The 144,179-nt window shown below is 37.0% G+C and overlaps 1 long non-coding RNA gene across 1 annotated transcript; it reads left to right on the forward strand.

Annotated features, from left to right (window-relative positions):
- The first annotated feature begins 58,651 nt into the window (after positions 1–58,651).
- Positions 58,652–102,347, forward strand: LOC138072633 (uncharacterized). The gene is made up of 3 exons (XR_011144400.1): positions 58,652–58,693; positions 94,745–94,824; positions 102,181–102,347. It is a non-coding gene; the product is annotated as an uncharacterized lncRNA (long non-coding RNA).
- Positions 102,348–144,179: the final 41,832 nt, after the last annotated feature.

The following is a 144,179-nucleotide window of genomic DNA, read 5'->3' on the forward strand; positions in this document are numbered from 1 at the left end:
TTCTTCCTGTTGGTTGGAATGCAGTTATTTCTAGTGTGGCCAAATTTCCAGAAAGTTGTTACCAGAAGGTAAAATTTCCAGAACAAAAAAAGCGGCCAGGCAGCAGATGGTGCTAAAACTGATCTCTGCGACTGAAAAATAAGAAATTGTGGTTGTACACTAAAAAACACCTGGTAAAGTTGCTGTCTGTGATGACTCGACCACAGAGCCTACATGTTGAGCCAGTAGCTCTAAGATAAGTGTGGGAAAGAGCCAACACGTTGGCCACTATTGTCAAGTTGTAACAAACTATTTTAGAATGAATTAAGAATGGCAGGGCTTCCCAGGTGGCGCTAGTGGTAAAGAATCCACCTGTTAATGCAGGAGACATAAGAGATGTGAGTTCTGTCCCTGAGTTGGGAAGATCTCCTGGAGGAGGGCACATGAATCCCCTTCAGTTTTCTTGCCTGGAGAATCCCATGGACTGAGGAGCCTGGCAAGTTATAGTCCATAGAGTCCCGAAGAGCTGGACACGACTGAAGCGACTTACAATACATGCATGAGTGCATGAGAATGGCAATGGAGGGCCAGGATCAAGAGCCTTATAGATTCAGAAAACACTATTCTGTACCCCATGCAATAAGTTATAAGACTGAAAACAATCTTTAGTGACAAAATCTAACACTATTTCTCAGTTAAACAAAACGACTCAGCCATCCGTGAAAGATCACATTAAGACCGTTACCCTTCCACGCCAGTGTTTCAGCAGCCTTTCTGAGATAGAGGGTGAGGTATAATGAAGTCTCAATGGAGTCCCAGTCAGCCTCATGGGAATTCTGAGTTGGGATGAATCTTCATTATCTCTCCTCCACTCATATTTTGTAACCACATCACAGAATTTATTTTTCTCAGCTTCTTTTAAACCCCATCTCTAGCTCCTTAAGCCCTATAAAATCATCTCTCATTACAGCAGATGAAAGTGGCCTTTATTCTGAGCCCCAAAACCACATATTGTCTGCAACATATTTGGCAGAGATATTTGATGTCTAGTATGTTTAAACTTTCAGGCAGTGTGCCTTATCTCCTTGTCTAGGTGTAAATGTCTTTAAATCTGGGCCTCTATCTTATATGTCTTTTAGAACTTTGAAAGCTTCCAGCAAAGCACTTTGAATACAGCTTAATATAGTTTTGATGCATTAATAAATTCCCAGTGCATTCAAGCATTCTCTGCTTTTTTCTCTCACCTGTAATTAGTAACATTTAATCCTACCACCTACTTCTTGAACCTTCAGGGACTGCCTTTCTCTGAAGCTTCATGACTAAAATATACATCTCCGCTCTCAGGCTCGAAGCTCCCCACCTACCTCTAAAACTATATTGTCATCTCAGCTCAAAATAAATCATCTTTCTTGCTCAAAATAATAGAACTTCAAAGCTAGTCTAATTAAATTCCCTTTTCCCTCTTCATTTCTTCCATCTTTTTGCTTTTCCTCCTTCCCTCTCTCCTTCTGTACTTTCTTCCTCACTTCCTTTTTCATGCGGATGAGAAAACTGAATCACAAAAATGGTAGACTGCCCTGGATAACATCACAGTGTAATTAATCAAGGCTCTTATCTTTCAACTCTTTCTAGAGTCCATTTACTTCACCCTATTTGCATCTCACACTAACACATCTTCAAAACTAAAAGAAGTAAACGTCTTCTACTATAACTTTTAGACATTTTTATATCTGGGTGATCATCTAGAAGATGAAAAAAAATCATTTTTAAATTTATTTTGCTATTCATGGGTCATACATATCATGAGTACTCAGAAATTGCAATACTGATTACATACTGACCCAAATCATAAAGAAGCATTTGCTTCATCATCACGTATCATCTTAAGAACTGATCCATGGGATCCAGGAGCCAGCTCTCCAAAGGATGAGATCTTCTGGCTTATATTAATGCAAAAACACTTCCCCTTCTATTTTTAACCTTGATAACAAATTGACACATTAAAATGTTCTTAGATTTAGAAAACAAGAAAATTAGAATGTGTATTTTATCATCTTAGAAAAATTATAATATTATAAATTTAGCTTTTATTAAAATGCCAGGGTAACACAGAATATAAAGAAATAAAAGGAATCCAAATTGGAAAAGAAGAAGTAAAACTCTCACTGTTTGCAGATGACATGATCCTCTACATGGAAAACCCTAAAGACTCCACCAGAAAATTACTAGAGCTCATCAATGAATATAGTAAAGTTGCAGGATATAAAATCAACACACAGAAATCCCTTGCATTCCTATACACTAATAATGAGAAAGTAGAAAAAGAAATTAAGGAAACAATTCCATTCACCATTGCAACGAAAAGAATAAAATACTTAGGAATATATCTACCCAAAGAAACTAAAGACCTATATATAGAAAACTATAAAACACTGATGAAAGAAATCAAAGAGGACACTAATAGATGGAGAAATATACCATGTTCATGGATTGGAAGAATCAATATAGTGAAAATGAGTATATTACCCAAAGCAATTTACAAATTCAATGCAATCCCTATCAAGCTACCAGCCATATTTTTCACAGAACTAGAACAAATAATTTCAAGATTTGTATGGAAATACAAAAAACCTTGAATTGCCAAAGCAATCTTGAGAAAGAAGAATGGAACTGGAGGAATCAACTTGCCTGACTTCAGGCTCTACTACAAAGCCACAGTCATCAAAACAGTATGGTACTGGCACAAAGACAGACATATAGATCAATGGAACAAAATAGAAAGCCCAGAGATAAATCCACACACATATGGACACCTTATCTTTGACAAAGGAGGCAAGAATATACAATGGAGTAAAGACAATCTCTTTAACAAGTGGTGCTGGGAAAACTGGTCAACCACTTGTAAAAGAATGAAACTAGATCACTTCCTAACACCACACACAAAAATAAACTCAAAATGGATTAAAGATCTAAATGTAAGACCAGAAACTATAAAACTCCTAGAGGAGAACATAGGCAAAACACTCTCAGACATAAATCACAGCAGGATCCTCTATGATCCACCTCCCAGAATTCTGGAAATAAAAGCAAAAATAAACAAATGGGATCTAATTAAAATTAAAAGCTTCTGCACAACAAAGGAAACTATAAGCAAGGTGAAAAGACAGCCTTCTGAATGGGAGAAAATAATAGCAAATGAAGCAACTGACAAACAACTAATCTCAAAAATATACAAGCAACTTATGCAGTTCATTTCCAGAAAAATAAACGACCCAATCAAAAAACGGGCCAAAGAACTAAACAGACATTTCTCCAAAGAAGACATACGGATGGCTAACAAACACATGAAAAGATGCTCAACATCACTCATTATCAGAGAAATGCAAATCAAAACCACAATGAGGTACCACTTCACACCAGTCGGAATGGCTGCAATCCAAAAATCTGCAAGCAATAGATGCTGGAGAGGGTGTGAAGAAAAGGGAACCCTCCTACACTGTTGGTGGGAATGCAAACTAGTACAGCCACTATGGAGAACAGTGTGGAGATTCCTTAAAAAATTGCAAATAGAACTACCTTATGACCCAGCAATCCCACTGCTGGGCATACACACCGAGGAAACCAGAATTGAAAGAGACACATGTACCCCAATGTTCATCGCAGCACTGTTTATAATAGCCAGGACATGGAAACAACCTAGATGTCCATCAGCAGATGAATGGATAAGCAAGCTGTGGTACATATACACAATGGAGTATTACTCAGCCATTAAAAAGAATTCATTTGAATCAGTTCTGATGAGATGGATGAAACTGGAGCCGATTATACAGAGTGAAGTAAGCCAGAAAGAAAAACACCAATACAGTATACTAACACATATATATGGAATTTAGAAACATGGCAATGACGACCCTGTATGCAAGACAGGAAAAAGGACACAGCTGTGTATAATGGACTTTTGGACTCTGTGAGAGAGGGAGAGGGTGGGATGATTTTGGAGAATGGCATTCTATCATGTATACTATCATGTAAGAATTGAATCGCCAGTCTATGTCTGACACAGGATACAGCATGCTTGGGGCTGGTGCATGGGGATGACCCACAGAGATGTTATGGGGAGGGAGGTGGGAGGGGGGTTCATGTTTGGGAACACATGTAAGAATTAAAGATTTTAAAATAGAAAAAAAAAATAATAAAGTGTATCCCAAATAAATTTCTACCAAAAAAAAAAAAAAAGAAACTTATGGTGAAAACTCATAGCTGGTCCCAACTATTTCCCTTACCACCTCCAGGATGACTCCCTCTGCTCTTTTTAAAGGACTATTTTTGGCTCTTGTATTGCTTACTCTGTAAACACCATACTGGAGAGTATCTATTTACTTGCTTTTATGATGCATGAAAATTTATTTGTACTCTCCTGTTCCTCTTTCCTTCATGATTGATAATTATTAGTTTTGTTTAAAATTCTCCCATGGCCTTTAAGCTTCAGATACTCTGAAAAGTATCTTGATTATCCACTTTGTCAGATAAATGCATTAGAACTTCCACATTTTCCTCAACTTTTCCTAGTCATTTTCATTCCACCTTCTCTGAGCTATATGAGAGTATTTATACTCTCAATACATATCAAATTTATAATATGAACTATAAACCCAGTAAAGTCCTCTGTGAATATTGATTGACTCAATCAGTATAAACATCACTGTGACTGTGTATGGTACCATCCAGTGCTGGCCCAAGCAGTGGTGCTGAGATTATGGGCCTGATTGCATCATTCCTGAGCTATTCTAGAGAAGAGGCTCAACAGAGAGGGGATATATGTATAGGTATAACTGATTCACTTTTTTGTACAGCAGAAACTGACACAATAGTAAAGCAATTATACTCCAATTAAAAAACTAAAAAGTTTAAGTATAAAACACTATACTGTTCTGAACATCAAGAGCAAACGGATTCTCTTTTCTTATACACCTTTAATTTCTCAGAATTATGCCCTTTTCAGTTTAATCTATGTTTCAAAAACATTGAACCTATTTCTGCTCTTCTCATGGCTGTTAAAATGGTTTTGACTTTATGGACTTTTATACCTTCATCATATTTTCACTTTTTCCAGAATGACACCAACTTTTTGTTCTCTCAATTTTTTTTTTTCCCTGCACATCATAATCCAGAGGCTCTTACTTCCTGCTCCCATCGGAACTAATTTATTTCATAGGCTGCTGCATGGTATCATCCTGGGAATTCCTTTCTTTCTTTCTTTCTTTTTTTCTTCTAAATGGTCAGATGTTTCCTTGATCCTATGCCTCACCTTTTTTTTTTGGTTTTACTTCTTCAGTTGATGATGCACAACTCCAAATACTTCCTGAGAGTGGTTCTGGAGAGAACAATTTTTCCAGTCCTTGAATGTCTTAAAAAGGACTTTATTCTGTCCTCACTGTGGTTGATTACTTGATTTGATGTAAAATCTGCATTGGAAATCATTTGGTCTCAGAATATAAGTTTTTACTGATTTCTATAGTATAGTTGAAAAGAAGGCTGGTGTCTCTCTGTTTTACTAAGCTGTAGATGATTTTCTATCTCTTTCACTGGAATCTTATTAAAATCATCTTTATTCTTTCTGTTGGCAAACAAACAGTTAGATGCATAACTTTCAGGTCTTTGGAGGCAGATTACTTGGGCCTGTATCTCAGTTCTTTCACTTACTCATTAGCAAACATGTGTCAGTTGCTTCTCAATTGTCTGCCTCAAGTTTCTCATCTGCAAAAGGGGATAATAGCACATCCTTCTCTAAGTTGCTGTAAGGATTATAAGTTAATACATGTACAGAACCTAATACAGGGTCTGCACATGCCAAGTGCTATGTTGTCGTTATGTTAGTCGTTCAGTTGTGTCGGACTTTTTACAACCCTGTGGACTATAGCTTGCCAAGCTTAGCTATCCATGGAATTCTCCAAGCAAAAATACTGGAGTGGGTTTCCATTCTCTTCTCGAGGGAATTTCCCAACCCAGGGAATCCAGCCCTACAGGCATTGCAGGCAGATTCTTTACCATCTGAGCCACAAGGGAAGCCCAGAAAAGTGATATATATATATCTCGCATACGTATATAATACTTCCTATTAATATTTTCTAGTTCTACTGGCTTATTTTAATTTCAGCTTTCATATTTTTAATCTCTTAAGAGCTCTTTCATGTTCTTTGACCCTTTTTAAACAGTCTGATGGCTGACTAAATGTCTCTGAGAATATAAATAAGAAATCTCTAAAAATAATTTAGATTTCGGAATGATTTTTTTCGTATGGAACAAGTATTTATTCAGTATTTCTCTTCCATGTTGCTTTTTCTCCTCATACACTGGTAACCTTTGGTTTTCAGTTTATCTTAAAAACAGAAGGACATGTAGCTGGTGTGAGTTTTCTTTGTTTTGACCTCTGGTAGTTCTCTGCCCTGAGTAGGACATATTGCCTGGATGCTTTGAGTGAGAGATGCAGTGGGACTTGTGTATGTATTGGTTGGTTTTAGTTTGAGGAGGGCAAGCAAACTGGAGAGTGGGGTCAAATGAAATCCACAATCCCTCACCACCCACACAAACACACACACACACCAAATGAGGAGACTTATTGCAAGGCACTATTGGTCATCTGATAAGTTTAGCATTTCCTTAGATGGTTTAAGTTAAACTTACAGGAAACATGGATTTCAAGTTTTAATTTAAGAGTTTCTATACTTCCATACTTTACAAAAGTTAAATCTGTTTATTCTAATAACAATACTTAAAATAGTTGTTCAGCATTGAACTTTACAAATTCCTGTTAAACAGAACATTATTTGATCCTATAGGATTCTTGGAATGATCATTATAAGAAAGTAAATCATATACATAAAACAGATCTTTGAAAGTTTAAAACATAAGGCAAAATTATAAGGTACTACGTTAGTGCTTACACATATTTACTGTATACTATATTAAGAAAGTACATTTCACTACTAAATAATGCATCATTTATTTTTGTTCTGCACTGACCTTCTCCTAAAAAGTGGATTTTATAAAGAAACTAACTAGAATACTAGAATGATTAGAAATCAAAGAGGTCTTTGCTTTCTTCAGCCTGCAGGGAAGAATCAGAGGCCCCACGAAGTGAGGGTGTATACCCCAGGTTAGAGGGCCTGAAAGCAATACAGACCCTTAATGGCAGGACCAAAATAACAACTCCTAGCCTGTGTTTCTTTCCCTTTCATTTGCTTTACCCCAGTAAGCTCTACCTAGCAAAAAAAAAAAGAGACTAAATTCTTCACAGTACTCCAGATTTTAGAAGTTTGTAGACAAAGATACAAAAGGGTAGAAAGACGAGAAGGCTGTACCATGAGTACATGGTAAGTGCCCCACCTCCCAACAGCAACACGACTTCAGGCATCCTCATCGGTGATGCAACAAAGGCAGTCATTCCTCTAGCCTTTCAGGGTCACAAACAGATTTTTGAGTCTGCCATGAGTGCAGCCAAGCTGCAGCATTAGGCTCTGTTGCTTACAGCACTTTCCACCGGAGTGTAATAGAATCCTGGAGTGCTATTGTATTTTTAAAAGCAATTAATATTTTATTATGCACAGACTTTTATTTGCACCATTTGGATTCCTATTCTCTAATTAAATCTTGTGATTTACACAAACAGAACTGCTGTTCTTTAAATTCTGCAAATTATAAAAATTAACAAATACTTGTTAAAAGGAAGCAAAAGCAGCCAAGGGTCCTATTTTTGTGACAGAAACAACTGGAGGCTATGGAGTGAATTGATAGTGTCTCTTATTTGAGTGGGGCAATGTGGCAATTACATTCCAAATATCTTAGTTAAGTAGAACTGATAGAAATTCCAGCTGTCTATGAGAGAAAGGTTAATTCTTTAAATAAATAAAGCCAGAGTATTTTATGTGTCCATGTAGAATTTTTGCCTTATGACCTTGTGTATAGCATTTTGTGTTATGGGATTTATAAATCAAGAGTGTAGTTTCAGGCATGCATTACACCACCTCTGCATATGTGGAACATTTCCTACGGTCAAACAAATGGTATTCAGAGGGAACACAAAGACTCCAAGTATCGATGCCTACTTGCAGAATATGTCCTGTTTGTCTTTCTGTTTCTAAATGAGCAGCTCCTTTCACTAGATGAGTAGCCACTCCCCTGGTAGTAAATGGAGTTAAAATGTGTATCCTGTAGGGGGAGAGACAAAATATCTCTCTTGATCTCTGGAAAGATAGCAGCAGGGGACTGAGTTGAGGATCAGGAAGAAGAAGACAGACCCAGGACATGAAATAATCTCCATCCTATTTAAACTGAAAGGTATTGTCAAAGCTCTCCTAGGAATGCTTTGCAGTCTTCTTGAAAGACATTACCCCCAGATCTCCATCTGGAGAAGAGGAAGGATATTAGGAGGTAGATTGGGTAATGAGCAAGTAATTGGCATTATGAATTTAGCAAGAATCTATTTTCTTTATAGCTCTTTTTCCATCCCTGCAAAAGGCACAGTCAGCCCCATAATTTGAATGAAAACCAAGGGTCCAATGTGGAGAAATTCACTTTCTGGATAACATTTCAGAACAACATTTTTCCATATGTGGCGGGCTACTATGCAGGTCTGCAATTTCTATTCTCATTTGCATGAATTCTTCTCTGCCTTCAATTTGTGAGTCACATGCTTTCTTCCTTTGTGTGCCGGTAGATTAATAGAGGAAGATCTCTGCATGAAGTTTATATAAAAATAATTGAACATCTACCTAAGTGAATATATTTTCTCCAATTTAGCATGTTTGAGATAGTTTTATTATGACTTATATTGATAGAAATGACTTCAGGATACCTTTCTTACAAGGGCCTTGAATTTCTTTTAAAATATAGGCACACACACAAATGCACATCTTGCAAACAGCTTTATAAATTTAGGTGCAGAAAATCTCCAATGTAAAAACATCACACATGAAAGCAACACTCAATTTAGAAAGAAATACAAGCAAAGAATAAACAAACAGATCCTTTTATTTCCCTATTTTAGCACTCCCTGGTGTATTTACTATTGTGATGGAACTACTGTGAAAAATCTCAGTTCTTTTAGAGAATATCCATGCTGCAGACCTGAAAAGCTTGCTTTGTGAGGCTTCATGAAGAGGGTATGTATAAAGATGGCAAAGTGAGTTTCATCTGGTTCAAACTGTTCTCCAAAATCAATAGGATACCCAAGAAGGATTTGACAAGTCTTCTCCTTTTCCCCATCTGTCTCTCCTTCCTACTTCCTACTCTTTCTCCTCCTTCTTTCCCCTAAACAAGCCAGCTTTCAGGGTCAAGAACTAAGGCATGCAGTATCAATATAATCTTTTAGTGAATTTTTAGAGCAACAGGTATTAAGGACTATCCCCAACAAATTAGCTACTGGCAGAACTTTATTCCAGTGAGAACATGCATTCTAAAATGTACATGAAACACTCATCCTCTAGATATCCAGTGACAACTCAGCGTTGTCAAACTCAGTACTAACTTCTTTAATTTGCTATTCCATCTCATCCCCACAATAACCTTAATCTGGAAGAGATTATTAGGATGTCTTTATAAAGATGAGGAGACTAAGAAATTAGAGACTTTAACCCCATACTCAAAACCATGCCAACACAATGGAAAAGCCAAGAGTGTGAGAACAAGAATACAGATCTATCTGACTTTGAAGCTGGTGCTGTTTAATGTTGTGCTACACTGAAATGCTTAGATGAAGCAGAGACAGTTTATCCATATATAGAGTTTTATACATCCACACACACGTGTATGTGTGTGTCTCACCTTGAAATTTTAAGAAAATTTCTATTATAAGGAAAACAATTGTGGAAGTTAATTCTTTTGTTATTTTATCAAGTGTTTTTTTTTTTTTTTTCCACAAAAAGACAAAATTGACATATGTAGGTAAATTTGAATTTCCACATCACTTGTGCTTAGAGATTATTTCATAATATTTATAGTCTAGATTTTCCAAAACAGTGTTACAATAGTATAATGAAACTAATAAATTGCCATTTTCTCCACCAAAATTTGTAGGTGTTTATTGAACACATTTATGGGCATCACCATACAACAAGAGGCTCATTTAAGAAGGTATAAGTCTCCACTTTTGCTTATAAGGTACACCAGAGGTCCTTAATAAATATTTTGACTGAACAAATGATAAAGCATCTTTGAATATGGCAAGCATAGAGGGTTTAGCAATGAAACAATATATCCAAGTTCAAACTTAATGTCTCTGCTATTTCTAGTAATGCTTAAATGTTAAAGGATAAAGGGTTAAATCGGGTTTCCCTGGTAGCTCAGTGCTAAAGAACCCTCCTTACCAATGCAGGAGATGTGGGTTCCATCCCTGAGTCAAGAAGATCCCTTGGAGAAGGAAATGGCAACCCACTCCAGTACTCTTGCCTGGGAAATCCCATAGACAGGAGTCTGGCAGGCTACAGTCCAAACCTTGGCAGGTTGCCAAGAGTCAGACATGACAGCACCTAAAATACAATTATGGGTTAAAAATGATGAAACTAACAACCAGGCTTAGTAAGACAGCTTCAACAGCACAACTGAACAAAAATTGAGAGGAAATAGTCATCTCCCTCTTTTGCCCTAATTACATTTCATAGAAGAAACCATGTTTTATCAGGTTCAGTTTTATCTTTTCTGGTGGTCATCTTCAAAATTCTACAGAATAGGCTGCTATACTTGTTGTTTGACTAATAGGAGTAATCGTTTGCATGCTGACGGTTTGTGCTAAGGGACAGTGCTAAGCAAGTTGCCTATATTGTCTCAATTAGTGCTCCCTAGGAGTAAATTCTGATAATATTATTCACCATGATAAACCAATTCTTCTTTCCATTAATTTATTTATATGACATAATTCTAGCAATAATTTATTAAAACTCAGCTGGGGGGTCTTTATGGAAAAAGGTACTTTATTCTTTAAAAGAGACACAGAATAAGGCATAGTTTCTTCCTCAATGGACATTCTTGTGGCATTCAGGTAATAGTTATGCTACAGCGATACTATGACTACATGTGAGTGAAGGTTACTCCCCAAGGGTGGCATAACTCCACTTCCCAAGGTGGAGTGATGGAAAGGGTATAAGTTTTTGAAAACATGAGGTGTTGAAATAATCAGTTCATCTACCACTCTTGACAAGTTCATATCTGAGCATGTTCCAAAAAAAATTGCATTTGCATTTACTTTTTACTTATAATCAGCAAACAATAGGCCTCATATTACTCACAAGTTAATATGATTGGGTGAAAAAGATCCAGACTTTGGAGCTAATAACCTGGTTTACTGTACTCAAACATTTAAATTTTTTGTCATTTCCACTGCAATGTAAGTATATTGAAACAATGCTATGCAGCCTATGGAATTCTGTCACTTAGGAAGACAGTTTGGATTTCATAAAAATTAAAAATTGATAGCCTAGTACTACCATCAAGTAAGTACATGTTAGAAAGTTCACAGATTTATAATCTGTAAATTTTGACTTCATATTTCCAACTTTTCTTGAAACAATAAAGAAACCTGTCTAAGCCTATGTTTCCTTATACTTATAAAACAGATATTATAATACACATTTTACAGGATCAAAAGGGATAATGTACATAGAAGTGTTTAATGGAATTTCATTCATTCATTCATTCATTAAGGAATACTTATACTGTCTACATATATGTGTCAAGAACTGTCCTAAGCTCTAGCCAAACAACAGTGAACAAAACACATCAATAGGTATAAATGATTTCATTATTGACCCATGATAAGTTCTAATTTGGCTTATGAGTTATAAAAGCAAAATTAACCATTTAGACATGAGTTGATGACATTACATTATATATGTCTGGTATACAGAACTGAAATGTCATAAGAGAACATATATTCTGAGTTCTTTTAAGTATATGGCCACAGAGATCAAGGGCTAGAATTTACATTTTAAAAAAATATTGTCTACAGTAGCCTATACTTGTTTAATTGAACTATATAACAGTTGTGAAAGATTCTTGATAAATCAGCTGTGTTTTCATTTGCCCTCACTGCCAACAGCATGCATTTTTAGAAAAGATTGGCACACTTCTCTCAGTGTCCATAAAGCAAAAATTAGGAGAAAATGTGTGATCATATTATTGAATTCTTGACTAATATAACTAAGCTTCCCAGTCTCCATTGCATAGCTTCCTGGAAGTCCATAGCCCCTTTCCCAATTTTATCCCTCCCACCTCAGAAACCTACCAGAAACTTTTATAATTGCCCATTCTTGCTCTGGCTATTAGCTAAAGTGACAAAAAGATTATCTAGTTAAGTCACACAGGGAAAAGTCTAGTTAATCTTTAATACTTCCCTAGTTTTATTAAGTCATTTAATTTTGCTCCCCTCTAACAACTCCAGTTCTAGAGCTTCAGCCTTTTCTTCAGAGAAGTAAGTGCCCAATTGTGTAGTCAGGCTGAAGTAGGAGATAGTGGGCCCCTGGGCTGGACACTTGGTATTTGTTAAGTGAAGTAAAATTCAAGCTTTGTTTTCACCCAGACACTCCAAGAACACTCTAGTTGTAAAAACTGAGTTCTATTGAAGCAAAGAGATATGGTACCCACTTCCTCTCTGCACATGTGCAGGAACACTTCTTGGAGATCAAAAAGGGAAAGGACCTCACCCCATAAAAAGTGTGGGCATGTACCCTTAGGCCTCTATGGAGGGATCCATCTTAGAAAAAATTTGCACCTGTATTTTGGGGAGGGTCCATGGACCTTCAGGTGTGAAGATAAACAAGATAATTGCCCAATGGTAGACAAAGACCCGGAAGCACTGTCCTATATAAGTGATTTACATCACCTCCTCCTGCACTCCTCACTTAGGATGCCTGTACTCCTCTCTGAGTGTGTATCTCTACCTAGCTCCTGACTTACCGTACTCCTCCTCATTAGACAGGATGCCCATACGTTTTCTTTCTGGATGTGTATCTCTGCCCAGCTTGTGAGTTGGATAAACAAACTGTTTTCCTTTGTGTTATCCCATAGATTGTGCTGTGTCTCTAATAATAAACTTTGTGACTGTTTTTGCCTCCTTGAAACATTCTTGCTTTCAAACAGGGGCAAGAGCCAGGACCACTTAGCTTCTCATCTCTAGTCCCTGGTGGTCCAGTGGCTAGGACTTTTGGTTTTCATCCAGGTTCAGTTCAGTTCAGTTCAGTTCAGTCGCTCAGTCGTGTCCAACTCTTTGCAACCCCATGAATCGCAGCATGCCAGGCCTCCCTGTCCATCACCAAGTCCTGGAGTTCACTCAGACTCACGTCCATCGAGTCAGTGATGCCATCCAGCCATCTCATCCTCTGTCGTCCCCTTCTCCTCCTGCCCCCATTTCCTCCCAGCATCAGAGTCTTTTCCAATGAGTCAACTCTTCACATGAGGTGGCCAGAGTACTGGAGTTTCATCTTTAGCATCATTCCTTCCAAAGAAATCCCAGGGCTGATCTCCTTCAGAATGGACTGGTTGGATCTCCTTGCAGTCCAAGGGACTCTCAAGAGTCTTCTCCAACACCACAGTTCAAAAGCATCAATTCTTCAGCACTCAGCCTTCTTCACAGTCCAACTCTCACATCCATACATGACCACTGGAAAAACCATAGCCTTGACTAGATGGACTTTTGTTGGCAAAGTAATGTCTCTGCTTTTCAACATGCTATCTAGGTTGGTCATAACTTTTCTTCCAAGGAGTAAGCATCTTTTAATTTCATGGCTGCAGTCACCATCAGCAGTAATTTTGGATCCCCAAAAAATAAAGTCTGACACTGTTTCCACTGTTTCCCCATCTATTTCCCATGAAGTGATGGGACCAGATGCCATGATATTCATTTTTTGAATGTTGAGCTTTAAGCCAACTTTTTCACTCTCCTCTTTCACTTTCATCAAGAGGCTTTTTAGTTCCTCTTCACTTTCTGCCATAAGTGTGGTGTCATCTGCATATCTGAGGTTATTGATATTTCTCCCAGCAATCTTGATTCCAGCTTGTGTTTCTTCCAGCCCAGCGTTTCTCATGATGTACTCTGCATAGAAGTTAAATAAGCAGGGTGACAATATACAGCCTTGACGTACTCCTTTTCCTATTTGGAAGAACCAGTCCAGGTTACCCAGGTTTAATTCCTGGACAGGGAATTAAAATCTCTCTTCAGTATCATTCACTGTTCTTCTCAGAGATCAAGGCCACTCAAAACGGCTGTTCTCTTGCTCTCTGTATATCCCCTTCTTGACCAGCGCCTGCCTCACCTGCACCCCACTCACACTTACTATCTTTCCTACATACTTGCCCCAGGTCCTAGCTAGTAATTGCTTTAGAGTTAGATCAGAACTCTCCCTCCACTATGTTTATCAAAGGGGTAGCGAGGGGTGTGTCCCTCTACTGGTTTCTCTGGTAACCAGTGAGTCAGCTTGATGTCAATTCTCCCTGTAACTGGCAATCTCCCCTTTCTACTTCCTGCACAGGAGTAAAGACTGCTACCCTGCACATGGTGGGATGTCACTCCAGGAACTTGCTTCAGATACGTAAGTTCCTCCTATCTGTTAAATCACCGACGTCTCTGTCACTGACCCTGGGCTCCTTATTCAGTCTTGATGCTGGTGTGCATGGTGAAGACCAGTATTTACATACAGTTGCGTAAACTGAGCCTTGTTCAGCAACTGCTAGCCAGAGTGAGAGATGAAGGTGAATCTAGACCTGTGCCCAGTCAGTCATGAACCCAGAACTTGAATTCAATTTTCCACTCAAAGCCTATGTGTTACCTTATCCTTCCTATAGTTAAAAAGGAGAAAGGAAATATGTGTGCATAGTTATTTTTACAAATCAGGTCAGAAAAGTGTTGAGTTGCTACTTGTCACAAAAATCTGGCTAGCCAATAATGTGTTTCAGGATATTTGCCTCTTGGGTAATATACCAACCTGAGGGCCTGGTTACTGAACTTGGGTAACGTATCAACCTCAACTATTGCTTGTCAGATGGGGATCAAGGAAAGATTGAGATATGGTTACTTCTGCTGCCAGTTTAGCTTTGCAAACTAATTACAAGAGTTCCATAAATTCAGTAAGTGTTATTTTCCTGGCCATGATCCAACTTGTCAGGATACAGAAATAGTCTGTGCCATCTCATGCCAGGTGCAGCATTTTCTCTGCCTCTCTCTTGGCAAGACTGGCCTGGAAGAGCAAGGAATGTGTTCTCCCAGGACAGAAAAATAACTAGAAAAGGCATGCCTCTGTCATATTGATTTGTAGACAGTTTACCTTTCTGCCTTCATTTAATGGTTTAGGGGTTGGGGGTGAAAAGTGGGAAGGAATAGGAATAAAAAATAAATATAAATAGATTTCAGTATTTTTCTTTTCAGTCTTTGCACTTAGAATTATTGAACTGAATTCAGAGAGAATGGCTCATAGTGCAAGTGCCTGGACCTTTGCATAAAGAATTTTAGAACAGTTAACTTAAAAGGTGAAGAACTTTGGTCAGTGGAAGCAACCTAAGTGTCCACTGACAAGTGAATAAATAAATAAGGTGTGTTATATGAATATATATATATATACACACACATATATACTACATTGTGTGTGTGTGTATATATATATATATACATATGTGTGTGGTAATACACACAATGTGGTAATATTCTATTGTAATTCTATTGTGTATATATATATATATATATTATACTAATCAGAATATTACTCAGCTATAAAAAAGAATGAAATAAGGCCATTTGAGCAGCATGAATAGACCTAGAGATTATTATACTAAGTGAAGTAAGTTAGAGAAAGGCAAATACTCTGTGATATCACTAAACATGACTTATCTAAAAAATAGAAATAGACTGAAAGATATAGAAAAGTTATGATTACCATATGGTAAAGGTAAGGGAGGGATAATTAGGATTTGGGGATTAATAGATATACACTACTATACATGAAATAGACAAACAAGGATTTACTATATAGCACAGGCAATTACATTCAATAACATGTAATAACCTACAATGAAAAAGAATCTGAAAAAGAATAATATATATGTATATTATCACTGAATCACTGTGCTGTACACCCAAAACTAATGCAACATTGTAAATCAACTATACAATTATAATTAATTAAAATAAATAGAAAGTAAGTAGAAAATTTTTAAAAAGAAATTCTGTTAGTCTGTGGGGAATTGTGCCATAGTTTGTATTTTCTGGGTCCTGGGGTACAACTACAGGGACACGTGCCAGCCCACAGAGTTAGAATTATCATTGATCTTTATGGTGGATTCCCCAAAATCATAGACTAACAATGAAATAGGTATTAATAAAATAAATCACAATATTAACAATAACAACAATATTCACTATCTCATGGAATACTCAACACAGCTCTGTGAGGTAATACACTTATTGTGCCATTTTAAAGAGGAATAAACTGAAGCTGGGATAAATAAGTACCCAAGATTTTACAACCAGAAAGAAAAGGACTTGAGATTTGAGTTTAGATCAGAAATAGGTAGCTCAAACAGTAAAGAATCTTCCTGCAATGCAGGAGACCTGGGTTCGAATCCTGGGTCGGCAAGATCCTCTAGAGAAGGAAATGGCTACTCACTCTAGTCTTCTTACCTGGAAAATTCCAGAAACAGAGGAGCCTGGTAGGCTACAATCCATGGGGTTGCAAACAGTTGGACATGACTGAGGAAGTAACGTACACTTTTTTTTCCCCCCAGAAACACAGGATGCATGATTTCACCTGTGTCTTTATATATGTTTTGGTAACAGAGAAAACAAACAAACGAAACAGATAAATAGATACCTCTGAAATTTGGTAACAATTACCAAATTACTGAGCTTCCCAGGTGGCTCAGTGGATAAAGAATCTGCATGCAATGCAGGAGACACAAGACAGGTGGGTTCAGTCCCTGGGTCCGGAAGATTCCTTGGAGGAGAGCATGGCAATCCACTCCAGTATTCTTGCCTGGGAAATCCCAGGGACAGAGGAGCCTGGTGGGCTACAGTCCATGGGATTGCAAAGAGTCGGACACGACTGAGCACACACATATTCTTGCCTGGAGAATCCCGTGGACAGAGCAGCCTGGCAGGCTACAGTCCATAAGGTCGCAAAGTGTCAGACACGACTCAAGAGACTGAGCACGCAGCACAGCAAATTATTACCAGCGGTACACTCACTGTCTTGTACATTTCTACCTAGCGGACACCACAATTTATTAACAAAGAAAAAGAAGTATATCTGTTCACTTTAGAGAAGCTTATCTTCTTACCGTTAAAAGCTTTCTAAGACAGTTGGCTTTCCCCAGAGTCAATGTCACTGCTTTCCATGGAGAATTTTAGAGTGCAATAAAAGGCTTTTAATTAAGCTGTGATATTATATCTAGTATGCTTTATTTACACTAAACACTGTTGATGTGGCAGAATGTTTCTCTTTTCTTTTCCCTGCTAGCTTCTCAGTGAGAGTGAAAGCACACAGGGAAACAGAACGCGAGTAAATAAAGAGATAGCTGCTTTTCGCCCAATTATTGTCCCAGGATTCTAGTTTATGCAAATTGGAGGTGGCTGGAGTTGTCCTCCAAGTCTCTTTCTTTGCATCTTTCAAGGATCTGCTCTTTGCCCTTTGGTGCTCCTGTGGATACTCTAGCACACATCTGGTGGAGTTACTCCCCTCTGCTCCAGCGTGCTGACACCTACACAGACTTCCTCTGCTGACAGAAATGGCTTTTTAAAGAGTTCAAGACTCTTGGTCATGAGTTTAAACACTGAATGTAAACAAGATTTACTCTACGCAGATAAACTGTGCTTACTTATTCAAGATGAATATTATAAATAACATTTTGTTTGTGTGCTCCAGGAACTAAGCATCTTTTAGTTGGACAGGAATACTTCTGCCTTAAGTTTACTGGAGAAAGGACAAACAGACCTCCCGTGGCAAAGCTGTCTCTAGCCCCAGTCTGTTTCCTCACTCAGGGACTCTGAGAATTCTCTAAGTCCATGAAGCATATTTTAGATGAAATAATAATAATAATAATTTGAGCTTCTGAATTCCAGTGCTATTTCTATCATTTGTTAGCAATGTGAACTTAAGCAAATCATTGATAATATTTTCTCTTCTGTAAATGTGGTCAAGTAGCATGCGTGTGTTTGTTATGTGTGTGCACACTCAGTTGCGCCCAACTCTTTGTGACCCCATGGACAGTAGCCAGCAAGGCTCCTCTATCCATGGAATTTTCCAGGCAAGAATACTGGAGTGGGTTGCCATTTCCTCCTCCAGAGAATCTTCCTGACCCAGGGATCAAACCCCTGTCTCTTACGTCTCCTGCACTGGCAGGCAGATTCTTAACCACTGTGCCACCTGGGAAATGGTCAAATAAAACCTTGTCAGATAACCCTTGGGGGCCATTGAAGGTAACAAATGAGAAAAATATGTGAAAATATTTCTAAACTATAATAATACATAAAAATCTGAATTTGCTATCTGTTATCCAAAATATGTGTAAAAATGTGATGTGAGATTAGGAAGGAAATCCTGGATTTGTTTAAGAAAAGGGAATTGTGATACATAACCAATTTTGGCTCAAGTTTTAGGATCTTATAAATTTTATTCACTGGGGTGAGCAAAATAATCACCAGGGATAAATTAATTATTCTAAAAGCTAAAGGGTTCAGTTCTAGTAGTCAGTATTGAGTAAAATTGGGGCAGTATAAATGTCAGAACAGAGTGCATGTAACTGCATTGCTAGTGTATGTTACCCCTAAGCATTCCATGTGCACTATAGAGGCTTTTATAAGTGGAGCTGAAAGTACTGGCCAGCTGGGGTGATGAGCTAATTAATATTTCTATAAAATTGGCTGAAGAGTATAGAGAGTTTCATACCTGGTTGAATTTGAGAACATGTGAGAAAACAGACTTTAGAATACTAACAGCTAACATCAACACTAGCTTCCAGAGTTTTAAGAGCCTGCTAGGATCCTAACAGGCTGTTTGCCTAGTAACAACTTACATGTCCTTCTACTAATGGCTAAAGTACCCTTGACTTAATCAAACTCTATAGTACTATGTAAAATGGATTTGGAATTTAGCCCCACAATCCAATCCAAATATTTAGCAATAATAATTAGAAATTTTAACATAATAATTTAATGAAATGAATTACTGAGCGCCCTTATTTAAATTTAGACACTTAAAACTGTCTTTAATAAAAATAGCATACAGTTTATTCTCTTTCCATTAGATAAACCACTGGATTACCTATTCAACAGCCTATTGTCTAAATCTTACTTTAAAAAATCCAATAATCCATAGATAAGAGTTATCCAAGATATCTGTTAATAAAATAAGAGAAAAAATATTTTCTTTCTTTAATTCATGTCTTTAAAATGTACAAGGAGGTAGGTCAAATCAAATGTAATTGTCTGGGCCTCATTCTCTAATGGATAGACTTTTACACCTTAGACCTAATGTGTATACATAGGCCTCAGGGAAATAGCATGGTTTGGGAGCTAATGATGTGCGTTGTTAAATATTTTTACATCAGGGTGACATTTATAAATTATATTTTAATATTACAATTATTTTAGATGATTGCCCCCAAAGCCCTTTTTATTTTTAGAAAATATAAAGCATCCTTGGCCCACAGACACTCAAAACCCAAGATGTTCCAAATTGGACTCATTATCTCTCCACCCCCCGCCCTAAAGCTGCTACTCCTCCGTGTTCTCTTGCTCCAGTAATGGGGCCACTCTCCTCCCAGTCACACAGCGAGCAAACTTCCATCATCTTTGGCTCCGACCTCTCCTGACCCTTTAAATCTAATCAACCAAGCCCTCTCAAATTTATCTTTGAAATGTCTTTGGATTTTGTCCTCTGTGCTTCATCCCCACCAATTCTTTTGTGATTCAGGCCCTGATTATCAAATGCCAGAAGTTATTCTGAGGGCCTATCTATGAAGCTCACAGGAACTAGTTCATTCCAGCTTCAAAATGGCCTCGATACATTGCTAGCATGATTCTTTTAAAACACAAATATGAAGATGTAACCACTTGGATGCTGGAAAACATGTTCGGCAATAGCATTTTATAGACAAAGGAACCTAAGCTCCTTAGCAAGTCACCAATCCCTTCTTTTATTGCCCTGTTGGTTATTTTCCCCCACTACCTTATGTTCTAGCCCGACTACACATTTGATCATCTCCAAATATTCTATATATTTCATAGACAATTTCCTTTGAATGAGTGACCATTGTTTTCTATTCATTAGGAACACCCAATCATTTTTAAATCACAAGTCATCTCCTTTGTGTCCTTGGGAAGGATTAATTACTTTTGCCTAGCAGTTTGCATATTTCTGTCTTATAATACTTGCCACAATCTAAATAAGAGTTAAAATTTTTCAGACATGTATTAGTTAATCCCAGTAAGCAGAGAACTTTTTGAATGCAGGGTCCTTATCTTTTTAATGGTTATATGCTTCATGCTGCCTTTTCTGTAAGAAGTCCCAGTTACATATTTATTATTAAACTTTTAAAATTCTTTTGCAAATTACTATTGATGTTGTTCATATTGCATCATGAAAATAGCATTTTCTTAGCAGCATATCTATGTTACCTTTAAAGACATAATACAAATCAAGCCTTAGGAGAAAATACCCAAAACTTCTGACATGACATATAATATTTTTCATCATATCTTTGCATTAGGATAATCCTTACACTTTTAAAAAGCCAAAAGAGCATATACATGTTGCAAAAATATTATGTTTCCTCAAAAACCTAATGAGAAAAGATAGAGACAGATGGAGTTAAATTAGTTAATTTTCTGCCCAGCTGCCTAGATGAAAAATAAAGATGCACTGACCCTATGCTTCTGCATGCTAAACTGCTCAAATGTCATGTCTCTGTTAGTTAACCATTATGCCTAGGTTGAGTGGCCAGTATCTGGATTAACGAGACTATTCAACTTATTGTCCCTTTTGTTCTCAGTTTTTAATGCAAAGGCAGAGAAATCTAAAAATAGTACAAACCTTTGCAACTGACTTGCATTCCTGAATATACAATTATATCACTGTAAAGTGACAAAATCATATCACGTTTATTTGAAATGGTTCAATAATAATAGATATATTTTTTAAATTCCTTGTGCTTTTTCTTTTTTCCCTTCTAGATCTTCCCAATCTTTAAAACTCTTAGCTGCAAAAAAAAAAAAAAAAATTTAAAGTGCCAATTTGCCCTTTAAAAACTAGGCAGCCTCAAGATTTTTCTCATGTCAAAGTGAAATGAGAACTCATTTCCATTTTCACAGGTAATTCAAGTCTCAAATGACAACTTCAATTCCATATACGTTTTAGTATTGTATGTGTGTGTGTGTGTGTACACACACATTTTGTGGAACTCCTTCTTAACAGTATTTCTAGTGGCAATAATTTTTTTGTGTGTATAACAGAAAACTTTCTTCTTTCTAACTTTCTCCTAAAATCATCTTAAAAACCAGATCCTGCCAATCCCTCTGCTTTAATGGCCATTTTTATGGGATGTCATTTACTCTCTTCTACCTGTTCTATGACTACATTCACCTGTATGCTTCCTCATTTGTCTTTAGTAAGGTTAGAAAATTGTCAAATTTACAAAATGTTTTGTGCACACTGTGATTTTTAAATGTTTTCAAAATTTCCATTAAAAGATTCCTCAGAAAACATCCCAGCTCCCATGAAAATCGGAATATCTAATAATATGCAGTCTACCAAGCAATTGTCAGTTGGAGTTAATGAGAAGTGTATCATTCAGGGGTGAGTCAGGAGAGAGGAGTTACACTGTGGTTCACACAGGAAAAAAATTGATATAAAAATTATTAACTAGGCAAGGGTACATTACTAAGGGGCAAAGAGAAATCTAAAGCATATAAGAATTGCATCCAAAGGTGTTTAAGTTTAATTAGGTCTGAAAAAATGATGCAAATGAACTTACTTACAAAACAGAAACAGACAGACTTTGAAAACAAATTTATGGTTATCAAAGAGGAAACACTGTCGGGGGATAAATTAGGAGTTTGGGATTAACATACACACACTGCTTTAAATAAAACTGATAACCAATAAGGACCTACTGTATAGCACAGGGAACTCTACTCAATATTCTGTAATGATCTATATGGGAACAGAATCTGAAAAAGAATAAATATATGTGTGTATATATATAACTGAATCACTGGGTCATACACATAAAACTAACACAACATTGCAAATCAATGATACTTTGATAAAATAATTAAAAAAAAAATTCTTATGAATCAATCATTGACCGGGAACCGAGGCAGATTTTACCAAGAGGAGAAACTAATCTGGACAAAAGCACCCTTACTTCCTCGTGATTTTTCATTGGGGAGGATGTGACCGTGGCATATTGTGTGGGGAAGAAGTTTGCTGAAGTGGAAACAAAATAAACTGCCTGCAGGACTGCCAGCAAGACTCACTAGAAAGCTGCCCAGTGGGCTGCCAGAAAAAGCTTGTTGGAGAATGGATTTCATTGAGTTCCTGCATACTGCTGGCAGTCACACTGCAGAAGCAAGAAAAAATGTCCACACTAGAACCTGAAAGAGATACCTCTCCCTCTCACAGTGTTCCTTCAGTGCCCTCTCCTATAAAGTTTAGCATCATGCCAGTTGGCAAAGGAGATAATGAGAACCAGCCCCAGGTTTTCTAGAACAATGAAGGACGGATATAGGGCTGAGATGTAAATACACTGGTAACGGGCACAGACCATGTACTCTAATTGATCATAATTCGTCCTCTGATTCCTGCTGGCATTTCAGTTGATGGCCAATATTCCGAAATATGTAGCATCTCAGAGAGTATGAGTTTCATGTCACACAGAAAAACTTTTAGAAATTGGAGACTCTGAGACTCAATTAGTAAATATATGGAATTAACAACAGTGCTGACAAGTACAATTGCAGCTAAGATAAGGCAAAAATAGTACAGAAAGCATGAACTTGCTATATATTGACCTAAAATTACTACCTTACCATTGCATATGAAGATAACCAATGTGAAATAAATATATTAAATGAAATATGCCTGAAGTCAGGCAGGTTGATTCCTCCAGTTCCATGGAAAAGGGAACCCTCTTACACTGTTGGTGGGAACGCAAACTAGGACAGCCACTATGGAGAACAGTGTGGAGATTCCTTAAAAAACTGGAAATAGAACTGCCTTATGACCCAGCAATCCCACTGCTGGGCATACACACTGAGGAAACCAGAATTGAAAGAGACACGTGTACCCCAATGTTCATCGCAGCACTGTTTATAATAGCCAGGACATGGAAGCAACCTAGATGTCCATCAGGAGATGAATGGATAAGAAAGCCGTGGTACATATACACAATGGAGTATTACTCAGCCACTAAAATGAATACATTTGAATTAGTTCTAATGAGGTGGATGAAACTGGAGCCTATTATACAGAGAGAAGTAACCCAGAAAGAAAAACACCAATACAGTATACTAATGCATATATATGGAATTTAGAAAGATGGTAACGATAACCCTGTATGCGAGACAACAAAAGAGACACAGATAGAACAGTCTTTTGGACTCTGTGGGAGAGGGCGAGGGTGAGATGATTTGTGAGAATGGCATTGTAACATGTATAATATCATATATGAAATGAATTGCCAGTCCAGGTTCAATGCATGATACAGGATGCTTGGGGCTGGTGCACTGAGATGACCCAGAGGGATGGTACGGGGAGGGATAGGGAGGAGGGGTTCAGGATGGGGAACACGTATATACCTGTGGCAGATTGATGTTGATGTATGGCAAAACAATACAATATTGTAAAGTAATTAACCTCCAATTAAAATAGATACATTTATATATATATTTTTTAAATGAAATATGCCTTTATGATCTGACCGTAGTTCTATGTCATCTAGAAGCATATTGTCAACTCCTTCTGACATACTTGGACAGATTTCCAGGAAGTTTTTAAAGCTTGAATTTTTGTTTTAAAAGTTGTTTTAAATACCTTAATTAAAAATATTCATTTCATCTTTACTTCAGTTTGCTGCTATACCATTTTCTCACAAATCTTATCAAATGTTCCCTGGCACTGGTAAGGTATAAGAAATAAAATAAGAGTTTTTGATATTGCTTTCTCTTTCTTTGGAATCTTCGGATGAAAGGAGACACTAATTAAAATTGATATTTATAAAGAATAACTGATTTGGGGGAACTGCTTTCGACCTTCAAGAAAATGAAATGTAAAGTCTTTGAAAATATTCTGAGGAGAAGGTTTGGAACTTTTGCCTCTGGCTTCTAACCACTGTTTATAGCCTTTTGAACGTAGGCAAGCAATGACCCTGTTTCTTCTGTTTTTTCAGAAAAGTTAACTGGATTGATTTTCAATAAATATTAACTTTTGCCTATGCCTCTAGAGAATCTTGCAGGTACTGATAACAACTTGGCAAGACATCTGTCATTTATACAAGAGCAAGTCAAAATAATACCAGGGTATCATACTTTCCTAAAGAAAACTAATATCTCCAAGGACGTTAACTAAGACATTTAACTCACAGCTACAGTCAATACTGATTTCTGACTGCCCTTTGACAGATTTAACATGTGAAAGAAGAGTTTTAATGAAGTAGAGATATCAGGTGTAAGAATTTCTGCCCCAAAGTTAAATTTTAAAATTTATTTATTTCTCTTCCATTCCCTAAGTTGTATTGATACACACTAGATAAGTTCCTTCTGAAAGATATTATTTATTTTATGTATTGTTAATATATAATTTGTAATAATATATTTAATTATATATATGTATATAGTTTGTTTTTGTTTTTATTTTAGACACACAAGATAATATCTGGAATGACTTTCCCTAAGTATCACTATACCAACTTTGAAAGATGAAACACTGAAGCATTGAAAACTGTAAGTATATATGATAATCTCTGTTTTCTCTCATTTCTCAACTTAAGTGTGCTCTGAAAATATGTAGTGTCAGTAGCCTCTTATGAAAGAAAGCAGATATAATAAGAGCATTATTTTTTGTGAAAGAAAAATAATATATGTAGCTCTAAGAAATATACTGTGCAATATTCTCTACATGCTGTTGGGAACCTAGTGTTTTTAAGAGCATAAGCAGGAGTATAAAACTATAACTAAACTTCAAAAGCCCTTGTGACAGCATGATTTGAATTGTATAATATGAATAATAACCTCCCTTGATCTCCTATTAATAAAGAATCATTTCTGCAAACCTAAGAGCTGAGAGCTTCAAGATTTATATTTTAAGGCATTTATTTTAATGAAAACTCTGAAAAAAATAAGAAAGTGTTAAGGCTGATGGGAAATTTGGCTTATTTTGCACTCTGGTGCTAGAGTTGTAGGTTCATACCATTGGATAAAGAGCATCTCTCAGGTATTTATTTAGTTAAAACAGTCTAACCATTATTTAACTCATTAAGTATCTTAGAAGGTCTCTGGGATGCATGAGACATTTTAAAAACTAATGTCATAGTAATGGTTGTCAATGGAAATTCAGTGATTGAAGGAAGCTGCAGTGTAACATCCCTGAACCTCTTTAATGGGTTTCTTTGAGGACTTGTAAATCTCCCTTTGTGTAAACCACTTGCATTAACCTATAAAGAGAAATGTTCATCTTGCATCTCTCAAAAAAAGTTGTATGGAAGGCAAATTTGGATGCTGTTATAAATTGAGGTCATGCAGTCAGATAATGATGTGGATATTATCATTTTGCAATTACTTTAGATTGTAAGGATTATTGAAAATAAAGAGATGAGAGAAAGAGAAATCAAGAGATATTGCAGAAATGATCTCTGGTATGCAGGCTTCTTACTATTGATTTTTTTTTTCTTTTTTCTTGCCCTCAATTAGTTTACTTCCAATTTTCTCTATATAAAATGCATAAACATAAAGAGTTACAATTAAGATATAGGCTATCCACTTGAGTTTATAAACCAGCTCTGTAGCAATCAGATTTAAACACATATTTAGAAAATATGCTAAAATAGAAAAAAATATTTTGATTTCAACATTTATAGATGTCCATTTAATATTCAATTTATTTTTCAACTGTAAATGTTAACTTGTCCAGTTTATATTGTTTAAAAGGGTATAATAAATAGTGATATAAAATGAATGTCATTATACATTACTTAGTGTAGAAATGGAGTTTAATCCTGTATGCAACTTAAAAACTTAATTGAAATTTATATTTTTTAGCATCTGTTTAAATCAGGATTTCTTAAAACCCTAAATTGAGCAAGTAAATTACATTTTCTCTCAAAATTTCTTCTATTAATGATTCTTAGTTAATAATCTTAAAGGAGACTGCCTATAACAGGCCAACAGTGAAAATGGACAGCACATGGATTTAAAAGACCAATAAGAGCTTGACTATGAAAATCAAATATTTAGCAATTTTGCTTTTTGAGGCACACTTAGATGGTGTCTCTATTTGCATAACAGTTAGGCAAGGCTTGAGCTGTGTGCTTTTGGGTGTGTTAGTGAATAAATATGTCTTATTAGATTTGTGAAACCTTGTGTTTCCTACATATTTGACTTAACATATTGAGGTGGATTCTACTCTGATACAACTAAACTATTACTTAGTGGAACCTGACAGAACATCATCTCCAGAATGTTTTATTTTAGCAACTAACCTGTAATGCTGTGTCTAAACTGTAATGAATACTCACAAATGCAACAAAAATTAGACATATCGAAACAACTGTTTCTCATTTTTAATGTTTTTTTCATTTTGGTACTTCTTGCATTTTTAAGAAGGAAGTGCTTTCAGATTCTTTCCAGTTATTATATTATCTGATTTTCTGAACTTTAAAGTGTTTTCCATGGTCTGTTTTCCCAGTCATTTCAATAGTTTTATTAACTTCTATTCCCCCGTTTTTAATTCCTCCCAGCATGAAACACCTAGGGAGATTTCTGTCTTCCTGACAAAACCTCAACTTAATCCATTTTTTTTCAAGTAAAAATAATCCTTTAGTCATCAGATGCTGCTGCTGCTGCTGCTGCTAAGTCGGTTCAGTCGTGTCCGACTCTGTGCGACCCCATAGACGGCAGCCCACCAGGCTCCCCCATCCCTGGGATTCTCCAGGCAAGAACACTGGAGTGGGTTGCCATTTCCTTCTCCAATGCATGAAAGTGAGAAGTGAAAGTGAAGTCGCTGAGTCGTGTCCGACTCTTTGCGACCCCATGGACTGCAGCCTTCCAGGCTCCTCCGCCCATGGGATTTTCCAGGCAAGAGTACTGGAGTGGGGTACTACTGCCTTCTCCGCAGTCATCAGATACTTCTAGAATAATATGACTAATAAAATATTTACTCCATCCCATCTCTCTACCAACCAATCCCAGCTAGCTCAGCTGGTAAAGAATCCACCTGCAATGCAGGATAACCAGGTTGGATTCCTGGGGTGGGAATGTCCCCTGGAGGAGGGTTAGGCTACCATTCCTGTGTTCTTGGGCTTCCCTGGTGGCTTAGATGGTAAAGAATCCACCTGCAATGCGGGAGACCTGGATTTGATCCCAAGGTTGAGAAGATTCCCTGGAGGAGGGCATGGCAACCCACTCCAGTATTCTTGCCTAGAGAATCTCATGGACAGAGGAGCCTGCTGGGCTACAGTCCATAAGGTCACACAGAGTTGGACATGACTGAGTGACTAAGCATAATAGTTTATAAATCCTATCCAAATTCATGAGAGCATTGATCATGCAATTTTTGTTTCAAATAATGCCAAATACCACTACCTTCCCACTTTGCTTATTGCCTCTTATAAAATAAAAATCAGACATCCTTAGTCTAATGTTAGTTTTTGCCCCATGAACCTGCTTTTTCAGTACTATTTCCAATTCCTTTATTTTACATATTTTATTCATGAGCCAATTTTAATGTTGAAGATTTACAATTCACAATAGCAGTATTTAAAATTTTTAATACCATTGTTTCTATCATTAATTCAACTGAAACTTTCATGTCAACTGCCAAAAGTCATGAACCATATCAAAAAGGTTGCCTGTCATATCATTTCCCAAAGTAGATGCTCTATGGTTCTCATTTCATGTTTCCAGAAGTGACGAGAACTGTCCTTATTCCTTGTGTCCTCAGTTCTTATTCCAAGTCCTTATAGGGCATATACACACATATAAGTCCTTATGGCATTTAAGTAATAATTGTTTTTTGTTTACCTTGTCTCCCTAAACCTGAATGCCTGGTACATAGTTAATGCTTAATATGCTTTCATTGAAAGAATAAAGCATAAATAAATAAAGCAAAATATTGCTGCTGCTGCTGCTTAGTCCCATCAGTTGTATCTGACTCTGTGCGACCCCATGGACTGTAGCCCTCCAGGCTCCTCTGTCCATGGAATTATCCAGGCAAGAATATTGGAGTGGGTTGCCATGCCCTCCTCCAGGGGATCTTCCTAACCCAGGGATCAAACTCAGGTCTCCTGCACTGCAGGCAGATTCTTTACTGCTGAGCCATCTGATAAGCCCAAACAACATACTAGATATAATTAGACCCAGCAATCCCACTGCTGGGCATACACACCGAGGAAACCACAATTGAAAGAGACATGTGTACCCCAGTGTTCATTGCAGCACTGTTAATAAAAGCCAGGACATGGAAGCAACCTAGATATCCATCAGCAGATGAATGAATAAGAAAGCTGTGGTACATATACACAATGGACTATTACTCAGCCATTAAAAAGAATACATTTGAATCAGTTCTAATGAAGTGGATGAAACTGGAACTTATTATACAGGGTGAAGTAAGCCAGAAAGAAAAACACCAATAGAGTATACAAACGCATATATATGAAATTTAGAAAGGTGGTAACAATAACCCTACATGCGAGACAGCAAAAGAGACACAGATGTATAGAACAGTCTTTTGGACTCTGTGGGAGAGGGTGAGGGTGGGATGATTTGGGAGAATGGCATTGAAACATGTATATTATCATATGTGAAAAGGATCACCAGTCCAGTTTCAATGCATGAGACAGGGTGCTTGGGGCTGGTGCACTGGGATGACCCAGAGGGATGGGATGGGGGGTTCAGGATGGGGAACACATGTACACCCGTGGCAGATCCCTGCCAATGTATTACAAAACCACTACAATATTGTAAAGTAATTAGCCTCCAATAAAAAATAAAGAAAGTTATATTGAAAAAAAATCTCAAATGCTTTAAAAAATTAAAAAAAAAAAAACACTTTCAAATAAATATTTTCAAATGCTGGCTATTATAGAAAAAAACAATTTTTAAAAATATAGCTAATAACCATAAATTAAGGGACACCCCACCCAAGAGAAAACCAGGAGCTATGGAAAACTCAATTAAAAGAACTTTAAGTTATATTAGACTCTGACAGTAATAAAAGCTATCTCACAGTTAGAACTTAAACCCCAAATTTACAAAAACAAAATAAAAAAAAGGCTGGGAATCAGCAGAAAAAAATAAAAGCTATGTTATAGCATTAAAAAATTTTGACATTAAAATGTCAACTAAATGGTACACAACAAGCTTTATTTCATCACATATGAATTTAAAAAAAAATACAAAACACCAAAAAGCATAAGATTTTAAAGTTAAACTGAAATGTTTACCATTCAGACCCTCAATTAGGACATTCTAAATGATATACATATATGGAGATACTCAACTTATATGCAGAGTTCATCATGTGAAATGCCAGGCTGGAAAAGCTGGAATCAAGATTGCCAGAGAAATATCAATAATCTCAGATATGTAGGTGACACCACCCTCATGGCAGAAAGTGAAGAACTAAAGGGCTTCTTGATGAAAGTGAAAGAAGAGAGGGAAAAAGTTGGCTTAAACTCAACATTCAGAAAACTAAGATCATGGCATCCGATCCCAACACTTCATGGCAAATAAATGGAGGAAACAACTGAAACAGTGAAAGATTTTATTTTGGGGGGCTCCAAAATCACTGCGGATGGTGACTGCAGCCATGAAATTAAAAGGAGCCTGCTCCTTGGAAGAAAATCTATGACCAACCTAGACACCATATTAAAAACCAGAGGCATTAACTTGCCAACAAAAGTCCATCTAGTCAAAGCTGTGGTTTTTCCAGTAGTCATGTATGAATATGAGAATTGGACTATAAAGAAAGCTGAGCATGGAAGAATTGATGCTTTTGAATGGTGGTGCTGGAGAAGATTCTTGAGAATCCCTTGGACTGCAAGGAGATCCAACCTGTCCATCCTAAAGGACTGAATATTCATTGGAAGGACTGATGCTGGAGTTGAAACTCCAATACTTTGACCACCTGATGCAAAGAATTGAGTCATTTGAAAAGACCCTGATACTGGGAAAGATTGAAGGTGGGAAAAGAAGGGGATGACAGAGGATGAGATGATTGAATGGCATCACTGACTCAAAAGACATGAGTTCGAATAAACTCCAGGAGTTGGTGATGGAAAGAGAGGCCTGGCATGCTGCAGTCCCTGGGGTTGCAAAGAGTCAGACATGATTGAGTGACTGAATTGACTGATTGACTATTTAGAGAAAAAATTTTAATTTACCTTATCAAGCTTCTATCAACTCTTTTACTTGTATTTATGTATTTCAGTTTGTCCTTCTGGAATCTACTCCTTCTTTCTGATGTATATCATTTCAGTTCAGTTCAGTCACGCAGTCATGTGCAACTCTTTGCAACCCCATGGACTGTAGCATGCCAGGTTTCCCTGTTCATCACAGATTCCAGGACTTTACTCAAACTCAAGTCCATCGAGTCGGTGATGCCATCCAACCATCTCATCCTCTGTCGTCTCCTTCTCCTCCTGCCTTCAATCTTTCTCAGCATCAGCGTCTTTTCCAAAGAGTAAGTTCTTTGCATCAGGTGGCCAAAGTATTGGAGTTTCAGCTTCGACATCAGTCCTTTCAATGAATATTTAGGAATGACTTCCTTTAGGATGTACTGGTTGGATCTCCTTGCAGTCCAAGGGATTCTCAAGAGTCTTCTCCAATACTATAGTTCAAAAGCATCAATTCTTCAGCACTCAGCTTTCTTTATATCCCAACTCTAACATCCATCTATGATTATTGGATAAAACATAGCTTTGACTAGACAAACCTTTGTTGGCAAAGTAGTGTCTCTGCTTTTTAATATGTTGTCTATGTTGTTATAGCCTTTCTTCCAAGGAGCAAGCATCTTTTAATTTCATGGCTGCAGTCACCATCTACAGTGATTTTGGAGCCCCCAAAATAAAGTCTGTCACTGTTTCCATTGTTTCCCCATCTATTTGCCATAAAGTGATGGGACCGGATGCCATGATCTTAGTTTTCTGAATGTTGAGTTTTAAGCCAACTTTTTTACTCTCTTCTTTCACTTTCATCAAGAGGCTCTTTAATTCTTCTTCACTTTCTGCCATGAAGGTGGTGTCACCTGCCTACCTGAGGTTATTGATATTTCTCCCAGCAATCTTGATCCCAGTTTGTGCTTCATCCTGTCCAGCATTTCTCATGATGTACTCTGCATGTAAGTTAAATAAGCAGGCTGACAATATACGTTCTCCTTGACATACTCCTTTCTGATTTGGAACAAGTCTGTTGTTCCATGTTCAGTTGTAACTGTTGTTTCTTGACCTGCCTACAGATTTCTCAGGAGGCAGGTCAAGTAGTCTGGTATTCCCATCTCTTTAAGAATTTTCCAGTTTGTTGTGATCCACAGAGTCAAAGTCTTTGGCATAGTCAATAAAGCAGAAGTAGATGTTTTTCTGGAACTTTTTTGATGATCCAACAAATGTTGGCAATTTGATCTTTGGTTCCTCTCCCTTTTCTAAATCCAACTTGAACATCTGGAAGTTCACGGTTCATGTACTGTCAATGACTAGCTTGGGGAATTTTGAGCATTAATTTACTAGCGTGTGAGACAAGTAAGCAGTAGGAATGCCTAATTTGAAGATATTTTTTAAAATATACTAAAATTAAAATGTCAGAAATAATGGTGTGTGCATGATCAGTCACTTCAACCATGTCCAGCTCTGTGTGACCGTATGGACTGTAGCCCAGCAGGCCCTCTGTCCATGGGATTATCCAAGCCAGAATACAGGAATGGTTTGCCGTGACCTCTTACAAGGGATATTCCTGACCCAGGGATGGAAACCAAGTCTCTTGAATTTCTTGCATTTGCAGGCAGATTCAGCAACCCACTCCAATATTCTTGCCTGGAGAATTTCATAGACAGAGGAGCCTGGTGGGCTACAGTCCATTGGGTCGCAAACAGTAGTACATAACTGAGTGACTAACTCTTCACACTTTCTTTACCATTAGTGCCACATGGGACGGAGAAGGCAATGACACCCACCTCCCATACTCTTGCCTGGACAATCCCCTGGGTGGAGGAGCCTGGAAGGCTACAGTCCATGGGGTCGCTAATAGTCGGACACGACTGAGCATCTTCACTTTCACTTTTCACTTTCATGCATTGGAGAAGGAAATGGCAACCCACCCTAGTATTCTTGCCTGGAGAATCCTGGAGACGGGGGAGTCTGGTGGACTGCCGTCTATAGGGTTGCACAGAGTTGGACACGACTGAAGTGACTTAGCAGCAGCAGCAGCCACATAGGAAGCCCCCATAAACAATAGTACTTGAGATGAAGAGTGGTCAGAATTCCCAAGAACACTTAGAGTAGAGATTTTTATTAATTTAAATGTATAAATTTAAGTATGTTTATCAAAGTACAAAGAGAAGCCAATTAAAGAATTGAAAAGAATTAAGTGCATAAATTCCAAAGCATCAGGGAAACAGAATTAACAAAGCTGCCGGGGGCCAGCGTGAGGAACTCTGCCCATGGCAAGGGTCATGAGGAAGGAGGCTTGGCATACGCAAAGGCGTGATCAAGCCTCAGGAAACCCCCTGTTCCCGAGCATCAACCCCAAAACCAGAGTCTGTTTTATGCTCTCATCTACACCTCTGACTTTACGGGGGGCTCTCCCCCATAACCGTTTCTCTCGGAGAAGGAGTAAACGTGCAGCTCCAAGGCAATAAAAATTCCTGGGCGTGACAAGAGTGTTTCAGCTTACGGACTCCTCTGAAGGTTATCTAGCCCACCTATATAGGTTCGTCCAGCCACATGTGATTGTTTACAGCCTCCCAACCTGAGAGGCACGAGGTGTTTTAGACTTACTAAAGGCAAATACTTTTGGGGAGTTAGAAATTATTAGTATAGTGGGTTGGTTAGGAATTATATTGGTGAAGGGTTTTTCATTTGTTGCATCAATAATTGCTGCTAATTCCCTCCCCTTGGTGGGACAAGGATGTCTCAGGTCAAACCTCTCTGCTGACAGACTAGCTTGTGTGACAGGATTATCCATACTCCTGCCACATAATTGTTTACTACCTCTTAGCCATAAACAGCACAGAGAGTTTTGGAGTATTTTGAGAGTCTTAATTAGCACAGGGCTTTTTCTTCTTGTTGAGTCAATGATTGCCGCGAGGCCTCCATATCCTTAGGCACCTGGGAATATATTAATCAATGTATTTGGAATATAGAAAAGGAAATGTGGTTTTTAAGGTTAGCAATACTAGACTTTTTGAGTTAATGGATTTTCTCTTTTGTAATAGATCACTGTACTTTGTTATAAATCACTGTGTCCTTGCTATGTAAAAATGTAACTTTATCACTATCTTAAGACTAAATAGATCTTAAGGGGAGCGTTGGTGAAAGGATTTTCATTTGTTGGGCTGATGTTTGCTGCTAAATCTCCATGTTCCCTACCCTTATAATGAATATAACTAACATATAGGAGAAATAAGCATTAACCTTTAAGCATATAGGAGAAATAAGTATTAACCTTTAAGATTAATCATGCTAACCTTGGGTTAAATAAATTCCTTTCTTGATTGTAACTCACTACACCCTCACCCTATAGGAATGCAACTTTATTTGGAGAGTGGCGCCTGGTTTAAGAAAAAACACCCTTGGAAAAAATAAGTTTTTTGGTTATCAGAAAGAAAGGATCATAAAATGTCGGTGGGTCTCATGGCCAGAAGATGATGTAATATTCCTAAGACCTTTTTTTTTTTTTTTAACATTTATGTGAAGCACCTGATTTTGATAAAGGTCAGGACTGCTGACACCCGCGTGACTCTGTATTCATCCCTATGTGTAACAAAAGGTATATAAACAAACCCAAAAATAAAGAAATCGGATCAGTTTCCAGAAAGACTGATTCCCCCATGTCGCTTCTTTTTTGCTCCCGTTTTTCTGGCTGAATTCCCATCTGGAGTATGGATGCTATTCCACGTAGACCAAGTTATTCAGCCTCTTTTTCTACACTATCTCCTACTACACTATCCATTTCTAATCTCTCTCTATATCTGTAATTAATATGTATTTTTCCAAAGACACCGACGCAGTCCCCCCACCTTCGAATCACCCTGGATCCACCGGGGCTGGACCCTGGCACAAAGCTATGAAAAAATAAAAATAAAAGCATTGAAAATGTGAATCTAATTTAATAAACCAAATTGGATGGTAGAAACAAACCCAAATCTATTAGTAATCACAATAAAATATAGACTAAACATACTCATCTCAAACTAGTCAGAATAATTTTTTAAAATCTTATATGATCTTTACAAAAGACACATGAATGTAGCACTCAGGAATATTAAAACACCAAGATATGGAAAAGTGTATCAGGATAATACTAAACAAAATAAAGATGATATAGTTCTGTCAATATCAGACATATTAGACTTTAAGACAATAATAATGTCTAAAGAAAGGCAAAGCTATTGTACAGTGACTCCAACTATATTATAGGGGGAAAAAACGACAGAAACAGGCTAATTTTCCAAGTATATCAGTAAAATGGGCACATTTTAAGACAAATTTTGGTTATTATTAAATTAGTCAAATTTAATAAAAAATATTTAAATAATGCAATTAATAAACATAATTTAGCTGATGAATATATAGCACTATGCACTGAAGAATATAATGAAAACACATTTTCTCAGATGCATTCATGAAACAATGATAAAATTTAAATAAATGCCAGCCTCAAGTAATTAGTATTTTATTGTATCATATTATAGGCCTTCAGGTTATATACACCTGGGAAGTATGTACATAATGCTAGAAATGAAAAAATGTATTTTCAAAATACATTTGAAAATGAAGCAAATAAATCTTACTGCCTGCAATCAATATTTAACTTGCCAATATTTTTTTCCATTCTTTTTTCAAATTCTTTTCCTATTTAGGATATTACAGAATATTGAGCAGAGTTCCCTGTTTTTATTATGTACATATCATATTTATGTTGTCTTCTGTGGAAGCATGATCAGTATACTTCAGTCCTCTGATGTTTAGATCATGACACTAATATCAGGTCACTACATTCACTTCCATTGGAAGTGACTCACAGCAAAGTACTTCATATGTAACAGTCACTCAATAAGTACTTGTTGTTGATCAGAAGAAAAGGGAAATCCACAAATAGCATGGGTTGGGTGAGACCAAAGACTCTAAATTCATTTCATAATCATGTATTTACCTGTACCCTAGGCCATAATAATTAGTTCTTAAATTCAAATTGTCCAAAAAATACATAATTATTTTCCCCTTCAAGCACGTTTCTCTCCTGCTTTTTGCTTCTCTGATACCAGTGAATAGTATTGTAAACTCCCAGTGAAAATGATACCCAGCTTAGAAACTAGAGGGAAGCTTCATCTTCGTTTTCAATTTTCACCATTTAAATTTCCTGTTTAGATGCAATCTCTCATCATTTCTTATCTTGATTACTGTGTTAGCAGCTAATAATTCTTTCTGGCTTCTAGTTTTGTTTTCTTCTAATACTTTCCCTATTATACAACCAAAATAATATTTCAGGAGTACAAATCAAGGTATGACATACTCCTTCTTAAATATTGCTCTTAATTCTCATTACTTGCAAAATAAATTCTAAATTCATTTGTGCAATATGTGAGTTCTTTCAAGAGTTGGCCTTTTCTCAATTTTCTATCATTAAATCTTTCCTTTCACTCATAGTCATTAAATCAGCCTATAACATTGCACCTTTTTATACCTTCCCTGTTGCAAAAGGCATTCTCCTGACTTAGGGCACCTAGTAAAAATGGTTACTTGCAATCTAACTCTACTAAGATTAAGTCACTAGCAGCTGCAGTTGCTGACCTTCAACACACCCTCCATTATTTTAGGATGGAGATCAGGAATGAGAAATTTTGTGCTCTGGGAAAAGCTAGCAGATTAGGTTTCAGATCCTTAGATATTTCAGAAGAAGATGTTATAAGCCTAATTTCGTACATCTTCTCATATCTAGAACAGCACTAAAATCATTAATAGAGGCATCTGTTCCTCCTAACTGGCAGCGACACTCTCATTACTAGCAGTAACCTTCTGCCAAAATGTGTGCCTGTACATGTATCTCCCTTCAACAAAACCACATATATACTGACACACACCCCGCCGCCCCTGCATCCGCCCCCCCCCCACCCCCAACCTCTCCAGAGCAGTTCTTTGGAAGTATCTGAGAGGCTGTTTCCCAGGCCATACTTCTTATTTTGCCCTAAATAAAATGTAGCACAACTCTAACATTGTGCAAATTTTCAATTAAAATGGGCCATTTATCAGATAGTCCCTTCTGCTTGGAAAACCCTTCTTGCTTCTTATTCTACTCAACCTTGCTAATTTCTCCACCATGAGAGCTCAACATCATCAATTTGAAGGAATGTGTTTATAACTTCTAATTCAGGGTGCTTTGCCTGTGCTATTTCAGCATTGTAACCATAGTTCTCCAGTAATTTTCATCCCCGGATTGATTATTTTCTCCTGCATATATTCACCTCTAGATTGCAAGCACCTCTAGATTGAGCATAGAGACAGAGCTAGTCACGTGTGTACCCTATCCCTGACGCCTAACATTGATTGGCATGTAGGACTCACACCTTTCCTAGCAGAAGTGTGGTGGAGGTAGAACAGAAAGGAATGAAGACAGGAAGGAGGGATGAGAAGGGATGTGGAAAGGAGAGAAGGAGCTTCTGTCTATTTGTTATCTGAGTAAAATTATTTGAATATATTACACTTAATACAATTATTTTATTGATGGACCAGTTGAGGCTTTTATCCATATATCCAAAAATTTCCCCAAATCCTGTAATGGACACCTTGAAAATAATATATTTATTTCTATCATACATAGCATCCATCCCTCTTTTATAATTTTAGTCATATTAAAAACATTATTCTCTCAATTGTGCTAAGAAATAATAATGAATGATATTTATGTTTCAAAGACAAGGAGCTGAGTTGCACACAGCATTCCTTTACTTAAGTAGTTAAAACCAGATATTGCATAATACACAGTTTTGCATTCTCTCAGCTCTCACTTTTTTCTTTCCTCTCCAACTTTCACCATAAAACCTCCCATTCTATGCAGTCACATTTATTTTATAGTAATAACATTAAGAGAAAAAATAAAATTAACATGTACTGAGGACCCACTCTATCACAATCACAATACTAATTTCATTGTAAGCATCACCTCATCAAAAAATACTCACAAAAATCCTATGAGATAAGTAGTATTATCACTATTTGAGTAATGAAGGGAAATCTAATTACTGTGTTAACCACTCCAGAATTCCACTTATGAAGGCAACTCACTTTTGGGGAAAAAGAACTTAAGCTAAGAGACCCTAAGGGAATGGGTAGTGTCAGGAGCCCAGGTCATCTGCAAATGAGGAACAAGATCCTCATAAACACCCAATCTATCAGCACCTGGATCTTGGACTTCCTAGCCTGTAGAATTGTGAGAAAGGGATGTTTGTTCTTTAAATCACTCAGTCTATAGCAGTCTGATCTAAGATAGCCTTGATATATCAGGCATTTATACAGATTCTACTCTTTAACTGCTTAGATTGACTCTTAAAATGCAATCCATTAAAATTAGACAATTGTAAGCTATTATTGCACCTTTCCTGCTTTAGTCTTTAGTATTATATATCTTAAGAAAAAACAAAAATTTAAGTATTTTGAACAATTCATAGAGAGACAAGATGTGATATACTTTAAAAAAATGATCAAGAAAATCAACTCAACAAAAATAAATATATGTACACTAAATTATAATCATAGGGCACTATAATATTTCAGACAAGTTGGAGAAGTAAGATTATTTAAAGGTAAGATAGGAACTCCCTAATGCGGCCCCACGGACTGTAGCCTACCAGGATCCTCCATCCATGGGATTTTCCAGACAAGAGTACCGGAGTGGGTTGCCATTTCCTTCTCCAATCTTAAGAAAAAATAAAAATTCAAGTATTTTGAATAATTTATAGAGAGACAAGATGTGATATGCTTTAAAAAGAATGATAAAAAAATCAACTTAACAAAAATAAATATATGTACACTAAATAATAATCATAGGGCACTATAATATTTCACACAAGTTGGAGAAGTAAGATTATTTAAAGGTAAGGTAGGAACTCCCTAATTTGTAGCTGCTGCAATCTACCATTATTATCTTACCAATTCCTATTGTGAAAATGTTTTGTGTTTAGTCTTGAACTTTCACTGTCTTAACATTTTGTCTGAGGATGAGGATTCTTGATGTTAATCAAGAATCTCCAGAGAAATGGGACCGGTAGGTTTGGATCAGTTCAGTTCAGTTGCTCGGTCACGTCTGACTCTTTGCAATCCTATGGACTGCAGCACGCCAGGCTTCCCTGTCCATCACCAACTCCTGGAGTTTACCCAAACTCATCTTCATTGAGTCGGTGATGCCATCCAACCATCTCATCCTCTGTTGTCCCCTTCCTCCCGCCTTCAATCTTTCCTAGCATATAATATATATATATACACATATATTTCTAAATATATAAATAAAGAGATTGATTTTAAGAAATTAGCTAATGTGAATGTAGAGGCTAACGAGTCCAAACCCTGCAGGTTGGACTGGCTGGTTGAAGTTCCAGGAAAGAGCTGATGTTTTAAGTCCAAAGACTGTCTACTTTAGAATCCCCTCTTACTTGGAGGAGGTCATTCTTTTGTTCTATTCATGCCTTCAACTGATTGAATGAGGCCCACTCACTTTTTGGAGCATGATTGGCTTTAGTCAAAAGTCCATCAATTTATGTAAATCTCATCTAAAAACATTCTCACAGAAACATCCAGAGTAATATTAGACCACATATCTGGACACTGTGGCCCAGCCTAAAGTGTTATTCATTCAGCGATGTTCGACTCTTTAAGAACTCCATGGACTGTAGCCCACCAGGTTCCTCTACCCATGGAATTTTCCAGGCAAGAATACTGGAGTGGGTAGCCCTTCTCCAGGGGATCTTCCCAACCCTAGGATCAAACCTGGTCTCCTGTATTGCAGGGAAATTCTATACCATATGAACTATCAGGGAAGCCCAGCCAAGCTGACACATAAAACTAAACTGCAAAGGTTGACACCATTTGTATAGTGACTCTTATAAATTATAGCAAAACTGAAACACGAATTTGCTAAATAATTTCTTCATATGTGGCAAGAAAACACAATTAGCCATATAGTAAACATGGCTAACTGAATTTTATGCTAATATACTTGCTTCATTTGACTCACCCAATTAACTCTATAATATACTCCAGACATGGTTTTCCTACAGAAATCATTTAGGAAATCCTTTGAATAAACTTTGAGTGTCTACAAGAGGCAAATGAACAACAAATAATTGAATACCAAGGAAATCAAATATTTTTTTTTCCTTAAAAGAGAAATTTATGATATTAAGATCAGTGATTCTATAACAGTTATCTATTTATTTACATGCATCCATGTGTATATTCTGCAGTCTTCCTAGGTGAACTAAATCATTGAAAGATATAGTAACCATTAGATGGAAATGTATTGACATGTCATAGACAAATCAAGCAAAGTGTTTTATCAGTAGTTTATTGCAAAGCAGATTAGATGGATCAATAGGTGACTCCTTAATAACCCAGTTGCTAGGATTTGGGGGGATAGGTTGTTTTAAATTATTTGAAATTTTATTTTTTGAAACTTCTTGCTAGAATATTTCAAACACGTATAAAGGTAAAAACTGGTATGATAAATCCCCATATATTCATTACCTAGATTCAACAGAATTCAAAAGACTGAATTCATAATTAGTCATATCTCAGCTACACCCTTCCGCCTTCTTTCAGCAACTCAGACGCCATACCATCCATAAATGCATCTCAAAAAGATAAAAATGGAACAAAGAGATCACAATTCAGTTATTGTAGTTAAAATTAACATTAATTCTCTAATATCCAAAAAAAAAAAAATGTCAACTTTCCCTTTTTCATTTTGTCTAGTTGTTTGTTTGATTGAATTAGGATCCAAACAAGTCTGCATTTGATTGACTTGCCTCTTAGCAATTTTTTCATCTTCAATTTCCCCTTCATTTTCTTCACCTTGCAACAAATTTGTTAAACTGGCCATTTCTCCTGTAGAGTTCTTATGTTCTGAAATTTGGTGCTTGAATCTCCATGATGTTTAATTTCTTTTCATTCTTTATATTTTTGGTAATTGAATTTTAAGACTTGATCTGCTTCAGGTTCAGTGTTAGGCAAGAATATTTCATTGAAGATATTGTATACTTTCAACAGGAGGCTAATAAGGTCTCTCTCTCTCTCTTTTTTTTCTCCCTCCCCTTTTCTTGTGTTTGTAGCTACTGCTGATCATGGACGGAATTCAGTATTTTTTTCGGGGCAAAATATTCTGTCATTTTAACTTTCCTCTACTCATAGGAGACTTAATTTTTATCTCCAAGCTCTTGTTTCCATACTAGAAATCAAATACTATTAAGATACGGTAACTTGTTCATTTATGAAACAAAACTCATTGAAATCTTACTAAATAGAAGGCACTGTACTAAATATTGAGTTTACAATCTCAGCTCTAAATTAGTCAGCAGGTTGACAAATGAATTGGACAACAAACAAATGATGCAAATGTGATAATCATTGTTTTGATACATGTAAAAGGAGAAAGGGTGACTTAATGAAGCAGTAACCAAATGATAGGCAATTTTGGAGATTTTGCTCTGTATCCCAGACACACTGGGTGCTCTTTATTCGGCTGTGCTTGTTGTTTACTTACTAAGTCCTGTCAAACTCTTTGTGACCCCATGGACTGTAGCCCACCAGGTTCCTTTGTCCATGGGATTTTCCAGGCAAGAATACTGGAGTGGGTTGCCATTTCATTCTCCAGGGAATCTTCCCAACTCATGGATAAAATGCATGTCTCTTGCTTAGCAGAGAAAAATAGTTTAAAATTTTCAAAAGTAATTTGTTCACATTATAAAAAAAATAAAAATTTGTTTAAATGACTATATATTAGCCCAACAGTACAACTATTGTCATTTTATTGACTGTTTACTATACTTCTATTTTTACACAATTAAAATCTTAATACATGTAATTTTATATCCATTTTCTCCAGAAAAAAAATATTATTACCTACTTCAAGGTGTATATTTAGCAATCTCAATGTAAATAACTAATTTATATTAATTTCAATGGGTTAATTATATTTTATTCAATATTTATTATTGAATATGTATGTTGATTCCAATCACTCAGTTTTATAAATGATTTTAATCATTGTACATTTCCACATATAACTTTTTATGTTTTACATTTCCTTTTGAAAGATAACCAGCAAAAACTCTTAAAGTGAATATTTTAAATTTTATTATATTTCTTGATATATATTTCCATGTAGATTTAGGAAAGTAAGTCTTTCTTTCATCATTGTCTTTTATCATTTCTTTCATCGATGTCAGTTTCACTTCACTATATTTAGTTGCAGATAGTACTATATTTCAAAGAATTTGCTAATTCAGAAGATAAGAACAGTACAAAAATAAATAAAAAATATTGTTGACTCAATTTCTACTGTGTTTTGAAGGAAAGCCTCCATGCCAGTGTTTCTCAAAGTCATTCCCCCTTTTAAATCCATTTCCTCTTTAAAAAAACTAAAAAGTTGAAACTCAACCATATCATCCCTTTCTTAAGGAAACACTACTACTGAGTTGAGAAAATATTTTTTGAATTGTACTATCTAATGTTTATAAAATAAACATTTTTTTTATATTTCAAATGTAAAATTCAGTGTAATACTCAATTAACTTTCTCAAGTAATATTTATACAACTGCACACATATTTACTCCCAAGATAGAGCTCTGAGTTTTAACATGGCTTTTGATTTTTTTTTTTCCTTTAATATAGGCAACCTAAATTTAAGTCTCAGTCTGCTACTTGATAAGGATTTGACCTGGAACAAATTCCTTAACATCATTAGTTTCTGAATCTGTAAAATGGAAATAAGAATATACCTAATGTCTAGGTTTCTAAAAACTAAATGAAACATCTTAAGTTCCCCAGCATATCTTGCACTGAGTAAATGACAGCTTTTATTTTTCTAGAAGCAGAATAATTTGCTTTTAAAAGATAAAAATAAGAAAGGAAGAGGTTATAGTAAACTGCATTAAAGTATGAAATCCTCTTCTATTGAAAATTTCTAACTCTGCTTCACTAACTCTGTCTACCAGCAATCTTTTAACACATATCTTCCTTTTCAGGATTATGCGTTTTTAGAGGGAAAGAAAATATGAGACACTAACCACTGTTGTATCTACAATTTGAGCCACCAACTATATTTTTACTTAATTTAATCCTACAACAACTTGGAGAAGGAATTATGTTTTATGACTTTTGACAAATAAGAAAGTTAGGATTCAGAGAGTTCACACAATTTGCATGTATCCACAGTTAGTAAAACTAGATCCAGCCTATGTGACCAAAGGTCTTCTCATTTGCTCTGTCACTTCCCAGAATAATAATGGAATGGGATACCATTGATTGACCTGAGTAGACACTGAATAGGGGCTGCATTAGGGGACAAGTGTTCAGAACACTTCTCTGGCTTATTGCTCTTAAGGGTGCTGTGCCATGGCCTCTGGCTGGCTAGCATTCTTCTCTTCCAGTTTTAACTTAAATGCCCCTTTCTCAGTGAAGCGTCTCATTACCCAAGCTTTCAACCCGCACCTTCATGAGAACATGGTTAAACTCTGTCACACCCTTGCTCTATCTCTCCTAATTAGCACTTTCTATAATTAAACAATTATTTTAATAATTGTCTGTCTAATGTTTGTATTAACCACCAGATTATAAAATCCATGATAGAAGAGAGAATATCTACCTTCCTCTCTCTTCCTTAGCACTGCATCCCTGTCTTCTGACCTGTGCTAGGTGATATATATATATATATATATATATACACACACACATAGAAATGTGGAATAAATATACACATAGATACAGAATTGCATACACTTTTAAATTGTGCATTTTTTTTTTAATTGTGGAGACCTATTTGGTCACCAATGTCCTATAGTATTCACTTAGCTATACGTGGAAGTGTAAGTGAAGTTGCTCAGTCGTGTCCGACTCTTTGCGACCCCATGGACTGTAGCCTACCAGGCTCCTCCATCCGTGGGATTTTCCAGGCAAGAGTACTGGAGCAGGTTGCCATTTCCTTCTCCAGGAGATCTTCCCAACCCAAGGATCGAACCCAGGTCTCCAGCATTGCAGGCAGACGCTTTACCATCTGAGCCACCAGGGAATTCTGTGAAATAGATAATAGATGAAAGAAAATGAAAACTAAGGAGTAATTTCCCTAAACTGATCAACAGACTTGTTTTAGCAGAGTTTTAAGAATGTTGGGATTTTTTTTTTTTCATGTTATTGATACTGTTAATGTGTTGTGAGTTAAATAAATTATGTTTTCTTTCTTCTCATTGTTTGGTTTCAGAGCAGCTACAAAGCAGGGCCATAACCAGATTCAGTGTTATCTGTCTCATTGCAATCTGCAAAAAAAAAAAAAAATTGGCTACCTCCCAATGGCTGGCGGGGGATTCCCAGGTGGCCCTAGTGGTCAAAAATCTGCCTGCCAATGCAGAAGACCTAAGAGAGGTGGATTTGATCCCTGGGTCCAGAAGATCCCCTGGAGGAGGGCATGGCAACTCACTCCAGTATTTTTGCTTGGAGAATCCCATGGACAGAGGTGTCTGGTGGGCTATAGTCCATAAGGTCACACAGAGTCTAATACAACTGATGCAACTCGGCAGGCATGCAATGGCTGGTGAGGGAAAAATGTGAGCAAAAATAAAAAATTCACTCTTATCTGGCTTAGAAAGAAGCCACTTATTGACCTCCAAATGTATCTCTGAATTTAACACATGGAAACACATGGGCATGGCACATGGCATAGTAGTTTTAAAAATATTTAAACCCCTACATTTAAATTTTGAAGTGTTTGGCATTGTCTCTAATAATATACCTGTTATTTTACCTGACTTAATGAGTGAACTTTGATACCATAGGTTGTATATACTCTTATGTGCTTATCATTTGGAAAAAAAAAAAAATAAACATTACTAGTGAAAGCCCAACAGTGAATTAAGGACTAGCTTAACATCCAGGAAATAAGTCTCTGATAGCCTACTGCGTACTTTGTACCTTCAGGCAAGTTTCTGACTTGGACATCAGATTTCTTTTCCATTAAATGAGGAGTGTTGGCTTCTTAGGGATAAACACTTATAAGTTTGATGCAGCTCCAATTCAAAAGTTGAAAACCACAGCCTTTGGGCCAAAATCAGCCTCCAAATGTGTTCTGTCTGACCTACACAGTATTTTCACTTGTTTGTTTGTTTGTTTTAATAGCTGCCAAGAAATGATGCGTGGGGGTCAGGGGAGAACTGCTTATAAAAGTCTAGATTTAAGACTTCTTATGAAAACCCAGAAGACATAGCAATACTGAGTCAGCAGTCATATGGTAACTTTAACTGAAACTGAGGACCTGAATAGCCCCCTTTTAGATGGATCATTTGCTTTTGTCTCTGCTAATCTCTATTTCCTTTCTGATACCAAGTCCAAGTGTCAGGTAACAGTTATTAAACCACTTTTTCCCTTGTTTTATTGCTTTTCTTGGAAAACCCCCTGACTGCTAAACCATTAACATTGCTTACCTTACAGTTTTCTACCCCTGTGTTAATTAAATGACTAAAGAACATAAAACAATCAAACTTGACTGGAAACATAATTCCATTGGCAGAGAAAAGCTTAGTTTTTCTCAGAATATATACATTCATTGATAATACATGTCTCTTTGCAATACCATCACTTTGTGTATACCTCAAACACTTTGAGACATGGAGTTCCTAAAGCTTCTTTTCCAAGTATCACTAATGTCTATTTATCCACACCACAATACCCCTGATCAATCTTAATTCTTCCTCCAAATCCTCTCTACTGGACTCTAGAACAGGGGTTCCCAGTTAGATGACTGAAAAAAAAAAATGTATTTGCACTTTAGTACTGACCTTCCTTTGACTGTGTAGATCATAACAAGCTATGGAAAATTCTTAAAGAGAAGGAAATACCAGACCACATTACCTGTCTCCTGAGAAACCTGTACACAGTTCAAGAAGCAACAGTCAGAACCAGACTTGGAACAACAGACTGGTTCCAAATTGGGAAAGGAGTACGTCAAGGCTGTATATTGTCACCCTGCTTATTTAACTTATATGCAGAGTACATCAGGCGAAATGCCAAGCTGGATGAAGCACAAGCTGGAATCAAGATTACCAGGAGAAATATCAATAACCTCAGCTATGCAGATGACACCACACTTATGCCAGAAAGTGAAGAGGAATTAAAGAGCCTCTTGATGAACATGAAAGAGGAGACTGAGAAAGTTGGTTTAAAATTCAACAGTCAAAAAACAAAGATCATGTTATCCAGTCCCATCACTTCATGGTAGATAAATGGGGAAACAATGGAAACAGTGACATTTTATTTGATGGTGACTGCAGCCATGAAATTAAAAGACACATGCTCCTTGGAAGAAAAGCTATGACAAACCTAGACAGCCTATTAAAAAGCAGAGACTTAACTTTGTCTACAAAGGTGCACATTGTCAAAGCTATGGTTTTTCCAGTAGTCATGTAAGGATGTGAGAGCTGGACAATAAAAAAGGCTGAATGCTGAAGAACTGAAGCCTTTGAATTGTGGTGCTATTGAAGACTCTAAGAGTCCCTTGGACAGCAAGATCAAACCAGTCAACCCTAAAGGAAATCAACCCTGAATATTTATTGGAAGGACTGAGGCAGAAGCTGAAGCTCCAATACTTTGGCCACCTGATGTAAAGAGCTAACTCATTGGAAAAGATTGATGCTGGGAAAGATTGAAGGCAGGAGGAGAAGGGGATGACAGAGGATGAGATGGTTTGATGGCATCACCAAGTCAATGGACATGAGTTTGAGCAAGCTCCTGGAGATGGTGAAGGACAGGAAAGTCTGGAATGCTGCAGTTCATGGGGTCGCAGAGAGTCGAACACGACTAAGCAACTCAACAACAACAATTGACTTTCATAATAAGCATGCATCTTTCCAATTTGACAAAACCAACAGAAGACCAGCCTACAGAAAAATGCTGCCATCTATACATGAGAGAGTGATTCTTAAGCTGAAAAAGTTTAAGTCTTTAGTGATTTATAGGTTTTAAGGATGTCTCAAAGCACACTGTGTAGGAACATACCTCTTCTATTTAGATGTCAGGCTTTTTGTGTCTTTCAGTTCAGTTCAGTCACTTGGTCGTGTCTGACTCTTTTGCGACCCCATGGACAGCAGCACGCCAGGCCTCCCTGTCAATCACCAGCTGCCAGAGTCTACCAAACCCATGTCCATTGAGTCGGTGATGCCATCCAACCATCTCATCCTCTGTTGTCCCCTTCTCCTCCTGCCCTCAATCTTTCGGTATCAGGGTCTTTTCAAATGAGTCAGCTCTTCACATCAGGTGGCTAAAATATTGGAGTTTCAGCTTCAACATCAGTCCTTCCAGTGAACACCCAGGACTGATCTCCTTTAGAATGGACTGGTTGGATCTCCTTGCAGTCCGAGGGACTCTCAAGAGTTTTCTCCAATGCCACAGTTCAAAAGCATCAATTCTTCAGCACTCAGCTTTCTTCACAGTCCAATTCTCACATCCATACATGACCACTGAATAAACCATAGCCTTGACTAGATGGACCTTTTTTGACAAAGTAATGTCTCTGGTTTTTAATATGCTGTCTAGGTTGGCCATAACTTTCCTTCCAAGGAGAAAGCGTCTTATAATTTCATGGCTGCAATCGCCATCTGCAGTGATTTTGGAGCCCCCAAAATAGTCAGCCACTGTTTGTACTGTTTCCCCATCTATTTGCCATGAAATGAAGGAACCGGATGCCATAATCTTCGTTTTCTGAATGTTGAGCTTTAAGCCAACTTTTTCACTCTCCTCTTGTCTCTCAAGTAAAATGGAAAAGTGAGGCAAAATATTTTGCTTGAAACATTTATATCATTGAGATGAGCAGTGTTGAATGGCCAGAATTATCTAAAGAAAGGAATCAGTTCACTTCTTTGTATATACATTGCTTTATAGAATGAAAGAACTATTGAAGTGAAAGAGACACCTTAGATGCCGTCTGGCCAAGCCTCTCATTTTATAGATGAGGCAACTGGGGTTCACAGAGGTTAAGTGCTTTGCTGACAGTCACTCATTCTTGCAGAAACCAAGGTCTTGACTTCCTGCCTTGTGTCCTGTACATTATGCTACACAGCTTCTTAATGAATGTGAAGAAAGATGTACATAGTTTAATCATCTCTCCATTGACAGAGTGGCATCATGTAAGGACAGAAGGCTGCACTACACATTATTGGGCGGAGAGTTTGGCTCATGAATACTTTTAAAACCTGCTACCATCAAGGGAAATATTGGTCACTTTAAAATTATAATAGGAGATCTCATCTTACTCTACCTCTTCTTCCATTATTGTAAATGAATGAGAACTTCAGATTAGTTTAATTCAGGTTTACTTTAATTGAGTAAGAACAGGATTAAAGCTTACCCTTGCAAAGGGTGGGGGGGGGGGGGAAGATTCTTTGTCAATTGCCGTGTGTTTTTCCCAGAGAATTCTGTTTCTTGCAGTTAATAAGAGGAAGGGAACTGTTTTCCAGGACTAGTAACAAGAGCAGATGTGCTTTTCAAGGTTAGTGCTTTCCTAAACTCTTCAAATAAAAGCTGAAAATTCATATGAATCTCATTAAGTGTAAATATGCTTGTCTTAAACAAATTTTCAGCTGTTACCTTGAAGTCAGAATAGACCTCTTAGTGCAACTTAGTTAATAAGGGCTTGATTGGGATAACTTAGATTTTAATTTTAAGGTTATAAAAATGTGAAGAAGTATCAGCTTCATATTTATTTGGATCCTTCAACATGCCCATGCTGACTAATTTGCTGTTTGATTCATTTTCTTTGAAAATCCATTGTATTTGGAGATGGATGTTTGGTTTTGTTGTTTTGCAGTGTGTCTTTCCTGTGTGTGTGTGTTTTAACTACCTTGCTTGTTTTATGCTAGTAACATGGTACAATATCATTCCTATTAGTGTTTGCAAGTTGAAGCACACATGTCATAAATTCTGACAGTAAATAATTAAAGTATTTAATAAACTTGTGTATATGTTACAGTTCTCTAGTTGAACAAATTTGTAGAGCAAGATTTTATTTTGATCTATAATTATAGCTGCCAGTTACTGGCATGATCCTTACTGAGTCAGATTAATTTACACATTAAGCAGCCATCTGTAGGAATTTTTGTAGTAGCTTGTCTTCAGTGGTATATATCACATGGGAATTCTGAAAATACCTTGGCCATTAGGGAACTTTTAATACCATGGTTGTAGACTTACAGCTATGAACAAATTGTTTCAGACATTTAAATTTAAATCTTCCTATTACAAGGTTGCCTAATGTTCCAAGAAAACTGTACAACATTTTGGACTCCAAATGATAGAATAATTGATAAACTGAGAACATTCATTTTATTTTCTTAAGGCATTGTCCTTGATCCTATGTTGAATAACTTAACAAGGATTATAGAGCAGAACTGAGTCGCTATCATTTCCTTTGAAAAAGATAAATACCCTTGGTATTTGGACCATAGTTGCAAACTATGCTGTAAATCTATCAGCATGATTTCTTGAAGAGAAATAAAATGATACTCTGTTATTGCTACATAAGACTGATCTAATAAAGTTACATTTATCTTTATGTCTGCAACAAAGATGTAATAAAGAGGGTGAAAGGTTGTTTAGGGCACAGATTGTTAGTTTATAAAATGTTATTTAAATTAAAAGCAACATCCATGAAAAAATTATTTGAAAATTAGAAGTGAACATTGCATTATTTTTACTAATGGTTGGTTTATGAGACATTAAACAATTGCAAAAAACTAGCTCAAATTATTCAGTACCACTCAAATATCACTGATTTAAAGTGCCCTTTAAATAAGAAAACTTCAGCCTCTGTAGTGAACACTGGTTTCCTGTAAAGTTCATGGCTGAGGAATATATTTCAAATTTGTGATTTATTCATTCTTCTTCCAGTTAGAGACACTGTAACATATTTATAATTAAAGAGAGAAGGAAAGAACATACTGGGTAGAAAGTTCATTAATAGCACCACAAGGAAATAGTAATAATATTAACTGTTTAGTTGAGAGATATAAAATATAGAAGAGAGGGAATTAAAAATTTAACTTTTAAAATTTTACAGAGGGATTTCTCATTTGCATAATGCTCTTTCCTACAAATTTCTTTCACTAAATGACCAACTCCAAGTACTTTCATAAAGAAATGATCAGTCTAACACAGAAAAGGGAACAAAAGGGTTCCCAAAGAAAAACACTGGATGAAAGAGAGAACTCTCACAGCATGTCTCCACTGCCTAATTTTGCCAGAAGAGAATATGAGTAATAACATTTATCTGTGCTTAGTGATGAATTGCTTTTACAATATATACCTTAATGATACCATAGCAGGTAGAAGTCAACACTTCTGATGGTACAGATGATTCTTATTTCTTCTGGAACACAGGTCATACAGATTCTGGAACAGTCTGCTCCATCACCACACTGGTTTTCTATACAGCCTTTCATGCCTCAAAGGAGAAACAAACACATAGAGCTGAACTTTTTGTAGTATCCATTTAATATTGGAAATAGATGTTGAACCTCAAGTAAATTGGCCTGTTGACTAGTTACACACCAGAAAACAAAATGTATGAATTTTTTTAAATATTTCATATACTGAGGGTCTTACCCAAGACTTGAAAGTCATCTGGTTCAGCTTATAAATTACTGATGCAGAAGAAGCACAAAATAGAAATAAGATCCCTGGTCCGTCAACACTATATATCATTCAAGTGAAATAAATTTTACTTTTCACTCTGTTTCAAGGTAGAATTAAGTCAAGTGAATTAATGTATTAATTAAACTTTGTTTGTAGGCATAAACAAAGTTTGTGCTTGGAAAGTATTATTTTCCAAAGTTCATTACTTGGAAAGTGTCAGAATCTTGGTGAAATTAACAATTTTAAATAAGTAAAATAATAATAATAATAAATAAATAAATAAGTAATAGCTTACCAGCAACAAATGTGAAATGTTGAGTAATTAAAGCATGAACCTTATGTTGACTTATAGTCATTGTACTATTTTTCATTATATTCTCTATCCTCCAGGAAAATTGTTTCACTCTACGACATAGTTAAATTTAAGTAGCTTGGAGGGTGTCTCTATTCTTATTTAAACAAAATAGATTTCCAATCATAAAGCTGAAGAAGTAAGTTTAAGTAATCCACCAGTATAATATGCTAATCAAATGAAGACATGTATGTGGTCAATTTGGCCTGTTGAGTTCAAATAATTCTCTGGAACAGAGAAGTGCAAACCCAGAAGGGCATTTAGCTGCCTTCCCAAATTAGAAAATGAAAATAGTTCTCACCATCATGGACAAGAGGAAAATCTCCCCCTAAAAGACACAGATTTTCATCAATCTTTTCATTACACATTCTCCTAGCACTGATAAAGTTCTTAGCAAAGTATAAAACATTCACAGAAACAATAATATTGTGTTTGTATTATTTTATTTGTAATAGTATGTGTTATATCTATGTGCTGTTCTTTTGGTCAGAGTGTAAATTTGGTAAGGCTCCTGGGCATATTGATATATTCCTCTAGATTTTAAAGTTGACCTAGAAAAAAATGACAAGAAAACAAATGTGTAGAATCTAATATGACCTCTTCCTAAAACAGATATTTGAGTCCAACAACTTAGGAATTTCACCAATAGCAGGTCAGAATACTATTTTAGAAAACAACATATATTCATATTTCTTATTTCCTGCCACTATAAAAGCTTTTGGTACAATAGAAGTCCCACATTTGGTAGTTATAAGATTTAGCTTAAATCTTTAAGATTTAACTTTAATGTTGGCTTAAATCTCAACATTCAGAAAACTAAGATCATGGCATCTGGTCCCAACACTTCATGGCAAATAGATGGGGAAAACAATGGAAACAGTGACAGACTTAATTTCGGAGGAGCTCCAAAATCACTCCAGATGGTGATTGCAGCCATGAAACTAAAAGATGCTTATTCCTTGGAAGAAAGCTATGATCAATCTACATAGCATATTAAAAAGCAGAGACATTACTTTGCCAACAAAGGTTCATCTAGTCAAAGCTATGGTTTTTCCAGTAATTATGTATGGATATGAAAGTTGGATTTTAGGAGAGCTGAGCACTGAAGAATTGATGCTTTTGAACTGTGGTGTTGGAGAAGACTCTTGAGAGTCCCTTGGACTGCAAAGGGATTCAACCAATCCATCCTAAAGGAAATCAGTCCTGAATGCTCATTGGAAGGAATGTTGCTGAAGCTGAAACTCCAATACTTTGGCCACCTGATGCGAAGAACTGACTCCTTGGAAAAGACCCTGATGCTGGGAAAGATTGAAGGTGGGAGAAGGGAATGACAGAGGATGAGATGGTTGGATGGTACCGCTGACGCAATGGACATGAGTTTGAGTAGGCTCCAGGAGTTGGTGATGGACAGGGAAGCCTGGTGTACTGCAGTCCATGGGGTCGCAGAGTCGGACACAACTGAGTGACTGAACTGAACTGAAGATTTAGTGCCCAGAAAATAACTAGAAAATGTGCTAAAATTTTAATGTATAACAGGTGTATTTACAATTTGCAATATTATGTCTACTTTCCTATACTTTCATATCCTTCCCTAGTGTCTCAGATGGTAAAGGATCTGCCTGCAATGCGGGAGACCTGGGTATGATCTCTGGGTCAGGAAGAGCCTCTGGAGAAGGAAATGGCAACCCACTCAGACAGAGGGTTGACTGTCTGTCTCAGTCAAGAGACACGGAGAGAGGAATCTGGCAGTCTACAGTCCATGGCGCTTTAAAGAATGACTTTCACTTCCTTTCCTATACAAGTTTGCTACATTATAAATAATTAATTCTGGGCTTTATTTTACCAACTTGAAGTAATAATTGTATGAAAATTCAACAGATATTACATTTGATCAAAAGTTAGAAGTGACTGCACAGTTTCATGCCCAAGAATTCATGGAGGATGGATAGAATGATGGGAAAATAAGAGCACTGCAGTAACTATCCTAGTGAGTGAGAAAAGAGTAATGGCTATCTCCAGAATTTATACTGTCAAGATGGTAAAGATGTCATCTCTCTTCTCCAAACCATTAATAAATTCTCAAAAAAAAAAAAGCACACACACACACAAAACACAAAATTCTAGGTATATTTGTTTGATTTTGTTTAAAATTGAGGTTAAAAATCACAATGGGCAAAGGAGCCCCTACGATGGAGAAAACAAACATCACTAATAATAACTTGATGTTACATGACTCTTCATGAGATACGCCAAGAGGGCTCCAGCACCAGCGATGTAAGCTTCTTAACATGAACGTTTAATTTGAATTAAATCAGAAGACAACAATTAGACAAATATAAATATTATAACACAAAAGCAGCTAACTTAGATTCTTCAAAAATTTCATTATTATTAGTTTTTTTGTTTTTGTTTTAATGACAGAGCAGACAGAGCACTATTTTAGTTGAACTAAGACCAAAGAGTTATGGCATTTAACTATAATGTGTGATCTTTGAATCTTGGTTCAACACAACAAAATGGTTACAAAGGACATTATTGGGACAACTAAGGCCATTTGATAATGGATTTTATATAAGGTAAGATTTTTATCTGTTAAAAATCTTTGAGAGTTATAGATATGTAATTCTCATGATTATATGAGGAAATATCCTCATTTTTAAAAAAATTCTAACTTTGAGAGCTACATACAGAAGTAGTTAGAGTCACGGTTATGGAACTTATTTAAAAATGGCTCAACAAAAATATATGTGTGGGTGGTTATGTAAAGAGAGTTTTAAAGTGGTAAAATATTAATCAGTAGATATAGCTGGAGAAATATGAGTGTTTATGTTTATATATATATAAACATTATATATATACATATATATGTGTGTATATATACATACATATTTAGTGTGTGTATATATATACACATATATATGTGTGTGTGTATATATATATACATCAGTTTTTCAACTTTGAGTGTTGGTTTGAAATTTCTCAAAATAGAAATTTGGATAAAAAGAGAGTTTTTCCATGCAACTGTAAATTGTGAGGTCATCTCTAAGTTCTAAATCTTTTTTCCAGAGAAGTATTATTGAACACGTACATTCTTGAGCAATGTCTTTAGTGCCAACTATGAGTTTTAATTAATATCATATGCAAGATGGAGTAATTTACAATCAATTTTTGGAGTGAGACAGTTGACTAGCTTTGAAGCTGTGCTCACTGCATCTTGAACGTAAAGCTCTAGAGAATGCAGAAACAACATGGGGAGAAAATATACAGAGCTTATGTGTTAGTAACAAACAAGGTGGAATAAATAAATGTTTTAAGAATTTGAGAAGAGCAATAAAGGTGACATTATATGGAGTGACCATTGAGAAAAAAGCAATAGATAGCACATGCTAAAGTGAAGATGCCAGAGAATAGTATTTCTGTTCAGTTAAAAATACTGAACAGACAGGTTTAACGTGTGAACTGACCCAAGCTAGAGTGCTGTTCCTGGTACATTGCAAGTTGTCAATTGGTGTTTTCTGAATAAGTTAGTGACCCTCTAAAAGAAAATACAACAATCACACACCATCACTCTGAGTTACTGAGAACTATTAGTGTGGGGTCTGTTGATTTCCCAGAGAAAAATAAGCATAAGGACACTTTATCATGAGTTAGTGACTGCTAAGTCACTTCAGTCACATCTGATTCTGTGCAACCCTATGGACAGAGATATGCCACCCTACCCATATGGTAGCCCACCAGATTCCTCTGTCCATGGGATTCTCCAGCCAAGAATACAGGAGTGAGTTGCCATGCCCTCCTCCAACATTTTATAATACCTACTGTCAACTCAATCTGAACTGTACTAGGATGCTTTAGTATGCATTCTTGGGTGAGGGAGAATTCCCTGAAAGAACAACATTGGGAGAATGTTGTTCGAACATTCAAAATGGAATTGCTGTTACTTTCTTCATTAATCTCTAGCATATTGCTTTTATGCCCATTTATCCAAAACTTTCTGATGCTCAGATAAATAATTAATACAATATTCATTGTTAACTTTATAGCTGTCAGATTTTTTCTTTGTTTTGGAATAAACAGAAAATATCTTGAGGAATAGATATTGAAAAATTTGCAAAACTTTTACTATAGTTTTATCAAGAGTTGTTCAGGATACTGAAATGGACAAAGTAATTAGAAGCAAAATATATAAATAAGCCAATATTATCTGACAGACCCATCAAAAGTGATTTCACAGGGAATTCAGTGTAAATGCCTGCTGTTGGATACTGCTGGCAACTGTGTTTTATTCTATCTTGAAAGAAAATTCTGTAAACATAATTGAATTGCCTCTAAGTTGATATTTTGAGATCTGTTACAATCAGGTGTCTATTCCACTGACTGCAAATTATCAAGATGATGTCTGTGTCTTTTGCTTAAGAAAAAAAAAAAAAATCAGCTTCTACCAATTGGCATCTAATTCCAGGAAGGCATCAGAAAATATCCATAGAAATCTGTAGCTTAAAACATACTACCAAATTACTTGGTTTTGTTTTGTTTGTTTGTTTTTTAGATATGAGGGTTTAGCCACAGAAAAGTAAAATGATTAGCCTAGGACCTGGCTAATGGCAGATTCAAGTCAAGTTTTTGGTAACTAGTTCAATACCCTTTCGGTGCTTTAGTTGCTAAGTCGTGTCCAACTCTTGCAATCCCATGGACTATAGCCCTCCAGGCTCCTCTGTCCATGGGATTCTCCAGGCAAGAATATTGGAGTGGGTTGCCATTTCCTTCTCCAGGGGAATCTTTCCACCCAGGAATTGAACCTGGGTCTCCTGAATCACAGGTAGATTCTTTACCAACTGAGATATGAGGGAATTTAAAGCAGTGTTTCTCAACCACTAGTGAGATTTGGGGCTAATAAATCTTTGTTTTGGGAAGTTGTCTTGCCCATTGTAGGATGTTAAACAGCACTCATGGCCTCTGCTCACTGAATATCAATAATATTCTGCTAGTTTTGACAATCAGAAAGATCCCCAGATGTTTCTTAGATATAAGCAAATCATCCCCAAGTTGAGATCCATTTGTACCAAGTGAAAATTAAAGCTTACACTTTGACTCTGCTTTCCAGGGAAATATCCATTCTACAGGCAAACATACTGTGACTTACACACATCAGCATCTAGTAGTCAGTAGCATTAGTAATCTTTCTAAATTCTGTGTGGTCAGAAACTAAGTAACTTGTGAATGATCGAGGAAGGCAGTCAGTCAGAGGAAAGCAGGCCCCTAGTTAGTGCATTAAACTGTCTTGCATTAATACCTTTGCTCTCTGGAGATCAAAATAACCCTCTTTTGCTAAAAAAATGTTTTATTCCTTCAATTATTAAGTTTTCCAAGTACAAAAAAAAAAAAAAAAAAGAGAGAGAGAGAGCATAAAATGTTACCATTGACTTTGATTAAGCAATGTGAGAGGAACTTTAGCAATGATGATTGCAAGGAAAAAAAAGGGGGGGGATTACCAATTATGGAAATTTCCAAGCATGCAATCAAGATGGAAAACTCAAATCTTAGTTTTAATAAGAAAAAGCATGAAACAATATTAGCAGGTACACACTATCAGATTCTGGCAATACTCTGAAGGTGAAATGAGAGTCACTGATTAATTTTTAAAACACTAGACTCCCTCAGAGATGCTAATTCGGAAGCATTTCTAGTCAGAAAAAAATCCTAGTATGAGTTAACAGAAAGTTCAGAGGGGTCCCTGAGTAGTCATACTCCAAGGCAAGTTGTGGAACAAAAATATAAAATGGGACATATAGTCTGTGACTACTTATTAGGCTAAAAAGAAACAAAAAAAATCTCTAGAACCTTGCAACAAGTTTGGTGAACACCAAAAAAAAAAAAAAATGTTGAACCAGTTTTTCTTTTACCAACTAGTTTCTGAAGACCAGGTACCATAAATTTCTCTTCCTGATTCCTTGTAAATCCCACCATGCTCTTTGCAATGGTATGTGTTTATTTAACTTTTTTTTTTTTTTTTTTGCACTTCACAATTTTCAAAAACACTGCGTTTCATCTCACAACAAAACTATATGCCAGTATCATTTGACAAGTAAAGGAGTTGATTCTTGATGAGGTTAAATAATTTGTTTTAGGCATTGCTCATAAGTTAACAAAGCTGAAATTTAAAAACAACTCTTTTGAATCCAAGCCTGAGGGAATTCCTAGGTGATCCAGAGGTTAGGACTTCATGCTTTCACTGCCAAGAGCCTGGGTTCAATTCCTGATCAAGGAACTATTGAGTTTGACAAAATTCTCTTTAGGGACCTACTTATGACGTTGAGGAAAAACCCGAACGAAATTGTTGGCCAAGTCAGTAAGATCCCACAAGCTGTGTGGTATGGCTAGTAAATAAATAAATAATAAAAAGAACATCCAAGCCTGAGTAAAATTTATTCTTCTTGTTCTCCCCACGAGGACACACTGTTCCAAACACAACACAACAGTCAAAATCCTTGTCCTTATAGAACACCACTCTACCTCCAAAGCAAGTAACTGTGCTCATAGTAAGAGCTGAGATTCAAAGTAACCAGAATCAAGTGGGCAATATCATAGTAAAGAAAGCAAGAGCAGCAATTTGAACTAGACATAAATTAGAAAATGATCTATTTTTCCCTTTACTTAAAATAATTCAAGAAGGCAGATGAAAATTTGAAGTCCTCTCTCTTTCTCTTTCTTCCAAGGTAGAACTATAAAATATTTATCAGACATTAAGGAAATGACAATGCATATTTGTATAACCAGCAGTTATAAGAGAATATTTAAAATTTTAACTTGTGCATAATTTATTTTATACAGTTTCTATGTGGTTTTAAAATTAATATTAGAAATAAGAGGAGAATATCAGCTAATAGCACTCTTATCCAGTAATTCAAACAAGCTAGAGAAATGAGTCAGACCCTATTTCTCTCTTTATGACCAGATTAAACCAGTCCCACCCACAACTCCACTGAAATTCATCGTGGAAGTCTTCACTCCAACAATTCACCTGCCCATAACTTATTGTCAAGGATCTCATTGTTTCATTCATCAAAAATCTAATTTCAAGACCCTTCTATGCAGCAATGTTCTAGGCACTTTGGGATACACTACTGAACAAAATAGATGATCCCTACCTTAAATTCTAGTAAAGGAGGAGGACAATAAGCATAATTTAAAAAGTAAATTATATAATACATTAGAGTGTAACGAATGCTTTGGAGGATAAAAGGAGAACAGGATGGTAGAGATTGTAAATGCTAGGTGGAAATAGCATGTTTCCAATAAAATGTTTCCAATTTTAAACAGGGTGACCAAGAAAGTCCTCCATAAGAAGGTGACAGTTGAGCCAAGATTTAAAAGCAGTGAGGGAATCAACCCTGCATTTATGTAGCAAAAGTCCCAGGATGGGAGCATGTCTGGCATGTATGACAGTCAGCAAGGCCAGTGGGTTTGGAATATGACAGAAACATGTGTGCTACTGATTACAAGGATTTTACTCTGAATGATTTGGAGAATCAATTACAAAGACTGAGCAGAAAAGTGACCTGATTTTTTTTTTTTTTTTAAGAATAGCTTTGGCTGCTGTAATGTTGTGATTATGAGAGTCAATGATGAAGAGGAAGACCAGTTAAGAATTTATTGCAGAAATCTAAAACTTCATTGTTTGTTTTACCTATTAAAATACACATTAGTAAGATTTAATCTGTATGCCTTTCAGTTTATCCATCAGCCTGACATCAGTTACTTTCTAAACTACCGCCTTGACCATGTGACTGGCCTATTTCAAAATTTCAATGATTACTCCTTGCCTTCAAAATTATGTGCAATCTCTTCATACAAATCCCTTCAAAATCTGACCCCAATCTATTTTTCCAGATTAATCTTCAACTTCTTTCCCAACTCCTGACATTTTTGCTTTAGTTATAAAAGGTCAGTTGCTATTTCCTGAACATGCCATGCTCCACCATGCCTCTGTGCCTGTGTGCTTGTCATTCCCATTGGTAAGAAAATGCATTTCTTTTTTCTGCCTAGTGAACTTTAAATTTTCTTACTGAGATTCAACTCAAACATGATCACTTCTGTTAAGACTTCCCTGACTCTCCATCACAAGGCTAACCTTCTTTCACTACATTTCATTGTCCTTCACATTGTCTCTCCTATAGCTCTATTACATCAAAGTTATTTCTTCATGCATTGAGCCTCCTGAATAGACCATGAGCTTTGCGAGGGTAGAGAATGACTTGGCTGTGTTTATCCTCTATGTCTTGAGTTACAACTCCTTACAGATCAGAATCAAATAATTGTTTCCCATTAAATAAGTAAACAAATAAATATCATTTTTAACATGAGGTATACAATATTACAGATCACATGCTTCATAGTTATTCAAATATAAAACTGCAGAATTCAGCTCTAAAGAAATTTAGAGTGGCATTGTGGAAAACAGAATGGTTTATACTTTTTATATTTACTTTCATACATATTTGCTAAACCAAATTAAGTGAAAACCTATGCTCTTGGTAAATTATAAATTTTCTGTCAAGTTCTAGTTCAAACGACATCTCTTTTTATAAATACGTCTCTGTTAGCTGGCCCATGCGATTACTATGGAAACAAAGATAAATAAATAATATTGTCTGCCCATAAAAACTCCATAAACAAAAGGGTCAGTCACACATAAAACAGCAACCTGGGTAAATGACGGGTAGCATTGCAAATCACTTGGGGAAGGGTCCTGCAGCAACTTGAATCTTGTTACAAAGACAAAATTTCCACATGGGGAAGAATATTGTGCATGTATTACAATTTTCAGACTCTTAGTGCAGGTAATTTCTATATATGACAGTATTTCTTTGTTGTAAAAACTACTATTGCCCCTCTGAAGCAGAAAGATCTTAAGTAAAAGATTTAACTTATTAATATGCATTGTTTTCTGCATATGCAAGTATTATATTAAATGTATTACATATTGTATTACATTACATAAACTCAGTGGACAGAGTTGAGCAAATTCCAGGAGATAGTGAAGGCTGGTGTGCTGCAGTTCAGTTCAGTTCAGTTCAGTGGTCAGTCGTGTCCAACTCTTTGTGACCCCATGAATCGCAGCACATCAAGCCACCCTGTCCATCACCAACTCCCGGAGTTTACTCAAACTCATGTCCATCGAGTCGGTAATGCCATCCAGCCATCTCATCCTCTGTCGTCCCCTTCTCCTCCTGCCCTCAATCCGTCCAAGCATCAGAGTCTTTTCCAATGAGCCAACTATTCACATGAGGGGGCCAAAGTATTGCAGGTTCAGCTTTAGCATCAGTCCTTCCAATGTACACCCAGGACTGATTTCCTTTAGAATGCATTAGTTGGATCTCCTTGCAGTCCAAGGGACTCTCAAGAGTCTTCTCCAATACCACAGTTCAAAAGTATCAATTCTTTGGTGCTCAGCTTTCTTCACAGGCCAACTCTCTCATCCATACATGACCACTGGAAAAACCATAGCCTTGACTAGATGGACTTTTGTTGGCAAAATAATGTCTCTGCTTTTGAATATGCTATCTAGATTAGTCATAACTTTCCTTCCAAGGAGTAAGCGTCTTTTAATTTCATGGCTGCAATCACCATCTGCAGTGATTTTCAGGCCCCAAAAAGTAAAGTCTGAAACTTTCCACGGTTTCCCCATCTATTTGCCATGAAGTGATTGGACCAGATGCCATGATCTTCGTTTTATGAATGTTAAGATCTAAGCCAGCATTCTCACTCTCCTCTTTCACTTTCATCAAGAGGCTTTTTAGTTCCTCTTCACTTTCTGCCATAAGGGTGGTGTCATCTGCATATCTAAGGTTATTGATGTTTCTCCCGGCAATCTTGATTCTAGCTTGTGATTCTTCCAGCCCAGCATTTCTCATAATGTACTCTGCATAGAAGTTAAATAAGTAGGGTGACAATATACAGCCTTGATGTACTCCTTTTCCTATTTGGAACCAGTCTGTTGTTCCATGTCCAGTTTTAATTGTTGCTTCCTGACCTGCATATAGGTTTCTCAAGAGGCAGGTTAGGTAGTCTGGTATTCCCATCTCTTTCAGAATTTTCCACAGTTTATTGTGATCCACACAGTCAAAGGCTTTGGCATAGTCAATGAAGCAGAAATAGATGTTTTTCTGGAACTCTCTTGCATTTTCAATGATCCAGAGGATGTTGGCAATTTGATCTCTGGTTCCTCTGCATTTTCTAAAACGAGCTTGAACATCTGGAAGTTCATGGTTCATGTACTGCTGAAACCTGGCTTGGAGAATTTGAAGCATTACTTTACTAGCATGTGACATGAGTGCAACTGTGCAGTAGATTGAACATCTTTGGCATTGCCTTTCTTTGGGATTAGAATGAAAACTGACCTTTTCCAGTCCTGTGGCCACTGCTGAGTGTTCCAAATTTGCTGGCAAATTGAGTGCAGCACTTTCACAGCATCATCTTTCTGGATTTGAAACAGCTCAACTGGAATTCCATCACCTCCACTAGCTTTGTTCATAGTGATACTTTCTAAGGCCCATTTGACTTCACATTCCAGGATGTCTGGTTCTCGGTGTGTGATCCCATCATCATGATTATTTGGGTCGTGAAGATCTTTTTTGTACAGTTCTTCCGTGTATTCTTGCCACCTCTTCTTAATATCTTCTGCTTCTGTTAGATCCATACCATTTCTGTCCCTTATCAAGCCCATCTTTGCCTGAAATGTTCCCTTGGTATCTCTAATTTTCTTGAAGAGATCTCTAGTCTTTCCCATTCTTATTGTTTTCCTCTATTTCTTTGCATTGATCACTGAGGAAGGCTTTCTCATCTCTCCTTGCTATTCCTTGGAACTCTGCATTCAGATGATTATATCTTTCCTTTTCTGCTTTGCTTTTCGCTTCTCTTCTTTTCATAGCTATTTGTAAGGCCTCTCCAGACAGCCATTTTGCTTTTTTGCATTTCTTTTTCTCAGGGATGGTCCTGATCCCTGTCTCCTGTACAATGTCACAAACCTCATTCCTTAGTTCATCAGGCACTCTATCTATCAGATCTAGTCCCTTAAATCTATTTCTCACTTCCACTGTATAGTCATAAGGGATTTGATTTAGGTCTTACCTGAATGGTCTAATGGTTTTCCCCACTTTCTTCAATTTAAGTCTGAATTTGGCAACAAGGAGTTCAATTTCTGAGCCATACTCAGCTCCCGGTCTTGTTTTTGCTGACTGTATAAAGCTTCTCCATCTTTGGCTGCAAAGAATATAATGAATCTGATTTCAGTGTTGACCATCTGGTGATGTCCATGTGTAGAGTCTTCTCTTGTGTTGTTGGAAGAGGGTATTTGCTATGACCAGTTCTGGAGTTCACGGGGTCTCAAAGAGCTGGATACTTCTGAGCAACTGAACAACCACAAGTATTTTATGTAAGACTATACATAAACACATCTATATACAGTTTCAGATGTAGAAATATTAAAACAAAAATGGAGTACTCAAAATGTGTGCTCAACAATTAAAACAAAAATGTGTACTCAACACATCATGATTGTGATTGCCTCAAGAAAAAGGAAGGGACTAGAGCTGGGGCAGGAAGGTTACTGTTAAAAATCTAAGAGCATATCACTCCATTTCATTAAGAGTAAAGTCAAAGACTTAAAGATTGTAAAATCTTAGAAGACCTGAGTCCCTAGTAATCTCTCTGTCCTTGTCCTCTGTGTCTCTCTCATGACCAGCTCTACACTAGACACACTACCTTCCTCCCTGGTCTTAGAATACACCCACCTCTGGGCATCTCACTGGCTCTTTGTTCTTCCTGGAGTATTCTTCAGAATGATTTAGATGGCCAGTTCTCTTACTTCATGGGCCTATCATCAATCCCTCCCCTCATTTAAAACTGCAGGCCAACTCTCACCCTGCATTCTCAATCCTTCTGTTTCTATCTGATAAGACTTCCACTCTTCTAGGATACTAGGTATGTGGTTACTACCCTATTGCTTATTTTTTGTCTCTCCTCACTAGAAATAGGTTCCAAGAAGGAAAAGATTTTTGTCTATGCCATTCACATATGTAGCCTCAAAACCCAGCCCAGTGCCCTGCATGTACATGCATGCTCACTCAGTCATGTCCAACTCTTTGCCACCCCATGGACTGCAGGCCACCAGGCTCCTCTGTCCACAGGATTATCTAGGCAAGAATACTGGAGTGGGCTGCTATTTCCTATTCCAGGGGATCTTCCTGACTGAGGGAGTGAACCCACAGCTCTGGCATCTTCTGCATTGGCAGGCAGATTCTTTACCACTGAGCCACCTGTGAAGACCTGGTGCCTAACAAATACCTCTTGAAGTAATATATCTATATATACATTTGTACATATTTATATTGTATATATATAGTGCTTTACTAAAAGCATGAAGAAAATATGACACAATTTATTGTTAATTCTAGATAGTCTGTATGTGAGTGATTATTTTTCTTTTCATTTTCTAATGTTTTTACTGTTGAAAGAAGAATTAGCTAAAGTATAAACATTTGAAGACTATAAATTATGTAAATAGATTGATTTTCTATTGTTGGTGCTTAAACTATAAAAACAAAAGCCTAAAATTATTTTAACAGAATATTAAATTTCCAATCAGTTTTGTTTTGCTAACATGAAGGTCCAGCTAGTTTTCCTTTTTATTGAATTTATATATTATTTATGCTACACATTCTATTATGCAACTTAAGGGTTTGAAAAATAGGAAAGTATATAAATTTTAGTAGACAGTAATTTTGTTTTTGAACTTCGATATGCTCCCTTAACTTGACAACCTAAGTGAAGTGAAGTCACTCAGTTGTGTCCAACTCTTTGTGACCCCATGGACTGTAGCCTATCAGGCTCCTCCGTCCATGGGATTTTCCAGGCAAGAGTGCTGGAATGGATTGCCATTGCCTTCTCCAGGGGATCTTTCTGACCCAGGAATCGAACCTGGGTCTCCCACATTGCAGGCAGATGCTTTACCGTCTGAGCCACTGGGGAAGCCCTAAAGAATAACCTAAAGATAACCTAAAGAATCTTCTTAAATGAAAGCTCAAAAGAAATGTGGGTAATTTTTCTCTTCTCATCCACTTAGAATATTTTTGGATGAATAAATAGAAGGGAAATAGCTATCTTCAATTGAAAGAATTAATGAAGAGCCTGTATAACATATATAGTAGAGAATTCTTACCAGACTATCAGTTCAGCTCAGTTCAGTCGCTCACTTGTGTCCGACTCTTTGTGACCCCATGGACTGCAGCATGCCAGGCCTCCTTGTCCATCACCAACTCCCGGAGTTTACTCAAACTCATGTCCTTTGAATCTGTGATGCCATCCAACCATCTCATCCTCTGTCGTCCCCTTCTCCTGCCTTCAATATTTCCCAGCATCAGGGTCTTTTCCAATCAGTCAGTTCTTTGCATCAGGTGGCCAAATTATTGGAGTTTCAGCTTCAGCTGAAATCTGTCCTTCCAATGAATATTCAGTACTGATTTCCTTTAGGATGGACTAGTTGGATCTTATTGCAGTCCAAGGGACTCTCAAGTGTCTTCTCCAACTCCACAGTTCAAAAGCATCAATATCAGACAATAATTATAACCAAAATAAAAAAAAAAAGAGGGATGAACCACAAAGTCAAACCAATTTTCAGCAAAGAAACTAACTTTTCTGAAAATTGCATTATGTCCCACACTTATTTGTGTGAACAAACTATAGATATGCACACTTCCTTATGAGGTCTAGTATACATATATAAAACTTGAAAAGTATGAACCACATTATAGACACATCAGCAGGGAGGTTACTGGACTGGCTGCATGCAGAGCATTTATGAAAAACTGATTGAGAAAATCTGGCCCCACTATGGGTAAATTAGAAGCACAGGTTGAAAAGTCTAAATTCAAACAACCAATAAACCAGATGGCTCAGAGGGGTATTTAATTGTTATACATAAAATTAAATATGAAACAGGCACTGTCAAGGTAATTTCCTCTTTAAAACCCAGGCAAACCTAAATGACTGGGAATCTCAGGGTATTCCTGCATTTCAGGAGGAAAAACCCCATTGTTGAATTGCCTCACTACTAAGGAAAAAAACAAACAGACAGAAAAAAAGGCCACAAGAAAATATCAATATAAAATAAAGTGTAGAAAATAAAAAAGTTTATTTTATCCAGTTTTCACAACTGAATTTCCTATTATTTTATATCCACCTGTGACTTCAATTCACTTTAATGATGGTTAAAATAAGAAAGTAAGAAATTTTATTAAAAGAGAAAATGAAGTGATATTCATCTGGACATTGATAACATTATTTTTTCTTTCCTAACTATAATATTGATTAATATGTGAAAATGAAGAAATTAATAGAGCTACGAAATTTGACTTTCTGAATATTTCAGTCTCCTGAGGCAGTTGATACCAGTCACATTTAGCAATGCAATAGGAAAATGCACAAACTTACTTTTAAAGAAATGCATTGAGGGAATGTGGGTAAAACTATGGCTGATTCATGTGATGTTTGGTAGAAACCAACACAATACTGTAAAGCAATTATCCTTCAATTAAAAATAAAGTAAAAAAAAAAAAGAAATGCATTTACAGGTTTTATCATCACGCAAATATTTGAAGAGGAACAACAAAGAGGTTCATTTACATTTTTAGCCACAAATCTCTATGTGGAAGCCCCAGTCCTTGTGAATTGGGTGCAATATTGCATAAGCCACAAAAAATTCCTTTTGCTTAGACTGTTAAATGTCTATATAGCATCAAAAATAATGTGTTTCCTGGGCCCACAAGTTCTGTTTCACATTTGTCTTTCCTAGATTTCTCTCCAAAGACAATGAATGATAAAACGAGGAAAATTAAGGTTTGGTCACTAGAGAAGTATGTCATTTGATAATAAGACCTGTCCTTCATGTACCCAAAACTCGGTATCTGTGTTTGTGTGTGTGTGTGTGTGTGTGTGTGTGTGTGTATGTGTGCATGCACTTTAAGGGGTGCAACCAAAATTTCTTTTTCTATTAAAGAAAGAATTACAGCTACTTACCATAAATAAACAATATAACAAGAACTGAAATTAACTTATGGGAGCCCCAAGATGATCTTTTCTCTCCTCTCAACTTTTCTAACAACTTCCCTGTAAAATATGCCCCCATCCAAAATTTCCCAGGTCCATATCTTTGGATAAATGTAACACAAATTTTCAAGATGATTATCTGAAATATGTGCTACTGTTTAAAGCTACAAGACAATTCAATTTCCCATATGTAAAGCTAATTGAACTGCATCTAACTTTGACCTCCAAATTTATTCAGATCTCACAAAAAAATGTACCTACCTTTTCCCCTCTTCTTTCCAGAAAGATTTCTTAACAGTTTACTAGATGGTATACATTGTTCTCAACCTCTTTGAGCTTAGTAACCTACCTGCTTCCATTCGTTTCCAAAGTATTTTAAAAAGATGCATGAAATGCATAGACTTATGACCACAATTCTCAAAATCTGTATTATCTAAAAGCCATTTGCATGCATTCTTTTTTTGTGTATTCTCAATCTCCATGAGTTTATAGAGATCGTGAAAGTAGGAGTTAATACATTTTTTTTTAAGCAATAGAAGGAAGTGTTTTATGTAAGCTGTTCAGTGGCCATTGACCAGGACATGTCCACCCAGAGCCACAGTCCCTGGGATATGCCCACCTCATCTTTGCAGGAGCTGCTGCTACTGCTTCTAAGTCACTTCAGTCGTGTTCGACTTTGTGCGACCCCGTAGACAGCAGCCCACCAGGCTCCCCCGTCCCTGGGATTCTCCAAACAAGAGCACTGGAGTGGGTTGCCATTTCCTTCTCCAATGCATCAAAGTGAAAAGTGAAAGTGAAGTCGCTCAGCTGTGTCTGACTCTTCGAGACCCCATGGACTGCAGCCTACCAGGCTTCTTCATCCATGGGATTTTCTAGGCAAGAGTACTGGAGTGGGGTGTCATTGCCTTCTCCAGCAGGAGCTGCCTTATCTAATTATTGACCCATAAGTGTTCCAGTAACCACCCCAGCCTGCAATGAGACGTGTAGATAAAGCCACCCCATTCATTTTATTCATCAAGATTTTTAAAGAATTAGGGACAGGTTTCTTTGGGGAAGAGGACAAAGGAGCAGAATTCTTGGCCTATCTTGAAGAGTGAGTTTAATTTTCCTTAGAAAGAATGGAAAGATACAGAATATGTAATCCAATCCATACGCAGCCCCCAACCAAGCCCACTCTTTTACACAATCACATATCATGTTAATGTAGATGGCATTACAGTCTACATTAGGTAAAGGTAAGGTAAGGAAATGACAGCATGGAAACTTCACAATATATCATAATATAGTAACTTCATAACTATCTGTTACTATTGAGATAGCTTTTTCATACTGTTCTATACAAGTAGCATAAAGTCCATATTTCTAGATCAGACTTTTTTTTTTTTTTTGGTGAGCTGAAAGTGAAGAAAAATGCTAAATAGGGACTTGTAAGTGACTCCAATGTGTAATGTTATTCTCCATACTCCAAATAAAAAATTTACTTTCACCTGACCTTCCTCTCATATAATTATATGCAGGCAAATTACAGAAAAAGAAAACAGAGAACTTGGGATATTTGAATAACAAGTGTCCAAGGAGTATATATTTGAAGAATTAAAACATTCTTAAGTTAATTGCAATAAAGAACACAAATAATTGGAACCATAAAACATGTTGAGAGGACTTGGTGAATACAACTGAAATGCAAGCCACTGAAGACTGATTTTTTTTCACCAGTTGGTGTTAATTGCCTTAATTTTAGAAAGAGTCATCTTAGAATGGACATGACTAAACCCAGGGTTGGGCACAACAGCAAAACAAAAGACATAGGAGTTAAAGAAGAAATAGACTGAATTTTCCACCAGAGACAATTTTGTTAACCCTATCTAAGCTCCCTAATTCCTGAAAGATGTATTAAGGTCAGGTGGTGTAGTGATAAAGAATCTGCCTACCAGTGCAGGAGATGCTAAGACATGTGGGTTCAATCACTGGGTTGGGAAGATCCCCAGCAGTAAGAAATGCAACTCACTCCAGTATTCTTGCTTGGAAAATTCCATGGACAGAGGAGTCTGGTGTGCTATAGTCTATGGGGTTGCAAAGAGTCAGATATGACTGAACACGTGGTAAGGTCAATAGTTAACAAACCATTTTAAGGTGAGCAAGAAAATAACTACTTTATGTACTAAGTAGTTTCAGTTGTGTCTGTGTCTTTGTGACCCTATGGACTGTAGCCTGCCAGGCTTCTCTGTCCATAGGATTTTCAAGGCTAGAATACTGGAATGGGTTGCCATTTCCTTCTCCAGGGAGTCTTTCCGACCCAGGGATCAAACCTGAGTCTCTTCTTTCTCTTTCATTGGCAAGCATGTTCTTTACCACTAGTGCCACCTGGGAAACATCAGCTTTATCTCTACTGGACATAATTTAGTTCTTAAGCACCTAACCTGCTGGATAGTGATGAACAAAATAAAGAGTTAAATTGTCAAATAAGATTAGGTCTGATTCTTTGGGTTCATATAAGTCCCTTACAGTAGATTCTATCTTTTATTGGTAAAAGTTTAGTCTTTCAGGTCATTCCCTGGTGGCTCAGAGGATAAAGCATCTGCCTGCAATGCAGGAGACCTGGGTTCGATCCATGGGTCGGGAAGATCCCCTGGAGAAGGAAATGGCAACCCACTCCAGTATTCTTGCCTGCAGAATCCCATGGACAGAGGAGCCTGGTGAGCTACATTCCATGGGGTCGCAAAGAGTTGGACATGACTTCACATTCACTTTCACTTTCACTTTAGTCTTTCAAGATGGTTTCTTATCCTACTCCAATCTATCTAAGATGCCAGAGAACAAAAAAAGTGATGTCATGCAGACTTTTGTTGTGGAACTTCAAGTTCACAGCCATTTACCTCATATGCATCATGAGTTTATTCATCTGGATCAAAAAAGATACACGTTTTCTGAGCCTTCCGCAATCTCTACATAGAAATTCTATACAAGGGGCTGACGATAAAACAGTAATGCCTCCTTTGATCAATTACCTGAAAGTATCTAATTTTTTGCAAATTCTTTGCTATGGGAAATATGTATTAATCAGTTCAATTCAGTTTAGTCACTCAGTTGTGTCCAACTCTTTGTGAACCTAAAGACCGCAATACGCCAGGCCTTCCCGTCCATCACCAAATCCCAGAGTTTACCATATTCATGTCCATTGAGTAAGTGATGCCATTTAACCATCTCATCCTCTGTCATCCCCTTCTCTTCCTGCCTTCAATCTTTCCCAGTATCAGGGTCTTTTCAAATGAGTCAGCTCTTCACATCAGGTGGCCAAAGTATTGGAGTTTCAGCCTCAACATCAGTCCTCCCAAAGAACACTCAGGACTGATCTCTTTTAGGATGGACTAGTTGGATCTCCTTGCAGTCCAAGGTACTCTCAAGAGTCTTCTCCAACACCACAGTTCACAAACATCAATAATTGATGCTGAGCTTTCTTTATAGTTGAACTATCACATCCATGCATGACTACTGGAAAAAACATAGCCTTGACTAGATGGACCTTTGTTGGCAAAGTAATGTCTCTGCTTTTTAATATGCTGTCTAGGTTGGTCATAACTTTCCTTACAAGGAGTAAGCGTCTTTTAATATCATGGCTGCAGTCACCATCTACAGTGATTTTGGAGCTCAAAAAAATAAACTCTGTCACTGTTTTCATTGCTTCCCCATCTATGTGTCATTAACTGATGGGACCAGATGCCATGATCTTGGTTTTCTCAATGTTGAACTGTAAGCCAACTTTTTCACTCTCCTCTTTCAATTTCATCAAGAGGTGCTTTAGTATGACTTCATTTTCTGCCATAAAGGTGGTATCATGTGCATATCTGAGGTTATTAATTCATGGCAATCTTGATCCCAGCTTGTGCTTCTTAAGCCCAGCATTTCTCATGATGCACTCTGCATATAAGTTAAATAAGCTGAGTGACAGTATACAGCCTTGATGTACTCCTTTTCCTACTTGGAACCAGTCTGTTGTTCTATGTCCAGTTCTAACTGGTGCTTCCTGACCTGCATATAGGTTTCTCAAGAGACAGGTCAGGTGGTCTGGTATTCCCATCTCTTTCAGAATTTTCCACAGTTTCTTGTGATCCACACAGTCAAAGGCTTTGGCATAGTCAATAAAGCAGAAATAGATGTTTTTCGGGAACTCTCTTGCTTTTTCCATGATCCAGAGGATGTTGGCAATTTGATCTCTCGTTCCTCTGCGTTTTCTAAAACAGCTTGAACATCAGGAACTTCACAGTTCATGTATTGCTGAAGCCTGGCTTGGAGAATTTTGAGCATTATTTTACTAGCGTGTGAGATGAGTAAAATTGTGCGGTAGTTTGAGCATTCTTTGGCATTGCCTTCTTTGGGATTGGAATGAAAATTGACCTTTTCCAGTTCTGTGGTCACTGCTGAGTTTTCCAAATTTGCTGGCAAATTGAGTGCAGCACTTTCACAGCATCATCTTTGAGGATTTGAAATAGCTCAACTGGAATTCCATCACCTCCACTAGCTTTGTTCGTAGTGATGCTTTCCAAGGCCCACTTGACTTCACATTCCAGGATGTCTGGCTCTAAGTGAGTGATCACACCATCGTGATTATCTAGGTCGTGAAGATCTTTTTTGTAAAGTTCTTCTGTGTATTCTTGACATCTCTTCTTAAATAACTTCTGCTTCAGTTAGGTCCATACCATTACTGTCCTGTATCGAGCCCATCTTGGCATGAAATGTTCCCTTGGTATCTCTAATTTTCTTGAAGAGATCTCTAGTCTTTCCCATTCTGTTGTTTTCCTCTATTTCTTTGCATTGAATGCTGAGGAAGGCTTTCTCATCTCTCCTTGCTATTCTTTGGAACTCTGCATTCAGATGCTTATATCTTTCCTTTTCTCCTTTGCTTTTCACTTCTCTTCTTTTCATAGCTATTTGTAAGCCCTCCCCAGACAGCCATTTTGCTTTTTTCAATTTCTTCTCCATGGGGATGGTCCTGATCCCTGTCTCCTGTACAATGCCACAAACTTCAGTCCATAGTTCATCTATAGGCCCTTTTATCTATCAGATCTAGTCCCTTAAATCTATTGCTCACTTCCACTGTATAATCATAAGGGATTTGATTTAGGTCATACCTGAATGGTCTAGTGGTTTTCCCTGCTTTCTTCAATTTAAGTCTGAATTTGGCCATAAGGAGTTCATGATATGAGCCACAGTCAGCTCGCAGTCTTGTTTTTGCTAACTGTATAGAGCTTCTCCATCTTTGGCTGCAAAGAAAATAATCAAGCTGATTTCAGTGTCGACCATCTGATGATGTCCATGTGTTGTTAGAAGTGGGTGTTTGCTATGACCAGTGCATTTTCTTGGCAAAACTCTATTAGTCTTTGCCCTGCTTCATTCTGCATTCCAAGGCCAAATTTGCCTGTTACTCCAGGTGTATCTTGACTTCCTACTTTTGCATTCCAGTCCCCTATAATGAAAAGGACATCTTTTTTGGGTGTTAGTTCTAAAAGGTCTTGTAGGTATTCATAGGACCATTCAGCTTCAGTTTCTTCAGTGTTTCTGGTTGGGGCATAGACTTGGATTACTGTAATACTGAATGGTTTGCCTTGGAAATGAACAGAGATCATTCAGTCGTTTTTGAGATTGCATCCAAGTACTGCATTTCGGACTCTTCTGTTGACCATGATGGCTACTCCATTTCTTCTGAGGGATTCCTGCCCACAGTAGTAAATATAATGGTCATCTGAGTTAAATTCACCCATTCCAGTCCATTTTAGTTCACTGATTCCTAGAATGTCAATGTTCACCCTTGCCATCTCTTGTCTGACCGCTTCCAATTTGCCTTGATTCATGGACCTGACATTCCAGGTTCCTATGCAATATTGCTCTTTACAGCATCGGACCTTGCTTCTACCACCAGTCACATCGACAACTGGGTATTGTTTTTTCTTTGGCGACATCCCTTCATTCTTTCTGGAGTTATTTCTCCACTGATCTCCAGTAGCATGTTGGGCACCTGCTGACCTGAGGAATTCCTCTTTCAGTATCCTATCATTTTGCCTTTTCATACTGTTCATGGGGTTCTCAAGGCAAGAATACTGAAGTGGTTTGCCATTCCCTTCTCCAGTGGGCCACATTCTGTCAGACCTCTCCAACATGACCCACTCATCCTGAGTGGCCCCGCGGGCATGGCATAGTTTCACTGAATTAGACAATGCTGTGGTCCTAGTGTGATTAGATTGACTACTTTTCTGTGAGTATGGTTTCAGTGTGTCTGCCCTCTGATGCCTTCTTGTAAGAGTTACCTTCTTACTTGGGTTTCTCTTACCTTGGATATGGGGTGTCTTTTCACAGCTGCTCCAGCAAAGCACAGCCACTGCTCCTTACCTTGGACTAGGAGTATCTCCTCACCGCTGCCCCTCCTGACCTTGAACGTGGGATAGCTTATAATATCTGTAACTTTGGTAAATACATACATGCTTATGCTATTGAGTAAATTTATTAATAATTTCATTTCCTAAATTTAATACAGTATCATTTTTGTAAAATTCTACTCCCTTTCATTACTGTTATAAATGAGAGGCTACAGAATGTTTACCCTACATTGTCTTAAATATGCTTAAGCCATATAGAACTACAGATTTCTATCTCCTTTTGAAAAATTCAGAAACTAAGTATATTCAGCCTTGTGTTTCCTTGTGGAAAAATTAGTTGGAGCTGAGTAGTGGCTGGCAGCTTTCCCTGGCATTGTCCCCTTGGTTCATCTTAGTCCTCTCCTTTTGCTCCTTTCTGTCTGACACAGTAATCATTTTATTTATTAATGATAATTGCATGGCCTCTACAGGCCAATGAGTCTTCTAAACATATTTGGATTATATTCACAAACCTAATATGGCCCTGTTTGAATTGGGTAGCCTCTAGATTATGTTTGCAATCAACAATCCAGAGCCCAGAGCATTTAAAACCAATAAGCAACACCCTTTGCTGGATGCCGCTTGCCAGGCTTATTTCTGTCCAGGTGTGTTGCCATGTACAAGCTACACTGGCACTAACAGTGGTCCATTACCTCAACTTGGAATTCTAGCACTTCTCACCTTGTTTTCCTCAACCCAGAACCAAGTTGTTAAGAGTCTCTGATTTCCTTACGCCCGTTAGAAGGTCAACAGGGGTGTTCCAAGGCAGTAAGTGTCATAAGGATCTCTGGTGTCAGATGGAAGTGGGAAAAATTTATAGAGAACAAATAACAAATGTCAGCCACCTGAGACAACAAGGACAAAGTTGCAAAAGCATGTCTGTATAACGTTCTAGAAAGCAAGATATTTAAAAGAGCCAAGAAATCATCAGAAGTCAGGATAGAAGAGAGAGCAAAGGTAATAGGATAGACCAGGCTCTAGGTGTGTGCTGTGTGATTTTGACCTTTTGCAGATATCTGACAGATAGGCTGAATCTATGCTGAAGGCACCATGGTGAAACTGACTGAATTGGAAACTAAAACTTGGTTTGGCACTGGAATGAGGCAGATAAAATGCTCCTTCTGACTATTTCTCCATTTGTGAGGCAATTGCAACAATACAGAAGAGTTTAGAAAATCTTTGTAATAGAGAAAAGCAATAAGATTTAAACATTTGAAGTATATGAGGTTTATAATCTGCATAATCTGAGTGCATCAAATTAAAGACACGTCTGCCAAAAACAACTGCATGATACGTGGTTGTATATTTTCATGCAGCTAGTGTTTTCTAAGAACTTTAAATTGTGTCAGATATAAAGGATCAAAAGAAAGAGTATTTTTAAGGCCATAGGAAGAGTTTCCCTTTAAGAAATTTATAACCACCTTTTCAAAAACAAGATATACCTTCTGTTTAGGGTAATTTGAAGCCTAAAGTAACAATTTGTTATTATCACAGCCCTTCTTTTAAGTGCCAAGCACAGTGTTCAGTGCTAGAAGTGAAATATCTTATTCAACCCTCGAGGTAACTAAAAAAGGAATCATTATTTCCATATAACAAATAAGGGAGATAAAAATTTTTTGCTTGGATTATCTTGATAGCTTTTCCAAAACTCAATTTCATACTACCTGTAGCCTTTGTCCAGTGCATTCTTCAAGCTATTTTCAAGTTCATATTTCAAAAAGTTAAACTTCTTATTCTACCATTCAAATTACTAAAAGATCTTTATCAATACAATATTTCAATAGTGGTCACCTGTATGTTTTTCCATTTAAGGACCCTATATTCCAATATATTACAGAACTTTCTTCTGCCCTAACAGGTTGAACTTCCAGTAATCGAACCTTTGTACCACTTTTATCCATCTAAGGAATGCCCTTTTTCTCTCTTCATAATAACAAAGATTACAGATTCTCCAAGTTGAAAACAAATGAAATAACAATTTTTTATAAAATCTTTCCTAGTTTATCCAGTCTTGAGTAATCTATTTCTATCCTGAACAATGATCTCTACTGTGAACTCTTCTAAACTTAACCCACTCTGCTTTTGTAGCATTGGTTTTGTGGCTGGAAAAGGTATTAATATATATATATATGTATATATAAAATATACAGAGAGAGATTGGAAAATGAAACTGTTGGGAAGGGCACCTGAAAGAAGGCATTGGAATCACATGGAAATTCAGAAAAGAGTGATTAATATCACTTAATCTTCTCTGTATTCAAAGTTATAAAAACCTACTGGGATGACCCAGGATAACCCTGATCTAGGTCTAAAAAATGTCAGAATAACATGGCACTTAAGATAAAACCATTAAGGAGTACCTGAGCTTTATCTAGAAGTTATACTGTTAAAAATGTCATGGTAGTTCTGAATCTGTGAGAAAGGAGGTTTTCTTTTTGGTAAATGCAAATGTGTATGTAAACATAGAAAGATACTATGTTGGAAGTACATTTTCGGACACTTAGGTCTAAACATCCTTTTCCAAGGTAACATAGACTGGTTTCTCTTTACCTTGCAACTTAAAGAAGTTTTTCAGTAAAGACAAGCAACAACCAGGACAAGCAGTTCAATCCCATCTACCTTGCAAAGACTTAACTCAATTGTCAAGCCGTGGAAATCAAAGAAACTCAGGGCGTCGAGATTGTTATTGAAGGAGTCCTCACACCTACAAAAGAAGATAACGACCTCAAGGGCCCTTGCTGAACCACCTGACTTTGAGGATGACAGAACTGAACTTTAAGTCCCACCCCGATACTCCAGGGATATTGCATCAGCCCGGGACCCTCCACCCCTGGCCTGGGACTCCCCACCCCTGTTCATCCACCTGACCAAATCTTCCCGTATCACTTCTGCAAAACCTCCCTTAAAGTATGAAGCCTCGCTGATCCCGCACGTGCACAGCCTGGTCGTTAAACCGACTGTTGCCCCTCCTTGCCTGAATAAAGGTAACCTGTCTCCGTTGAGGTCATCTTCCTTTCTTCCTTGCCTCGTCTGGAACTACACCTTACAGTTATAACTACAGGTGTTCAGTGTTACTGGAGGATAGCTCTTTCTGGAAGGGATTATAGAGACACCCTAACCTCAACAAGGTACAACTCAGTTCTAAACCCAGCAAACATGTTGCATATAGCAGCAAGAAATGATCTTTGCACAATGACTAAACTTTTTGGAAAGTTCTCAGAATCTCAAGAGAAAGGGTATATCAAGAACAGGAACTGGATTTTACATTAATTTATGCAACTGTGTTCTTGTTGGGGAATGTTCTTAGGAATGACATCCAACATTCTAAGGAATGTCTATTTTTATTCCTCAGTCTTGGTAAACTGTAAAAATAGTCTGTAATTCCTTCCATACCTACTTTTATGCCCTAGTAATTGCAGTTCCTTCCACTAATAAATGAATCTGATTGGCCATTTAACTTGTGTAGACCAATAATAGCACATTAACAAATGTGATACCAGGAGAAGCTTGTAAAGTGCTGAACACTGGAGTTTTCTTGCCTTTTTTCCCCTTGGAACACTTTAGCTCTCTATTTATTTGAAAAAGCCTGAGCTAGCCATCTAGAAGATAAGACATCTTGTGGATAAGAACTGAGGTCTTTGGCTAAAGCAAACCACAGATGCATGAACTATCCTTAATCTAGAACAGCTGAACCTAGCCCTCAATTGTCAATTCCTGAAATTTTAAGTATTTGTATAATTGGACTTCCCTGGTGGCTCAGACAGTAAAGCGTCTGTCTAGAATGTGGGAGACCTGGGTTCGATCCCTGGGTCAGGAAGATTCCTTGGAGAAGGAAATGGCAACCCACTCCAGTACTCTTGCCTAGAAAATCCCATGGATGGAGGAGCTTGGTGCAGGCTACTGTCCATGGGGTCATAAAGAGTGGGGCGTGACTGAGCCACTTCACTTCAATTCACTTCACTTCACTGTTTTAAGCCGGGCTTTCCTAGGTGGTGCTAGTGGTAAAGAACCAGCTTGCCAATGCAGGAGACATAAAAGGATGTGGGTTGGATCCCTGGATTGAGAAGATCCCCTGTAGGAGAGCATGGCAATCCTGCCTGAAGAATCCCATGGATAGAGGAGACTGGCAGGCTACAGTCCATAGGGTTGCAAAGAGTCAGACATGTCTGAAGCAATATAGTAGGCATTCACACTGTTTTTAAGTCACTATGTTTGAGTGTGATTTATTACAGAACTAAAGCTACCTGATAATGGAAGTTTTTAAAACCAAACATTTTAATCACACAATTATTTATACATGTATTTCATCTCCACTTCTAGACAGTAAGGCTCTTGTGGCCAGGGTTCATATCATACAATCTTTTATTTTTCCATAAGAATAAGCAACGTGATTTGAAGCTTAGAGTAGAATCTCAGGAATCAAAATGTATGGTTCACATCAGTGTAATACAGGACAGAAAAGACAGAAATTCTGCTAGGCAGAAGATTAAACAAGAGTATTAGGTTCTATATTTGGCTCTGATGACACTCCAGAAGTATTTGCACATCAATCTGAATCTGTGCAAATCTTCATCTACACAAATCTACACCCTTCTGATAAGAAATGTCTAGCAAACTCTTCAATGTCTCTTCCATAATCTACCTCTGACAACCTTAAGAATTTTAGGAAGAGGCATTTCTTCTTAAATGAAAGGATGTTTCTTCTCTGTTGACATAGACAATCCATGACTCCCCCTAGTGTGGACTACTTTTTGGAATGTCTAAACATTGGGCGATGGTTAATTTTTTGTGTCGGCTTGTCTGGCCTAAGGGATGCCTAAATAAGGAACAGTGAAATACTATTTCTGTGAGGTATGTCTGTGAGGTATCTCTGGAAAAGATTAGTATTTGAATCTGGAGACTAAGTAAAGACTACCCTTACCAGTGTAGGTGAGGATCATTCAATCCATTGAGGGCATGGATTGGGAAAGGGAAGAGGAAGGGAAGGGAAGGGAAGGGAAGGGAAGGGAAGGGAAGAGGAAGAAGGAATTTGCTCTTTGGCTTGAAGGCATCTTCTTTTGCCCTCTGGCATCTGCACTCCTGGTCCCTAGGCCTTTGGACCTGGCCCAAAGGGCACACTGGCTTTTCTAGTTCTCCAGCTTGCAGAAGGCAGGTGGACCCACTGTTGGATTTCTTGGCCTCCAAAATATGTCAGCCAATTCCTATAATAAAACAACCTCTCTCTCCCTCTCTCTCTCCCTCTCTCTCTCCCTCTCTCTCACTGCTAATTGATTGTGATTGATTGGTTGATTCTGTTGAATCAGTGGATTCTGTTTTGCTGGGAGCCCTAATACGAGAGTTCTGCACAGGAATTGTTTCTTTACTTGACCCATGAGCTGTCAGTACTCCACGGTTTTACCTTCCTGTGTGGTGTCTTCATTGCCTGCCCTAACCAGTAACGCCATCTGAAGTTCTCTTCCTATTAGGCCCCTGAGGAAGAGACTTGGCAAAAGGAACAAAGTTTGTCAAAATTAACTGAGGATTGCTGACCTGTTTCCTTCATTAAGATAATCTCCCTTCAGCCCTTCTCTCTCGGTCAGCATGGCACACACATGTGCATCCACACAGCTGATGTGTTTTGCTTTTTAGGTCTGCACATCTTATTGGTCTTGCATTTTTTTTCCTTGTAACATAATGTAAGCCTACAATATGTATAGATCTGACTACTTCTAGAGATTAAAAAGGAGATATTTTATAAATGCTGAAATCTGTACTGTACTAACATGCTTGCTGTTTTTGGAAAACAGCTCACTAGGCTCTAAAAATGGCATGATGTTGTTTTCTAAAATGTATTACTTAAATGACAATAATAACATGACAAGATAATTAACACCTGCATAGCATTTTTCATTTTAAGAATACTTTAGAAATATTAATTGTATAACCTCTTCAAAACCCCATTTTACACTAGAAAAACCAAAGCAGAGGTTAAGTGATGGCTCAAAAGTAAACATATCCCGCATAAAATTTAGCAGCATGCCCCTGATGGCCCTGCCATAACCTTAGACCAACAAGTGAGCTCTTGTTTATCTTCATATCTAGGATCAGGAAACTGTTCTTGGAATTAATATAATACGCTACTACCAACCATGATAATAGTCGAGTCCACCTACTGGATTATATACAGTCACTTTCTGAAAATAAGGAAAACCTAATGAGAAATCAGCCAGCGAGATAATAAGTTAAAATCTGAGTCTTCAGTCCATTTCCAATTTATAAGGACAGAAGAAATTCTGAATTTTTTTTTTTTGGTAGCAAATGCTACTGCCTTTGAACTCAGTGCAAAGGGGAATAACAGTCAATAGTGTTAGGATGGGAAGGCAAGGATATGGACAAGGACAACCCAGGATCTGCAGACCTCATAGATATGATTGTAGGCCAATTGAGGAACAGGACTGAAGCAAACTCTCAAGTGATGTCATTCTGCAGACAGACACTGAGTGAGCTATATTTGAAATTCATTTACTATTATCTCTTCCTTTGGATAATATTTGAGAACAGCTATTCTGTTCAGCGGAGTTAGCAATACTCAAGTTTGGCTAATACCTAGCTTGCAATGCAACATATAAGCTCTAAACCACAAATAATAAATGTAGGCGAGGATGTGGAGCCAAAAGAACAGTGTGCACTTTTGGTGGGAATACAAATTCATTCAGCCACTCTGAAAAAGAGTATAAAGGTTCATGAAGAAACTAAAAATAGAACTACTATGTGCTTAGTAGCTCAGTCGTGTCCAACTCTTGGCGACCCCATGGACCATGGGGATTCTCCAGGCAAGAATACTGGAGTGGGTTGCCATGCCCTCCTCCAGGGGATCTTCCCAACCCAGGGATCAAACCCAGGTCTTCTGCATTGCAGGTGGATTCTTTACCATCTGAGGCACCAGGGAAGCCCAAGAACACTGAAGTGAGTAGTCTATCCCTTCTCCAGGGGATCGTTCCAACCCAGGAATTGAACCAGGGTCTCCTGCATTGCAGGCAGATTCTTCACCTGCTGAGCTACCAGGGAAGCAATGATATGATTTAGCAATATGATCATTGCTATATGATCTAGCAATTCCACTCCTGGATATATATCTGAAGAAAATGAAAACTCTAATTCAGAAAGATGTGGATTCCAATGCTTATAGCAGGATTACTTAACAATAGCCAAGATATGGATTCAACCTAACTATCCATCAATAGACAATTGAATTAGATCTAGTGTATATATATATGTATATATTATATGTAAAATGAAATATTATGCATCAATAAAAAATGAAATGTTGCCATTAGTAATAACATGGGTAAACTTGGAAGGTATTATGCTTAGTAAAATGTCAGAGAAAGACAAATACTCTTTAATATCACTTATATGTAAAATCTAACAACTAAAATAAACCAGTGCTTAAAACAAAAATGAAATAGACTCACAAGTACAGAAAAAATAAAACTAATGATTACCAATAGGGCCAGGGAAGAGGGAGGGGAAAGATAGTGGTAGGCTAATAAAAGGCATGACTACTATGTATAAAATGAATAAACTACAAGGATATACTATGGACCACAGGGAATATAGTCAATATTTTGTAATCACTATAAATGGAGTATAACCATTAAAGGCTGTGAATCATTATAGTGTGCACCTAAAACTTAAATAACATTGTTAATTAACTATACATATATAGTTTATATATATATATATACACACACACACACTCCAGATCTTGGGAATGACTGTGCAGTTAGTCCTATTTAATACTAATAAAAGTAGCATAAGCCAGGACTTCCCTGGTGGTCCAATGGTTAAGGCTCTGCACTCCCAATGCAGGGGACCTGGGTTTGATCCCTAGTTAAGGAACTAGATCCCACATATCACAACTAAAGATCCTGCATGCCACAACTAAGACCTGACACAATCAAATAAATAGTCAGTAAGTCACACCCGACTCTTTGCAAACCTGTGGACTGCAACCCATCAAGCTCCTTTGTCTGTGGGATTTTCCAAGCAAGGATACTGGAGTGATTTGCCATTTCCTTCTTCAGGGGATCTTCCCAACACAGGCATCAAACTCGAATCTCCTGAAGAGTGGGCAAGTTGTTTACCCACTGAGTTACCAGGGAAGCCCCAACCGAATAAATAAATAAGCACTTTTTAAAAAGTAGCATAAGGTGGTGGTGTGGTTTTTGCCATATTGTATTAAAACTCAGCATTCAAAAATGAAGATTATGGCATCCAGTCCCATCACTTCATGGCAAATAGATGGGGAAAGAGTGGAAGCAGTGAAAGAGTGCTTGAAAGCAGTGAAAGCAAATTAGGCAACACAAGTGAGAACGGCCAAACATAACTGTAATCGACATGAAGATGACTAGAACTCCCTTGAAGAAAGATTGTGCTGCCCACCTGCAAGACTGGAAGTGGACAGCATCTTCAGGATTTATTTCAGCCTCAGAGAGTAGCCTTGTTCAAAGCCACGTCCTTCCTGAGGCAGCTTGCCTCTGGTGAGGGTGTGAAGGCTCAACCATTTCTTCCCAGGATGATTCCCATGGACAGTATCTGCTCTCAGTCCCTCATCACGTAGGCTGATGTTTCGTGTGGAGTCTGCACTACAGTTTGACTCCTTCTCCCTGCTTTTCACAGGAAGTGACCCTTCATAAATATTTCACACCTCAAACTCAACCTCAGCCTCTGCCTTCAGAGAAACCAATGTGTAACAGAATCAGAATCAAACTGTCAACGACTGAAGATATTGAAGTCGTCAAATACAGAATACACAACAAATAGGTTTTAATAGGTTTTAAAAGATAAGTTAAGACATCAACAAGGAAAACAGACTAATCAAAAGAACCAAATAGAGTTTCTAGAATGAGCAGCAACAGAGTTGAAATAAAAAACTCTGTAGATGGATGAAGTGGCAAAATAAACAGAGCTGAAGAGACAGGGAACTAGAAAATAAATTTGAGTAAATTATCAGAAACACAGCCCTGAGATGGAAATTAGCAACAATATGAAAGAGAAGTTAGACAAGAAAGAGGCTAAAACAGCAGAATTGTTGAAATAAACCAGTCCTCAGATTCAGAAAGTCCTAAACTCTCAAGCCTGATGAATGAAAAGAATTCTCCTCTTATTTAACACAGAGGCACTCTATAACACAAACTAAAAGAGAAGATTTTTGAAGGAAACAAATGAAAGATAGAACAGAAATTAGACTTAACATATAATGACAATGTTGGGATATGGGATAATGAAAAATAAATGTCACCTGAGAATATTATGCCCAGTGACAGTGCATTTAAAGACTGATGAAGAAATAAGGACATTTACAAATGGAAAAGAGAGCTTAACAACAGTCCCACACCAAAGACAATTACAGAGCATACATTTCAGATACATAGAAAATGATTTCAGAAAAAAGAACTTACAAGAATTAGTGAGTGAAGATATTGTAAATATTTAAATAAAGCAAATTTAAGTAACTCTAAACGTCATCCTTAAATTTTGCACATTAAACTAGTTGGAATAAACCCCGAGAGCCTAGAAATAGAATGGAAAACTAAATGCTAAAAAATAATGGATGCTAAAAAACAAAGCAAAATATTTTTCAAAAACCTAAAATTAAAAATTTAGAAAACCAAATTTAACAAAGTATCAAAACACTCATATACAGTGTAAGCAAGTTGGATTTATTTCAGAATAAAAAATGTGTTTATAGTAAGAATGATACATTTATAAATCTAATAAATTATGACCAAACTATCCCACTAGTTATATAAATAGTATCTCATTAACATTCACTTATGAAAAAGCTGCCAACCAATTAGAGATTAGAGATAGACACATTTGTTCAGCATGATAGAAAACTAAATGAAAACTTAAGATAAAAAAAAGAAATAAAATGTTATTTGTTGAAGATGATGCCACTTTATGTGTAGAAAGCCAAAAATATCTACAGATAAATTACAAGCATCAAAGACAAAAGATAGCAAGATCACAAAATACAATGGTCAAATTATAAGAGTCAATTGAATTTCTATATATTTGTAGTAATTGGATTATGTTATTCAAAGTATGTACATTTGTTTATGTTTATATACAAATATAACATTTGAAGTAGCAATAGTAAGTATTTAGGACTATATCTCAAAAAAATATGAAGCTATTTTATGTGTGACTTCAGATTGTTCCTATTATCCCTGATGCTCAATTTCCTCATCTTTAAAATAGAGGTAAAAATACTTAACTCGTTTGGTGAAATGAAATCATGGACAGCAACTGGTTAGCACAGAGCTTGACACACAATAAGGCATAATTCCATTTAAGGGTGTATTCTATCATCAAGAAGTATCTTAGTAGTACATTGTAGAGATTTTGTAATATATCACCTTGATCAGGCTGAACTTCACTTTCCAAAAGCCCCTTTCCTGTTTCTGGTTAAGGCAGGATATAAGAAAGATTCTTGTGGGAGATCTGGGAGGTAGAAGTTATTTAGTGGCCATATTATGGCACATGCCTATTTGTTCAACCCCTATCTGCCTGCTCGGCCTTTTTTATAGGTTCCCTAACTTCTGGGCCAGGTACATGTTTTTAGATCCATAATGAAGGGTCCCTACTTCTGCAGGTTATCCATACTCTCAAGAGGCAATAAGACTGATAGTGTTTTAATTCATCCCAAGCCAGCCTACGCTTGTGGGCTTTAGCTTGTTCTTGCTGTCCCCCACTTTACATTCATCTTCCCTTTCCTACTGCCTGCCTTGCGGATATTCAACTTTAGAAAAGCTGTGATGAAAAGACTATGGAGACTGCTTAGTCAGCTCACACAATGGTACAAGGTAAAATCCTTGCCACAAAATCCTTTGGGCACATGTGTATCCATATACATGGCCATACACTATACAAATAACATGTGCATGTGTGCATGTGAGCTCAGTACTGTTCAACTCTTTGCAACCCTATGGACTGTAGCCCGCCAGGCTCCTCTGTCTATGGAATTTTCCAGGCAAGATACTGGAGTGGGTTGCCATTTCCTACTTCAGGGAATCTTCCTGATCCAGGCATCAAAACTGTGTCTCTTGTATCTCCTGCATTGGCAGGCAGATTCTTTACCACTGCTCCACCTGAGAAGCAGTTTATTTAAATAAACAACTAAGATATATAATGTGTATCTGTATATCAATACTTCTCTTGTTCACTTCTGACTGATATATACATTATTTTCACAACTTATGAATAATTTGTTTTATTTGCACAGCAATTACTTTTGTAAAAGTCAGTCCATTCCATTAAAAAGTTATAGAGAAGAGCCATGGAAATTTTGAGTAAAGAGTAAAGTTCTGGTGGGGTCCAACAAGCACCCATACTTCTACTTTTATGATGAAGGGAGCACTTACAGATATGGTTGAGGATTTAAATTATGAAAGTTCATACTGTTAATCAGTCTGCCTTCAGTCCCAAAGTAATATCATCTTCAAGTATCCTTTTCACATTGGAAATTATCTTTTAAGACATGTTCGGCGTTTTTACAAGATTTTCACTGTGGTTTCCATCAGCATCTTCTGTTTTCAGTTATGTCCCTTAGGCTCACTTTCAGCCATTTTCCCTGGAGAACAGGGAATGAGAAGATGGAAGTTTTGGAAATCCAATCTGTTTTTCATTCAGAAAGGGGATCTGTGTCTCAAAGCCAGCTTCCTCTTCTATGCTCACCACAAACGAAACCTGGAAAATTTGGTGACCTGGCATTGTCTTATATGAATTAAGGCGTTAATTCTATTGCTGTTCTGTGATATATTATGTAGCCTTAGACCTGATCAGGGTCATAAAACTAGTTTAATATCATCTGTTCATGATACAGATGAGAAAACTATGGCTTAAAAGGAGACTGCTGTCAAACTTGCCAAAATTGCATAACTGTTTAGTGGCAAGTTCCTAAGGAAAATGTATTTCTTTTGCAAACCAGTTATCCAGTGAGTTTTTGTTAATTCCCTAGAGTCACAAGGCAGTTCTGGGAGGGCCAGGCTTTTCAGATTTCTTAACAGAATATGATCAACAAAGAAGACTATGCAGACATACATAAGACTATGAGGTAATACATTTATTACCTTTTCATGAAATAAGGAACATTGATCTTGAACTTTTTGGACGTTCCAACAGCATTCAAGATGGAGAGGAAAAGCCTGGAAATTTTGAAATAATTGTGTTCCTATTTTGAGAGTTCATATAGTTACACTGATTTTATTTGCCATGTTTGTGGTGGTAAACCTGTGAAAACTGGCAGGAAATCAATGTTGCCTTTTGTCTGCCTCTCTGTGTTCAGAAAAATCTCCCTCTGGATGGTTGAGGATTTAATAATATCAATAAAGGCTTTTACAGTCTCTGAGTATTTCATCATTTTTTATAGCTTAAGTCAAACTATGTTTGCTTGTTAGGAATATTTCTCAATCTTTAGACTGTAAATTCAGTTGGGAAAATGCTAACGAGATTATGATTTCAAGTATCATTCCCATCTGGGATGGTACTGTTTTCCACAACCAAAGACTGAACTCCAAACTTTCAAATCATGTAAAAATTAAAAATCTCTGAGGTACATTTAAGGATGAATCATAGTGGGTTGATTCTTTCTACTGGAGAAAAATATACACCCTCCATTTTCATGTCTCACCACAAATTGCCCACTGCCCTCCCCTCCCCTCATTGGCTGCACGTGACTCACAGAGGCCCACACAAGCTCACTTGTTATCCAACCCTATTGTCAGGAGAAAATAATTGAGAATGTTGCCTCACAGCCTTGGTAGTAATGGTTAAGAGCATAAAATGTGAACCTGGTTAGAATGGAGTTCAAATTCTTGCTGATAAATTTACAAGCTCTGTGATCATAAGCAAGTTACTTAAGCTAAGCATCAGTTTAGGTTTAGAATGGGAATAATAATAATAATACATCATGGAACTGCAGTGAGATTTAAATGAGGTAGTACACATTTAGAATATGGCATAATGCCTTCTGTGTGCCAGTCAATAAATTCTGTTTAACATAACATATCTTGAGAAGTAAGTAATATCTTGTCCAAGATTTAAAACTTCTATTTCCTTAGTGGTACTTCTTCAATTATTTCTACTCCTTCAGTAAACTGACATAGATTAATTTATAGGTTTGCCTCGGGGGTGAATTTGAGATTTTTTTACAAAGACTGGTTTAAAAAAATAAACACACTCTTTTGCTAGATTTCTTACTTATTTGATCCCTTTATCAATGATGTGGAAGCATGAGAATAAATTATTTCCCATTCCCTTAATGCTGTGAAATATCTTTTTAATAATAGTCTACGACTATTATAAAAGGGATTTTCCTGGTAGCTCAGCTGGTAAAGAATACACTTACAAATTGGGAGACCTGGGTTCAATCCCTGGGTTGGGAAGATCCTCTAGAGAAGGGAACAGCTACCCACTTCAGTATTCTGGCCTGGAGATTCCACGGACTGCATAGTCCATGGGGTCACAAAGAATCTGACATGACTGAGTGACTTTCACCTATAAGTGACAGTCAGATTAAAATCTGACTAATTTCAGATTAAAATCTATCTACCCAGCTTTTGTGTTTGTCTCTTGCATGCATGTGATTTTCTAGGAGACTAAAAAATCTTACAGTGTTATTTATTTTTCTTTCTGCTGCTGCTGCTGTGGCTAAATCACTTCAGTTATGTCCGACTCTGTGCGACCCCATAGATGGCAGCCCACCAGGACTCCCTGGCATACTATTTATTATCTTGTTGAATTTCTTCATTGTTTGCTTTTTATTAGAAACAGGTAGGCTGCAGTCCATGAGGTCACTAACAGTCGGACACAACTGAGAGACTTCACTTTAACTTTTCACTTTCATGCACTGGAGAAGGAAATGGGAACCCACTCCAGTGTTCTTGCCTGGAGAATCCCAGGGACAGGAGAGCCTGGTGGGAGGCCGTCTATGGGGTCGCACAGAGTCGGACACGACTGAAGTGACTTAGCAGCAGCAGCAATACCTCTAAAGGAAAGTCATTTTGTTGTACTAATGACTGTACTAATGTAATGTACTCTTGTACATCTACTTTTGCTTTATTGACTATGCTAAAGCCTTTTACTGTGTGGATCACAACAAATTGTGGAAAATTCTTCAAGAAATGGCAATACCAGGCCACCTTACCTGTCACCTGATAAATCAGTATGAAGATCAAGAAGCAATAGTTAGAACTGGACAAGGAACAACAGACTGGTCCCAAATCAGAAAGGAGTATATCAAGGCTGTATTTTGTCATCCTACTAATTTAACTTATATGCAGAATGCATCATGTGAAATGTCAGGCTGGATGAAGCACAAACTGGAATCAAGATTGCTGGGAGAAATATCAATAACCTCAGATATGAAGATGATAGCACCCTTATGGCAGAAAGTAAAGAACTGAAGAGCCTCATGATGAAAGTGAAAGAGGAGAGTGAAAAAGTTGACTTAAAGCTCAACATTCAGAAAACTCAGATCAAGGGATCCAGTCCCATCACTTAATGGCAAATAGATGGAGTAACAGGGGAAACAGTGACAGACTTTATTTTGGGGGGGCTCCAAAATCACTGCAAATGGAGACTGTAGTCATGATATTAAAAAGCACTTCCTCCTTAGAAGAAAAGCTATGACCAACCTAGATAGCATATGAAAAAGCAGAGACATTACTTTGCCAACAAAGGTCTGTCTAGTCAAAGCTATGGTTTTTCCAGTGGTCATGTATGGATAAGAGAGTTGGACTATAAAGAAAGCTGACCACTGAAGAATTGATGCATTTGAACTGTGGTGTTGGAGAAGACTCTTGAGTTTCTCTTGGACTGCAAGGAGATCCAACCAGTCCATCCTAACAGAAATCAGTCCTGAATATTCATTGGAAGGACTGATGCTGAAGCTGAAACTCCAATACTTTGGTGACCTGATGTGAAGAACTGACTCATTGGAAAAGACCCTGATTCTGGGAAAGATTGAATTTGGGAGGAGAAGGGGATGACAGAGGATGACAGGGTTGGATGGCATCACTGACTCAATGGACAGGAGTTTGAGCAATCCCCAGGATTTGGTGATGGACAGGGAAGCCTGGCGTGCTTCAGTTCATGGTGTCACAAACAGTCAGACACAACTGAGCAACTGAACTGAATGACTGTACCTAGATATCATTCCTAGGCTCCAAACACAGAAAGAAAACAATACCACTTATTTTAATAAAAATATTTCAAAATAAAAATTCAATATTAAAAAGGAAAATTCAAAAAAGGAAAACTAAGGTGTCTCTTAGCTAACAATTTATGGAACTTGACATTATTTATGGAGCTGGGATAACAAAAAAAGGGATCAACATTGTTAAAACTTACAATGTAGAATAGAGGTTCCACAGCACTGTAACATGGGCCTCTGGAAGGGGTTTAGCTGGTACTGATATACCTGAGCTTAGAATTAGGGGCTGAAGGGTCTAGAACCCAAATATCTGATGAGGGAGTAACATCAATTACTGCTGCTCTGATTCTTCACATGTTGGAAAAACTTGCAAGCTGAAATCAACCGTTGTTACTAGGGTGAAGAAGTGCTGCTGGAGTGACACTAACATGAGTAGGAAATAGACACAGGCAAAGGCAGCAGACAGAAAGGACAGTGTTCTTCCTTGAGCTTTGCTATCTCCCTTTCAGCACCCCTTCTTGATAGAGTGTTAAGGGACCCTATTGGCAAACAAAAATGTGAGTTTTCCAAATTTCAACATCATAAAGCAGAATAAGGAAGTGTGGGTTTTAAGCTGAAAAATAATAGCTTAATATCTGGCACAATGCAGGAAATAAGACTATAAAATAAAAGACTATTAAATTTACCTTGAAGGAAAGTTTTCAGGCCCTCATATCTCCCAAACTTGTTTTCTACAGATGTGGTAGGGTTTCAAGCTGACTCTAGACTCTTTCAACCCTACTTTGACCAACCGCAGACCAGCACTCTTTCTCAGAGCTACACCTTACTGAGTGGCTTTTGGAGGAAGCCTATTCATATTACAGCTAATTGGAGCATTAGGTGGACATAGATCACAATCAGAGAAATAAATAATGTCAGGATCCAAAGAACAGAAGATATCACTAACCCTCGTTTTTACTCCTTAAGCAATTTGGGGACATAACTCCCTGCATCTAAAATTAAATTATCTGCAGACATCTGGAAAATGATGGATAAGTTAATGCAAATAAGTTGACCCACTAGACTTCTTTCGAGTTTGTATTTCTTTACAACCTCACCACTGGGTATTAGAAAATATTTTACTTTTGGATATATTTAGAAATAGTGCTGTGTGATTTGAATTATTTTAATATCTTATGATAAGGTCATTGGCAATTTGGATGATCTAACTCTTGATCTGACCAATATCATAACTATTTACTTCTAGGTAACATCTCCTTCCCACTCCAGTACTCTTGCCTGGAAAATCCCATGGGCGGAGGAGCCTGGTAGGCTGCAGTCCATGGGGTCTCTAAGAGTTGGACATGAATGAGCAACTTCACTTTTACTTTTCACTTTCATGCATTGGAGAAGGAAATGGCAACCCACTCCAAGTGTTCTTGCCTGTAGAATCCCAGGGACGGCGGAGCCTGGTGGGCTGCTGTCTATGGGGTCACACAGAGTTGGACACGACTGAAGCGACTTAGCAGCAGCAGCAGCAGCAAGGTCTCATTAGAATCTTGTCATGCTAAATGATAACTTGATAGATTGCTAAATTATGTATCTTTTATTGCCAATTATGAGTGGTCTAAATACTAGTGTTGGCAACAATTCTGCCAATTTCTTACTGATAGAACACTTGCAGTTAAAATATAACCTCAGTGTGGATTATTCCATAGGTTTATGGTGGTGGTGGTTTAGTTACTCAGTCATGTCCAGTTCTTGCGGTCCCATGGGCTGTAGCCCGCCAGGCTTCTCTGTTCATGGGATTTCCCAGGCAAGAGTACTGGAGTGGGTTACCATTTCCTTCTCCAAGGTATCCCCCTGACTCAGGTATCAAAACTAGGTTTCCTACATTGCATGAGGTCTCCTGCATTGCAGGCAGATTCTTTATAGCTCGAGCCACCAAGAAAGCCCCCTGTAGGTCTACAGAGTTAATTAAAGAAAAAATTACTCAAACCCATTTACAGTTTCAATCTTGTTTTATTAAATAGCAGTCTTTTGTGAGTGGAAGGCTAGAAAATTAGGAATGAGCATTTTTATTGCTCTCTATTAAGAAACTAGCTTTATTTAATGACTAGTAATCATTGTCTTCTTACCTCCAATTCAGGCAGAATAAAAAGTGACCATTTCCATATTAAATCCCTTAAATTCCTTAATAGTGATATTTCCATTCAAATACAAAAAATGAAGTAAGGATTTCCAGGATTCCATAGATAACAATATAATTAAAAAAAAAAAAAATACTACCACACTCTGACTGGAAAATTTTTGTCTGTTTATTATATAGCCACAAAGTATAAAATGGTAGTAGTCCAATAATATGTGGGCAGTAGATTGATCAGCCTATCTTTAGGCTAAAAAAACTTTTCCCAGAAGTTCAACGACATTATAAAATTAATGAAACAAAATTTTAATTACAATACAAAGGAAATCACACAGATGTTGATTAAATTCAAACTGCCGAATAAATTTGCTTTTTAAAAGTGTTTTTTTTATTTCAATGGGAAGTTTTGAGATCGTCAAGGCTAACAATAATTACATATTTTGGCATGGGTATTCCTCACATAATTTTATAAGAGAAATTAGAAAAATCCCAATTAATTGAGCTAAATCTGAAAATTACCAATTTTTATTTAACGTTCCCTTATCTAGTAGAATTCAGATTTATTTTCCTCTTGGGTATAGAAACTCCACCTACTGTAAACATTTAGTCAGTCAGTTTAGGCTAAACAACTATCATAAGAATATCAACTTCCAAATACACTAAAATTTTTCTTGCTCAGCAAATTCTAGTCTTTCTCAGACTATTTTTCCTAAATAATTCTTCTGTCCTCTTCCTTTAGGCTAGACAATAAACTCATAATGTAGCTTATCCCACCTTGAACATAGGAATCTTATTTTTTCCTCAAATATAGACTCATGAGTTTTCTGGATTTTCTTAAAATGCTACCTCTCCTGGGCCATGACTCTCAACCTCATGTCTTAGATTCAGGACCTTGTAGTAAGCACGTTCACATTACTGATCATCCTGTACTCTTCATCTCACTAAGTTTATGATAATATAATACCTCTCTGAGCATTCATTGTTCTTTGATTAGAATTTGACTCCATAGATATTTGACAAAGTCATCAACAATTTCTAATTATAATTACAGATGCTTCGAGTAATATCAGTGTGTATCGTGTTTTATGATTTCCAGAGATGGCTCAATGGGCAATGAATCCACCTATAATGCAGGAGATGCGAGTTGGATCCCTGGGTTGGAAAGATCCCCTGGAGAAGGGCATGGTAACCCACTCTAGTATCCTTGCCTGGAGAATCCCATGGACAGAGGAGCCTGGTGGACTATAGTACATACAGTTGCAAAGAGTTGGGCATGACTGAAGCAACTGAGCATGCACCATGTTTTCATCTTCCTATCAGCTTCTTCTGCAACAGACAAGAAGCAAGCAGGAATTTCCTTCATGCCAAAGTATTGATCTCCCTGTAGAACCTTGAATCTGTATGCTTGTCTGATTTCCCGTACTATAATGCAATATTATGTCAGAAGAAGGGTGAAAAGAAAGAATTTCTGAACTAATCAAATTCTAATTCTAAATGGTTTGGAAAACAACTTATATTGTGGCCCCTTTTCTCTTTAACTTACATTTAAATAGCTTGATTCTGGTTTTAGATGAGTTGGATGAAAGCCCACTTGCCATACCAAAAGGAAGAAAATTATCCTCTTCTATAGTGTTGACATGTTTTATATCAGGAGCTAAGAGCAACCTCAAGAAGCAATAAAATCTTTGGGCTAATTACTGTCAGACAAAACAACTTAATGTCAACTCCACTGAAGCTAAAGTTGTCTTTGGCAGGAGTTCTCAGCTGTTAAAATGGACACTATGAAATAACTCCATGCTGCAAGTCAGTTCATCTTAGAAGAGTGCTCTGCAGCCAACTCCCTGTCAGCCAATCAGTTTATAGCACCACTTAAAATTTGGAGCAATTCTGACCCAACACTGAATTTCTCTTATGGAGAAGACATGTATGCTTTCAAGATATTTCATGTCCAGATAAATTATTTTATACACAGAACTCCATGCTAATTGAATTGTGATTCAAGCTTCTGTATTAAGATCTCTTTCTGGAAAGCATCACAAATTCCAATGTAGTGGTAAGGTGACCATCCTTTTATGAGTCCTAATGTGTACAAGGAAAGGGCAGGGTTGCTGTCAAATGTTTGAATATCTCATGGGGATGGGTCTTTCTGCAAACAATAACACAAAATCTATAATTTGATCACCAGGCATGGGATTCAGTCTTATATCCTCTAAATAAGGTTACTAGACACCAACATCCTTGAAATCTCTTAGCTTGACTTCCTTTAATGATGCCTTTGTTGTGTTATGATTCAATGTTTTGCCTTGATTTCAGTCTAAAGGTAACATAAATAATAACTACACAAAAATATTTCTAACCTTTGGCCAAATCATTGTTGGAAATATTGTCTGTTAGAGTGCTTATATATATTGAGAACTCTAATAGACAAAGTTTCCATTCCAGACTATATATGCTACCCCTAGACTTGATATTCATATTGATCCAGATTTTTCCAAAAATCTCTTAACTCCTTGAATTCACTCTCCTTTCTCCTCCTCAAATATCATTAGCTCTGCTGTTCCCCATGTTTTCTCCTTTCCTTCTCTAACACACATCTTTTAAAGGTTTCCTTCGGCATGTGCTGCTTGTTAGAAATCTTCCATGCTTTCAGTTGTCTGAAACCATTTTGCTTTGTTGTCAATATCCTCCCATACAATTTGTCTCGCCTCAGTCTGATGCTCAGAAGCACCAAAATGAACATCTTATCTTCAGAAAGACTCATTTCATAATGCCTCTGCCTCCACTCATGTTATTGTCCCTCCTGGTACTGCTTTAGTGCCTCTATGGCTGGCCCAAACCTACCTATATTTGAAATTTCAAAATAAATTCTGGCACCCCAGAGACCTTTGTTGACTACCATAATCTCCCTAACAGCCCTTTCTTTAAAGACTTATAGCATTTTTTTACCTGCAACTTATAATACTGTGCTTAGTTAAGGTCATCAGTTTTTTCTACAGTAGTCTCTAGTATAAGCTAGTGAAAAAAGCATACAAAGTTAACTGACTATTATAAATAGTTCTAGTGAACTGCAATCATTCCTTTAGAGTCATCATTTGCAGCAGCTTGCAAATGTTATTCTTTTGTGAGTGCCGTCTTTGACTACATGGCCAGCACAGAGTTAGCACTTAGTAGGTGTTCAATATCTGTTGAATGAAAGAAAATCTTCACTGGCTCCATGTTCCTTAGATCCATTATTCTCAATCTTCCATGGACATAGTAATAAATTTCATATGCTTAAAAATTGAGAATCCAAAATAGCAACTTGGAGTGACTGGTAATTGGGATATGCATTACAATTAGTAATAAGGATGTGCATTACAGGGGCTATGAATATGATTGTTAAAAAAAAAAAAAAAAATTCCAGGAGATTCTGATAGACGAGACCCAAAATTGAAGAAAATGTGCTCTAGAAAATAAAATTGAGGTTCCTTTCCTTTATGGAATCTCCCTCTCAAATTTGCCTTTTAAAAGTTATTTTCCACTGTCCTCTTTCCATACAAAATACACTGAACAGAACTACACATTACTGTTTGTGAAGGACCATTTTAGCACTAAATCACTTGGAACCTCAGATCTTCCCTATTCACACTCAGGTTCTTACCTTCAGAGGCCAAATAAAAGGCTACCTCTCCCTGAAAGCCTTCCTTTACTATCACCTCTCTCTCTGCCCTCCCTCCCAGCACATCCTTTTGCCACCAATTTGTTCCCTCATCAATGACCCTAACTACTTAGTGCCAAGGTTATTACTACATATGATATTTTTCGCCTATTTTAGACTGTCAGTTATTAAAGATAGTTTTATGTCTAAGTCATCTTTAATCCCCTGGTGTGCTTGTCATAAAGTGTATGTAAATTTTTTGCTCAGTAAACATTAAGGAACTTTAAGAAGCAAGTAGGTATTGATATTCCTGCATAGCTTCTTTGTATTTCAGTGCCCTTCTCTCCTCTCTTGCACCCCCTCAGTGACTCTCTGCCCTAGGTGATTTGGGATATGAAGTGGTTACACACTCACATCTCAAGCCCCTTTCTTCAGATGCATTTTTAATGTTGTTACATAGAACATGACAAGGCACCCCTCAACAGGAGGAAGATCTGTTTTTTGTTGTCTCCAACAAGGAAGTGCTACTTCCACTCTAGAGATCAGCTCACTTCTTGCTTTCACTGCAGTGTGGGAGAAAGAACACAGATACAGAACAGACTGAAAAGAAAAATGGCAGGGCCAACGTAAAGACAAAACCCATCTCCTCTCTCAGTTAACAAGCGAAGTAGGCAGCCAGCAATTTTTTCTGAGAATTTTGAAAAGGAACAAGACTTCCTTACTGGTGGAATTTAAAGTTCCCACTGTGGATTTGCATTGCAAAGCCCCCCAAACCAAATGGCACACAGAGATGAGGTCAGAAAAAGCAGAGAAAACAATCTGCAAAACAACCCCAAAGAAGTCAGTTCAGACACTTTAGCTACACTGATTAACAGTCTTCACTAGGTGCTCAGGGAGGAGAAAATGAAAGTTAACATCAGCACTTCACTGCCTTTTTTTTGAGATTATTGCATATATATATTTCTGTTAAATACAGAAAATTTTCTATTCTCATTAAAAATCTCTTTAGAGGCTGTCTTAAGTCCAGAGCTATCAGACCCTGAAATAGAACAGAGAGGGTGTTGCAGAAGTATAGTATTTCAGCTTCTGATTGCCCAGGGGAAAATAAAAAAGGAAGAAAGAAAGAAAGAACGAGACCTAAATGAATAGCATTATTAAAAAATACTGTCTAATAAACACTGAATTAGGTCCAAGAATGCTACTCTTTGCCTTCGATTAGCTGATTTTTGTTTTTAATTTTTCTGTCCATTGAGGGTATCCACAATGAACATCAAACCTAGTAAAGAATAGTGAAAATGTACCCTATGACTCAATTTCTCCTTTTATTGGTAAAATAATACTAATTCCCTTTTATTCCATAAAGTGAAGTGAGAGCAGAAAAGCAAGAAAAACAGTAACTCTGGTCCATTTTCCATAGGTATTTCAATTACTTTTCACTTACAAATGAATAGACACAATTTCTCTGACATCAACTTTCCCTCCTTACTTCTTGGTTTAAGCACTACTTATATTTGGAATCTATTAGGTCTACAGAGCATAACCTTTTCTCTAGTAACATTAACCACGTATTGTTTCCTTTTTTTTTCCAAGTGCTAGCTCAACGACTGGAAAACTAAATGAAACACTCACCCTGGCACCGCTACCTGCCTTTTGTCGCTTTGAGCTGATAGGTAATGTACCATAAATGTTTTGTTACCATTTCTGGATTCCTGGGCTTTAGCAGTCACTGCTGTGAACTTCCTATGAGTGAAAGTAGCTCTAAGCCTTGCTACATTGGTGTTAGTTGTCAATAACTGGAACTGAGGAGAGCCTGGCATATTCTTCCAATGTAAATGCCAGGAAATTTCTTTGATATTCACACATTCAGAGTCGCATTGATAAATAACACTAGGGCTCAGGCAAACATTATCCAAAATAGCCTACACCATGACCAAATGAAGGCTGCAGAGTCACTGAAATATTAAATATGAAAGACCTCTAGGATTTCTTTTCAGCATTCTATAAAAGAGATTTATTAGTGAGTCCTATCTTTATGGTAAATGATGCGAAAACGATGGTAAAGGTGTATAAAAAGAACATATGAAAACTCACAGAGAGAGGGAGTGCATTGGGGGAGAGGCGGCTTTTCTAAAGGTGAATGGTTTTGCTGGCTTGTTTAGCGTATATCTTCCTGTGATGGATGCAAACCAACGTTTTAGAATGTCATTTTCAGGAAATGAAAGAGAATGGTTCTCTAACAAACAGAGCTTCTGGTTTTTATATGTCAAAAGATATCATTTTTCAATTTCAAGGGAAGGGACACTCAGTTCAAAGGCCCCCTCTGGAGTTCTTGCTTTTGCCTATGAAGACTGAACTCATTTATGTCCAAAGGGAATAATCCCCTCACCAGTTTACACAGCCTTCGTCTGTTTCTGTATAGAGGAATGATGATTCCAAGTAATTATAAAAATAATATTGTGACTAGAACAAGTATATCAAGCAAGCATCCACCGGCCCCCTACTTCATTCTGTATTATGCTTTTATGCTATTTCCAAAGGGGTTGGAATAGAATATTCAGGGAAAAAAAATGTTTCTTCTTCAGAAGCAGAAAGGCCCTTTCTGATAAAGTCCCCTGTAGATCATCTGTTCACTGGAGGTGATCTCTGCAGCTTGACAAGGAGCTGTGTGTGACATCACAAAGCAGGGCGAGGGGCAATGTGCAGCCCGCCTAGTGTCAGCAGAGCTGGCACACGCTGAAAAGTCATTTGCCTGTTTGTCTTTTTTTCTTTCAGTGTCTCTTTCCTTTGGGTTGTAATTACTGCCACAATACACAATTTTGTTTTCAGTTTGTAATTTTCTGCTGCAGTGATTTCAAAGTTTCAGAATAATCAATTATTGCAAGGATGGTAACATACATGTGTGTGTGTGTGTGTGTGTGTGTGTGTGTGTGTGTGTGTGAGTTGACTTATTTGAAAGTTAAGTTTCACGTCACATTACTCAGCCTCCTAAAAACCTTTCCACAGACCAGTGAAGCAAGATGCTCTGGTCTGGCCATGACAGAAGTGTTCTACTTTCCTCCATTTGGGCCACTCCGCTGGTTTGAACTAGGCTTAAGGCAATTTGCTTTTTTTTTTTTTTTTTTTTAATTCAATAATCATTCTGAATTGTTCTCCATAAGGTTAAATTGCCAAGGAAAAATCATCAAGTTATTGCCTTCATGACTTGAGAGAGAAAATTTTTATTTTCTTAAATGTAAGACAAAGTTGAATGTGATTTTCAGTAATGACTCTCAAAGCTGGTATTAAGTACCTGAACAGATAAAACCATGATAAGGTCAAGAAAGGATATTTAAACATCTGTAGACTTTTTCTCCTGTTTTTTTTTTTTTTTTCTTTTTAAACTTAAGCTTTTAAATCTTGAAAGTTCATGTCTAGTGCCTTGATCAGAGATGATAAATGAACTACTGAATTGGAAGAAGATGCTGCTATTATTTTAACCAGTAAACTAACTCAGGGTTAATCTGGGTGTTATTTAACCTATTGAAAGTGTTTTGAGTGAACATATGGTTTCTATTGTGAAATCAAGGCACAGTTTTAACTATGAATATAGATAATTATCCTTTGGACTTTAAACATTTATATGTGCCACCTTGTGTCAGAGCATTTTTCATGGTCAATAGGTTGAAAGGTTATAAAGTTGAAAATGAAAATCAGTACTTTTGAGTAAAACTATATAGCCAGCACAAAGAATGTGATTCACTACTGCTCTCTCTTGGAAAGAGCTAGGAATAACATGCAGAATACAATCACTACAAAAGTAGTAGCATAGACAGTGACTGCAAAACAGGCCCCCTTAAAAACCTAATCTCCATGCTTAGAAATTAAGCCTATATATTTATGAATGCTTCAGTGATTATTTCACCAACTGAATTGTAGACAGATTTTTTTCCTTAGTGTAATGGAAAGAAAAGGAGAACATTTTAACATTATTTTAAAACTTCAGATAAAATGTGTCTCCTGCAACTCTGTTTTGAACTTTTAATAAAAGTGTAATTTTTGAACAGATATGGAACTTTTACAGAAGGATACAAATTTTATTAATTACTCAGTATGATCTCAATATTTTTGGCCTAAAAAAACCAATGAAATAGAATCGGATAATATTGCATATATACACAGGCTTTGTGAATAGCTGGGTGTCATACTATTTCAAAAGAGCATGACCTCTTTTACAACAAAGTAACAGCAAATTTTCAATCCAGAGAGAGAGAGAGAGATTTTAATATGCTTTTTTCAAATTCCTATTTTATAAATGAATTAACTTCAAAGTGACAGTACCCATTTGCACTTGCTGGTTATGTTAGGCCTGTCTTAGAGTGGTTGGCTTATTACAAACCAAAAAATACTAAGGCAATTGCTCCTTCTATCCTCTTACTTTCAGATGACACATTTCTTGGGACAAAGACAGTGTCGTGAATATCTTTGGTTTTACCATGAAAGGAAGGCACATGCATTATTTCTGACATGAGTTTGTTTTGCTCAAATTGCTCGGAACCATTGATATCAGATGCCTTTAAAGATCTCATTCAGTTTAGTTGAGTCATTCAGTTCTGTCTGACTCTTTGTGACCCCATGGACTACAGCATGCTAAGCTTCCCTGTCTATCACCAACTCCCAGAGCTTGCTCAAACTCATATCCATCGAGTCAGTGATGCCATCCAACCATCTCATCCTCTGTCATCCATGTCTCCTCCCAACCTCAATCTTTCCCAGTGTCAGAGTCTTTTCCAATGAGTCAGTTCTTCACATCAGGTGGCCAAAATATTGGAGCTTCAGCTTCAAAATCAGTCCTTCCAATGAATATGCAGGACTGATTTCCTTTAGAATTGACTGGCTTGATCTCCTTGATCTCTAAGGGACTCACAAGCCTTCTCCAGCAATACAGTTCAAAAGCATCAATTCTTCAGTGCTCAGTTTTCTTTATGGTCCAACTGTTACACATACACATGACTACAGGAAAAAACATAGCTTTGACTATACAGACGTTGGAGGACAATGGAGGAGGGCTTGGCAACCCAGCCCACACTCTCGCCTGGAGAATCCGCGTGGACAGAGGAGACTGGCAGGCTACAGTCATAGGATCGCAAAGAGTCCATGGGGTTGCAAAAAGTCAAACATGACTGAGCATGTATGCATACACATGCAATTTTAAATAAAATTATTTTCACATTACTCTGTATTTAAATGTTATTTATGTTTTTATAGAAATAATGTTTATATTAAGTCCTCAAAGTGCCCATCTTCCTTTTTTCTTATATTCATAAACTATTTAAGGTTTTTTTAGCTAATATTTCTCTTCTTGAATGAACACAAAAATGAAAAGAATATAAAAGTTTAGCTCAGGCAGAAGGAAATATTTCCTCACAAAACTGTAAGCTATTGGAATTACTATAAGAAAATTAATTATGCAGTTTTCCCTTGAATTTATTACTATTGTTATTAATTAATGAATATATTTGCACACTCCAACAGACTTATGCTTGAAAGACAGTGTATGGTCAGTATGTCTTAACTTATTATTTACTCATTAATTTATGTATTCAATAAATATTTGTGATATTCAGTGGTAAACTAAAGCAATAGCATTTCCCTTCATGGATTTTGTAATCTATAATGTACTGTCAATTTGATATTAACATATTTCTATTTTAAGACAGATTATCCTATTTCTGGGGTAGCTCAGGAGAGTGGGGCAAAGTAATGGAGGAGTATATCCAGGGTCCTCTCCAGACCCTTCTATTCAAAACTCTTCACAAGGTCTAATGAACCACTTTCAAATGCAAAGTCACTCACTTCACATTTCACCCAAAGCCGGTCACCACAACTCTAAAGTCAACCAGGGCTCCAATCAGAGTTCAGAAGGAAAATATACCAGAAGTTGGTCTCAAGCAGTAGTTAAAATACTTTATCCCATGCTTACTTCTAAGAGATGGTAAATTGATTAATAAAGTCTTTTCCATAAAGTTTATAAGCTGCTTGGAAATGCAATGATGGTCAAATACTACATATTGTAAACAATATTTTAGTATTCTAAGATCTGTTTACAAGGGTGACCCCATCATTTAGGCTCAGAGACCCAGTTAAATGATATTCCCTGTGCTTGCTCTCCTTCAGGAGAGAAGTGACAAAGCTGACTTTTAAAATAGTCCTTATTACTATTTTAATGAATATTGAAGCATTTATTAAGAATTCATAAAAAAATATTAACTAAACTTAAGAAAATGTCTGAAAAAGACTTACACCTGTGAAAACACATAAAGCACCCATGACCATGGTTCACAGTCAGCATTTTATTTCACCACTTTTAATAACTTTTGCTGCACCATATTACATCATAATCTGCCTGTGGCTTGTCCCATGAGGCCAAGAATAAGAATAAAGAAATGGGACAATATGAAGGGCATTAAACAAAAGCATGATTACTATTGATAAAATTATTATATATTTTTTTTAAATAAAGGGCATTGTCTGGATTTTTTTTTACAGTTCTAGATATCATCACAATAGTGTTAGAGTGATTTCGGGAGACAAGAAAAGAAAAGTACTGATGTTATGTTAGTACTGAGATTTTTTTTTCTTTCTTTTGAAATAAAATTGAAGTGAATGTAATTAGAATTGTTATTCCAGAAGACATGATTAATTTCAAAATTAGATGACCAGAGCTGTCTTTCCTATGATATTGTCACCATACCTTGGAGAAAGCATCCATCTTCTAATTTATTTATTATTTTTCAAATGTATTGATGATTGAAAGGAAGTGACACTCATTAACACTTCACATAGATTTCAACCTATCCTGCTTCCAGAACTAATGTGCGATTTTTCCACAGCACATTTCTCCAACATTTCTAGCAGGAGGTGCCACTCAACTGAAAGTTGATGCTTATCCGTAAAGCCCTTTACCCACTCCATGCACTAAGCATAGAAAGAAAGACCTATGAATAATATGAAATCATCTTGCAACTGAGCAGGACCATATGGGGCCTTTCTGGGACAGGGCATCCTTTCTCCTGTCCTCCAATTGCCTCTTATTTTCTAGGAAAACTTTAGTCTCCTAGGCCTTCCCCAAGTTCCAAAGGTTAAATTTAATCAGAGAAGTGAGAAACTACAGAAAGAAAGGAAAACTGTCAAGCAAGATAAAATAATTTTGGTTTAGCCACTAAAAAGTTTAAAGACCTTTAGTTCCTTCTTAAAGGTTCTAGATAATATTTTGAGCCATGTCATTTTAGACATTTTGCAGATACCAAAACCCTCACCAGTGAAAGAAGTTAGCTACATGATGACCAGGCTGTAGCCATGACATGCATTTCTCCATCTTGCACAATCTAAGAACTAGCCTCAAGGAAATGGGAACCAAAAAACCCTGCCTTAGAATATTAACTGTACTTAAAACAATCAAGATAATAATCAGACCACCACATGGCAAGTTTAAAGAAGATTGTTGGACTGTCTAGGCTGTTCTGCATGTAGATGCCCACCCCACCCCACCTATGCAACCCTGAAGCTCCCTTTTAAAAGCTCCTGATTGACAAAGGGGAGTATGTTCTTGGGACCTGAGTCCACTTTCTCTGCAGGATTTCTGGCTTCCTCAATAAAATTATCTTTCCTTTTACCCTCTCTCAGTTTGGGATTCTTGAGCAATGAGCAGCTGAACCTGAGTTCAGTAACAATCTTGTTTGTTCAATCCCTGATTTTACTCAGAAAGGGGCTGTTCATAAATTGGGTTTAGAACATGCTTAAAAACAATTCTTTATCTGTCTATCTATCTCAATTATTTACAAAATATCTGAAAGTCCTTTATTGAAAAGTGGTGACATCAATCAGTTGTCCAATTTTCAATTCCAATGCTGAAGTTTTATCAGCTATGCAGCCTTACGCAAATGAGTTCATCTCTCTGATCTTCACTTTTCTCATTTGAAAAATGATGGTAATATAATCTTTCTCAAATGTATGATGTGATGACTATTGCAAGGAATCATCTCATCATGTCTCCTCAAACAATTGTAGCATCCCCATTTTATGGGATTTGTAGTGTACTGCTCAACCAAATACTGTTTTTTTCTAAGTCCTTACATTTAAAAAGTCCTTGCACAAATTGTTTGCTTAAGCTAAATGAAATTCTATTCCAGGTAGCCTGAAATTAGTTTAGAGCATCAAACTCAAGCTTGAAGGTGTATTTTAAATATGTCAAAAGTCATCCTCTGCATCAATCACTACTTTTACTCATTTGAATTTCCTGCCTGGTTACCTTAGTTGAAATTGAAAAAGTAAGTGTTCATGACACTGTTAAATTAAAATCAGAAATGCAGCCATGTCAACTGGTCTGCAAATTGTGTGAAACACATTGTCATTTTTGATCTCAAAAAAGCGTTCACTCTATAAAGGATAGTAGCCCTTCATACTAACTGTTTCTAAATTGAGTAGAAAGAACAGGGTTTATACCACATATAGATGCTAAATTATACATGGGAATTTTTTTTTAATTATAAAAGAAGAGCATATCTACAAAAAATGCATAGCTAGTGCCTAAATGCCCAATTTGTTTTTATTATTACAGGAAATGTGCACATAAACTAATTTTGCAGGTGGACTCATTGCACCTGTTTTTCAAATGACAGTCCTTAATGAACTGTCTTATTCAGAAATATGTGTAGTCATAAATATGTGGGCCTTGTGTCAATTTCAAGACAACTGGCCATGTCCTACTTAAATAGTAGAGATTCAAGTCTCTTTCGCTTGTATTTAGTATACCCAAGTAGTATGTCAGGGCTTAATGACAGCAAGGGAGTACAGCCCACTAAAAAAGTAAATCTTTACAAATGTGTTTTTCTCCCATTACTTTCACTAAAATTTCTACATGAAACAGGTGAATGGGATAAATTACTATCCATTGCAATTTCTACTCTTTACCCAAATTCCATGAGCCTTAGAATTGAACTTTCTTAAACTCTGCTTTACTTAATGTCTCACTGCTTTATTTTTTACAGGTGAGAAGACATACCAACCAACAGAGATTGAGTGACTCTTCCTATAACACACAAATAACTAGTGACCTGTGTGCCTGACTTTCTAGATATTCAGCCAAGATGTTTTGTTTTTAATAATTATAGCTATAGATTTACCTGCCTAGAAGTTTGTTTGTGTGTATGTTTTTCCCCCACAAAACCAGAATCTCCCATGTTTTACTTAATGTTAAGATTTCTTAATATCTAATAAATTTTATTATCTTTTTCAGAAATTTAATTATTAAAATATGCTTTAGCATGCTGTGAAAGAATATATTTTTATAAGTGTGCGCCACTTAATTTCTGTTAATTTTCTATAACAGATGGTATAGGTATTTGGTTTATGCATTCACCTTCATGTGGCCTGCTGACTGTTAGCTTTTTTTTAAACCTGAGAACACTTTTTTGTTCATCACTGAAACCTTACCTACCTTTTCCACTACATAAAATATTATTTCTAGGGAGAAAAAAAAGTAAGAGAAATTTTCATGTTACTGAAATTGAGCACGATTTGGTGATTAATTGCATTGTTCTCATTATGTTCTATACCTGATGTTCAGGGCTCATTACTGCAGTGTGAATTCAATGGAACAGAGATCTTAACCAGGTGTGGGTTATTAAAGCAACATTGCCCAATTTGAAATTGTTAAAGGAGGTGTATCAAAGTTGATATGCTTAACTATGTTCTTCTTCTAGAAAGAAAAGTGGTGCTTGCTCAGGAAAATCACTCACATCCATCATGTGACAAGGAGATTCAAAACTCTTCTTTCCTTGGATAGAACAGGAAGGACCATCATATCTGTAGTATAGCCCAGCTGCATCAAAACTAATATGAGAATATAGATTATTAAAAGTTATATCTTTTGTATTTATAAAATCATTTATTTCTCACCTCTTACAAAGTGGATGTTTTCCTTCACTTAGAACAAAATAAATAGCATAGACTAAAAGAGAACATGAAATATTAATAACAATAAATTTAATCTATATCAAAAATATTCTTAAAATTTTTTCAAGCTAACTAGCCTAAAGATGAACTAACTTCTTCAGAGACATGGAAGTGTTCTCAAAAACCAATTGAAAGTGAAGTTTCATTAAATTCTTCATATTTTTTTGTAGATCCACTATAGCAGTATCAATGTAGGCTTAAGTGATAGCTTTGGGGATTACAATGATGTAAAGGCATGTCAGCTACACATTAGAGAGGTCCCCATAATCATCCGGTGGCCATTTCTGCCTCTACTGTTAGATCAACAATAAGTTTTCTGTAAGTCAGAAAACTAAAATAGATGGATATAATTTGAGAGTTTGGGGAAAGGGATAGACATTGCATAGACTCTGATAGTTGATTAAAAAAGTCTCAATCCAATCCTACACAAATTATTTTTGAGTTGAGTACAATGGTTTCCATTTTACACATGAACAAACTCAAGTTAAAAAGAATACATTTCTTGCACCAGATTTCATATTAGTTAATAATAGAATGTGGATCTCCACCTTTTTTTTCTGAATTTCTCCATTGCTTCTACATGATTGCTCATAATTGTGCAAAATATGTACTGTTTTGAAAAATATATATAATTGTTTGAGTATGTAATTAACATATGTGCCATCTTACCATCTCTAACTAGTGTATTGAAAGGTAGTGAAAGACCAAATGATGATTTGTTGTGATTTCTCCGCAACTGGAAAATGGCAAAGGAAACTAGTCAATGCCTCTGTTACTAGGAAAGACTCAAAGGAGAAAAACAATAAGGCTTAATCATAATAAAACTTGGAAAGGCTTTAGTTTATATTGCTTTTTGTACAAATTACCTTGTTTTTACTATTGATCATACAAATCTATGTAAATTGATAATGGAAATCTTATGTTAGTTAAAAATTGAATCCATTCTGTTGAAAGGAACTAAGATTTCAATTGGTCTTAATTATATTTGATTAGATAAGTTCATATCACAATAGTTTGGCTCAACAATCAAACGAAAAAGGAATAAAATGGGAAGATTACCAAGTAATGGTAGAGAAGGGGAGCCATTTAACCTTTTTGTACATAACAAAAATAAAACAAGCTTTTGTTAAGCAACTTCTTTAAGCATAGCTAAATAATATTATTTGAAATTTATAGTAGTTTTAGATCAAAAGCAATTGAATATTAATCCATTTCACATGACTCAAATTTCCAGAAGAAGCAAAGGCCATGTATCTCAGGCTCTGGATATCTGATCCTGAGAGCTGTTGTAAACACATATCACAGCTACATCCCTCATAAACTATGAAAGCAGATGTTTTATTTAACTTTTGAACCTTAGTTTCTTTGCCTACAAAATGAGTACATGAGTAGAATCTCCATCAAAGCTTCTTGGCAGAAAGACAGAGTATATACATCAAACATTTAGCACCATGCCTGGTAGGTATCAATGACTCAATACATCCTAACTACTATTAACATAAGTCCATGTATATGTACTGGAGAAGGCAATGGCAACCCACTCCAGTACTCTTGCCTGGAAAACCCCATGGGCAGAGGAGCCTGATAGGTTGCAGTCGATGGGGTCGGGAAGAGTCGGACACGACTGAGCGACTTCACTTTCACTTTTCACTTCGATGCATTGGAGAAGGAAATGGCAACCCACTCCAGTGCTCTTGCCTGGAGAGTCCCAGGGACGGCGGAGCCTGGTGGGGTGCCGTCTGTGGGGTCGCACAGAGTCGGACATGACTGAAGCGACTTAGCCGCAGCAGCAGCATGTATATATTGAGTCTATAGGACAGTTGAGAGGGGAAAAATATGTATGATCCAGAATCAAATGCTAATTGAGTAATTGTTATTACAAATATAGAGAAAGGAGTTAGGAGCTGAAATATAATGAGTACAGGAAGCGTTGGAAGAATTCAGGAACCTCTTCATTAGCAAGATGGCCCAAAGCCAAACTTGAGCCTTCAAAAACTTGTAGGATCTGCAGTAGGCACCGGGCAGCCTGGGGCAGATGATTCCAATTAACACAACAGCAGGAATACCATGAATACTGCATTTGACAGCTGGTAAATTTTCTGTCTGAAGAGCTAGGCATAAAATCGTAGCTAAAAGGAAGTACATATTGAGCATAAACTTCAGTCTAACACTGTTCTAAGTGCTTTATCACTTATCATATCAAATATTTGTAACCACCTTATGAGGTAGGTAGTATTGTTATCCCCATTCTACAGATGCAAAAAACAAAGAGCAGACAGATTGTGGAAACTGCCTCAGACTGAATACTCAGCTGTTGCTGCTGCTGCTGCTGCTGCTGCTAAGTCGTTTCAGTCGTGTCTGACTCTGTGCGACCCCATAGACGGCAGCCCACCAGGCCCCCCGTCCCTGGGATTCTCCAGGCAAGAACGCTGGAGTGGGTTGCCATTTCCTTCTCCAATGCAGGAAAGTGAAAAGTGAAAGTGAAGTCGCTCAGTCGTGTCTGACTCTTCGCGACCCCATGGACTGCAGCCTACCAGGCTCCTTCATCCATGGGAGTTTCCAGGCAAGAGTACTGGAATGGGTTGCCATTGCCTTCTCTGGAATACTCAACTAGTGAGTGACAAAGCTGGGAAAAAGCTCCAAGTTCATATTCTCAACTAGTGAGTGACAAAGCTGGGAAAAATCTCCAAGTTCGCATTCTTAATCGATAAACCACATGCTCTTTTGTGTTTCTGTAATCTGCTACTTCCTATGGTGGGTAGGGAATATGGCATTATTTGGTTAAAAACATATAGTCTGCTGTCTGGGAGAGTAATAGCTTTTAGCAACAGGAAAAATGGATATCAACTACCCAGAATTCCAATTTATCACCTCAATCTTATTCTTTAGAATGAAAAATATGGCATTTGCTCAGATATAACTTGACTAAACTAACAAAGGATAAAAATATTGAGTTTATAAAAATTCAGTTACAGTGTCATGGCATTACATAGGTCTGTGGATGCCAAATTATGTTTTGTTTCTATAGAATAATAACTACATGGAAACTCGGGTGTCAGAATTTAGCTTCATCTGAAAATGGATTTTATATTGTGGCTAAATCTATTTGCTTCACCATTCGCACTTCATTCCAACTAGGAATTATTTCTAGTTCATTTATTTCACTTGAAAAACTTACACTAAAACGATAGGTTAAATATAAAGAGTGGTTCAAATATAGGAGAACTGCAAAGTTCTGTTGAGTTCTCAAGCAACTCCCTATTTTCCAGATGCAATTTATTCAATTTGCCCTTATTATCCTCATTTTATTCCTCCAACAAGAGGTCTTTAGGCCATTTTATAGTCCTATGGATATTAGCACTTCTAATAGGGCTAGATAAAAAAGTGAGAGAAGGTGAAATTTAAATCAGCTCATTTTGCTTCTCCTTTATTAGTTTTAAACTGAATCTTTTGAAAATTAGTAGCTCTAATGGAAGTCTGATTTATTTTTGATGTAACATATCCAATTTTTGCCCTTTCTTTATTCAGCTATGTCAAAAGAGTTTATTTGGTCCCATGGTACCTTCTAGCTGCCTATGCTTGGGCATGTTCTAGGAAGTGTTATATGAGTTTGTAATAAAGAAATCTGTGCTTTTGAGTGTTTTGTTCAGTTATATACAAGGCTGCCACTCACAAATGGCTTACGTAACTTCAGATCAGGAACTATTTCTATACAGAGGCATGTGACAACTCTTTTGTCTTGTGATTGTATTCATTTACATTTTTCTGCCTCTCCATTTCTCAACCTTCTCCAATATCCCATATCTTCCTTCTCACATTATCACGTCTTTGGGCATTCAGCTCTCTCCATTTGTACTGCCCTGTCACACCCTCATTCTCAGACTGACATACACTCATATTTCTGTCAACTGTCTTCTCAAACAATGCCTTTTCTAAATAGCCAGGATATTGTCTGCTCTCCCTCTGTGCTCCCATAGGATTTTATCCATACTATTCATTATTTATCATGTTTGTCCTTCTCCTGCATTAGCTTATGAGTTCCTTGAAAACTTAAAATGCAGCATATGATATTTCAGTGTCTGGCAGAGAGTAAAAACCCACCTCAGGTTTTTTGAATAAAAGTTAACATAGTTAACATGTTTGAGTGTTTCCTATGTCAGTGTCAGTCAGTCAGACAACTTATACACATTACTCACGTACTGCTCAGTTTGTCTCTATGCATTAGGCACTATTAGTATCCCTATTTTCAGATGAGAAAACTGAGACTCAGGAAGTTTAAATAAATTGCCCAAGATCACTCAGTGAACAACTTACAAAGGCAGGAAGTTCAGCCATAGTAGTGACTTCAGAGCTCTCATTCACTGTGTATGGCCATTCTGAATGGATAAAAAATGAATGAATCACTAAATGATGTAATTGTATGTTTAGACCCTGCTTATGCACACATGAAAATTTGGTAGCCGTACTTATTTACCAAGAATATGTCATATGCTATATATAGGAGGCAGGTCTCCTGCATTGCAGGTGGATTCTCTACCAGCTGAGCCCCCAGGGAAGCCCATAGAAGACACAGCCATTACCTTAAAAAAAAAAAAAAAAAAAAAACTCAAAGAACAAATAGACATTATCTTAATAATGAGTAAAAAGCTGTCATAGATATTCTTATACCAAAATTAATCAGGGACACAACATTAGTTAGGGACACAACATTAATTAATTAATTAATTAGGAACACAACAGTGAGGGGTTAATCATACATGATTTGGAATGGTAAGCACTTTACTGGCTTCCCTGGTGGCTCAGACGGTAAAGAATCCACCTGTGATGCAGAAGACCTGGGTTCAATCCTTGGGTTGGGAAGATCCCATCGAGGAAGGCATGGCAACCCACTCCAGTATTCTTGCCTGGAGAATCCCCAAGGACAGAGGAGTCTGGTGGGCTGCAGTCCATGGGGTCACAAAGAGTCAGACACGACTGAGTGACTAAGCACAGGAAACACGTTATGGTTGACACTAAAGTCTTTGAAAAATGAGAAGTTTTTACCAAGTGAGAAACAAAAGAAGGGAAGATCAGAAAGAGGGTCTGCAAGAATGAAACATCAATGTTCACATCAAAGTTAAAAATATAAATAAAAATAAACATGATTGTTAAAATTATTTACTGTAATTTTGTTATCTGTAAAGATACACCCACCATTCACATTTATCCTATTTGATAATATACATACATGTATATAATATGTATATACATCGATTTGTTAATGTAGTGCATCACACTGAAGAATCTTTACATCTGTGGGATAAACCCCACTTCATCATAGTGTATAATTCTTTTCTTTTTTTAGTTTTAAAATTTTATTTATTTTTTAATTGAAGGATAATTGTTTTACAGAATTTTGTTCTTTTCTGTCAAATCTCAACATGACTCAGCCAAAGGTATACATATATTGCCTCCCTTTTGAAACTCACTTCCATCTCCCTCCCAGTCCCATCCCTCTATGTTGATACAGAACCCTTGTTTGAGTTTTCTGAGCCATACAGCAAATTCCCGTTGGCTATCTGTTTTACATGTGGTAATATAAGTTTCCATGTTACCCTTTTCATACATCTCACCCTCTGCTCCCCTCTCCCCATGTCCATATGTCTATTCTTTCTGTCTGTTTATCCATTGCTTCCTTGTAAATAAATTCTTCAGTACTATTTTTCTAGATTCCATATATATATGTTAGAATATATTTATCTTCCTTTCTGACTTACTTCACTCTGTATAATACGTTCTATGTTCATCCACCTCATAAGAACTGACTCAAATGTGTTCCATTTTATAGCAGAGTAATATCCCATTTTGTATATGTACCCAAACTTCTTTATCCATTCATCTGTCGATGGCCATCTAAGTTGCTTCCATGTTCTAGCTATTGTAAATAGTGCTGCAATGAACAATGGTATACATGCACCCTTTTCAATATTGGTTTCCTCAAGGTATATGCCTAGGAGTGGGATTGCTGGGTCATATGGTGGTTTTAGTCCTAGTTCTTAAAGGAATTTCCATACTACCTTTCATAGTGGCTGTATCAATTTATGTTCCCACCAACAGTGCAAGAGCGTTCCCCTTTCTCCATACCCTCTCCAGAATTTACTGTTTGTAGACTTTTTGATGATGGCCATTCTGACTGGTGTGAGGTGATATCTCATTGTAGTTTTGATTTTCATTTATCTAATAATTAGCAATGTTGAGCATCTTCTCATGTGTTTGTTAGCTATCTGTATGTCTTCTTTGGAGAAATGTCTGTTTAGGTCTTTCTCCCACTTTTTTATTGGGTTGTTTGTTTTTCTGGTATTGAGTTTATGAGCCGCTTGTTTGTTTTGGAAATTAATCCTTTGTCAGTTGTTTCATTTGCTATTATTTTCTCCCATTCTAAGGGTTGTTTCTTCACCTTGCTTATAGCTTCCTTGCTGTGCAAAAGCTTTTAAGTTTAATCAGGTCCCACTTGTTTACTTTTGTTTTTATTTCTGTTACTCTAGGAGGTGGGTCATAGAGGATCTTGCTTTGATTTATGACTAGTGTTCTGCCTACATTTTTTCTAAAAGTTTTATAGTTTCTGGTCTTACATTTAGGTCTTTAATCCACTCTGAGTTTATCTTTGTGTATGGTGTTAGGAAGTATTCTAATTTAATTCTTTTACATGTAGCTGTCAAGTTTTCCCAGCACCATTTATTGAAGAGGCTGTCTTTGCTCCATTGTATATTCTTGCTGCCTTTATCAAAAATAAAGTATCCATAGAAGCATGGGTTTATTTCTGGGCTTTCTATCTTATTCCATTGGCCTATATTTCTGTTTTTGTGTCAGTACCATACTGTCTTGATGACTGTAGCTTTGTAGTATAATCAGTAGCCAGAAAGGTTGATTCCTCCAGCTCCATTCTTCTTTCTCAAGACTGTTTTGGCTATTCATGGTCTTTTGTATTTCCATATGAATTCTGAATTTTTTTTTTTTCTAGTTCTGTGAAAAACATCATCGGTAATTTGATAGGTATCACATTGAATGTGTAGATTGCATTTGGTAGTATAATCATTTTCACAATATTGATTCTTGCTACCCAGAAACAAGGAATATCTCTCCATCTGTTTATGTCATCTTTGATTTCTTTCATTAGTGTGTCGTATAATTTTCTGTTCTTTTGTCTCCTTAGGTAATTTTATTCCTAGATATTTAATTCTTTTTGTTTCAGTGGTGAATGGGGTTGATTCCTTAATTTCTTTTTCTGATTTTTCATTGTTAGGGTATAGAATTGCAAGTGATTTCTGTGTATTGATTTTGTATCCTGCAATTTCACTAAATTCACTGATTAGCTCTAATAATTTTCTGATACTATCTTTAGGGTTTTCTATGTACAATATCATTTCATCTGCAAACAATGAGAGCTTTACTTCTTATTTTCCAATCTGGATTCCTTTATTTCTTTTTCTTCTCTGATTGCTGTAGCTAGGACTTCCAGAACTATGCTGAATAATTACCCCCTGATATCAAAACCAGACAAAAACAACACATAAAAAAAGAAAACTACAGGCCGGTATCACTGATGAACATAGATGCAAAAATCCTTAACAAAATTTTAGCAAACAGAATTCAGCAACACATCAAAAAGCTCATTCACCATGATCAAGTTAGGTTTATTCCAGGGATGCAAGGATTCTTCAATGTATGTAAATCAATCAGTGTGATACACCATATTAACAAATTGAAAGTCAAAAGCCAGATGATAATCTCAATAGTTGCAGAAAAAGCCTTTGACAAAATTCAGCACCAGTTTATGATTAAAACTCTTCAAAAAAAATGGGCATAGAAGGAACCTACCACAACATAATAAAGGCCATATATGATAAGCGTACAGCAAACATTCTCAATGGTGAAAAAGTGAAAGCTTTCCCACTAAGATCAGGAACAAGATAAGGGTGTCCACTTATCAACATAATTCTGTATGATTCATTTAATGTGTTGTTGGATTCAGTTTGTTGGATTCGGTTTGCTGGTATTTTGTTAAGGATTTTTGCATCCATGTTCATTGATGATATTGGTCTATAACTTTGGTATCAAGGTAATGGTGGCATCATAGAATGAGTTCAGCAGTACTCCTATATCTTCAATATTTTGGAAGAGTTTGAGAAAGATAGTTGCTAGCGCTTCTCTAGATGTTTGACAAAATTCTCCTGTGAAGCCATCTGATCTTGGACTTTTGTTTGTTAGAAGATTTCTAATTACAGCTTTATTTTCATTACTTGTAATTAGTCAAGTTCATATTTTATATTTCTTCCTGGTTCAGTCTTGGAAAGTTGTATGTTATTTGTCAATTTTCCTTTGCCTTTAATATTTTTCCTCTGTACTTGACTTTTGTTGGTTTGATTAATATGTGTCTTGGCATGTTTCTCCTTTTGTTTGTCCTTTATGGGACTCTCTTTGCTTCCTGGACTTGGTTGACTTTCTTTACCCATTTAGGGAAATTTTTGACTATAATGTCTTCAAATATTTTCTCAGACTCTTTCTTTTTTTTCTTCTGGAGTCCTATAATTTGAATGTTGATGTGTATAATGTTGTCCCAGAGGTCTGTAAGACTGTCCTTATTTCTTTTCATTCTTTATTCTGCTCCATGGCAGTTATTTACACCATTTTATCTTCCAGCTCATTTATCTGTTCTTCTGTTTCAGTTATTCCACTATTGATTCCTTCTAGTTTATTTTTTCATTTCAGTTATTCTGTTGCTCACCACTGTTTGTAATTTAGTTCTTCTAGGTCCTTGTGAAACATTTTTTTGTATCTTCTTGATCTGTGCTCTATTTTATTTCCAAGATTTCAGATCATATTTACTATCATTACTCTGAATTCTTTTTCAGGTAGATTGCCTATGTTGTCTTCATTTATTTAGTCTTATGGGTTTTGAACTCGCTTCTTTGTCTGCAGCATTTTTCTCTGTGGTCTCATTTTGTCTAACTTGCTGTGTTTATGGTCTCTTTTCCACAAGCTTCAGGCTTGACATTCCTCTTCTTTCTGTTGTCTCCACCATGATGGGTGAAGTTGGTCCAGCAGCTTTGGTAGGCTTCCTGGTGATGGAGACTGGTGTCTAAGCTCTGGTGGATGGAGCTGAATTTCTTCCATCTGATGGGAAGGGCTGCATCAAGGGGTGTGTTTTGGGTTGTCTGTGAGCTTAGTATGACTTTAGGCAGCCAATTTACTGATGAGTAGGACTGTGTTCCTGCCTTGCTCGTTGTTTGGTGTGAGGTCTCCAGCATTAGAGCCTGCAAGCAAGTGGGTGAAGCTGGGTCTTGGTGTTGAGATGAATACTATGAGGGAGTCTTTCTGCTGTTTTGGTACTTCAGATGCAGGAATAAATATATGTTGAAGTCTCATTCCTTCTCTTACAAACAAATTAACTTGATCCAGGCAGGGGATTTTTTTCCAGTGTTAAGCAATCAGGATAGCATAACAGCAAAACAAGCAGACACGAGGGTTGGACCATAAAGAAAGTTCACATCTGCACATGACTACTGGAAAAAAAAAAATAGCCTTGACTAGATAGACCTTTGTTGGCAAAGTAATGTCTGCTTTTTAATAGGCTGTCTAGGTTTGTCACAGTTTTTATTCCAAGGAGCAAGTGTCTTTTAATTCCATAGCTACAGTCACCATTTACAGTAATTTTGGAGCACCCCCTCCAAAAAAAAATCTAACACTGTTTTCATTGTTTCCCCATCTATTTGCTATAAAGTGATGGGACCAGATGCCATGATCTTTGTTTTTTGAATATTGAATTTTAAACCAGTTTTTTCACTCTCCTCTTTCACCTTCATCAAGAGGCTCTTTAGTTCCTCTTCATATTCTGCCAAAAAGGTGGTATTATCTGCATACCTGAGGTTATCGATATTTCTCCTGGCAATCTTGATTCCAGCTTGTGATTCCTACAGCCCAGCGTTTCTCACGATGTACTCTGTATATAAGTTAAATAAGAAGAGTGACAATATACAGCCTTGATGTACTCCTTTCCCAATTTTGAACCAGTCTTATTTTCCATTTCTTGTTCTAAATGTTGCTTCTTGACCTGCATACAGATTTCTCAGGAGGCAGGTCAGGTGGTCTGGTATTTCCAACTCTTGAATTTTCCACAGTTTGCTGTAGTCCACATAGTCAAAGTCTTTAGAGTAGTCAATGAAGCAGAAGTAGATGTTTTTCTGGAATTCTCTTGCTTTTCGTATGATCAGCAGATGTTGGCAATTTGATTTCTTGTTCCCCTGTCTTTTTATAATTCAGCTTGAACATCTGGAAATTCTTGGTTCATGTATTGCTGAAGCCTAGCTTGGAGAATTTTGCCCATTACTTTGCTAGCATTTGAAATGAGAGCAATTGTGTGGTAGTTTGAACATTCTTTGGCATTGCCTTTATTTGGGATTGAAATGAGAATTGATCTTTTCTAGTCCTGTGGCCACTGCTGGGTTTTCCAAATATGCTGGCATATTGAGTGCAGCACTTTAATAGCTGCACTCAATGTCAATATCTGCAAATCATGTTTTAGGATTTGAAATAGCTCAGCTGGAATTCCATCAGTCCACTAGCTTTGGTCATAGTGATGCTTCCTAAGGCCCACTTGACTTCACACTCCAGTATGTCTGGCTCTAGATGAGATAATCACATGGTGGTTATCTGACTCATTAAGATCTTTTTGGCATAGTTCTGTGCATTCTTGCCACCTCTTCTTAATATCTTCTGCTTCTGTTATGTGCATACCATTTCTGTCCTTTATTGTACCCATCTTTGCATGGACTACAAGGATATTAAATCAGTCAATCTTAAAGGAAATCAGTCCTATATATTCATTGGAAGGACTAATGCTGAAGTTCCAACATTTTGGCCTCCTGATGTGAAGAACTGACTCAATAGAAAAAAAGAAAAAAAAAAACACTTGATTCTGAGAAAGACTGAAGACAGGAGGAGAATGGGATGACAGAGGATGAGATGGTTGGATGGCATCACTGACCTGATGGACATGAGTTTGAGCATGCTCCAGGAGTTGGTGATGGGAAGCCTGGCATGCTGAGGTCCACGGGGTCACAAAGAATCAGACACAACTAAGCAACTGAAATGAACTGAACTTGCATGAAATCTTCCATTGGTATCTCTAATTAACTTGAAGAAATCGCTAGTCTTTCGCATTCTATTGTTTTCCTCTGTTTCTTTCCATTGTTCACTTAGGAAGGCTTTCTTATCTCCTTTGCCATTCTTTGGAACTCTTCATTCAGATGAGTATATCTTTCCTTTTCTCCTTTGCCTTTCACTTCTCTTCTTTTCTCAGTTATTTGTAAGGCTTTGTCAGACAACCATTTTGCCTTTTTGCATCTCTTTTTTGGGGGATGATCACCACCAAATACCTATATACAAAATCTGAAACTCTTTTAAGGAAATCCTTTCAGTGGCAAAGCCTATCAGTGCCCCTAATCAGTGCACTTTTTTAGTCATTTTCCTTTCTGTGCCAATTTGGATTGTTTTTATGTCTCGCCTTGAAGCACACTAATCTTTTCATCTACAACATCTAAACTGCTATTAATTCCATCCAGTATTATTTTTGTGTTAACCATTGTATTTTTATTTCTACAAGTTAGATTGGGTCTCTTTTATACCTTCTCTATTTGCTTTTGGATCATATATAATATTGCTATAATAATTGTCTGATGGCCTTGTTTCTTTTTAAATTTATTTTTAATTGGAGGATAATTACTTTACAGTATTGTGTTGCTTTCTGCTATACATCAACATGAATCAGTCATAAGTATACATATGTCCCCTCCCTTTTGAACCTCCCCCCATAACCTCCACCCCATCCCACCCCTCTATATTGTCACAGAACACCTGGTTTAGCTCTCTGTGTTATACAGAAGCTTCCCACTAGTTAGCTGCTTTATATATGGCAATGTATATGTTTCAATGCTACTCTCTCAATTTGTTTCACCCTCTCCTGCCCCACTGTGTCCACAGTTCTGTTCTTCGTGTCTGCATCTCCTTTGCTGTCCTGCAGGGGTTTCATCAGTAAATTGTAATATCAGAATCTATTCTGTCAGTTTCAATTAGTTGATAATTCTTATTAATCACATTTTTCTGTTTCTTCGGATGCATATTAATTTCTAACTGGATGCCAGACACAGTTATCTTGTAGGTGAAGTTAACTGTCTGGCATTCAGACATAGTTACTCTATAGTGATTCCCTGGTGGCTCAGATGGTAAACGGTCTGACTGTAATGCCGGAGACCTAGGTTCGATCTCTGAGTTGGGAAGATCCCCTGGAGAAGGAAATGGCAACCCACTTCAGTATTTTTGCCTGGAGAATCCCATGGACAGAGGAGCCTGGCAGGCTACAGTCCATGGGGTCACAAAGAGTCATACACAACTGAGTTATATAGGACAGATGAGCCCTGTAGCGAATTAGATATCTTTAAACTCCTATATTCTTTGTTCTGGGATATAGATGAGTTACCTATGAATAGTTTGATCTCTCCTGCTCTTGTTTTTTTTTAAGTTTTCTATGTAGTATCAATGACATTCAGCTTAGGCATGATTATTCCCTAATGCTGAGGCAAAATCTTTGGGGTACCTGCACAATACCTAGTAAATTACACATTTCTCCACCATTGCTGATGAGAAAAGACACTTTCCAGATTTACATGAATGCTAGATTCTCTTCTTGCTAATACTTTTTTTGGTCAGTTATTTCCCTCATCTTAGGTAGTTTCCACATATGCATATGATCATCAGTACTCTACCGAACTCTCAAGGGTTCTCTCAAGTGTTATCCAAAGCAGATCTTTGGAGTTCCCCTGTTGCATAGCTATATTTTCTCCAATAATCTGTTCTGAGAATTCTAGGCACCATGGTCTTTCTGGTTTCTTAGCAAAGGCACTCCTACTCAGGAAGTCTACTAAGCTCTCCCTAGAGCACTCTTTCCTCCTGGGAATACTATAAAGTTCATGCCATTTATATGGATCTCAGGCACACTGTTCTTTGTTGTCTGATATTTCATGTCTTAAAAATCATTGATTCATATATTTTGCTGTTTTTGAGTTTCTTTAGGTAGATGCAGAAGTTGGGTTGCTATTTCCTCCTCCAGAGGATTATCCCAACCCAGGGACTGAACCCACGTCTCCTGCAACAGCAGGTGGACTCTTTATCACTAAGCCATGTGGGAAGCCCAGAAAAAAACACAGAAGAAAATTTTTCTGATCCTAAGCAATTCTAGCTAAAGTATTAGTCACTCATTTGTGTACAAGTCTTTGCGACCCATGATCTGTAGCCTGCCAGGCTCCTCTGTCCATAGGATTCTCCAGGCAAGACTACTGGAGTGGGTAGCCATTCCCTTTTCCAGGGGATCTTCTTGACTAAGGGATCCAACAGGGGTCTCCTGCATTGCAGGCAGATTCTTTACCATCTGAGTCACCAAAGAAGGCTTTCTTAACAATATCTTTTATTAAATAGCATTTCTCAATTTCATTATAGTCCAGCATATTAATTTTCAAAAATAATTTGCATTTTTTGTGTCCTGCTTAAGAAAAATCTTTGCCTCTTCCTATGTTACAAAAGACTATGTATTTTCTCTTTAAATGTATGTTTTATAATTCATATTTATGATAATCATTAATCTAGAATGGATAATTTGGTATAGTCTGAGGTAAGGATCAAGAATTTTTTAAATCAGTTATAGATATGGAGTTGATACAAAACCATTGAAAGAATCACTCTTTTTTTTTTTTTTTACTACACATTAGTATTGTTTTTATTATAAATGAAGTGACTACACATGCATGGAATTTCTGTCTCATCTAATTGTTCTTTTTGTCTATTCTTATAGCAGTACCAATTTGTTATAATCATCAGAGTGTCATAACAGTCATCAATGTCTGTGTTATAAGAAATCCATATTTTACTACTTAGCAGTGTTATTTTTATTCTTTCACTTCTGTTTATCTTTAGAATTGAGACTAAATGACATAGTGAAATTATGCTGCTTGCATTTTCAAATATCAAATTTGTGATTGTATAAATACGTAATAATCTAATTATAAAAATTGAGAAATAAAGAATACACATATTTTAAAATATTCATTCATATCACTGTTAAGATTTGCCATATCCATTGACAGATTTTAAATGCAATTTTTATAGTTTCATGAGAAGATGACATAGTAATTTTTAAACATTCTGAAATAAAACTTCACATATCATAGAAGAAATTAAACTGCACTCATGGTAGAAAATATACTCAACTGAATGGTTTATGGGCTTTGCAAAATTAAAAAATGTGTGGCTCAATTTTTAAGAGTTTTAGTGGTACAAAAGTCATCTTTCATGTTCCTTGAAAATGAAAATTATAGTTCTCAAATCTACTTTTTTTTTTCTAGAATTAGATTAAATGAAAAAAAAATATTTGTGGTTAATTCTTCTCCCATAGTGCTATAATCAAGCAAATTGTTTATTCGTTGAAATGATTACTGGATTGTGCTGTGCTTGGTCACTCAGTCATGTCCAACTCTTTGAGACCCCATGGACTGCAGCCCACCAGACTCCTCTGTCCATGGGGATTTTCCAGACAAGAATACTGGAGTGGATCGCCATGCCCTCTTCCAGGGGATCTTCCCAACTCAGGGGTGGAACCCAGGTTTCCTGCATTACAGGTGAATTCTTTACCATCTGAGCCACCAGGGAAGCCCATGAATACCGGAGTGAGTAGCCTATCCCTTTTCCAGGGGATCTTCCTTAGCCAGAAATTGAGCCGGGGTTTCCGGCATTGCAGGTGGATTCTTTATCAGCTGAGCTACCAGGTTACTGAATTAGGACGTTGTTATTGTCAGTGAATATAAAAATTCGCAGTAGAATTTATCTAAACCATGGGACCATACTGGAAGTTTATAAGCAAATTTCTTAAAACTCAGGAAATATATGAGAAAGAAATTCCAAGGAGAAGATAATGATGTACTCACAATCTAGCTAACATATTAAATTATTTAATTTGAAGTATGCAAAGGAATTGGGGCTTCCCTGGTGGCTCAGCTGGTAAAGAATCTGCCTGCAATGTGGGAAACCTGGGTTCCATCCTTATGTTGGGACGATCTCCTGGAGAAGGGAAAGGCTACCCACTGTATTATTCTGTCCTGGAGACTTCCATGGACTGTATAGTCCATGGGGTCGCAAAGAGTCAAACATGACTGGGCAACTTTCACATGCAAAGGAAAATGTTGTTGTTCAGTCACTCAGTTGTGTCTGGCTCTTTGCAAATTTAATTTTCCTCTTTACAAAGAGAAATATCCAGTTCTAATTTTCTGTTGTATCCTTTCTTCTGTATTATAAATGTATGCATTTCTTTAGCATCTCTTGGTCAGAAAGAGTTGTTTTTAAAGATTTTTAATAAAATTTGGTGTGTGTAGTTTAATTTCTATATTTTAATAAATTAAATTTGCTCTATTATTGTCATATATTTCAGTTATATGTAAAATACTTCAGTCACTATATCTTTATATCACACCTCTATGGGTATTTTTCTATCATCTGCTAGAGTTGGAATTCTTTTGCTTTTGTAAATAATCTATTTGGGGCACCTACATGAGTTGTTCCCTTTATCATGGAAAGTAAAATATTTTATGATTGTATCTATATGCGTAACTCAATTAATTCTGCAATTCAGATAGCATTTTCCTCTGGATATTTATACTTCCACTTCTTCCTAAGGAAATTATTCATGGTTTATATTCTCATTTATCACTTCATTTTCAGTTGTCTTATTTCTTCTAAGATAGACCTACATTTAAGTTAAATTTTATGCCTTTATCGTCTATAGCTTTCATCTTTTCCTTAATCAAATTAATTTATGACCATTTAAAAAAATGAATTGTATTGTCATGGAGCATTTCATGTTACTGAACATGTCCCTAATTATGGCCCTATTACCAAATTTTGAAAAATGTCTCCAATTATTTTTTTATCATACACATGTGTTTTTTTACTCTTTTTTCTGCATCTCTTCCTTTCCTCTCATACTCATTTCCTTTAAATATCAACATAAGCTAAATTCTTCCTTCTCTCCCATATCAGACACCATGCCTTTTCGCATTGTATGGAGTATTTTTCATGCAGCACACAGAGTAACCTTTTAGAAATCTAATCACAAGTCTAATCTTGTGATTCTCTTGATTAAAATTCTTTGATCACTTCCTTTTTCACTTGGTTCCAAAAAATAAACAAAATGTCTGAAAAGAGCTTGCATGAATTGTTTTTCTGTTTCTATTGTCATATATAGGAACACTTCTCTTTCTTACCTGCTTTTGTGTATGCTTATTTAATATGAAAACTTCATTTCTATAGGCATATTAGCACAATATTAATATTTTAAAAATATATTTAATATATGGAACAATTAAAATTCAAATGTTTATATAAATGTTAGAATCAATTTGCTGATATCCACAAAATAACTTATTTGGATTTTGATTGGAATTACATTTGATCTACAGATTAAGTTAGAAGTGACATTTTGACAATATTGATCTTCCTATCCATAAACATGAAATTTCTATTTATTTAGTTGTTTTCCACTGGGATCTTGTAATTTTTAACATATAGTTCTTGGGCATATTTTGTTAGATTTATACCTAAGTATTTCATTTTGGGGAGGTTTTAATATAAGTGGTATTGTGGTTTTAATTTCCAGTTCCGCTTATTCATTGCTGAGATATAGGGAAGAGAATGACTTTTGTATGTTAATCTTACATCCTGCAATCTTGCTATAATTGTTTATTAGTTCCAGGAGATTTTCTTTGTCAGTTCTTTCAGACTTTTTACATAGATGACCATTTCATCTGTAAATAGAGAGAGTTTAATTTCTTCCTTCCCAACTATTGTATCTATTATTGCTTTTTCATGTTTTATTGCATTATTAGCACTTCTAATACAATGTTGAAACGGAGTGATTGAAGAGGCTATCTTTGCCTTGTTCTTCATATTAGTGGAAAAATTTTTAGTTTCACACCTTTAAGTATAATGTGTAGGTTTTTGGTAGATGTTCTTTATCAAGTTGAAGTTTCCCTCTACTAATTTGCTGAGCATTTCGAATGGGTGCTGATTGTTCCTTCTGTATTGATTTGTATGACCATGTAATTTTTTTTCACTAGTCTGTCATGTAGTGTACTACATTAATTGATTTCTAAATGTTGAATCAGGTGCACATACATGCAATACCCAATACATCCTTCTTGGTTGTGGTATATTATTATTTTTACTTATTGATTTGCTAGTGCTTTATTGAGAGCTTTTGCATCCATATTTATTAGAGAAATTGGTCTGTAGTTTCTTTCAAAGAATTTTTGTGGTTTCGGTATCAAGCTAGTGTAAGTCTCACAGAATAAGCTGGAAAATATTTTTTCTGCTTCTATTTTCTGAGATTGTAGAGAACTGACATAACTTCTTCCTTAACTGTTTGGTAGAATTTACCAGTGAATCTATCTGGGACTGGTGCTCCTTTTTGCAAGGTTATTAATTGTTGACTCAATGTTTTAACACATTTAACCTTTTCAAATTATCTATTTTTTTCTAGTATAAATTTTAGCAGATTGTGTCCTTAAATGTATTGGTTTATTTCTTCTAGATTAGCAAATTTGGGGCAAAGATCTGTTCATAGCACTCCTTTATTATAATTTAAAAGACTATAGTATCTGTAGTGATGTCCCTTCTTTCATTTTTTGGCATTATTAATCTGTATCTTCTGTCATTTTGAATTAACTGGCCTGGTCAGTGGCTTATCAATGTTATTGATCTTTCTTAAAAATCAGCTATTGATTTCACTTTTCTCTACTGACATCTTGTTTTCAATTTCACTGATTCTGCTCTAATTTTGTACTTTTTTAATGTTTATTTTAGATTTAATTTTATTTTTAAAAACTATCCAATACTTTAAAAATATATCAATATGTTTAGATATATTGTCTTACTGCCCATTTTAAAACTTACCTGATATTGCTAAATTGCGCCACAGGAGTTGAGAAAATGAGCTCATCTTTGTTATCAAAGCTATTTTATAGCTAAGATTTTTATGTATATTGCTTGTGTTGTATGTAAACAGAGTTTATAATCTAGTTGTTTAAGATTTTTGCAAACTGCTAAAAATATCTGACTGTGATCCCAACCTTTACTGCAGAGGAGATCTGACATTTATCACAAATCTATTATGTAACTAATTTATGCCATCTCCACAACGGCCTCTTGAAACCAGTTACCCAACTTTTACAGCCAAGCAAAGGGAGGTTTAAAGAGAGTTTAACGAATTTAAACTGTAGAATTTATGAAAGTGAAAATGAAAGTGAAGTCGCTCAGTCGTGTCCAACTCTTTGCGACCCCGTGGACTGTAGCCCACCAGGTTCCTCCATCCATGGGATTCTGCAGGCAAGAATATTGGAATGGGTTTCCATTTCCTTCTCCAGGGAATCTTCCCGACCCGGGGATCAAACCCAAGTCTCCTGCATTGCAGGCAGATGCTTTAACCTCTGAGCAACGTTTAGATGTAGAGCCCCTGGTTTTAGCCACTAAGCTACCTAATTATTTCAGCAGTCAGTTCAGTTCAGTCGCTCAGTCGTGTCCGACTCTTTGCGACCCCATGAATTGCAGCACGCCAGGCCTCCCTGTCCATCACCAACTCCCGGACTTCACTCAAACTCATGCCCATCGAGTCGGTGATGTCATCCAGCCATCTCATCCTCTGTCGTCCACTTCTCCTCCTGCCCCCAATCCCTCCCAGCATCAGAGTCTTTTCCAATGAGTCAACTCTTCGCATGAGGTGGCCAAAGTATTGAAGTTTCAGCTTTAGCATCAGTCCTTCCAATGAACACCCAGGACTGATTTCAGCAATAGATTATTCTTAATATATGAATGGTAACTGGGAGCATTTGCAATACACAACAATTCATATGCAGTCTGAAAATTTTAAATAGAAAATGAATTAAATTCACCTAAAGACATCTGAGGGTCTTTAGGTAGGTTGCATCCAATATATCAATATAATAACCAATTTAATAACCAGCACGCTGTGCTGTGTGCTTAGTTGCTCAGTTGTATCCTCCTCTTTGCAACTCCATGGACTGTAGCTCTCCAGGGTCCTCTGTCCATGGGGATTCTCCAGGCAAGGATACTGGAGTGGGTTGCCATGCCCTCCTTCAGGGGATCGTCCCAAACCAGGGATCGAATCCAGGTCCTCTGCACTGCAGGTGGAATCTTTACCATTTGAGCCACCAGGGAAACCCAAGAATACTGGAGTGGGTATCCTATCCCTTCTGCAGGGGCTCTTCCCAACTCAGGAATCAAACTGGGGTCTCCTGCATTGCAGGCAGATTCTTTACCAGTTGAGCTACCAGGGAAGACCAATAACCAACATACTAACTAGGTTTTGGTTCTTCAAAATAAAGACAGATGAAAAAGGAGGGAAATCTTATTTTACCATCTCTTTTCATTAATATATTCAGATTATAGTTACGCAAATAAAAATAGAAGTAAATATTTTGAGAAAAGAGAAGATAATTTAATAATCAGTAAAAGAATTAATTTAGGAAATTGACTCTTTAATGAATGGATGTTCTTTTAAAGATCACTTGATAGTTTCTGGTGCTTATTATTTTGCAACTTGCTTTTTAAAGAGCCCTTTTGTAACTAAGAATTCTCATTACCATGAAATACAAAAAGCATTTCTAAAAAAAAAAAAAATAACAAAAAACAGCTTTTGGAGCACATCTGTGTCAATGATATGCTTTAAAGAAATTTGCAACTATTCGAATCTGAGGGCTTGTTAGTGTGTTGTTTTGAGAAGGTGCTCTTCATGACTCAAAATTAGCCTGTGTATCAGGAGAGATAGGTGTTACCATGGAAAGTACACATTTTTAAACTGAATAGCAAACTAATAGGCACATAAAACCCACATGACTTGTTGGCACATAAATTGCCTCTCCTGGGGCCACAATTAAACATATTCCTGTTCTAAGATATTTTGCTATTTTTTTTTTTCAGTGTTTTGTTTAGTTAGTAGAGTCACGTATCTCCTTTTGTAGCCTGAAGCCTTTCTTTTCTCAGCTACCCAGTATTGCTCACTTCCCTTCCCTGATGGAATTTTCCCCAAGGAAGAACTGTTTTGTGTACAAAGAACTGCTTTGTGTATTAAGATGTTAAAAGTTATGCAAATCCATACTCCTATTTCTAATAAATATCCAGAATATTTGCATCTAAAACATTGTGGTGGCTTAGTCACTAATTTGTATCCAACTCTTGCAACCCCATGAACTATAGGCTCCTCTGTCCATGGGATTCTCCAGGCAAGAGTACTGGAGTGCGTTGCCATTTCCTTTCTTCAGGAGATCTTCCCAGCCCAGGAAGCGAACACCGGTCTCTGGCATTGCAAGCAGATTCTTTGCTGACTGAGCTACGAGGGAAGCTCAAAACATTATAGGGAAGCAATACAAAATATGACTTAACAAATTCTTCCTTTTCATTCTAGAGTTCCCAGTAAAACAGAGACTCCTGTATAAAATAATTAAAAATGAACACATTCAGATTTTTCTAGATAAAAGTAATTAACTAAACTTTCAAACTTAAAACTATCTTGCTCACTCAGAAGTCTGATAGTTATTAGTCTTAGCATCTTTCTCTGCTTTCTTACACCCCACCTCCACCGCATCCAACCCAATTTATCTGTTCCTTTCAATAACAAAGCAGTCATGGCTTTTGGCCTCTTATTATTTTTTTCTTCAGTTGCATATTATGGACTTACATTTCCTTATTCATAATTTGCTTCACAAAGGAAAGCCCTTTCATGGCATTTCACAGGTGATATAGCAATTTGTAGGATGCTGCTCTGCCTCCCTCTCCCATTTTGAAGATTATTTTTCCTGGTTTTACTTTAATCACAATGAAGCCTGCAGAGAGGACAGTCATTTGGACTCCTATCCAGGTTATTTTTGGAAGCACATTGACAAAATTTTAAGTAGACATTGTATTTTACAAAGAATACTCTTCTGAGATCACTCTGGCTTGAACAATAAGAAAATTCAAGACTACGGGAGGCGAGCACAACAGGATATCCATAAGTAACAACGCCTACTTATCAACAAGGGGGAGCTTAACAGACTTATTCCTGACTGTGACAAACAGTGAGCAGAATTTTGAGAGACGCTGTAAGCAGAGAATGAACACAAAAGATAACTCTGGAAAAGATTTGGTGTAGTGCCTTAAGATAGCTTCCCAGTGCAAATCAAGAGCGATTCAGAACAATGGTGACTGATCAGTTTCAGCAGCTGCCTGGACTTTTATTCTATTGCCTTGTAGAGTTCACCCACCTTTGTTTTCTCACTTTGATACCAGAGTTCATTTTTCATGATGTTCATTTTTTATAATGAAAGTGGACCTGTCTTGAAGGAATAGATGAATAGTGCCTTGTGGGTTCAAAGACACCTTCAGTGGCTTGGAACAAAAGGAAATTATTATACAGATCAAGAGACTACTTGGAAATGTTTTTACAGATTTTAAATAAAATATAAACAGCTGTTGAGAGAAGCATGGCACAGTAACAGTTGTTACCAATCCATTAATAATCTGAACACAAATTTGATCCTGTTTATTTTGTGTAACAAACATTCTTCTATGGGGAAATGAGTCAGATTTGAATATGTAAAAAATGAATTCAACATCAAATCAGAACAAATATAGAGAAAGGAAATGGTGGATCAAGTCTGAATTTATTATGTAATTTTCTTGAAAACCAAGTAATCAATATTTTCTAGCTATGTTATGAGTGGTACTGATAGTGATAGCCTGCTTTTATTGGCTACCATTCAAGGGACCGTCAGTTAAGATGAAACACTCCAAAGAAATTATTCCCCCTGTCTTCTTATATTTCCCATGCTAGTAAGGTGTGGTCTTAGTTTCTAATCAAGAGCATTCAGTCTTTCTGGATAGTTGTTTATTAAAACAGAAAGAGTATTCCTCATTTCTCTTATAATTCACTTGTCTAAACTTGCTATTCAACTTAAATTCTCTTACCAAATCTCTCAGTGTCTCTTTGATGTGAACAGTCTATAGGGTGAAAATACATAATAGATTGTGAAAATCTTTTTAAACAACTTATTTAATTGTGAGATACAGAGCCCACATGGGATGAGATTATGTTCTGCTTTGTAGTAAAAGACCTAAATATAACAAAAAGATTTCATCAAAGCAACTTCATTATTCTCAATTGTATTTGTATTGGTGTCACATGATGTAATAGAAATCAAAACAACCAGAAAGACTACATCAACTTTTTTTTTTTCCTAAAGTTGATGCACAGAGACTATCATCCGATTTTAATAGTATAGGAAATGGGATTGCATAGGGAAGTGGGAATGTTTCTCCTTCCAAACAACTGACCTGTCTGTTGGGTATTCTTACAGACTTACACAAGATTAAGACAATCCTTTCTTCTTCAGTGTTCCACAGTGCAGCTATTCTAAGTTAATTAAACAAGGAGGCCATTTGGCTGAGGTGGTTCTAATGCCTTAGCAGACTATGTAAGCAATCTTAAAACCTGTCTTTACACCTCAAGGTTAAAAAAATCAAAACCTAAGGATGACCAGTCATAAACAGCCGAATAAGGCAAACACTTAAGCTATAGCCAAATAATTTTCTTGCTTTGCTTCTGCCTTCCCTCTATAAGAGTCCTTCCCCTCACTCCTACTGATGGATCTCCCTAGCCCCTTTTGTTTGGCACTGGCCAATTGAAACCTCTTTCTGTTCAAACAAACTCAGTATTTTTAATATGCCTTGATTTGTCTTTTAACATCTATCAGCATGAAAACAACATTTGCTGTAACTATGGTATGCTGGATGGGTTTCCTAACAAAAAGTGTTTCTCAAATTATACTCCCTTGGAGCACAGTTTGAGAAACATTAAGAAGTATTGCATCTCATCCAACAAAAAGCCATTTAAGTTGTATATACTCCCTCACAGTGAAATATAATGTGTTCCTAAAGAATCCTAATTGATGTAGGAAATCCATGGGACTCTAGGAAAAACAAGCCATAAGAAATTAATTTATTTCTTGAATAAAAGCAGAAAGTTGGCTCAAATGTATTTATTGAAGGAAATGCATTATGATTATAAAAATGTTAAAGGGTATAAGTATTAATAAACTCTTCTTCCCTACCTATTGAATAGAGAAAAAAAAAATCTGTAATCTTACTGAAATGTTCATATATTTTCCTATGCTGTATTTTAAATTTCTTTCCTCTTTACATTTTGATCTTTCTAATGTCTTGATCACTGCGTAGGAAAAAATAAGAATAATAAAACGGCTTTTAAACAGAAAATCTCTGGCTTAAAAAGTAAATTAATGACTCCATTTTGTAAGTGAAATGCGTCTGTTGTATGTTCAGAGGTGACCTAGCACATAATGAAGGAAGAAGCATATTTAATAAGCTCATTAGTGGTATTTATTAGCACACTTATGCAAGAAAGGCATGATCATACAAGAATAACATTTTCATCAGGCAAAGTACCCCCTGGAGAGCCTTATTGTCCCCAGGAAGTCCAAACGTGAGCCATGTTAACATCTGAACAATGGTATTTTTAAACAAAGTAATTAACAGGCATATGTGTCCTGATGTTCTAGACATCAAAGGACAAAAATTCCACATCAAAATCAGACAATAAAACATCAAATAGGAAAGGGTAACTTTTGTTGTTCTAGCAAATCTGGCCTGATGCATTTTTAAAATATAGTTAGAAATGGTTGTGCTGTGACAATATTTGTTTTGTTTTGTTTCTGCCTATGATTTTCATTTCAAATTTTCTGTTTACAAGTCAGAGACAACTTTTCTCAATTTTTGTTTTACATGATCAGCCTTAGATTTGGAACTCAAACTGCATTCTCACCGTCTCTTCTCCTGACTATTGATAAAGATCTGTAATTACAATGAGGCCAAAGATTTTCTTGGTGATGTCAAGTACCAGAACACAATCTCCTCTGACCTTTCCTAAACACATTACTCTGCTATGCCACCTGTCCAGGTTTCTTAAGTCAGTAAAGCAGAAGGCAGAGCTGGAAGGAATAGAAATCATCAGAATGCTTCTCCCCCTAGTGCACAGCACTGCCAAACTTCACAACCTTTATTGTGCTCTGAAAGAGAAAACGCCTTTGCTTGGTGGGCTTTGCTCTGATTCCCAGATTAAAATTCCAGCTTGGGGCCAAATTCTAGATCAGAGCCCATCTGTTTACCAAAGGCAATAAAGTTGGCCTAACTGATTTTGATTATTTATGAGTTAAATTTTGTCACACTCCCTTTCCCCCTCATTGTCAGAGACCCCTCCCTCTGTGCATGAGACGTAATGTGGAACAGTGGTGAAGGCCATGACCTCTGGGGCCAGACTGCAGGATCCATTGTTTGGTCTTGCTATTCAGCAGCTATGTGATTTGGGATAGCTAACTACAGCTCTTACATTTCATGTTTCTGTAAAACATGGATGAGTACTTATATCTACAAGGTGCTTTTAAGGATTGTATGCCTAAAACAGCTAGAAGGGCTTAGAGCAAGGCTTTGTGCACAAGGAGTGCTATATATATGAAAACCCGTGGTGTTGTTATTACTGTTATTATTATTTGATATTATCTATAGCAGACACTGATACTTGACTCACTTAGCATATGTTCCAATCTTCTTTTCCTTTTCTTTACCATATTTAGGCTGGAAAGCTAAAATCAAATTTTCTTTATCGCTATCCCATGAATCTGCAGGCCTGTGATCAGTTTCTTCCAATCAATCCACCTGTATAATGTGGTAGCCAGTCAAAAGAAAATCAGATGATTTAGACAGTATAGTGGAATATTGGCATTCAGGCCAGCCATAGTTTCCTAAGAAAGGGTAAAACTTCATGACTGTTTCCCCTGGAGGTGTGCCTGGTGTGGTGAGGCATTTTCCCCTGTTTCAGGCATTTTCCCTACTGTGTTTCAGAGAACACACAAATCTTGTTCTCTGATTTTCCCAATGTTCCATAAACTTAACTATGCCTTAGTAAATCTATTCCTACTTAAACTAGCTGCAATGCACTAGTAAAGACCCCTGGCTGTCACAAAGTATCATTTAAGATTCCATGGAGCAGTGTAGCGCTATCTTGTCAGTGTGACTGCAGTGTAGCAAGGCTGGGCCTCTCACAGAGAAGAGGGACCATTCACGCATGTAGCAAATCTTCCTCGGTACAATTGTCAAATAGCTGTATCACATTCCTGCAATTCTTTACGCTACTTTCAGCTTCAATTTCTCTAGAATTAGGGACATTAGCTGCAATGATTACAACGTGTCCATGGCTCTCCCCATGTACTTTATGCTATTTCTATTGCCTTCCTATTACCACATGGTCAGCAAACCAATCCAGTGCCCAATTTTTAGTCTCCAATGCCACTAGAGAGTAAAGACATTTTAGTGTAAATAACATAGACAAAAGTCAGTAGATTTCTAGTTTATAGATGATCTTAAACTTTTCAAAAATATTCTGGTTCCATTTATAACTACGCTCTTCTTTGAATAGCACTTGAAGGCTGGTGTTAATTTTCTGTCCACTTAATCACTCAGGAGTCAAGATCGTTCTCAAGGAATCATGAATTAAAACTGCCAAGTTAGATAAAAGCAGAGTTCAGAATGAAACAGATCTTCCAGTTTCTTGTCCAGAACTGTTTTTACTACTCTTTACTACAAATCTTAGTCAGACCAGGAGTTATCCTCAGTTCAGACATAATCTGGCTGAGGAAAGAATGCAGCGTGCTCCAGACTCTTTATATTGTAGAGACAATATTTTAATTGAAAGCTTTTTAGTAGACTTGTCATGGTCATTGACTATCATTACTATCATAACTCTCACCTTGATACCATAGATAGTAGTCTAAGTGACTGTTGCCACTCTGATTAACTTAATCTGATTAAATCATGATTATTTTAAAAATTTAAAATGGTTAAGAATGTGCCTTTCATTGCAGATGACATGAGTTTGATCTCTGGTCAGGTAACTAAGAACCCACATGCAGAGGAAATCCTGAGTCCATGCTTTCCATAACCTTCACACCACAGCTGGAGAGTCTATGTACCATAAGGAAAGATCCCACATGCTGCAACTAAGACCCAGTGCAGCCAAATAAATAAATATTTCTCAAATTAAAGATATATTTCATCATACTACATTGAATGAGTATTAGTAACAGAAGCTCAATATTTAGAACAATTACACTTAATATCAATTGATCCCTCAGGGTGTTTTATTTGTGCTTTGTGATGCCAAATTAGAAAAATTATCTGTTAGTACCACAAATGCATCCAGAAATTTAACAAGTGATTTGCTTGGAAGAGTCTCCGAGCAAGTCTCTTTGGCATTCTCTGTCTGCAGTGCCCTTCCTCATTCCCAAGCCTTCCTTTTCTACATTCTATCATTTCTCTCACTCTTGAAGTGGAAGACATCCCCTGCTCCATCTAATTGTTCCTCATTACCTCAGTCCTATTCTCTTAACAGCACATATAGAATGTATTGAGTACTGCTGTATGCTGCCATTTGCTGTCTGCTTAATTTTGTTTCCCCATCCGTGCACTAGCCAGATCCAGGAGACATTTATCAAGGTTGATACTTTTATTCTTGAGTCCCTCAAAATATCTGGGGCTCTTTATAGAGACCATAAATAAATGATAAATAAAGAGAATTCATGAGCCAAACCACCTGCAAGGGAGTGTCCAGTCAGCATAACTATCATCAAGTCTGATAAAAGGAATATGAGTGTGAGTTGCTTGTGCTGTGACCTAGAAGAAAGCTGCCTACTCACATGGCCACCAAATGCTTTGTGGTCTTAATGAAAGCAAAACAAGGCACATCCAGAGATCAAGGTAAGCCCAATGCCTGCCAGTTATGTCTTTAGACTAAAATACTGGTCAGCTTCCTTCCCTATAGAAAATAGCCCAGAAACTTATACCATTTATCTTAGGGATTTAGTTAATTTTGTTTCCCCTCTTATTTCAAGTGAGGAGGAGGTGTGTGGTGATTGGAGGCAGTCGTACTCAGCAGGTATTCAATAATTTGTTTTTATTAAAATAAATGTCATAATATTACAGGTTTATATCTTACAAAATGATTTCACTTACATTGTATAAACAGACCCTTTTTCATGAATAAGAAAAATCAAGACTAGAGAGAGTTAAATAGCTTGCCCAAGTTCATGCAAGACCAAATGTGTTAGATATCTCATTAAACTCAGAATATCTGATGCCTGCTCCAGGGTTCTTTGCCCAACATTATTCTGCTCAGGACCAGAATAGTGTCGGGATCTATGTGCCCAGGCTCACTGCAAAAGTGAGAGTTAGTTCTCACTGAGCAAGAACTGAATTATCTAGGGTTTACATATTAGATTCCACATAGTATTCTATGCTTCTTTTCCATGTAATGATGTGCTATTTTCCATCCACCAGTTATATGTACATGTTTCCAAATGATAGCAATTGCATCCTCAAGACTTTCTCCACTTTACAGTGCTTATCCTAAATTCAAAGACATAGAAATACATACAAACACACTAAAATCTACTTTGCAGAATAATGTTTGTTGTTGTTACTGTTTGGTCACTAAGTCACACCCAACTCTTATGTGACCACATGGACTGTTGCCTACCAGGCTCCTCTGTCCTGGCAAGAATACTGGAGTAGGTTGCCATTTCCTTCTGCAGGGGATCTTCCCAGCTCAGGGATGGAACCCATGTTTCCTGCTTGGCAGGCAGATTCCTTATCACTGAGCCACAGGGAAAGCCCACCAATGTTGACCTCAAATAACTAACAGCCAAATTAAAAATTCAAAATTGCATCTGGAGCAAATGGAAAATAAAATTATCTATGATAACATCAGCAATAACCAATAAAATATGTGCCATTCAAGGAGTGATATGAGGGTGGTTTCCTCTGATTGGTAGGATTTGAAGGTTGGTCTGCCAATCCACTTTCAACTTTTTATGGACTTATGCTAATTTTTTGACATAAGAAAGCAGTCACTGCTTTACTCCCATTCTCTCTATCACTCTATCTGGTGAAAAGTTACATGGGCAAGACTTGCCAAGGAACTGAGAGTGACTTTCACAAGTCATGACTCAGAATGACTGAAAGTATAAATATGCTCCCCTAGAGGTTCAGTCTTATTGAAACAGAAAGAGGAATAAAGGATAGTGCGATGGGATGGGAAGAGGAGGTGGGGCAAGATGGGTGAAGGAGAAAGCTCTAGTTTCCCCAAGTGTCTTCTACAGTGAATCACTAACACTGGATATTGGTTACAGTTCATGAAAAAGCATGAAGGGTGGGAGGAAAGCTATGAGGGAAGAGGAGTGAAGTGAGCTGTTGCTACTCACACCATTTCTACAAGTATTCAGAACAATTTCATCACTCAAAATGTAGTCTTTCCATTATTTTGATTTGCTACCTGTTGACAGTTATACATCTGTCAGTCCTGAAATCTGAAACAGTAGAAGAATGGAAGGAAAGTAAAGCAAAGAAGGGAGGGAAGAGGAAAGATGGAAATAAAAAAAAATTTGCCTTGTCTATTAGGTGTCCAAAATCACTGCAGATGGTGAGTGCAGTCATGAAATTAAAAGACACTTGTTCATTGGAAGAAAAGCTATGACCAACCTAGACAGCATATTAAAAAGCAGAAACATTATTTGACTACAAAGGTCTGTATAGTCAAAGCTATGGTTTTTCCAGTAGACATATATGAATGTGAGAGTTGGATCATAACACCGAATGCCGAAGAACTGATGCTTTTGAATTGTGGTGTCAGAGAAGACTCTTGAGAGTCCCTTGGACTGCAAGGAGATTCAACCAGTCAATCCTAAAGGAAATCAGTCCTGAATATTCATTGGAGGGACTGATGCTGAAGCTGAAACTCTAATACTTTGGCCACCTGATTCAAAGAACTGACTCATTGGAAAAGATCCTGATGCTAGGAAAGATTGAAGGCAAGAGGCAAAGGGAACAATAGAGGATGAGATGGTTGAATGGCATCAACATCTGATGAAGATGAGTTTGAGCTAGCTTCTGGAGTTGGTGAAGGACAGGGAAGCCTGTTGTGCTGCAGTCCATGGGGTCACAAAGAGTTGGACATGACTAAGTGACTGAACGACAACAAAAAAATAGGTAGAAAGTATGATGCTCTTTTTGCCATTTGTAATATAAATTTTAGCAAACCAGAAAAAGTTCTTACATGAAAGTCATCTTTGGCTCTCAAACAGGAATTCCACTGGTAAAATTATTTGGGGAGAAGGCAAATTATTTATTAAAGGATAGAACTAGGGAAGTGACTGGAAATTTCATGATATGTAGTGAGAAATAAAGATTAATTTAAAAATTGAGTTTGCAAAACATAGGTGTATGTATTGATTTCAGGGCTCAGAAGAGAACATGATATATTGCACCTTGGAATACTCCTTCCTAATTGGGTAAAATATGAATTTTGGGAACTAAAGTCCTATGAAATAAATGCTTTAATCAAAGCTGAACCAAGGTGCTCTGTTGATCCATTTAGCCCAAGCAGAAAGAAAACATAGATGGAAACAAGATTTTAAATCAATACTACAGCTAATCACTTTATAGTTTCTTCACCTAAACCAAGGTTCCTTTAACCACTGTCACACTCACTTCTGCATCATGCACCATCCATATAGTGAAGAAGGAAGCCCTAATGCACACATCATTTTATACTGTTACTTATGGAAACTTTCTACACATTTGCTCAAAAACATTTGCACTTGGTTCCAAAAGACTTAAACACACTTTAGACTTTATTTTTATTGTCCATATCTGATGCTTGTGCACATTTTTCCTTTCAATCTTGCCAACTGTGGAAATAAAGATCATTCTGTTTTTACTATATCTCGATATTTTTAGCTTAATAGAACACTGATGTCCACACTTTGAGGACAAGCCACTGCTAAGCCATCAATTTGACTTTATGATCTTTGACCTCTTCCCTCTCTGGTCCTCGCATTAAATGTCTGATGAGAAGCAGTGAGTTGGGTGTCAAACCCTAAAAATTGATTTAAATTTTTTAATCCTTTGAGTGTAGAGTTTAATTCATGTATATTCCATTGCAAGTGAATATGAGTTTTGGCCCTTGATTCTGATGGAAACTGCATTTGACAAGGGCACTAATGATCTATATTTTCAAATCCTATTGAAATCACTTTTTTTTTTCTGAATATTCAGCAACATTTGACATGATGACTTTCTATCCTTGAAACCATCAGTCCTCCCTGCTTCTAATATACTTTCCTCTATGGAAAGAGTATGAAGATTAAAAAAGAAAAAAGTTTCACAGATTTTCTGCAACTTGAGATTGAAGGTAAGATTTAGATTTAAGCAATCCATGTCTTTTCTTATGAATTGGGAGGCAAAACCAAGACAAAGGGAGAACCTCTGCTCTTTTGCTGCTTCTACCAGGTGGGCATGATATTCATGGAGTTTGCTTTTTCTGGGGAATCACTGCTACTGGTTGTAGTGGCCAATCATTACATTCATGGGTTCAAGAGTGATTTATCAATTTAGCCTTTGAAGTTTATGACAGGGAGGTCTTTGGATCTGGCAGCAGTACTAAGCACATCAGTACCAATAGAATTCTGTAGTCACTGTTGCCTAATCTTACGAAAGCAACAATTCCCACGGTGGCCAGGTTATATGCTGTACTTGAAATTCATTTCTGAAATTACAAACTTAAAATCCTCTCTTGGTGCTTCAAAAAATTCTTAATGCTCTGTATAAAAGCCTTTCTATTGTTGAAGCCATCAGTTCTTCCAAATTTTCTCTCACTTTCTATCTCTCTCTTTGCCTCTCTAGATAGGTAGGTAGATGACAGATAAATAGAGGGCAAATTATCTACATAAATTATTTGGAATTTTTTTGCATGAAGATAGGTCTCTTATCCTTCACTCAAATAATCATTCAACCTGTTTTTAATGTTAGGATGGAATAGGAGTTATTTATATTATGCTTTGATTTAATACAATCAAAGTATAAATTACTTTGTAATCCAGACATACTTTATTTTCTTGCTCAGATTGTCTCCATTTTGGCCACTGGGAATCCTTTAGTTGTTTCCTTTATTATCCCTTTGACATAGTCCCAGTATTAAGGATTTTCTTTTATTACTTCCCTACTTTCTGTCACTACAAAAATGCTCCAGGCTTGGATTATCTTGTATATTTCCTCACCCATTTCTAAGGTCAACCATTTCTCCAAGTATCCCTAATTCCTGTGATTATAAAGTAGTATTAGATATCAAGATCTGGGCAGAAGTGTGCTCATCTTTACTCGTTTATTATTGCTTCTAGGCATTCTCTGTTGACAGAACAAGGAGTAGTATGCACTAACTGATCCATATGTGCATATCTATAAATATTTATGTTGCTTTCTGTATTATCTATGTTAAGATGATTCTGATGTCTGCAACTCCAGTCCATTACTATGTAAATCGTTTTAGTCCCCTATCCCTCAGTTCAGTTCAGGTCAGTTGCTCAGTCGTGTCCGACTATTTGTGACCCCATGAATCACAGCATGCCAGGCCTCCCTGTCCATCACCAACTTCCAGAATATACCCAAAAACATGTGCATCGAGTCAGTGATTACATCCAGCCATTTCATCCTCTGTTGTCCCCTTCTCCTCCTGCCTCCAATCCCTCCCAGCATCAGAGTCTTTTCCAGTGAGTCCACTCTTCGCATGAGGTGGCCAAAATATTGGAGTTTCATCTTCAACATCAGTCCTTCCAATGAACACCCAGGACTGATCTCCTCTCCTTGAAGTCCAAGGGACTCTCAAGAGTCATCTCCAACACCACAGTTCGAAAGCATCAATTCTTCAGAGCTCAGGTTTCTTCACAGTCCAACTCTCACATCCGTACACGATCACTGGAAAAACCATAGCCTTGACTAGACAGACCTTTGTTGGCAAAGTAATGTCTCTGCTTTTTTAATATACTATCTAGGTTGGCCATAACTTTCCTTCCAAGGAGTAAGCGTCTTTTAATTTCATGGCTGCAGTCACCATCTGCAGTGATTTTGGAGCCCCCAAAAATAAAGTCTCTCAGTGTTTCCCCATCTATTTCCCATGAAATGATGGGACCAGATGCCATGATCTTCGTTTTCTGAATGTTGAGCTTTAAGCCAATTTTTTCACTCTCCTCTTTCGTTTTCAAGAGGCTCTTTAGTTCCTTCTTCATTTTCTGCCATAAGGGTGATGTCATCTGCATATCTGAGGTTATTGATATTTCTCCTGGCAATCTTGATTCCAGCTTGTGCTTCTTCCAGCCCAGCATTTTTCATGATGTACTCTGAATATAAGTTAAATCAGCAGGGTGACAATATACAGCCTTGACATACTCCCTTTCCTATTTGGAACCAGTCTATTGTTCCATGTCCAGTTCTAACTGGTGCTTCCTGACCTGCATACAGATTTCTCAAGAGGCAGGTCAGGTGGTCTGGTATTCCCATCTCTTTCAGAATTTTCCACAGTTTCTTGTGATCCACACAGTCAAAGGCTTTGGCATAGTCAAGAAAGCAGAAATAGATGCTTTTCTGGAACTCTCTTGCTTTTTCGATGATCCAGCGGATGTTGGCAATCTGATCTCTGGTTCCTCTGCCTTTTCTAAAACCAGCTTGAACATCAGGAAGTTCACAGTTCATGTATTGCTGAAGCCTGGCTTGGAGAATTTTGAGCATTACTTTACTAGCTTGTGAGATGAGTATAATTGTGCAGTAGTTTGAGCATCTTTGGCATTGCCTTTCTTTGGGATTGGAATGAAAACTGACTTTTTCCAGTCCTGTGGCCACTGCTGAGTTTTCCAAACTTGCTGGCATATTGAGTTCAGCACTTTCACAGCATCATCTTTCAGAATTTGAAATAGCTCAACTGGAATTCCATCACCTCCACTAACTCTGTTCATGTCTGGCTCTATGTGAGTGATCACACCATCGTGATTATCTTAGTCATGAAGATCTTTCTTGTACAGTTCTTTTATGTATTCTTGCCACCTCGTCTTAATATCTTCTGCTTTTGTCAGGTCCATTCTTTTTCTGTCTTTTATCGAGCCCATCTTTGCATGAAATGTTCCCTTGGTATCTCTAATTTTCTTGAAGAGATCTCTAGTCTTTCTCATTCTGTTGTTTTCCTCTATTTCTTTGCATTGAATGCTGAGGAAGGCTTGCTTATCTCTCCTTGCTATTCTTTGGAACTCTGCATTCAGATGCTTTTATCTTTGCTTTCCTCCTTTGCTTTTGGTTTCTCTTCTTTTCACAGCTATTTGTAAGGCCCCCTCAGACAGTTGTTTTGCTTTTTTGCATTTCTTTTCCATGGGGATGGTCTTGTCTCTGTCTCCTATACAATGTCATGAACCTCCATCCATAGTTCATCAGGCACTCTGTCTATCAGATCTAGTCCCTTATATCTATTTCTCACTTCCACTGTATTATATAAGGAATTTGATTTAGGACATATCTTAATGGTCTAGTGGTTTTCCCCACTTTCTTCAATTTAAGTCTGAATTTTGCAATAAGGATTTCATAATCTGAGCCACAGTCAGCTCCTGGCCTTGTTTTTGCTGACTGTATAGACCTTCTCCATCTTTGGCTGCAAAGAATATTATCAATCTGATTTCAGTGTCAATCATCTGGTGATGTCCATGTGTAGAGTCTTCTCTTGTGTTGTTGGAAAAGTGTGTTTGCTATGACTAGTGCGTTCTCTCGGCAAAACTCTATTAGCCTTTGCCCTGCTTCATTCGGTACTCCAAGGCCAAATTTGCCTGTTATTCCATGTGTTTCTTGACTTCCTACCTTTGTATTCCAGTTCCCTGTAATGAAAAAGACATTTTTTGTGTGTGTTAGTCCTAAAAGGTCTTGTAGGTCTTCATAGAACCATTCAACTTCAGCTTCTTCAGCATTACTGGTTGGGGCATAGGCTTAGATTACCGTGATATTGAATGGTTTGCCTTGGAAACAAGCAGAGATCTTTCTGTCGTTTTTGAGATTGCATCCAAGTACTGCATTTCGGCGGAGAAGGCAATGGCACCCCACTCCAGTACTCTTGCCTGGAAAATCCCTTGTACAGAGGAGCCTGGTAGGCTGCAGTCCATGGGGTCACTAAAAGTCGGACACGACTGAGCAACTTCACATTCACTTTTCACTTTCTTGCATTGGAGAAGGAAATGGCAACCCACTTCAGTGTTCTTGCCTGGAGAATCCTAGGGACGGTGGAGTGTGGTGGGCTGGCATCTATGGGTTTGCACAGAGTCGGACATGACTGAAGCAACTTAGCAGCACCAGCAGCACTGCATTTCAGACTCTTTTGTTTACCATGATGGCTACTCCATTTCTTCTAAGGGATTCCTGCCCACAGGGTAGTAGCTATAATGGTTATCTAAGTTAAATTCATCCATTCCAGTCCATTTTAGTTCCCTGATTCCTAAAGTGTCGACGTTCACTCTTGCCATCTCCTGTTTGACCACTTCCAATTTGCCTTGATTCATGGACCTAACATTTCAAGTTCCTATGCAATATTGCTCTTTACAGCTTCAGACCTTACTTCCACCAGACCTTACTTCTACCACCTGTTACATCCACAACTGGGTATTGTTTTTGCTTTAGTTCCATCCCTTCATTCTTACTGGAGTTATTTCTCCACTGATCTCCATTATCATATTGGGCACTTACCGACCTGGGGAGTTCCTCTTTTATTATCCTATCATTTTGCCTTTTCATACTGTTCATGGGATTCTCAAGGCAAGAATACTGAGGTGGTTTGCCATTCCCTTCTCCAGTGGGCCACATTCTGTCAGACCTCTCCAACATGACCTGCCCATCCTGGGTGGCCCCACAGGGCATGGCTTAGTTTCATTGAGTTAGAGAAGGTTGTGTTCCACTTGATCAGATTGGCTAGTTTTCTGTGACTATGGTTTCAGTGTGTCTGCCCTCTGATGCCCTCTCTCAACACCTACTGTCTTACTTGGGTTTCTCTTACCTTGGATCTGAGCTATCTCTTCATGGCTGCTCCAGCAAAGCACAGCCACTGCTGCTTACCCTTGGACAAGTTGCCCCTCCTGACCTTGAACTTGGAGTAGCTCCTCTTGGCCCTCTTGCCCCCGCACAGCCACCGCTCCTTGGACTTGGGGTTGCTCCTCTCATTTGCCGCCCCTGTCCTCAGACATCAGGTAGCTCCTCTCTGTCACCGCCCCGACCTCAGCCTCTTTCCCTGCTGCTATCTAATTTCCTAACATCTGCTATCAAATTAATGAGCTATTCAATTCCATTTTCATGTATCATGGCATCAGAATTCTTAAACTTGTAACTCTATGGGGAGTAATTTTATTAACTAGAGTGTAGCTTTCATTTACAATTTTTTGTTTGTCTTTCATCTCACAGATACCACGTTTCCAGAATCATTTATATGAATATCTTTTTCTCCTACCTTTTTCAGTGAGACTGCTTCTTACACTTATAATATGATTATATTTTGTTACATTCTATTTTCCATCCACAAATGCCATGACTTCCTAAATGATTTTTTTTTTAATTTGTTGCATAAAGATTTACCCTCTGTGCTCTAAATTTCTATGAATTTTGACAAATGCATGGCAACATGTATCTATGATTAGAGTGTCACATGGAATAGTTTGCTGTCCTCAAATATCTTCTGTACTTTACCTATTTAAAATTGCCCATAACAAACCCCTGGCAACCATTGATGTATTTATTGTCCCTATGGATTTGCTTTCCCAAAATGTCTCATAATTGAGTTGCAATCATGCAGTTTGAAACCTTTTCAGACTAGCTTCTTCCACTTAGCAACATACAACTATGCTTTTCTGTGGTTTGCTGACAGCTCATTTCTTTATTATCATTGAATAATATTTCATTATATGGATATACCACCATTTGTTCCTCCATTCACCTATTAAAGGGCATCTTGTTTACTTTCAATTGCAGTTATGAAAGGCTGCTATACATGTGCATGTTTTGTGTAGACATAAGGCAATTCCCAAGATAACCATCAAAAGTGGAAGGAAAAATCTCTTTTGCTTATCAAACAAGCTCTGTAGCATTTACTTTCTAAAAATCCAAGCTTTAGGTGAGAGTGTGTGTATATATCTACTGTTCAACTACATACATATGCATATATATATATATATATATGATACAACATCACCACATATAGAGCAATTTTTATTGAAGGATAGTTGACTTACAGTATGATGTATTAAAAAAATCTGTTTTTTAGCAAAGTGATTCAGTTATACATATACATTATTTCCTGTATTCTTTTCTAGCATGGTTTATCACAGAATATTGAAAACAGTTCTCTGTGCTATACAGTAGGACCTTGTTGTTTATCCATTCTATATATAAGTGTTTGTATGGAGCAACTTGTAAACAGAAATAGAATCTTGCTTTTCTCCTGTCTTGTCATTGACTATAACCTACACTTTTTTCTCCTTTCATATACCTATATAGTTCTTAAAGAGAAAAAAAAGAAAACAGTACTTATTCAAGGAGAGGACATGGGAAGATTTTTCCTGAAAATGTGATTGTCACATATTGGTCTTAAGCTGAATACAGATACTGTTATAAACAACTTCTCAGTGATCTTGGCTAATTGTTATTGACATGTAAAAAGCATGAAGGAAAATACTACTTTCTTGATAATTTTTGATGATTTCTTCCTTTACATAGCTAGTGAAAATACCTTTATCAAGCTGGTTTTATGAACCCTTTCATTGGAACACATATGGTCCCTTGTTAAGACACTGTTCACCCATATGAACATTCGCTGATATATTCCCTGCCAAAAGTCTGTGGGAGTTTTAACTATCATGTATCTGGCAGTGCACTGTAGTACTTCACTCTTAAAACTGAAAGTCATTTAGCATTCTTGGAGATTAAAAGTTAGCGGAAGATAGCAATGCAAGACCAGAAATGCAGTGATGCTTGGTAAAATATTTTGTTCTCATTTATTACATGGTATTCAAAATGAATGTGTGGGTGGAAGAGATGTAGATTGCTCATTAATAACATTCACATATCCCAAATTAGGAAAATTTAAATGACAAAGCCAAATTTATATACTTTGTGCCTATGTGATTGCAGATACAATAAAGACAAATGAATCAAATCTTGTTACATAGAAAAGTGAAATAGAAAATAAAAGTATATTTAGAAGATAGGAAAGGCCACTTATTGTATATAAAGAGAGGATATATGAGAAATATTGATAAAAATGTCACTTAACAATACATGTAGAAGATTTCATAACAGAGCTGGACATTCAGTTCAGTTCAGTCGCTCAGTCGTGTCCGACTCTTTGCGACCCCATGAATCGCAGCACGCCAGGCCTCCCTGTCCATCACCATCTCCCGGAGTTCACTCAGACTCACGTCCATCGAGTCCGTGATGCCATCCAGCCATCTCATCCTCTGTCGTCCCCTTCTCCTCCTGCCTCCAATCCCTCCCAGCATCAGAGTCTTTTCCAATGAGTCAACTCTTCACATGAGGTGGCCAAAGTACTGGAGTTTCAGCTTTAGCATCATTCCTTCCAAAGAAATCCCAGGGTTGATCTCCTTCAGAATGGACTGGTTGGATCTCCTTGCAGTCCAAGGGACTCTCAAGAGTCTTCTCCAACACCACAGATCAAAAGCATCAATTCTTCAGTGCTCAGCCTTCTTCACAGTCCAACTCTCACATCCATACATGACCACAGGAAAAACCATAGCCTTGACTAGGCGGACCTTAGTCGGCAAAGTAATATCTCTGCTTTTTAATATGCTATCTAGATTGACCATAACTTTTCTTCCAAGGAGTAAGTGTCTTTTACTTGCTGGTAAATTATATAATTGTAAAATCAATTCACATATTGTTCTCTGCCTTATGGTAAGATCTTTCATCTTGTAACACTTTCCTTTCTGAAGTCACACTTGCATGAGTGGGCAATGAAATGGAAAGTTAGGTGAGGTGGATCATTTAGACAATTATATAAATGATTTGATTGAAGATATCTACTTTCCTTCATTTTGAAAATATTTTTAGGTATAGTAAAAAGACTTTTAAATCTTTATACACTCTTCAGTTCTTGTATTTGAAAATAGTTCCTCCAAGAACTGTTGCTGACACCCTCAGTGGCATTGAATATTTCTTCTCCAAATGTTCTCTTAGTATCTGTAAATATCCTAACATTTTCACCAACTGTAATCTCCTTTTTACAAGTTAAGTTCCATAATAAACAGTAAGTTCTCCCAGTAGGCATTTTGATAGATATTTGCTGATTCAATAAGCTTGTGGTTTAGCTTTGAAGAGAAATGGAATTATAAAGATTAACTCTGTGAAGACTTGAAAATCTTATATGAGCTATATTAGTCTCTGTTTCTTCATCTTTAGAATGGAAATGATAGCAATCACTTCTCCCAAGAGAGTTGTAAGGGATGAAGTTGTACATAATCTAAAAGGAGAATGTCTGGCACATAGTAAGTGCTCAATATATTTTTCTAATGTCATTTTCATGATAGCTGTATAATCACCTAATTAAAATTGTAGGAATAAATAAACATTGACAAAAATATTGAGAAAAACCATTTTAAAAACTCCACAGCCTCTTCTGGATTTTTGTTGTTGTTGTTGTTCTTTTTTTTTTTTTTTTTTTTTTGCCTTCCTCTATGTATTCTCCTATTTACCTGAGTCTGATTTCCTGATTGCTCCAATTCTTCTCTTGGATGCTTCAGTTGGCTTTGTGTTTCCTTTTAAACCAGCAAGAGATTTGAAGTACAGAGACCTGGGTTTACCATTTTCACATTTCAAACTTTAGAGAGACCATTTTCCTTGTCTGAATTTCAACTTACTCATCTGCGATACAAAACAGTTCCTACTTTGACAGCATTTGCTTGGCCGTGGCATCTCTCAGTTAACATAGATACTTCAGAAATAGACAGGCATGAGCTCAGTTAGCCTGGAACTTTGGCATTAAATTAACATTTGCACAAGTTATTTTCAATAAGCAAAAAGTAGAATAAATACCATGTGCCAACTGAACAGGAACAACTATGCATACACATGAACAACCACATCTATATGCATACATACCTATTATGCATACACATATATTTGTATAACATATATAAAGTACATAGCCCAATCTCAAAAGTAGAGAATAACAAGCAAAAGTGCTTTAGAAATTGCCGAATCTATATAAATGCAATATATAAGTATTAGTAATAGTAAATATCCTCATTTCATTTATTCCCTTATAGCTCCAATAAAAATTCTCTAGTTCTGTTTATCAGTCTCCGTCTCTATATACATATTTATTAATATTCATTGAGGAATAAAGCTTCTTTAATACAAAATGGAGTAAGAGGCCATGCCATTAAAGATTAAAATTGCTTAGTATCATAGGCTGAAACAGTTTCTCTCTTTGAGAATATTCCAATTAAGTAAATACTTATTGGTTCTACAGGGCTTCCCAGGGGGCACTAGTGATAAAGAACCCACCTGCCAGTGCAGGAGTTGTAAGAGATATGCATTCAATACCTGGGTCATGAAGATTCCCTGGAGGAGGGCATGGAAACCCACTCCAGAATCCCATGGAAAGGGGAGCCTGGCAGGCTATAGTCCATAGCACCACATAGAGTTGGACCTAACTGGAGCAACTTAGCACGTAGGTTTCATCACTCTTTGGTTTTTCCTGACCAGTGAATTAGCTTTCAAGGATTACCTACTCCTTCTCAACCTTGACAGCAGCTTCTCTTTTTCTATCCACCTACAAATTTGCATACTGTTAACATGAGCTCACTCTCAGTTTTTCACTCTGCACCTGGTTCTCAGCCCAATTCCAAACAAGTATTTCTTGAACATGATTCAGAACCATTTCTATATCTTTTATATGCCAGGTATGGCTAATCCCCATACATACTTCCTGTATGGCTAATCCCCATACAACTACCAATTTTTGCATTAGTCCTCTTGGATAGAAATTTTTATTTACTGAAGACTATTTTGAAGCTTGGATCTTAATTCTCTGTCATGCAGCTTGCCATTTCAGATGTATCTGAAAAGTGAAGCCATTCTATCACCTATATGTGAGTATCTGAGAAGAGTTACCTTGCTGCCATACTTCAGATTTAACTTTGATGCCTCTTCTTTAAATAAAGAAAACAGAAGACTTCACAGAGGAGATTTCTTTTTAGTCTTGAAAACAATCTACAGATCATTCAAGACTACAGACACTTAAAACATTCAGATGAACAAAGCAATAACATTTCTTCAGATTAGTTTTATAATAAAACATGAGAAGGAGAAGGCAATGGCACCCACTCCAGTACTCTTGCCTGGAAAATCCCATGGATGGAGGAGCCTGGTAGGCTGCAGTCCATGGGGTCGCTAAGAGTTGGACACGACTGAGCAACTTCACTTTCACTTTTCACTTTCATGCATTGGAGAAGGAAATGGCAACCCACTCCAGTGTTCTTGCCTGGAGAACCCCAGGGACGGAGGAGCCTGGTGGGCTTCAGTCTGTGGGGTCACACAGAGTCGGACATGACTGAAGCAACTTAGCAAAAAATGAGAGCTGATGAATCAATGGTTAAACATTAGTGTAACTGCTAAAAACACATGCCCCATGTTATCCAAATTAGCGTATGTTTTCATATTCTTGTCTTACTTGATTGGACTTGCACATCCTTCTCCCTTCCTCACTATCAGCCATTTTAGGGACTTAACACAGTGCTTTTCTGTTTGCTCAGAATGTTGCTCCAACCACACATAATTTATTCGTTGCTCTGCCTTAGCCTCATAATGCCTGACACACAGTAGGTACTCAATAAATCATTGTTAAATGAAAAAGCATAGCATTAATGTATAAGCAAAGAAGACTCAGAAATGTTCTCAAGCTCTCAGAGCAAGT

This window comes from Capricornis sumatraensis, chromosome 2 (genome assembly GCF_032405125.1).
Source record: "Capricornis sumatraensis isolate serow.1 chromosome 2, serow.2, whole genome shotgun sequence".
Classification (NCBI taxonomy): Eukaryota; Metazoa; Chordata; class Mammalia; order Artiodactyla; family Bovidae; genus Capricornis; species Capricornis sumatraensis.